At 37.5% G+C, this 138780-nt stretch overlaps 3 protein-coding genes across 10 annotated transcripts; 2 read left to right on the forward strand and 1 right to left on the reverse strand.

Annotated features, from left to right (window-relative positions):
• Positions 1-940: 940 nt before the first annotated feature.
• On the forward strand, positions 941-7090 carry MYOG (myogenin). Its single transcript, XM_015818002.1, has 3 exons — positions 941-1540; positions 5046-5127; positions 6510-7090. The coding sequence occupies exons 1-3, from the start codon at positions 989-991 to the stop codon at positions 6629-6631; spliced, it is 756 nt and encodes a 251-aa protein (XP_015673488.1). The 5' UTR covers positions 941-988; the 3' UTR covers positions 6632-7090.
• Positions 7091-9318: 2228 nt separating this feature from the next.
• PPFIA4 (PTPRF interacting protein alpha 4) lies at positions 9319-75126 on the reverse strand. The gene is made up of 31 exons (XM_015818001.1): positions 74859-75126; positions 60104-60205; positions 58099-58263; positions 57298-57372; positions 56612-56713; positions 55764-55985; positions 55029-55175; positions 53713-53847; positions 50402-50485; positions 48621-48752; positions 47370-47432; positions 46700-46791; positions 46059-46154; positions 40003-40141; positions 38497-38685; positions 36661-36866; positions 33615-33855; positions 33232-33267; positions 30577-30710; positions 28680-28846; positions 27293-27386; positions 25521-25602; positions 24538-24738; positions 23432-23494; positions 22303-22329; positions 19297-19472; positions 17979-18076; positions 15025-15200; positions 14178-14246; positions 13451-13628; positions 9319-10486 (listed from the first exon to the last, which is right to left on the reverse strand). The coding sequence occupies exons 1-31, from the start codon at positions 75093-75095 to the stop codon at positions 10437-10439; spliced, it is 3978 nt and encodes a 1325-aa protein (XP_015673487.1). The 5' UTR covers positions 75096-75126; the 3' UTR covers positions 9319-10436.
• Positions 75127-104068: 28942 nt separating this feature from the next.
• On the forward strand, positions 104069-116281 carry TMEM183A (transmembrane protein 183A). 8 transcript variants are annotated; one of them, XR_001548920.1, is made up of 8 exons: positions 104069-104266; positions 104354-104443; positions 108662-108805; positions 108940-109099; positions 111329-111509; positions 112322-112421; positions 113527-113601; positions 114433-114570. XR_001548920.1 is itself a non-coding variant. In XM_015817994.1 (8 exons), the coding sequence occupies exons 1-8, from the start codon at positions 104161-104163 to the stop codon at positions 116209-116211; spliced, it is 1095 nt and encodes a 364-aa protein (XP_015673480.1). In that variant the 5' UTR covers positions 104069-104160; the 3' UTR covers positions 116212-116281. The 8 variants fall into 8 exon arrangements, 4 of the variants coding, with proteins under 4 accessions (XP_015673480.1, XP_015673481.1, XP_015673483.1 ...); XR_001548921.1 differs by having other exon boundaries at positions 114424-114561; XR_001548922.1 differs by having other exon boundaries at positions 112317-112421; positions 114433-114496.
• The last annotated feature ends 22499 nt before the right edge of the window (positions 116282-138780 follow it).

Consider the following 138780-nt stretch of genomic DNA (forward strand, 5'->3'; position numbering starts at 1 on the left):
GTGAAAGGCTAGGGAAGTTTAATGCAATTCAAAGCTGACCATCTAGTAGTCATCTGGATTTTTGCAGCTCAGATTTGGTTGCCCTCAGATTTGGTTGATCTTTGAAGAGCAAAGCCAGGAAACTGAAGTAAAGCAATCTGAGAACAAAGACAGCTGATAAAGAAGTAAACTGCCCTGGACTCTTGGCCCTGAAGAAATACAATCATCATTTATATCCAGGCTCATGGCTTAGTTCAATGTGTGAACTCAACTGGCTCTAAGTTACATAGTAAATTTAATGGTTAGTGGAGAGTTGGAAGCAAGTCTTCCCAGTGTTAGTCTATGTATGAAGAACTCCTTACAGTAATCCCATCTCAAGATACCTAAGGAAGAAATGACATCTGGTGAACAGTTCCTCCATTTTATGGGTACAGTATGTTTCCACTATTAGTTGCATGGGAGTCAGTAAATCAGCAGTCAAACATCTCTAGCATGGAGCTGCAGTGCTTGGGCAGCTCAGAAGAATCCAGCCAAATTGTGTCACCTGCTCCAAGAAAGAGGTTGAGGTGAATTTTCCTCTCAGGAAATGCTCTGGACTCACCTTTGGGCCTGTCCTGGCCCTTTTCTTCCCCCAGATTCTAGGAAGCCTTAGGACTGGCAGGAAGCGATAACTGAAAGGAGCAGATGAGAAAGGAATGCTGCACAGAGCAGCCAGCTCAGCAACTGATCATCAATATCATTGTAGGAGTGCAAGTGAAAATAAATCCGCGGGACTGTTGTTGGAGAGGCGGCTGGGCTTTTCTGGAGCACATGCCAGTTCCTTCCACTCACCCCCCCAACCCCCCTTTCAGCCACAACACTGCCCCAAGCAGCCAACTAATCCCCATAGGGAGAGTACATGAAATCAGATGGACAAGTTTTGATGTGAAGCAGCAGCTTAGGGCAAGCTCAGGTTTCCTAGAGGTTTGCTATATTTATCTCTGTGATTTAATGCCCACACGGGGTTTAAATGCCACCAAGCAGTTGGTGTGAGGAGCCAGAGTTTCATTCCTCAACACAGACTCTGCTTTGCCAGACGCTTGCTATGGAACTCCTAGAGACCAACCCATATCTTTTTACAGACCGGTTCTATGATGGGGAAAACTACCTGAGCCCACACTTACACAACTATGAACAGGCTGCCTATCAAGACCGAACGGCCATGACACTTTGTCCTGATGGCCGGGCAGGTATAGAAGAAAAAGTCTCTGTTGTGGCAGACCATAGTCCTGGCCAGTGTCTGCCTTGGGCATGCAAAGTGTGCAAGAGGAAAAGTGTGTCCATCGATAGGCGTCGTGCAGCCACCCTCAGAGAGAAGCGCCGGCTGAAGAAAGTCAATGAAGCCTTTGAAGCTCTGAAACGGAGCACTTTATTAAACCCAAACCAGCGGCTTCCCAAGGTGGAGATCTTGCGCAGTGCCATCCAATACATTGAACGCTTACAAGCTCTGCTCACTACACTCAATCAACAGGAACGGGACCAACCGGAACTACGCTTCTGTAATGCCAGCACCCAGCCAGTGGTAAGTGTCAGGGGTGGGTTCAAGCAACTATCTACAGGGACACAGAACTCACAGCAATAGGAGACCTTCCAGCTATGTGGGCAGGCCACAGTATTGTGTGGCAGGGCACAGTATGTTTAAAATTCACACTGATCACAATAGTTTAGCACAAACAGTTGATGTAGCTCTAAAAGTGGATGAGGCAAAATTATGGAGGCTACTGATGTAACTACTCTTGAATCACAGGCAATGTTTCCTTAATGGCAGTTTCTGGTAGTGGCAGTGTTTGGCCATTGTATTGTGTAGACTCTAGCACCACAAGGGCCTCTTAGGAATGCCAACTTTTCTAGCCTAAGATATTGGCATTACCAATACCCAGTACCTATTACTGAGTAATTCTACTGAGGTTAAAATGATTCCTGCCTGAATCTTTGGAGAACTATTCAACATCACCCTGGGTTAGAAAAACTAATAATCCCTTTAAAAAAAAAAAAAAAAAGTATGACTGTGTTTGACTAGTTTATTGTTTTTATTTTTTTGCTGTTTACCACCCAAACTCATTTCTTATGAGATGGGCTGCCATTTAAATGATAAATAAATAAACAATCTGATCCAGCATTATTACCTTTATATGAGCCTCTAAACAGAATAGCCTAGCTCAAAGCAAAATAAAGCAAGTCTGTTGTCTTTTCCATTCTCATTTATTACTTAGTCGTATTCTATACAGTTCTCTTTTCCAAAGGAGCCGACAGCAGTTCATGAGAGAATACACACTATCTTAAATGATATCATTGTAATAAGCCAATATGCCTTAAAAACATATAAATTATAACGAAGTTTTTGTTATACACCATAAATAATAAAATAACCATGCTCATGAACATATCTGATCAATTAACAAGCATATAAGCAACTCAATGATGGTTCAGAAAAATTTGTTTAACCTGGAAGATTATATACCCGGAAGAAGAATGAATTTTATTTTAATATAGCATTATTAAATGTATACGTTGTTAAATATACATTATTAGTGGGCAATCCTTGACAGCATCATGTGTGTTTCTATAAATTAATTAGGAATGCCAGCTTTTCTAGCTTAAAATATTAATTTGTAACTTTTCAGGACTTCTCATTTAAACTGCCTGAACCCACAAACTATTGACACCACTGCAAAGAGTGTGGAAGAACTATAGTAAACAAAGCAACCCCACAATGATCAAAAACATTTTACAATCATACTTTAGTTGTTTAGAGAAAGCATGCCATCGCACCTAGATGTATTTTTCAAGATGGGCACACAAAAAAGGACAATGATTAAAACAGAAGTGACTGATAGGTAAACAGATGACAAGTCAGAATCAAACTCTAGCAGATGTGCCAGAGTAGAGTGAGAGGATAAGTGATGGGAGCTGACATTTCTAAGTTCAAGTGGGTTCCTAGACATTTCCATTTGAAACACCCAGGGACACTTGGATACAGACCTGGAGTATCAATCCAAAAGGAAGAAAAATGAAAGAGGAGCAGATATCTGAATGTCTGGCCTCAGTAGCAGAATTTACCTTGTGACTTCAATTTCCCATATTTTTCTAGCGCTCTTTCGATATATGAGCTTGCCAGAAACATATTTTTTCTAATAATTAGAATTATTAATTAAGAATATCAGGAGTGTTTGTGTGTATGTTTGAAAGAATGAGAGAAATGTGTGTTTGAGAGAGATAAAATCCCGCAAAGACTAGAGTTGTTTTTAAAGCTATTGAAATTACATTGGGGGGAAGGGTGCTTGAAATTTCAATAAAATATTCAGAACTTGTAACTTTTTATTTCTATTCACTCTGATCTGTCATCTTGATTTTGCAAGGATAGAATTAATGAAACTTTAACATCATACAGATTTTTTTCACTTCCCCCCTCCCCCCCCAAAAAATGTCCACATCTTTGGAAGAAAACGTCCTTTTTGCAGAAAGAATACTCAGCTGTTAATTGCAGATAATCATCAGGGCAATTCTATTTATTAGCACTAGATGGAGATAATTCATTTTTTTCCCCTTAGGAAATTCTCCCTAAAAATAACACATCCACATTTGTTCTAAATAACAAGAAGAATGTGCTAGCAAAAATTTCATAAGCAATGATCATTGCTATATGTCACTTTTGTGCCAACAGAACTAATTTTCCCCTTGCATATTTCCACATTTACAAACTATTTGCTGATTCAATTGGCACAGCTTAAACAAGTTGTCTTGGACAAGTCATCCAACTTTAATAGTCAGGTGTATTTATTTAAGTTCAAAATGCACTATAACTGAGTCTCTTGTCTTTTTCTAAACTATTTTATTTGAGGAATCTTTCCATACTATATAAACCCAAATCTGGAATGTTTGTGTGTGTGTACACATGCATAGATACATACATACATACATTTCCAAAGGAACAAGAGGAACAGCTGCATGCCATCCCCACCCCCAAACACACAAAGAAGCTATTGCACCACTAGTATTTAATACTTTGTCATTACATATATTTCAAACAATGTATAGGTTAACAAGTACAACACAAATCATATCCAGAAAATCTCATTGTTATATATATTATATGTATATAATATCTCATATCATCTCATATATATCATATACCAGTGATGGCAAACCTTTTAGAGACCGAGTGCCCAAGCTGCAACCCAAAACCCACTTATGCATTGTCGGGTGCCGGGTGGGTGTGGCCCATTGGATGGGCGTGGCTGCGGTGGTAACAGCAGACTGGGTCGGACTGAAAAGTTCAATCAATCAATTCCAACTGTGCAAGATCTTTTTTTTTCCCGCGAGAAGTTGAAATTAACTGATTGATTGAACTTTTTTTTTTTTTGCACACGACAGCGGAGGCCTAAAGCGAAAAGGTTTTATAAAACCCAGCTGCAGGCCTAGGACTGGGGTGACGGCGCGCGTGCCCACAGAGAGGGCTCTGAGTGCCGCCTCTGGCACCCGTGCCATAGGTTCGCCACCACGGTCATATACCATAATATGTGAATATAACCCTGTAAATCTCATATCTCAGTATCTATTTTGAGGCTTATCTCTAAAACTACCACAAAACAAGAAGTGGTTGGGAATAACTCCAAGATAAAGAAAAAATGATATTTCCAAATGCTATATTGAACATTTTTGAGCCCCATTATATTTCAGTTTGGGTTCTTCTTTAAGGCCTTTCTGCCTTTTATGTTCAACACATTTCTGAAACCTTCGGTCTAGCTGGTTATCAGACTATTGTGGCTCTATTTCCCCTCTATCCTGTGTTTTGTTATGATAAGTGTTTTAATCTGTTTCAATAATACCATCTTTACGTTAGACTCATCAATTTTTTCATTGTGGATTGAGATTCTGAACAGGTGAACAGAGGATTCTTCACAAAATATATTTTTGAAGAACAAAATGCAATGGTAGGAAAAGAAAGCAATAAAAATGACCTGTTTGATCTAATACAAAAGAGAATGCAAGGAGGGTACAATCAGATCTTTATCTTCTGATTCCAGGTGCCAAGTGACCATGGATCTAGTAGCACCTCATGCAGTCCGGAGTGGAGCACTCACTTAGAGTTCAGCACTCATCCTACAGGTAGGCTGGGTACAGGTATCCAAACCCAAATCCAAAAAAACTGACCATTCTTATTTGAAATTAAAGTTATACCACATTGTAACTCTCTGCCAACTTCCATTCCTGTACATTTTAATATACACACATTTTTGATACTTTTTCCATGACCTACAGACAGAAAGAAAATCATGCAATGATAAAACATTTGTGTTTCTTAAGAAATAGCAATAAGTTTTCAATTGTAAAGAAGATTATAGGCAACTGTGCTTTTTTAGAAGCAAGTGTTGTGTGTGAGACCTGGAGATCCTTCTGAAGATTGGAATCATATAGTGTTCTCTGAAAAACAACAGAAATCCCTCAACTTAGATTTTAAAATAAGCTCCATAAAATAAGGAACTGCCTTATCTGTGATATTTATCCACAAGGAGCCCTGGTGGCACAGTAGTTAGGATACAGTATTGCAGGCTAACTCTGCTCACAGTCTGGATTTCGATCCTCACCTGCTCAAGGTTGACATAGCCTTCCATCCTTCCGAGGTTGGTAAAATGAGGACCCAGATTATTGGGGCCAATATGCTGGCGTTGTAAACTGCTCAGAGAATGCTGTAAAGCACTATGGGGCGGTATATAAGTCTAAGTGCTATTGTTATAACTAAGGAAGTTTATTTAAATTGATCTTTTTGATACAACATAAATGTTAAGAAATAAATGTATAAATTGAACCTCTTCAAGTGAAGCCAACAAAGAACAAAAAACTCCAATAAGCAATGTTATATTTGGGAATTATTAATGACCAAGTCCAAATCTCATCACATGGCCAGTATAATTTGCAATGTTTATGTTTTTTCAGTGGTCCAACATTGTAGCTGTCATACTGGTCTCTCCAACTGATTTGAAACTAAGAAAAAGGAATGACATTTTTCTATATTTCACTGACAAGGATGACTGTTGGCCCTACTTTATTAAGCACAGTGGTGCACCTGAAAAGATTCTGAATGGCTAATCCACTCTAGTTTAAAGTTAAATAATTTTTATCACTTATTCTAAAGCTACTAATCAAATATACTACCTGGAAACAGGCCGATACTTTTAATATAGTTCTTCTCCAAGTGGCCATTAATATGTGAATGCGTAATTTTATATACTGACCAATCCATCTTTTCATGATTCCCGAATTCTTCATTTTTTAGATGCAATACATTGTAAAAATACATTGAATGACTTTAATAATCAAAGTGATATAAAGTATCTTAGAAACAGACAAAACTATGACTGAATCCCACCACAAGGTGTCTCAGATTTTGATTCTATCATAAGATCTCCCCTCCTTCCTATCTTGTCCAGTGGCAATTGGGTTTTTCAGAAAAGGCTCTCTACTTAAAATGACTCCCTTGTTCTCCACAGATCACTTGCTCAGTGATGATTCTTCTGAAGACCGCAATCTTCATTCTCTGACTTCAATTGTGGATAGTATTGTGGTAGAGGATGTGGCTGTTGCGTTCCAGGAAGAGAGGTCTCAGAACTGAAGCAGCAGCCAACAGTGGCCATATCTTCACTTTTTTGTCATCTCCAGCACATTGTAAAATAGAAGAAACAGGATACTAGGATATTATAATTAGGAGATATTTCTACTCTCACTAATACTGAATGATATTCCAAATAGGGAGGAATTCCCAGCTAACACTGGAAGGCATTTCGTTTCCCAATACTGACTGTTCTAGATAACAAATGAAGCCACTTATCCAATTCCATATGTCTGAAAGTGGTTTTGTTTTTGTCCCCCAAACCTAGGCAAGCTAGTGAGAAAGATGCCTAATCATACTCATTTAAGTTTCTGCCTGGTTTTCAAAGAGAATATTGTGATTTCAAAGAAAAAATGTGGATCTGAATAGGATGTCCAATGTCATTTGATGTATTATTGCAAACACTAATTAAGGCTGAAAGAAATAACAGACAGCATGCTAAGGAAGAATTTGTTTCATTCCCGGATTTTAGAAATGTTGTTCCTTTGGGGGCCAATTTTTTTTTATTGTGGGTGTGTGCAAATGTTGTGTGTGTTTTAAAAAGATGCTATTCGACCAACTTCTTTTGGCAGTTAGTTTGCAATTTCCAGATGCAAAAGCTATAGAAAATGCTGCCACTAAAATCTCTTCTCTCTCTCTCTCTTTTATTTTTACTGTGTGCAGTTACCATTTTTGTATTTTGCTAATTTATTGTGAGATTTTTTTAAATAAAAAATAAAGGTTTTCTTTGGTTAAATTTATTTTGAGATGGCATGGAATGCTCTCTTGGTTTCTTTTTGGAAGTACTAAAAATACTCCTTGAAAAAGCAATGTATTTCATATAAATTATATTCTCTGTATATCTTTTGAACCCAGCCTTTCCCCTTCCAGTGCTACATTTGATACATCCACTTTTCTTTGCCAGCACAAAACAGTACAAAATGGTGATGAATCTCCAAGTAAAAAGAGAGACACTTTTAAGTATTAGACCTCCCAGGCTAATTTGCTCTAATTATTATTATACATATTCTAAAAGAAAACACGGAGGGAGGACAGTTCTATGAAGATGCCATTCTAGGAATAGCACTGATTTTCTTGTTGATTACCTTACAAAATTAATGGGAATACCTAGGCAGAATATCAGTCCATTTTTTTCATGAAAATTTACTCTGTGACTTTGGGCCAGGCACTCTCTTCAGACTCCAATCACTGGGTTCTTGTGGGGGGAAAATGGAGGAAGAAGTGTTATGTATGCTGCCTTGAATTCCTGAAGAAAAAGTGGGATATACAGCTAACAAATAAATATAGGTGTATAATGACTTATATAGATGTACAATCAACTTATTCTTATTCTGAGGCTATTTGAAAAACATGAGGTCATTTAGTTTTCACTGCAACCCTCTGAGCCCATATTTCCCTAAAAGAATACTAGTTAGAAAGAGCCATGGAAATACTAGGAATAGCAATTCATTTTTTAAAAATGTAATAATATCACAGCAGTGTTGTAGTCATATTGTATACTGTTATTTCCCTTATTTCCTTCCCTGAAGCTAAAATTGAGAGCTACTATATAGCCAGCATAATTTTTATCCATTAAATCATAAAGGAAAAAAGGTAGGGCATTGGATATTTTTACTCAACAAGCTCAATCGAAAAAGGCAAGCTAGACACTGAAAAATAATGTTGCAAAATGTGCTTTCAACGTTAATTCAGAAACATGTGTCAACTATTAGCAGTCTAAGATACAATTCCCCTTGTCTGCAGTGTATACTGGTAGAAAAACAACAGAAATAGCACATAGTTGTGAAATTGACAAAAGAAGTCAGCACATCCACAGAGACAAAATGTTCTGTGCAGGTCACCCAACAGAGGTGTCTACAGCACTGAGCTCATCTTGCCTGAATACCTCATTGCTAAAAGAAAATGGTCGTGTTATTAACATGACCGATCTACAGTAAAACAGCATATTGAACAGTATCAAGCTATGACATCCACTTTTATTCTCCTACTCAGCCAGAGAAATAGGGGAAGCCCCAGGCAGCATTTGAGGGACTGCCTGTCCTCAGTCACAATACCCATCGCACCAGGTGCAGCAAGAGGGGCATGTTACAGGTCCTGTCTGCTAAAGCTCTCCATCTAACAGGACCCTGAGATCAGCCTTTTCTGCTGTAGAACCCATCCTTTGGAACATGATTCCCCCAGAGGTAACCCCAACTTTATTGTCCTTCCGGAAATCTCTTAACGTGTGTGGTGGATTTTTTTTAGCAAGTCTGGGGATTACCATGGTAATAAAGAGACCACAGTATGGCTATATTATATGTGAGATTTTGGTTTGTGATCTTATTTATATTTTATGTGAATTGTTTTAATGATTAATATTTTTGTTGGTTTTATTGTACATTACCCAGTCACATTAGTAAGATGGGCAATTATATAAATTTTATATACTGTGATGATAGATAGATAGATAGATAGATAGATAGATAGATAGATAGATAGATAGATAGATAGATAGATAGATAGATAGATAGATAGATAGATAGATAGATAGATAGATAGATAGATAGATAGATAGATAGATAGAGAGAATAAATCTTCCAACTGGAATAAATAAATGAGATAAACCTTCCAGTTTGACTACATTCATGATAAGATTCTAAAAAGAGACACTGCATTCACGTAGAAGACAAGTATGAATCAATCAGCCTTGCTTTAAAATCAGATTTATTGGAACACACATACACCCATTCCTGACCTATTTGCAGGGTTTGGAATCCATGCAGTACCAATATAACAAAAGAAAGAGATTATTCATATAAAGGGGTCACTTACTCTGTAAATTAAAAAAATATTTAATACTGTATTAGGCAAGTCGTACACCAAAAAAGACATTGCAACTGTACAGTCTCTTGGATATTGCACTTTCAAACAGCACTGTAGGAATATATGGCATTCCAGCCACCAAGAAATACCACGTCAGTAATAGGGGGGGCACACAAGGCAAAAGGCATCATGAAGAGACAAACAGATCCTACCCTAGGAGAGAGAAATAGTAACAGCTAAAATTTTGTGGGGATCACAGGCTACCTGTAGATGCAGAGAGAAGGAAAGGGAATTTTCTATCTGTCTATGTGAAAAAGAGAGTACTCCTGGTACAGAGATGTCCAAGAACATCTTCTGCTTTCCCAGTATTGGGTTTCATTTTCTTCCACACATGAACATGGGATCTAAGAAAAGCCCATACAAAACTTGCTTGGTAACCAACTTCTCTCCATCAAGCACCAGTCCATTTTGTTTCTAGCCTGGGTATTTCTTAACTGAGGACCTATGTTGTCCATGGACAGAAATGTCTTGTGGTGCGATGAGAAGCTCCAGCAGAAGCCCAATGCACCTGAGGAAGAGTTCAGAGCTGGGCTTTCCCATCTTCATTTGCCTTGTTTCTTGGTGATTGTCTTATTAGGTCCAAACTGTACAGTAGGAACAAGCAGCTTCTGCTGCTCTCAGGCATAATGGCAGAGTGTAGCACAGGCAGACAATGGTGCAGGAACTGCTGCAGACCAGCATTAAGGTGCACCCACTTCTTACCAAACCTATGTCAAAATCATTGTGTCATACATAGTGCAGACTTAGAGACAGAGAAGCCTGTTCTCTTTCTCAATGAGGGTATCTTTAAAGCCAAGGGAAAAGATTTAATTGGGAGTTAAGGATACAAACAGGAGATCAGGGGGTTGTATACAAGCAGGAGGAAGAATGTTCTGCTGGCCATGAGGCCTAAAATGATTGACCAGTAGCTTCTGTTCTTTGGAGCTAAAGGAGCAGGCATAATCTCCTACTCCCGGAAAGCAGCCAGCATGTAACCATAAAGATAGTGGGAATGTGCTGCAAAAGATCAGAAATAATGAGATAATTAAACTTCAAAAAGAAAGGAAACTGTACTGTGAAAAGTTTCTCTGCATTTGTTTTCATTCTCAACTGGCAATCTAATTTTGCTTTACAACAGCAATCAAGGTCGTCCTGAAATATGTAGTGCTTGTTGACAAAATCATTTCACCTTCTGTGCCTAGGCACTTTCCAGTAGAATTAGGACCACAATTTTTAAAACTGCATGCTTTCAGGGTCAGTGCTAATATATTTCAAGGGCACCTGCCTGGAAAGAGTTCACCTATAGTGTTTTAAAGGAATATCGAGAAAAACTGATTTAGCTTTATGTTCTCATCCGGCTCCTCCAATAACTCTATTCAGTAGGGCCAGATCTAAAGGGTGGCAGGCTAGGCATCTGCAAAGGACTGAATTCGAGTGAAGGGCCCACACTACTGAGAACACATGGGAGAAACTCCTGGTTGATGCCTCTTTCCTCTGTCAGGTTACACAATTCCATTAAGGAAACCTCACCTGAAACCTCCAAAACAGTGTAGCTGGCACACCACATCACTAGGCCTTTATTGAAGAGGCAGAATGCATTCTGTATTGATAAACATAGAACTCAGCAGAACAAGTGGTAGGCACAAGCAAAGAAATGGGTGATGCAGCTAGAATGCCCAATAAACAGGGCCGAGTCTGTTTTTGTCTCTGTTATCAATATCAGTGTTGATGTTGCCTTGGGGAGGAAGGGATAAAGTTTGCTATCTTTATCCAACAGCTGTCATCTTCACTTCCACAGAGACCTTCCCCGCCTTTATTCAGCACATTCCTAATGTTCCCTCCTCTTTGTTATTATAACCCCCTAAGATTTTGTGGACATTTCAGCCACTTGTATCTCTTATAGCATGTAACCAAGCTGATCAGTAGCCTGCTGTGTGGAGTAAACATCCCCAGTAATCTGGAATAGAAGAAGGTGCTTAAAAGCTCTACTGTGGTAACTGATATGTCCTCATTGCAAATGTTATATTTATTAAACTGGTTTTGAATACAGTTTCCTTTTAATAAAACTTTTGAAAAAATTATTTATTTCACTCTAGGATATTGCTATTGTTATTGATATTATAGCCATTTAAAGGCTATTCTTTTCTATATAATTTAACTTAAAATATAACTCTCTCATAGACTATTAGCATCTCATAAATTCGTTATTTTATATAAAAGGTCAGTTAGTTTTATCATTTCCTTGTTAGCTCATATTTATAACAACATTCCTTGATTGGAGGTGGAGTGCTTTTTTTACTATTGTCTCTTGAAAATTAAATGTAGGGAGAACTGGTTTATGGCCTGCTTAAACATGAAGACATGGATCAAACAGATTATTATAAGATAAAACGGATTAAGCCATGCCCAATAATAGGTTAAAAAAAGATCTGAGTTTAGCAACATGAAGGTAAAGAACTGAATTTGGAACAGGTAGTCCTTGGCTTTCAACCAAAACTGAGTCCAAAATTTTTGTTGCTAAGCAACACAATTGTTAAATGAGTTTTGTCTCATTTTATGACCTTTTTTGCCACAGATGTTAAGTGAATCATGCAACTGTTAAGTTAGTAACATGGTTGTTAAGAGAATCTGGTTTCCCCATTGACTTTGCTTGTCAGAAAGTCGCAAATGTGAACACATGACCTCAGGACCCTGCAACTGTCATAAATAAGAGTCAGTTGCCAAGTGTTTGAACTTTGATCATGTGACCAGGGAATGGTGCAACAGTCATAAGTGTGAAAAATGGTCATAAGTCACTTTTTCAGTGCTGTTGTAACTTTGAAAGGTCACTAAATGAATTGTTGTAGTTGAGGACTACCTGTACTTCAAGAAACACCCAGTTCCATCCATTATTTTCTGGATCCTCTATGGAATATGAAGAGTCTGCTTGTTCTGTCCTAGTTACTAAACTTACCTGGAGCCTTGGCCAATTCCCACTGGAAATTGCATTTCAGCAGGAATATGTCCGAACTGTGGATGTTTCCAGCCTTTGGGACCCAGGTGCACCAACTGCAAACCATTTAGCACAGCACACAAAAGCATGCAATTAGTGGGGTCAACAAGCTCTCATGCAAAGCACGTTATTAAATTTTGGTTGCCTGTTGATGACTGCCTAGTTTGGCTTATTATGGGTTTCAGAATTTAGGTGCATTTCTCAGCAGTTATTATATTTAAATAAATTACTATCCAATGAACTTAAAAGACATGAAATACATAATCCTGGTCTCAACAAAACATGGCTTTAGAATATGGTAACAGAGATTTTAAAACAGTGAAGAAATGGTATTAATAAACCTGAAAAGTAGTGAAATGAATTTCAGAGTTTATGATGGCGGAAGTAGGCATCCACGGAAATTGTTAAAATTATTTTAGAATCCAAATACTTTTAATTTCTTCCAGATGTTACTTAGTTTCTTTCTTCCAGATGTTAAAAACAAACCAACAAATATAATGTTTATTTGTTTGTTTGTTTGTTTGTATGTCTGTATCCCACCTTTATTCTTTTTACAAACAACTTTACAAAGGCGGCAAACATATTAGCAACTAATCAGTAAATAACATTTTTGTATTAGAAGCTTCTAATAAAGTAATTTGTTCTTTCCTTACCCCAATTAAGGCAACTAAGCAAATGCTCTGCATGGAATTCAGATATATGTTTTTCAGAAATTCTTAATTATTCTTCTATCTTTTTCTCTATGTCAAACCTCTGCTATATTAATATCAGGTTCAAGAAACTCAAATAAAGGCTTGAATGTTTTGGGAGTAAAAATTCAATGCAAAATATCTACCTAGTAGTTAGGGTGGTGCTTAAAAGAACAGACCACTGGGCTGCATGTCAGCAGAAAATACGTCATGCACACCAGGGAGGGTCCAGAAAAATCTTCTGAGTTTTTAGAATGGTGTAATTCATGTCTCATGAATAATAGTAGAGTTTCACCCTACCTTCTGGTGGCATTTTCTTCGGTGGTGCTGAAGGAGGTGGCAGAGGCACCAAAGAGGTCACTCGAAACCCTGCTGGAAGTGTTTCTGCTGACCCACTAACCATGGTGATACTGTGAAAGTCTCGAGGGCGGAAACGCTTTCGCCAAGAAGGAGTTCGCCGAAAAGTCTTGTCTTCACCCTACAAAGAAAAGGATACTTACATCATATATTGCACAGAGAAATGCTGGCTGGAGAATTCTGGGACCTGAAGTCCACACGGCATAAAGTCACCAAGATTGAGAAGCACCATCTTAGATCATAGATAAGCTCTGTTCTGCTGAAAGAGTTTAAATTAACCTAAATCAAATGTTCTACGCAGAATTGTTATGTTGCTGGAATTGTTTTTTATAAGCAACCCTCCCTCACAGATCTAAAAGAAGAGAAAATAGCGTATGTTCTGCCAATCCTAAGGCTTTGTCCCTCAAGAAATAAGATGGCTTCAGTTTCAATTTTTGCCTCACTACCTAATTTTACAATAACTCTGTCACCCCATGCATGTTTGCAATGTGGAAGTGCCCTCTTCAGCTTTTCCTTCACATAACTGAATATCACAGTGAACCTCCCAGGAGATAACTACAATATCAGTCCTATTCCAGATCTTCAGTTGCTTCATCAATTTCCTAACTGATAGTATGAGCACAATATTTCTTAAATTCCCATCACATTTTAGTAAATATTTTATACTCACATCATCAAGTCGTCTGTCAGTACCCAAGGCAAGAAGATTGTTAAATTCTCTCTCCATCACTTGCCGTGCCTGTAAACAACATCAAATAATGCAATAGAAGCAATAGAAGCCAAATAAAACTACTAATGCACATTATTTATTAACAGAACCAAAGAAGATAACTTGATATTTATACTAATAGATCTCTTCGTTCTTTCTGGTGGACCAGCAAGATTTCCCTTGTAACACAAAAGTAGGTTTCTATATATCTATTTGCATAACTTTAGTATATGGCTCAGCAGTTGTGGGAGACTACCAGATCCAACTAGAGTGTTTTTACTGCATGTGATTTCACTCATCATTTTTAGTTTAATTGCTCCTGTTGGTGGAACTTAGTGCAAATAAATTAGATCTCACAAACAAGAAGCTTATCACTCCTGGCCTAGGCAAATCAATTGCCTCCATTTAGTTCAGCATTCTATCTTTAAAAATAACAATACAAAAGCCTTTGTGAGTGTTAAAAAAAAGATGCATTCATCCATATCTATACACCTGAAAATCGGGACTCTGATTGGTTCAGTTCTCATAACAGTATAGAGATACAGAAAAAGGATTTCATAGACAGATTTGGAAGGAACAGGTAAGATAAGCTTTCAGTCTCATAGATTCTGGCTTCCCTTAAGTTGAAGAAATGTGTGATTGAAATAACTTATAGTATAACAAAGGATTTTTTATTGTTATCATTTCTATTTAATTTAACAGTGTTAGATTAAAAATTCATGGAAGATGTTTTTCATAATCTCAAAAAGTTTATTAATTATATGAAAAATAACCATCAACTCTGTTGGTGTAAAACATTTTTTCCTACCTGAGTATTCTGAGTGGGAATTTGTAAAATAAGTGCCAGACTATTATAATCAAAATTTTCATCCAGAGCAATAAGTGCACCATGGACTCCACTTTCAATGATGTTGTTGGCATATTCTCTAAGCCCAATAGATTGAATCCAGTGAATTACTTGATCATTTGTCCAGACCAACACATCTAAAAGACATTGAAATTATGCACATAAATGAAATTACCAAGAAGAATGCTCACTATTTTTTTAGCTGTTCATGACATAAAAAGAACAAAATACTGATGTAGTATCTAAGAATAGTCCATCTTGTGTATTCAAGTCATAATACTCTTCTAGTATTGTTTCTGGGGAAATAAGTCCCACTGTAAAATGTCAAACAAGTATGTGCTAATTTATTTGTACACCAAAAAACTATATTTACACTTTTATCTTGAAGACAGTCCCGAAAGAAGATGTGGCAGGCAGAACAGAAGTGCTCCTGACATATGGTTGAGATTAACTACACAGTGAATATAAATGAACACCATGAAAACTAATACAGTAAAATTCAATAAATGAATAGTTCAAAATGACATAAGCAGCAGCTATAAAATCAGCAAAGCTACTAAAAACAGATATCAACAAAATGAAATAAAGAATATTTACAATATACCATAATATCTAAGGAATTTTTTTTAAAAAAATTTTGCTTCCATGATAATAATTTTGCAAAGATACTATTAAAGTTAGTACCAGACAAGCTTCTCTGGTGAGGTATTCCATATGTAGAACAGCATGACTGAATTAATTCTTGCCAGGATTATCATATGCTCCTATAAAAAAGCTTTGGAGGACCTTCTGATGAAGGATGAAGAGTTGGAGTATGCATTTCCATAAACAGCAAAATTATAAGAAATTTTAGGTTTTGTTAGAAAAAATGTCCAGGTCTCATCTCAGATCTGGTTATGAAGTTGGAATAAACTATTTTGTGACTCAGGTAGTCTCTGGGCAATTCTGTAGGCTTTAGACTAGGCTCCTAAACTGGAAAATGTAGTCTCTGAGTAACCATAATTAATTAGCCTATAACATCAATATTATCTGAATGTTGAATGTTTGAATGTCTGAAATGGTATAGGGTTTCCTGCCTGAACAGGGGGCTCGACTAGAAGACCTCCAAGGTCCCTTCCAACTCTGTTGTTGTTGTTGTTGTTATTAATATTCCCCAGCATATTATTTTTACAGGTAATCCTTGAGTTATGATCACAATTGGCACTAGAATTCCCATATCTAAGTGATGTGATTGCAAAGCATGACATCACGTAACCACATTACTTAGCAACAGCAATCCTGGCAGTCCCAGTTGCCATTCTAATTCCAGATATATGGGTCATTAGGAGGGAAGTGGAGGGAGTCCCAGGTATGGCACAAGTTGGCTGATGCAAGTCTGGGGAAGAAGAGTGCAGGGTGCATGAGGCCAAAGAAAGAATATGCTGCAGCTCAGGGGTTCCTTACAGCTCTGAGGCTTCAATAGGTCCCTGACCCACAGCACAGTAAGAATCCATAGCCACCCTGGAAACCTCAGCTGCCCTGGCCTGGCCTGGCCCAGCAGCATGGCACAAAGGATCTTCTTGGCATGCTGCAGCATGGGACTGTAAGATGCCCCTGAGCTGCAGCACAGTGTCAAGCTCTACTCAGAACAAAGCCCAGCAGCAAAGTGCAAAAACAGCCTCTTGCCACCCAAGAAACCACAGCCGCCACAACCCAGTCCCAGCCACCCTGCACTTGAGACCCTTGGCAAATTACCTATACTCCAAGTCTACAACCTCCCATCAGCCACAATCCCCTGCAAGGACATGTGAGTATGACGTATAAAACCACTGGAAATATATTTAAATATAATAATATAAAAAATATTAAAATAAAACTAGGACAGGTTTCAAGCATGACAAATCCTGCTGAACAGTCAGTAACTAGAAAGACTCTGGAGTATTTCCTCTCTCTCTAACTAGGAAAATTGATTTTGCAAACAGCATTGACTAAAAAATGGTCTATATTTCATAACAAGATTTGACTTTTCTGAAAAATAGAAAGAAAAAGCAGCTTTAAAAACTATAATTCAAAATCTGAACTACTGTCATGTCCAGAGAACCAGGAACCTTAAGTGGAGTTCTGAGTAGTTCCTTTATTGTTGTTCGTCATTACAAACAGAATATTACCAAACTAAAGCAATTAACTGCAATAACTATAGGTCCGTGATGGCGAACCTATGGCACGCGTGCCACAGGTGGCACACAGAGCCCTCTCTGTGGGCACGCGCACCATCACCCCAGTCCTAGGCCTTCAGCTGGGTTTTATAAAACCTTTTTGCTTTAGGCCTCCACCGCCGTATGCAAAAAATAAAAGTTCAATCAATCAATCAATTTCAACTTCTCACGGGAAAAAAAAGATCTCGCAAAGTTGAAATTGATTGAACTTTTTAGTCCCACCCAGTCTGCCATTACCACCGCAGCCACACCCACCCAATGAGCCACACCCACTCAATGGGCCATGCCCACCTGGCGCCCAACAATACATAAGTGGGTTTTGGGTTGCAGTTTGGACACTCGGTCTCTAAAAGGTTCACCATCACTGCTATAGGTAAATCTCCAGAAGTTTGCCTCCCAAAGTTGTGTGTGCTCCAAAACTGGAGGTTTTTAAGAAAATATTGGAAAACCATTTGTCTGAAATAGTATAGGGTTTCCTGCTTGAGCAATGGGCTGGACTAGAAGACCTCCAAGGTCCCTTCCAACTCTGTTATTCTGTTATAATCTGAGAACTGCTAGGGAGGGTATGGCCTTACTGTCTTTCTGCCTCCAGACATTTCAAACTCTACTGCCACTTTGCCCTCTGGGAAAGAGCCCCTCCCTTTTGTGACTCCTGACTATATTCCACTACAACTATATTTTTGCAGCTTGCCTTGAATTCATTTCTAAATTGTTACTTGCCTTTGATTTCATGCTGGCTTTCTTCCCGCCTCTTCTCCAGCTCCTTTCTATCATAGTTCAGTCTTTTGAGGCACATAATCCCATACTGGAGACTTGTTCTGCAACAATGCAATAATTAGAACAAGGCATATCAATTTTTCAACCACTTTTACTTTCAAGAGGTGTGCAGCCGAATACGTGTTTTTTGCCTATGGCATAAATACATAGCTACTTTTGACACTATTTCAAAAATACTGAACTGTCTACATTATGGATCCAATTTTCTGATTTTGGGTTTTAATGTAGTATAACTTGAGAGTTTAATATTTATGGGATATGTTACTACTCTGCCTGAAAAACTCTTACCATGCCTGTCATTATTGCTCTTCAGTCAAAGGAAGGACTGATAAAGGCCAGAGTGTACAAGCTGAACTTCTAGGATCACATGCAACTCTCAAAAGCATGGGATACAGTTTCCAGAGCCTCTCCACAAGCTGTCACTAAATTGTAGCTTTTTTAACGTAACAGAAGCAGAAAGTTATTAAATACATGGGGAGTAACTCTGTCAAATTATTATTTATCCATTAAATTTCAACTTTAATTAAACTAAATTAAATTTAGGATATGGCCTCAGTGATATTTAATATTTGTTTGCAAATATTTAATCATATTAATTTTAATATAATACATATAACTGGAGAGAAATAGTATTAATTGTGTTTAAATAAACATAAAGTCACTCAGTGCTTTGGATTTGAAGGCAAAATGGAACAGTACAATGGTTGATCGAGTAATAATAGATCCCCCCCACTCCAAACCCACCCTCCCCATGTGTCTTTGGTTTTAATGTTTGTTTTTAACTTTTTATGTTTTAGCTTATATGTAACTGTAAGCCACCCAGAGTTACCTTATGGTAAGATGGGCAGCCAATAAATGTTATAAATAAATAAATAAACTTGGAGCACATTCATGGAGCATTTTTACACAATTACTTGAAGCAGCTTCATTTCTTTCCCTCATGGTTGCATTTTGGAGCTGAAGTGGGATCCTGAAAAAGATGTGTGATTTAAACTGTTTCAGACAACTGCTATATTTGGAACTGGCATGTTCCAAAACCCTTTCTTGCCTTTGAATCCAAAGCATTGGACAACTCTGTTGAATAAAATGAAATCAGATTTGAGGTCTGTCCAGGCTTCACCTCTGTTGGGAGTGTGGCCCTATTCTCCAAAGCCAAATGTGGACCTCAACCTGAAAAAAATTACACACCCTTTGACTAACTATAGGAATTTAAGGTGGTTGCAACAGTGCTTCAGATTATGTTCCAAGAAAATTTGCTCACCGATGGAAACTGTCTACCATCTTCAAGTGTACTCGAAGGTCTTTCTTAGTCAGATGATCCAACATCCGCGCATCCACAAGACATTCCATGAAGTAACTACGATACTGTGGTAGACCTAAACTAGGAAGCCATTCATTCCCTATCCATTCATGGTTCATGTCCCCATACGCCAGAGTCTGTGAAAATTATAAAAAAGAAAAAGCAAGTAACATACAGGACATATAATTGGATTTCTCCCCCTGCTCAACTGTGTCCAGTTCTCAAAGACTGACTGGACAAGTCCCTACAGTTTTCTTGGCAAGGTTTTTCAGAAGTGGTTTGCCATTTCCTCCTTCCTGGGGCTGTGAGAAAAAGACTGCTGCAACATCACCCAACTGGATTTGTGTGTAAGGTGGGACTAAAACTCACAGGCTCTCCATTTCTAGCCTGGTGCCTTAATCACCACAACAAACTGGCTTTCATATGTAAGTATACCTATTAGCAATACTGACAGAATCCTGACTGGAAGGCCTACAGATTGGAATTAGTACAAAAAAAAATTACCAGAGGTAATTGAATGAAATATACTAGTGAGTCATGCCACAGAAAAAAGTGATATAACAGCTTTAAAATGCTTCAGGATCACTTTCAGTAGATCTGAGATAATTCTATTATCTCAACGCTTTTGCTGAGAAACAATTTGCAAACAAAAATTGTAACTTCAAAATAACATAGTTTCAAATACATTTTTCAATATATGACAGTATGACTTACATTTGACAGTTGTGACAATGTCTCAAATTGATTACTTGAGTATTATTAACCATGCACAATATATGTTGTAACATAAATATGCCATACTTCAAAAACCTTAAATACAAATAAAGTATGTATGTATGTATGTATGTATGTATGTATGTATGTATGTAGGTAGGTAGGTAGGTAGGTAGGTAGGTAGGTAGGTAGGTAACCTGTATTGTCATTTTTTACTGTGGGCACAATGGCACACCTTAAAAATGAAATTTAGTTGCTTGCTCTCAAAGTGTACACATACATAACACGCATTTAAACATACTATATACAACATATGTATAGACCTACACCCTTACATATAAGTAACATATACTGTAAATCACTGTCTATCTTGAATACATAACCTAAGGAGAAAGCTTTAGAATTCACAAGGTTAATACTGTATGGAACAAAACTGTGACTGAATCTGGATGTTTTGCTTCGGATACCACGAAACCTCCTGCCGGAAGGTAACAAAGAAAACAGACCATGAAGAAGATGTGTAGTGTCCCAGACAATCTTACGGAACCTGCTCAAGCAACGCTTATGTGCTATGTCCTGGATGGAAGGGAGGGAAGTGCCAATAATCTTTTCAGCCACCCACACCACTCTCTGCACTGCCTTCCTATCTGAAGCAGTGATGCTTCTAATCCAGATTGTGATGCTGTATGACAGGATGCTCTCCCTCGTCCCTCTGTAGAAAGTGGTAAGGATAGGGGAAGGAAGATGTGCTTTTCTCATGCAACGCAGAAAATGCAGGCGCTGCTGTGCCCGCTTCACCAGTGTCTCGCTGTTGAGCGACCAAGCAAGCCTACTTGTTAACTGCACACCCAGGAATTTGATGCTGGTAACCATCTCCATTGGTGAATCATTAATGCACAGAGAAGTGTGGCTGTGCCTGCCTTTTCTGAAATCGACAATGATCTCTTTGGTTTTTCCAGCATTTAAAACTAGGCTATTTTCCTTACACCAGTTCACCAAACCTCCTTGCGACAAGCACCCTCATTGTCCTCATAAATAAGGCCTACTACTGTTGTAACATCTGTGAACTTCACAATATGATTGGTGGCAAACCTAGCACAACAGTCCTGGGTCAATAGGGTGAACAGCAGCGGACTTAGGATGCAGCCCTGAGGAGAACCTGTGCCCAAGAAAATGGTGTTAGAAATATTTGTTCCAGCTCGCACATATTGGGGCCTATTAGTAAGAAAATCACGAATCCAGTTGCACAAAGGAGTGTTTAAGCCTAAAAGGCCCAGTTTGTCTGCTAGATATTGGGGAATGATTGTGTTAAATGCCAAACTGAAATCGACAAACAATAAATACACATGAGTATTTCTTTTCTCTAAGTGCTTCAAACTCAGATGGAGAACAGAAGAAATAGCATCCTCCGTAGAGCGATTTGGTTGGTAATTTATATTATTTTCAATACCTTAGGAATAAATACACTGCATAGCTTTTTTAATATGCAACTTATCTGAAGGATGTATTTATGTGATTGTTAATCTTATTTGACACAATGAAATAGGATTTGTTACATGCTAAGCACAGAATTGATAGGTAAAGTAAGTAACTGAATTGCTGAAAATATTTGGCTCAGAAGATCTTAGCTGTCAAAGGAAGATCTGTCCTCTTAACTGTCAACATTTTCAGTGGTAAGAAAGCAAAATCTGAAAAGAACAGAGAACTATTCCATATTCATTCCTGACAGAATTTTTACTTTCTGCTTGTCAAACAAGAGATATCTGATTTGTTAAAGAAAGTTAAAGAATACACATATATTCATGGTATATATATAGAAACAGGAAGAATAAAGTATCTGGTTAGGTATAAATAATGCTAAAATTAAATGAAAAACACCACTAAAATGTAGCAGGTTTTATATGTTGATATCCTAAATATATATACTATAAAAATTGGTGAAATGTTTTGAAGACTCGACAAGGAATTAGTTATTATTAAATGAAATATGACTAGTTTTCCATTTGGACAAAATAGTAAGGTACTACAATGGTAACCAAAAGGAAGTAAAGGAAAATTTTCAAATATTCTGCATTTGTTTCCGTTATTTTCTAAGAGGATCTTAAATGAATCTAGACAAACTGCTCAAAAAGACAATTTGATATAATCAGATGATTCATATTTGTACGTAACTCCATTTTACTGGAAATTACTGGGTTTCGTATTTCCAGTACAGAGGGGGGGAAAATCCACAAAATAATGCAGGAGTCTCACCTGTGCCCAACTGCCTTCCTCAGTATCCTAAGTGTGACAATGCAGCATGTCAATAAAATAAGTAAAGTCAGATACCGCATGAAACCTTGTTTCTTCCCCCACCCCCCGTTAAAGCAGAGACATTGTCTATCATCAACATGATCAAGAAATTCTCACATAAACACGGTTCCAAGTAAGAGCCTGCCATTGTTCACTATTTCTAATTTAGAGGATCTCATTGTGGTCAGCATTTTGATCTCTCAAGAACGTGCGGATGTTTGGAAAACAGACAAACATCAAACTAAATTTTCAGTTGTTTTCATTGTTAAGGAACTATCAAAATGAATAGCCAAACTTGTGATCTTACAATTGGCTTTGCCCAAATGCTGATTTGGATGTATGTTGCCACTAGGCACAACTAACGTATTTCTTTGCTTATCTATAAAGAAATGTATATGCTGCATTTTGTGTCATTATAAACCATTCTATTTATTCTTAGAACTGCAAACAGATTCAAACAAAATGCCACACGCAGTCATCAAAATGCATGCATTAGATATTTAAGGATATATTATCCACACAAATAGTTAGATAGAAAAAAAAGATTAGATAGATGAGCATGTTTCTCTTGTTTTTATTTCTGTATATAACATACTCATTTTTGGATATAATAAACTCATTTCCACTTAAATAAGAACAAGTGGTCTGTTTACTGACTTGCTCTGGCACTAACATACACATATTAGTTCAATAAGTTAAAATAGCTATTACAGCCAGCCTAGTGTCAGAACATATCACACAAGAGCCCCTTACTAGAACAAATCAGTTACTATGCATTCAGGTTGGCTTTCTGAACATGAAGCAGATCATTTGTATCAGATAGGAAAGGGCATATTTGGAGTTTTGGCCACTGATGCCCTGTCTTTCCAACTATTTTCAGAATTCCCAACATGGCTTGCAACAATTAATATTAGTCCCTCATGTTACCTCAAAGATTATTCTTATCTAAACCAAAGAATTCAACTGCTGGTGAAAATTGAGCTTTCTTTTTTTTTTTTTAATGAGAAGCAAAATTATTTTCCTGTTGCTTACAATGAGGACAAGATGGCAGAATTCTCTTACACCAAAAAAAATAAAATAAATAAATTACCATTTTGGTTGAAGGAGCCATGGTTTCCATTTCTTCATGAGTAACCCAGACATTTCCAGATGACTAGGGTGAAAATATAAGACATGTGAATAAGAAAGCAAGGGATATTCAATAAAACTTTTCAACTCAAAACTAATGTTGTGGCCATAGTTTAGGCCATAGTATCAATAGTTGTGACAATGTCAAAAGCAGTTAAAAATTCCCTTGAGTCGAACTCAACTCCTGGAGCTAACTTATTTTCTTTTACACAATATGGAAGTAGTTAGCATTTTTGCACAATCTCAATAGCCTGTAGCCTACAGAATTTCCTGAAGGTCTTTTATCCAAATACCAGAGATGTCTGCCATCTTGACTTCTTTCATAACACCCTGCTGACACCCCTGTCAAATACTAATTATGGTTTTGTCATAGATATTTTCTCCCAGCTGGTAAACATAGACTGTTGTAGTATCAAGCTGTTGTAAAGTGAAGGGAGTACCTTTCAGAAAATCCACATTAAAAAAACCTACAGCTATAGTCTGCTTCTTCAATTTTCAGCCTATTACCTGCTCTTCCTGTTGGGTGGGTGCAGGAAAGGATCTCAGTACATATTATTTCATATATTTCTGACTATAGTATTAATATTTCTCACACAGCAAGCAGGGAACGCAAAGCAAGTACATCATTACATTTCAGGAAAAAATAGGCCTTGTTCACCAAAACCCAACCCATCTTGCAATAGCTGTCATAGCTGCTAGTGATGCATATTTAAGCTGGCCAGAAAGTCAACTTACAAATGAGAATAATAACAATAATTCAGCATTTTATATAAAACTATTGTGAAATTATTTCTGGCAAGTATAGAGAAATGGAAAAGGCACAACATCCTTTATTCATTTTACAAACATATATTACAATGGGACAGAAAGGTTATGATACAATAGACTTTTTATAAGGAATATTGGGATTTCAATTGTCATCAGAATCCTAGCTAGGACTTACAGTCTCGACTCTGCCTAAAGGGCTATGTGTTTGTTTTATATCTTATTCAAATGCAGGTTCTTAGCGTTAAATATGGAAAGAAAGCCCAGATTATACATCCCAAGAAGCCAAGATAAAGTGCTTACTGTTCTGGAGGTGGGTGGAGCAGAAGGACTTGTGAGAGACACCATTTCCTGGATTGCCAAGCGCAGTTTTAACCTGTGAAGGGCATTACTAATTCCAATTTCCCTCTGGATCTCTGTATCTGACAAGGCAGACATAATTGCCCCGCTTTTCACATTAGCTCTGCAAGCTGCAACATACCAGGCAGGCATGCCCACCCAAAGCTACAACATAAAAGGCCAGAGATGAGTCTGCATTTTGAACTGCACAAGTTTCACATACTAAGAATTTACAATGAACAAAAGCATTGAAATATGAGATTTTGACTGACTGTTAAATTCTTCTTATTCTTATGACATAAATTCTTAAGACAATGCTGTATATTACTTCTAGCCTCTCCACATTTCATGGTATAAGATACATTATGCTGAATTATTATCATTTGGGGAGGGTTGACAAAACAAAAATACTAAAAAAACTATGCTCTATATCTACATAATATTTTCAAATTTTTTATTTAAATTTGATAGTATCCAAAGAGAAAATTATTTCTCTTATTAAGACAGTTTAAATCAAAGTTTGTGAGATTATATATATTTGTATATATTTCAAACCTGAGAAAGTTTGTTAGTTTATCCTTAAGGCAGTGAGTAGCCAAAATCTTCCATATCTTGCCTGCTCATTTTTACTGCTATTATGCATAGTCACATGCCTCTGCTTAAAAAAATGATCCTGGGGAATTAAAAATCAGACTTTGCAACACAGCACAGAAAAAAGATCTGGGCATGTGATTATACTGCAAAGTCAAGAATGATGATAAAACTTCAGATCCTCATACTATGAATGTGTAAAATGGAAATTCTATTTGCAGATACTTTCCCTAAATGTCTTCATTTGCCTTAAATCTAGATATGGAACAGCTTTTTCCAAATATATCAGTGCATTATGAACTCAGGTTATCTGGCCAAACAGGATTCATTAAAATGAATAACTAAAAGAAGCTTACCTCCAACCAGGAGACCACAGTTGGGCCATCCCACTGAGCAAAGGGAATACCCTTTCTTCTAGCATCTTCCAAAAGTTCATGTCTGGAAAGCGAAGCAGTAATACAACAATTTTTACTAGCTGTGCACTCCTCCAGAAAACAAAAAAAAACCCAAAACTGAAATTATATCTAAACCAGGGGTGTCAAACTGCCGGCTCGCAGGCCGGATGCGTCATGCCGAAACCGTGCCCACCCCATTGCCAGCAATGGGGAAAAAATCGCAATACATCGCGACACGTCACACGACATTGCGAGTTTGACACCCCTGATCTAAACAGTTGATAGCAAATTTAGCAAACTATCCCACAGAATGTGACAACAGGAAAGCATGCAACATGCAGTTAATACCATTTGGTATTATTCTACCCTGATCATATATTTTGAGTTCACTGAGCAAAACTGGAAAGCTAGCAACAGTTTCCCAGTATGACTACTGATACACATTTTAGCAACGTGCTTCCTTCACACATCTCAGCTGTTCAACACCATATGTACTCTGGCATAAGACACAAGAACAAGCAGCTGGCACCATTGAAGAACATTGTTTCTATTCCTTGGCAAAATGGGGTTAACAAGCCTCTTGCCTAAGTTTTAGTTCGAAGGTACAGAACTATAGAGTTACATATAAGTGTGGAAAGGTGATCTTTAGCATCAGAACCAGAGTCAACTTTCTATATGTAAATAATTACCATGTTCTAGGTCAGTGGTTCTCAACCTTTTTAATGCCGCGACCCCCAACCGGTCGTAAGTCGAGGACTAAACCGGTCGTAAGTCGAGGACTACCCAACCAGTCGTAAATCGGGGACTTTCCCTGCCCGGGAGCACCGCACATGCGTGGTTCTGCCCCCTGCGCCGGCCGAGGCGTAGCTGGCAAGCGGCAGAGACGGAGCAGGCCGACCACCAGCTGGCCCAGCTCAAGGGAGGTAAGGCACCCGCCAGAAAAGGGGAAAAAATGGTGGACAGCCTTGCTTGGCGACCCCCGTGAAATGGTCGATCGAACCCAAATGGGGTCACGACCCATAGGTTGAGAACCGCTGTTCTAGGAAGTGAGTGGGTGCCATATGTAATACCTGGACTATAGGTTATAAACCGGGGGTCTTCAAACTTGGCCCTTTTATGACTTGTGGACTTCAACTCCCAGAATTCCTCAGCCAGGAATTTAATTAAACCTGGTTTAATTAAAAAATAACTAAAAGAAAATCTGGGGAAAGTTTTGTTTTAACTGAATAGGCTCTTAGGAAGTTTCTGAAAGAGGTATGTCTTGATCATCTACCCAAATAGTAACAGGCAAGTTTATTCTGAAAACTGTGATAATCCTTTTATACCAGTTTCACAGCGTAGAGAAGAAACCTTTGAAATATAAGAATCATGAAGGTTCAGATCTTCCTCTTTCTTGTTAAGCTGCTTTTCCTGAATACCTGCATCTTTCTGTTTATTTAAATTGTTTCTTTAAAAAACTTGAAAATGTTATGAAGTATTTGTTTCAGGAGAAGGAAACAGAACAGTTCTCACAAAGCAGTTAATGACGCTTTTCTTACAATCTATTTCAGGAAAGAAATGAGCTTATTCTAGGATGATAATTCAGTTCTATCAATGTGAAAGTTTGTGCTAAAATACCTTCCAAATATTCTACAGTGACCCGTAATCCATCAAGAGTCTATACCCAAATCAAGACATAAATTTGCAATAATTGCTACAATATTTATTAAGACAGTAATTACAACTGTCCTCACTTTTTTTTGAGCCGTCGATCTTTTTCTGCTTGGGCTCCTAGCTTGCCAAGACCAAGAGAGTCCTGAATGTTCATTTCTGCATCCGTTAGCAAAACTATGAAACACAATAGATGAAGAATTAGACTAGACGATTTTGGTATGGAGAAGATGGATAGATTATATTCAGAGAAAGTATGAAATGAATAATTATCATATAGCTTTTGATTAAACTTTTTTTCCTTTTTTATTATTTCTATATACTTAATATAATTTATATATATATATATTATATTTAAGTTTATTATTGTATATTAGAGTTAAAGTATGTTAATATTTGTTTGTATTATGTTTGGGTAGTTTTATTTAGTTTTGGGATGNTGTGTAGGATAGTTGGAAAGGAGGAAGGAGGAGAGAGGTGTGGGTAGGAGGGGAGAAAGGAAGAGGGAAGGTAGGATGGTTGAAGGAGTGAGGGGGGATGCAGGGGGGGGACCGCCGATCATTTCTGAAAATATATTGACTAGGTTTTCCTTTTTGTTTTTTTTAATGAAATGCACCACATTTGTATTTGTTTATATGTTTATTTGAAAATTAATAAAATTTGCAAAACCAAGAATTAGACTAGACACTCCTCATGATATATAATAATACTACCTTTTTAAAGAAAAACTTCAAAAATAGAAACTATTTTTGTCTACTCAGCAAATTCAATTTTGTATCGAGAAATTTAAACTCAGTAATTCAATCTGCAAGAGTAGCAAGTTTTACTTAGCTTAATTTAAGCTTGAAGATTTAATATTTGACAATATCCATGAGAATCCAATAGAATAAACAAAGAGATACTTTTATAGTACCCCAACAATACACTAAATCTTAAATATATACAATTATAAAATTATCTCTCATCCTCACCCATCCTTTGGCCAATTCCTCTGCTTCTGCTATTGTACTTTCAAGCTATGCCACTTCCTATTCATCCAGTGCTATGTGATCAAGCCATTAGCTTTATTCACTGCTTCCAGTAATTCATAGCTCAAATTCCTATTTAGAAGATCCAATCATACTGATAGGCCAATGGCTAACACTTTATTGATATAAGTGGGATATTATCAACATACATTTTGCAGCCGTGTAGTATTTCTTTCTAATATCTTTGATGGATGTCTACAGCTATTATATTTTTGGTATTTAAATGTTCAACAATTGAAACAAGTGAAAATATAATCCAGGAATTTGTAAAATTGAAGGAAACTGAAATTTAACTGCCAATGTCAGTTCTATTTTTATTGTTTCCATCATATTATTTTCTGTTCTTCCAAGGACGTAGAAAGACAGCCCACTATGCTAAATGGTCAGCTTCCACAAAATTTATGAATTCTTTTATTTAGAAAAGGTGAAGAGAATCAATTACCTTGCCCAGTAGCGCCTTCTCTGCTCAGTTGGATTAAGCGTCCTTTTTCTTTCTTTCCAAACAGGCGTCCAATTGAAGATTTGATGCCTTTCCTCTTGGAGCCTTTATGCAGTGAATCCTGGCTGCTATTACTGCTGCTGGGGTTACTTGCTTGATCCTCTAGAAAACTAAAGGATGAGAAAGAAAAGTTCATGATGTCATTATACATAGTGAAGTTAAGGTCCTCCTCTTGGGATCAGCCTCATTCCCCCCACCTGTTTTCAAAATACCCTAGTTCTTTGAGACCACGTTCAGCTAATCTCTGTCTGTGGGCAAGGATAGCAGTGCAAAACATCTAGAGAAAACACAACTGAGACATGTATCTAAAATTTGTTCTGTGGAATATTAACAGCTGCATAAATCTTTCAGATATGAAGAATTATTTAGTTAGAATGTTAGAACCCAGAAAAGAACCCCAAAATTTTCTGACATAGACTATCATACACTGAACGTTGTATATTGCAATAAGACTTTCACTAACATGTTCCATTCATCATCATTCTATCATCATTATAGTATCAAAGAAAGGCAACCTCAGTGATTGTAACAACTAGAGGGGCATAATATTGCTATCAGTCCTTGGAAAGGTTCTATGCCTTGTGTTGTTCAGGAGATTGCAGCAAGTGGATGCACACTTATGTGAAGAACAAGCAGAATTCAGGAAAGGACGCTCCTGTAAGGACCAGATCCTGACCTTAAGAAATATCATTGAACAGAGTTTAGAATTCCAAAAGCCAATGGTAATTAATTTTACTGACTTCAAAAAGGGATTTGACTCAATTCATAGAGAATCACTATGGAATATTGTAAAGTCCTATGATATTCCTCAACATTTTATCAACATCTTTAAGAACCTGCTACTGTGTACAAATGGAATCTGGCAACACAACCTTCTTTAACATCAATACTGGAATAAGGCAGGGATGTATACTATCACCATTCTTGTTTCTCCTCTCCATGGGCGTTGTTATGAATAGAGCAATGGATAACCCTAGCTTTGGCATCTTATGGGCAATAGCCCATCTAATAGTTTTAGATTTTGTGGATGACATTGCACTGCTTGGTGAAACAAAGGGGTGCTTGCAAGAAATGACCATCAGTTTAGATAATGAGGCCAACTAGATCAGCTAATATATAAATTATGAGAAGACCAAGTTCATGCAAATCAGAAGTGCTCAGGATAATATACCTATTATAGTCCGTGACCAGGCTATAGAACAGGCATGTCAAACTCGCGACATCATGTGACATTGCGCAACATATCGGGCCGGTTTTGCCATTGCCAGCAATAGGGTGGGCGCGGCTTCCATGTGACACATCCGGCCCGCGGGCCAGCAGTTTGACACCCCTGCTATATAACAAGTCCAACAATTTACTTATCTTGGCAGCATTATATCTATTGATAGACATAGATAAGGATATTAACTTTCAAATTGGAATGGCAGCAGCCATGTTTCAATGCATGCACCCAATTTGGTCTATGGCAACCATAAGTATTACCACAAAGGTAAAACTCTTCAAGAGTGTTGTTATATCAACTGCAATATATGTTTGTGAGACATGGAAGTGTACAACCAAGATGATTAAACAGCTAAATGTTTTCCAACAACACTGCTTGAGAAGAATCCTCCACACCTCATATTCTTCTACTATTGCTTCACATAGAAGGAAAAAATAATATTAGGCACATTCTTCAATATGTTTTTATAGATGGAGTATACTGCCCATCCCAATTCAATAGAGCAAAAGTTTGAAAACACTTTTTTATAATATTTGCCTTTATACCTCATATAACTGAGTATAACTGACAGCCTATAAAATTACAGAATGCATCTGTTCCTTTCCCAGACTTATGTACCTCTTGCCTTCATCCTGACCAAAAGCAGGATGTCCAAGTTTCTCCAGCCTGAGGCTCCTGGGTGAAGAAGGAGGAGAAGTCTCACATTTGATGGTCGTTTTATCTTCTCGACTCTCATCTCGACCAGCTGGTGACTGAACAGATAAGGTAAAATCAGACTTAGACAGGATCTTCCTGTCTAAAAACTTTCCTCCAATCTCTAGCACACTTGTTAATTAATTAAAGGAGAAGACAGAACAGAATCACATGCATCAAGTATATCACAGGGATTACTGCTCACTGTATGCCCAATGAAAGGACTGAATGGTCAAGTTATAATTATTTGGAGTGATATAGTCATAATAGGAGGCATCGGACCTGGCTACCTCCGAGACCGCCTTCTGCCACAGATCACCTCTCACCTGGCTACCTCCGAGACCGCCTTCTGCCACAGATCACCTCTCACCGGCCGATACGCTCCCACAGAGCGGGTCTCCTCAGGGTGCCNTGGCCTAGGGACATTTTAAATTGGTTTCTAATTAATTTTAAAATAAGAATAGGCCTATTGAATATATCTTTTAATTGATTTTAAATTTTGTAGATTTGTATCGATTGTTCTGTTTTTAATTGGCTGTAAGCCGCCCTGAGTCCACTAGGAGAAGGGCGGGATATAAATGCAATAAACTTAAACTTAAACTTAAACTTAATAGAGCCAACAGCAGCAGGAAGGCAGAGATAGCTTATGACACATTAACAATATGGAGACAGTAATACTGTATGTAGCAATAAGGACAGGAGCCTCTGACTTGCCATCATTTAAACTGCAAGTCATATATTTCTATTTACAATTTGTAAAAATCCAATACAAAGGAGTACTTTATGGGCATAAGGGTTATTCTTGAAATAACAATCACTAATACATTTTTGTCAGATGGGAGCTGGCAATTTACTACCTAAGCCAAGGACCAGGGAGGACTGGAAGAAGTACCCTGCAGAAACTGCCTGTTCAAAATCATCAGAATTACAGGTTAAGGAGCACTGCTTATGTAAGTGAAAATAATAGAAAAGTAACAAAAAAATAGATCAATACACTACACTCTTTTGTCAGAACTTGGTCTTGAACAAAGCCACTGTTATTGTCTCATAAAAATATGTTCACAATTCTCACTCACAGAAATTTCTGAACTATCACTGGCAAATCAGCAAAGAAACTAATTCAGCATATTCTAGAACACAAACCATTCTTCTTAAAGTAAACAGAATTTGACACTGCAAGTAAAGTTATTTAAGCATCCAGGAACAAAGAGCAAAGACCTTTCCATAAGAGAAATAAATTATAGGCCCTTAGCAGAGAAAAAAACTACTTCTAAAATAGGAATTGGCCACAAACCAATTTATTCTGAGCATAGAATCATCAGCCATTCTAGTTAAATGCAAAGATGTATAAAATGGAGAGGCAGGTGAAAGCATGCAAGAAATAGCAGGAGTATGGCAGGAACAGCACTGTCCTAAAGGGAAATCTGGATTTAAATATCAAACCCCGAGTCCCAATTTAAATAAGCAGAAATACAATGAAGAGAAAGCTATTAGTTTGCAACTTTTCCATCTCTCACGAAAGATGTTCTCTGTTTACAACATAAGACTTGCAATATTCTCTAATCTGTTGGACTTTATGCGATGTGACATAGTTATGGAAAATTAGCACTGTGTGCTTTTTCTTGTCCACCTGTTCTTTGCCTCCAGAGTCTTATCCTTTAATTATTTTAATATCTAATTATATTCACTTTAAAGCTTCCTGTCTAATTTACATTTTAGCACACTTCCTACTGTATTAATAGCTAGGTTTATCTTGAATTTGGGACTTTTGGATTTCAAAGTTTACTTACTAACTTGTTTAATATACACCCTGCCTTTCTATGCAAACACTCAAGATGACTTTACTAGAAGCATACATGAACAAACCAAATACATACATCTATTCACACTGATAGAAGAAGCACTCTTGGAATAAGTGTGATATTGTAAACATTCTAACAATTTACAAATAAGCACCGGGACATGAATGCTATATATAAGTTCATATAAGTACTAATTATATGAATCCATAATACTGTATATCAATTACTACTTACAACCCGCCAGCAGTAATCTGTTATGATCTGAATGGCTTGTAGTGAACACATGATCTCTCAACAACAAAACTTAATTGGAAAAGATCTGCAATACTTATAGCTCTATATTTATGGTAGACCATTTATATCTGTCTGTAGGACAAAGAAAACCACTTATATGACTAGAGCTATATGCAGTGGTGGGATTCAGCCAGTTCGCACCACTTCGGCAGAACCGGTAGCTAATTCTTTGTTGCCCAGGCCCAGAATGGACTTTCAGAAGTGGCATCCACACAGAGAATCAGTTGTTCACATATTTGAATCCCACCACTGGCTATATGGTAACATTTTATCTGCATCTGGGAATGACACATTTTCAAATAATAGCCAGAATAAACATTGCTTTATTTTTAAAAATATTCTCAGTATAACTTTATTGTTCGGAATACAACAATTGCTTTGTTGTAACTTAGACTAGCCAATGTTTAAGATGACAAAATACAGTTACAGAAAAGGAGCAAGAATATAAATCTACAAAGAAGAGCAAAGAAATAGACAGACTCACAAGTAGTTTCCTCCGGTGTTTCCTCAAATCACTTGGCTGTCAAAAGATTGACATAAAACAGTGGAAGTTAGCTCAAAATTACCCTAGGGAGCAGATGGCACATGTTCAATACAACTGGGACTAGAGAGGGCTAAAGAAACTATGAGCAATAGCTATGGTGGAGGACTTGTCAAGAAAAAAAAATATGTGGCACTGCAATATTAGACTAAATAGCTTTAGATATTAAATAGAAACAATTAGAAATGCCAGAAGCCTTAGTAGCTGGGCAATACAGCAGACAAGTTATAGGATATAAGGGCAGCATTGTAGAGAGCATAGCGTGCCACCAAAAATCCCACTTCCCAGCAGAACACACTTTTTATTTTTTATTTTTCAACTCTTACCAGCGTCATACTGCATATTCGATCAAGGTCCTGAGCTGTGCTGCGAGAGGTGAGTTTTGGAGTGGAACGTCCACTGACAGGAGGAGATGAGCTTGCCAGAGACAGGGCAGTTAAAGATGTGGGGATGGACGCTCTCTTGCGTAACTGTGTCAGATTTAGGGCTTCCATGCTACCACTGGTGACACGGCTTTCTAACTGTTCAGCCCGCAGTTCAGTTGATTCTTTCTCCTCCTGGATCATTCTAGACCAAATCATAATTTAATCTCAGCTGGGATTTTACTATTTTTCATAAAGAGGGTCAGATAGAAGAATTCAAGATGTCTATGTTAAACACAACTCTAGTTCACAGAGTAATTCCTTATACCATGCTTATGTACTATACCAAAAGAAACGGGAACCATCTATGTAATTAGGTAGGCTTACTTGGGTTTATTCAAACAAATAAAAGAGATCATTTTTAAATAATATTTTAAAACATTTATTCATACAACCTAAAACTGTTCTGATGCACTCCTTATCTATAGTTCATATTTTCAGTGTTCTCAGAATCCAAAATGCTAGAAAATTCATCTTTTTTTAATAGCTCAAAATTGTGATGTGGTCAAATGACTCATATATCAAATCTCCTTGTATTTTAATCTATGGCTATATTTTATTTCCTGCAAAATTATCAGTATAACTTTCATTACAACATTAATGTAATGTAATTTCCATTACAAAATTAAGACTGTCATATGATTTGTTTCCTGTATCTCATTGGAGACCTTAGGCAAAGCCTTGGTAAATCAATTTGTCATTAGTTTAAAAAAAAACCTCTTGCAGGCAGCAGAGCCAAAAAATGTTTGTGATGGACTTTCAACTATGAGATTAAGATAGTGACAAAAATAAAATTGCTCATTAACTGGCTTGGTAGTAGATTCATTTGGGATAAGGTACACTATGTTGGTTCACCTTATTTATTCATTTATTGTTTTTTTGTTTGTATCTTTATACTTTACAAGGACTCACGACTGTTAATAATTAAAACCAGCATTCATTCATGAAACAATCAGTAATTTTGGACTACCCTCCATCATGCTCTAACTGTCCCCATGGGTCGGAGGCAACTGAACTAAAAACTCATACAGACAACCATTTTAATTTATTTGATTTTAGTATCATCAAATTCTATCACCTCATAACTTAAGAAAAAAAATAAAATGCAATTCAATTCAAAAACACCACCAGCAAAAAACAACAATAAATAAAAGCAAAGCAAACACAAGATGGTAAGTCCAGCAAACAACAGAACTCATGTGGCTGGGGTGCCTTGTGAGTTCTGTTGTTGTCTGGGTTTATTATTTTGTCCAAGATCAGGTTTTCAAGGCCCTCCAAAATGCTATTAGAATGGGAGCCAGCCAGAATGCTTTTAATATTTCTCCCTGCTACCTACTCATATTTAATATGCTTCCTTCCAGTTTGTGGGGTGGCACAAAAGTTTGCCAGCATAATTAGCTTTTGGGTCATAGGAACCTACTAAGAAAAGACCAGGCCCTCTTCTTTCACCCAAAACAACTTAATGGTCATATTTAAAACAAAGTAAACATTCGGTACCATCCTTCAAATTGCCTAAATAATAGGTGGCCAGCAGAAAGATGCTCCGCTAGATCTAAATATCTGTCTAGCACTGTTCTGGGAGAGTGATGTGTGCATGTGCATGCATATATGCATAATCATGTCAAAGAACCCCAAGATACCAGCTGACAAGTCAATGGCACAGTGAAGAAAAGCAGAATGCGACACAGAAATAGTCTCAGCTGAAACCTGTTCTGTTGCACTCATAACAAATATTCTTTTCTTACAGCCAGCTATGAAGATCACTGTATAACACTGCTCCTAATGCACTTAAATACACACACACACACACACACACACACACACACACAAACATTTTCACATATTTTCATCCAAGTACTCAATATATGTTTTTGAACAGGTCTAGCACTATTTCACAAGAGTGGTGAATACCGGCATTCATGTAAGAGCTGATTGGCATTTCAGAAAACACCAGCCAGGCATGATGTAGGCAGCTGCCTATGGAAACCAGTTGTCATGTCAACCCAGCTACACAAACCAACTGGCCATGAAGGGTTATGCTCAGCAAGCATACAGGATAGCATATATACTTGCAGCTGAAAGCATCCAGTAGGAGCTGGGCAGATCTTAGTTCCTGGCTGAACTATTGCCAATATGCTGGTATAATGAGGCCTGCTGCCAAACACATACACCACTTAGGATGTGGTGGATTGGACTTTCAGGTTCTTCTAAGCGACAGTCCCTCAACCTTCTCTACTGTACTCTCTCACACCCCTGATGACAGCTTTTTCACTTTACTGACACTAACCATTTTCCCCCAAAGAAATCTCTCTGGTGCTGAATTACTTGGGAATAGGTGAAAGGGAGACTTCCTCTCTGCCTTCCTTCCTTCCTTCCCTTTCATAACTTAAGGGGGGAAAAAGATATATGCATTGAGAATGAGTGTGCTGATTTAGAAAAAATGTGTTGCAGAGATAATGTCTGTGCCCTAGGAGGAATACGCATGTACATAGATAGATATGAACGTAGACAGGACAAATTAACAAAGTACAGCAATGACACACACCTCAAATGATTTTATCCCCTCTTGATCTGTTCCTTCAGCAACATTTTTTGAGTGATGAAAGAAACTAAAATTACACTCTTAATACTTCTTCATATATTACAGAAAGTATAGATTTTGCATTATGTTCCCAGACCGAGATCTTTGGAAAGATGATATTAGAGATAAATAAATGTGCTATTTCTGGGAGGCAGTCCCATCAAATTGCTCAGATATTTTCTCTCAAACATTTCATTACTGCTCACAGAATTTCTCATCATCTAGACATAAACATTTGGAAATATCAGTCCAGACAATATCTTCCTAATTTATTTCTTGGAGACAAATCACACACTTTTGTTTCTGATCCTTGAACACATGCAAAATCAACTAAAATATACAGGATATATATACACCTGATATACATACCTAATCTCCTCATTGATGGCATCCAGTTGTTCCTGCAGCATCATGGCAAGAGTCTGGGCATCAGAGTGACCACTGGGAGACAGCATGTCCATAGAGCTGAAGACTGTTTCTTGGTCATCCTCATCAACATCAGAAATCTCCGGATCACTATCAAAAGTGTGAGGTGAAGTACTCAGGATGCCACTTGTTTGACCATGCTCCCAATCCTAGACACAAATTACAAGGTACCCATGTAAGGCATGTTTCCCACATAATTGCAATGTCAATTTCACCATCTTGCTGAAATATCTGTTTGAGATGACAGATTGTTATGTGTGTCATTTAAATGATTCCAGTGTTTCAGCTAAGCAAACCAGAAACTTCTGCTGAGAACAGGGCCTTAAGAAGATAGATTTAGTTATTTGAGAATCTCCTGCATTTGAAAGGAATGTATAACATACAGTGCAGGCCTTCCTATTGATGCCAAGCAAAGGAGCGAGCCTCTTCCAGAGATATAATTTACATATTACTCATTCCCTAATGTATCTCTCCCTAGCCTTATGAACTTGGCTTGACTGCTTGTTAAGAATTTTTGCCTCCAGAAGCTGTGGGTACTCCAACACTGAAGAACCTGATAATCATTTATCTGAAATGACATAGAGATTGGACTAGAAGACCTCCAAGGTTTCTTCCAACTCTATTATTCTGTTAAAGAATGGTCACATACACAGGCACAAAGCCAGGAAAGAAACAAAAGAGGGGGGGAAATCGATAGTTCTTCAGTGCTTCAGATAGTTGAGTTCAGGTTGGGGCACAGATTCTGGGTTAGCAAAATAGCTGCATTTTACTCATAATAAACTAGCTATATTGTGCAACATTAGGAAAATTGTATTAATTTTAGTGATTTAAGTGTTTTATGCAAAACAGCATAAAACTCTTAAAATAGCATAAAATAGCATTCATTATGCTACAGAAATACAAACAGCAAAACAATAGCCCTCAGCAATATAGACAAGAAAATATTGAATTAGCAAATTAGCAAGCATATAACTGACTTTCAGCTGATTAAACCAAGAATCTTGGTTCTTAAAATAATAAGTTTGGATTCTGGGTGGGCAATTTCATCCACTCCAGATGTTCCAGATTGCTTATCTCACAACCTGTGATGCTAGAGGCCATCTCAGGGCTGACAGTGGAGTTCCCAAGACTTATGGTTTGGGGGGACTTCAATCTGCCATCCCTGGGTTCGGCCTCAAAAGCAGCTTAGGAATTTATGACTATTATGGAAGCCATGGGCTTATCCCAGATCATCTCAGGTCTGACTTGGGACAGTGATTACAGACCAGATTTGATCTTCTTGTTGTAAAAATGGCAACACTATCTGGTGAGATTGTGTTGCCCTTTGCTCCAACAAGAAGATCAAATCTAATATTTTCCCTCCTGTCATTGTCATATCACACCCTGGTGCCCTTGAGGTTTTTTTATGCCGCCCCCTCCACAGGGAGGCCAGATCCATTTGAGACGTTCGCTCCCAGCGACTGATGGACCTGACTGAGTTTCAGAGGGAATTGTGATATCCCAGAGACTCTGCTGCAGAGTCCTGCTGAAGTCTTGGTAACATCCTGGAATCAAAGGGCAGCTGAGGTCCTGGACAAGATTGTGCCTATGCAGGTTCTCCAGATCCCTCATGCCCAACTTTTCCCATAGTTCACAGGGGAGTGGAAGGTTAAGAGATGCTAGAGCACCAATGCAGGAAAATGAAGGATGACTCTGACTAGACACAACTTAGAGCCGCTATTAAAGCCTACCTCGTGACAATATACATGGGGCTACACTTGAAGAGCATTTGGAAGCTACAACTGGCAGCATGAGCAGTCTTTGGGATTCCTGCAGTGGTCCATCTTTCAGCACTCTTCCACGAGCTGGTTGCCAATTTGCTTCCAGGTGTAATTCAAGGTTTATGTGATCACTTTTAAAGCTTTGCATGGCATTGGTCCAAGTTACCCGAGGAACCATCTCATCCCAATAGGACTGAGTTGCTGGTGGCTAAAAGTGCAGCAAATAAATTTAATAATAAATAAATCTCTTATAATATGCTTTGTAGGCTGGGAATGACTGAAGCTGATACTCAAAAACCTGGGTGAATACAGTAAATTTTTTTCTAGATATTTCAATCAGGTTCATAGTAGAGTGATTGTGGAGGAATATGGAGGTGGCCTTGAAAAAGGAATTCAGAACCTTTGCGTAAACATCACCTTAGCCTGGATAGATGGAAGAGAGTAGTGACAAACCCAGAGATTGCCCTGCCTTGATTCTCCTTAGTGTAAGAAAAGAGAAGAAAACCTCTGTCAAGCTTTCAAGATTCTGTTATTATACTCTATATCAATATTAATTCAGTAATACTGTAATTATTATAGTAATTCATGTGGCATTTGTTTCCTGATTTAGGCTACCTCAAAGAGCAGGCAGTGATCCTCTATTAAATTTATAGCAGTCTAATCTTATATGGGAGTTGCAGGCCCTATACAGAATTTTAATGATTTATATTAGAATTTAAGAAATTTATTCTGCAGCTGATTCACCCTTTCAGCTTTCAAGATTTATGGGAAACAGTTTGGAAATATACTTATTAAATTTATTTATGTATGTATGTATGTATGTATGTATGTATTGGTATCTTGAGTTCCATGAAAAGTAGTTTCTTAACAAAAATAACTTAAGGAAATTGTTAATACATTTGCTATGATACTGAGTACGCTGGATTAAGGAATGATTTAATTACATGATTAAAAAATAGGAAGAAATTTAATGAACTTCGAAATTCGTTTCAATATGTCATTTTACCCAAAGTAAGTAATACTTATTTGAACAGTTCACTGATCCCCAAAAAATAATTTAAAAATATATACATGGCTAGCTCAAATCTCCAATGTGGCTGATGAAAATAATTATAAAATAAAATATAAGAAAATAAATAGCAACACCAGATCCCAACCAAGTATTGAAATACAAAAGCTAAGAGCTATTTCTTTGTTTTCCAGATTTCACAGTATTGCAAAGATCCTTTGAAATTTATCTTACCACCTTCTGTATAAGCCCATCTCATAAGTACTGTCCTGGCCACCATCCAGTGAAGTAGCCTTTCTGCACAACAGGGAGTCTCTTTCCTTTAGAGGGGTTTAGGTTTGCAGCTGTCACTGCCAAGTGAAAGGCCAATGTGCCCCCCTCCAATATTAAAAGCACAAGACAGCTGTTGCAGCTGTTGCCAATACAAAGATTTTATGGTGTACTCCAAGATGCAGGCGTAACTGGAGCTGCCTCCTAGAGATTTGTTGCAGCAAGGCAAACATCAGGAGTTTTTACCTTGGAGGGTTCTTCCTGCAGAGCAACAAAACGGCTCTTTGGTGCCCGATGAAGACTAGATGTTGCAAAGGGGTCTGTGGATGGATGGACCATAGTACTCAATGGGTATCTGAGATCAGGAGTACTTCCAACAAAGGACCTATTAAAAAATAAAATGGGGAAAAAATACTTATTTTAAAGAAATAATGGAAGTTGTATTGCTTAAAGTTTAGCTTTCTATAGAGAAATCCTGAATTTAAATACATCTAATATGGTTTTTCTTATCTTCTATCAAAATTCTAAAATACAGACATATTGCCAGAGATTATGCATTGAAAATCACAAGACAGGATGAGTTCCTTATTTTTCCTCGCTAGTGAGAAAATTTTGTGCTAATAAACATTTCTAGAGCAGTTGTAACTATGTAATAAATATTCTTACACAAAGGTTGCCATGATGAGTGTGTCCAGTCACAACTCCACCCACATACCAAAAGGCAATACTGTAAAGAACTGGGCTATTTCATTGTCTATGAATGTTCTGTTTTAAATCAGGGCAGCATTATTCAAGCCTTTCTGGGCAGGTGGTTAGTAGTTTTCCAGGATTCTACCTAGATGGATACTAAAAAACATCTGCAAGCAAACAACAAAACTCAGAAAGCACCAAGAACTCCACAGTAATTTTTTTGGAACAATAAAGAACTTCTGGAAGCTAGCAAACCCTCTTCTGTATAGATAGATTACCATAGTCCAGTAGAAAAACGGAACTTTTCAATGTTTCCTACAACATTCTGTCCTGAGAAGGTAAATCTTATCTAGACTTTATGTGTAGATGAAGTGTAGTTGGAAATATAGTCTTATACTTAAGACTTGTGCTTTGCTTTGCAGCATCCCAGCTTTGCATTGGTTTTTATTTAATTGAAAGACTCATTTAAAATAAAATAAGGTGGGGCAGGATGCTTGGCAAATACTGAGGAAAATATCAGCAGACATGTCCTTTGGTTTCCCAAGATCCTTATCAAAGACTAAGGCAACAATAATATCAAAATTATCTAAGAAACAACCAAAGCACTGAATACATTTATAAGCAAATGAGCATCATTTGTATAAAACCTAGCTTACGTTATCATAATCTAGATATATCAAACATATACTTAGATAATGGATGCTGAACAAGTATCTCCAAGACTACCAGATCTTGAAACAAAAATATAGTCCAGGTGGCTCAGAAAATAAGTATTTTAAAAATATATAAATATAAGAACAAATTTAAGTAGCAGCTAGGATAGAGTACTGCTAATTATCAGTGAAGGAACACTTGGTGTCCTGAAGGTCAAGACCTGTTTCAGGAATACTTTTTCATCTCCATGGAATAGAGACACAATTGTTTCTCCTTCCTTCCTTCCTTCCTTCCTTCCTTCCTTCCTTCCTCCCTTCCTTCCTCCCTTCCTTCCTTCCTTCCTTCCCTCCCTTCCTCCCTCCTTCCTTTTCTCCCTTTTTTCTCCCTTCCTCCCTCCCTCCCTCCCTCCCTCAACTTTAAAATTTTATTTAACAACAATACAGTAGAAACACATTTATTTCCTTTTTGTAAAAAACTACATCAACAGTGCTCAAAGCTTGCTTTATTTTTTAGTGTTATTATAATCCCTTTTATTTTATTTAAAACGGGTATTTTTAAAAAAAGATATTACTTATGAATGCACAAATAACTATTGGGGTTAAACAATTATTGCTCAATAAAGCATTAGTAAAAGATACCAAGTAGAGTGTGTTAAGTTGGTTTTATGATGTAAAAAGTATAAAGAATAGAGGTAAGTATTTAATTTCTGATTTCCTCTTTCTATGATTCCAAACAATTTTGCAATACCTAATGGCTTAAGCTTTAGAATCCATACTCTGGAAGCACAAGCTATTTTGGATGAGATAGAGACAGAGACAGGTTATGAATGGACTTATAACTATAAGGGAAGTTTCGGAAGCTATAAAAAAAAATAAACCAGGAAGAATATCTAGATCAGGTAGATTATCAGGTTTTATTATACATGATTTCAGGATTTTACAACCTTTACAAAACACGATGAACTTTATATTGCAGGGAGGAAATATGCTGGAGAGTTGGAAAGAGGTCAACAGTAGAACTAATATTTAAAGAGGGGCAAGTTTGACTTTAATAAGAAACTCTCATTAAGAGTGAAAACAATTTTGCAAGAATTTATATTTATTATTATTATTAGATTCATATTCCACATTTATGTTTGTACAACTCCTATTTTCTCTGCAACAAGCTGAGGGAGGGAGGGAGGGAGGGAGGGAGAGAGAGGGAGAGGGAGAGAGAGGGAGAGGGAGAGAGAGAGGGAGAGGGAAAGAGAGAGGGAGAGAGGGAGAGTCACCCAGCTGACTTTCATGCCTAAGGAGGACTACACTCAGTCATTTGTATGCTAGACCAGCATCTCAACCACTACAACAAAGTGGTTCTTTATTTTATCTTGTGTATGTGTAATGAATAATTTTAACCACCAAGAGTTATTTGTTAATCTAATGGTATATAAATTGTAATAAATAAATACGCAAATATATACACAAATGTAACATGTTCTCCAAGGTAAAAGTGGGTATAAAAAAATAAGATAAAAATAAAAGATTTAAAGAATTTGTACCTGGATATCAAAATAAATTAAGAAATATATTGAATATTAAATAATAAGCAGCCATTGATGATACTTAAAATTCAACCCAGGCCTAGAAAATCCATGAAGTGTTCCACAGGATTTCAGTGATTTAAAAACATACTTGAAATGTACTGTCTAAAAATGATATTTATTTTTAAATAATGTATGTGTGCATGTTTAAAATTAATGATTCCCATGATATAACTGAGGTCCTCAATTCTCTTTTAAATGTTTATCTGTTAAGCTTGTCATATGCCACATTAAGCTCCCACCCAAGCCAGCAACCAATCTCTCATCACACGGGATAGGCCTAAGAGCCTCATTTCATTCTGGAGAGAATAAAATCAAAAGAAAAAGCAACAGCTGTGATCTCTACTGGATATAAGACTTTTCAGTCCTACCAATTGGCTTCTTCTTACACATGAATTCCAACTTCATGATCTGCCAATACCTGACAGGGAACCTTCAATAACATTCGATAGTAAGTACTAACATCATCATCTTTGTAGTTTTATGAGGCTGTTAGCCGCCCTGAGTCCCATGAGGAGAAGGGCGGGGTATAAATTAAATTATAAATAAATAAATAAATAAATGAAACACAACAATATTATTTTTAAAAATGTTCTACTTTATTTTGCATCACATACAAGTTTCGTTATATTACTACAAGCAGAATATGAAATCCTAAGTACTTAATATCAATGCTGAACAGTTGGGGACTTGTGAGGATGTGTTGCAAATACAGCTTGCTCAACATGAAATGGATGAACACCAAAACTGAGAGTGCTTTTTATTTTATATTTCAATTTTATAAAGCTTATATACCTATTAAAATAACCTTGGACAGGTCTCCAAAACCATCAGTTGAAGTTAGAGCACTGCAACCATCATAACTGTGAATCAGTTGCCAAGTATCTGGATTTTGATCACATGACTATGGGGAATGCTGCAACGGTCATAAGTGTGAAAAAAGGTCAAAGTCACTTTTTTCAGTGCCATTGTAACTTTGAATGGTCACTAAACAAACTGTTGTAAGTCGAGGACTACCTGTATTGGGCAGCTGTCTGCTCATCAGAGCACATGGCTACTCTGAGAAGGTCTTGGGAAGGGGGTGTCACTCTTTAGAACACTAATGCAGAAGTTAAAAATGCTTTTATGGAATTTTTATGGAATTACAATCCTTGTAATCTGCCTCACATGTAACTTGCATCTGTACAACTAACCCATTTCCCCCTCCCTCCCCATGGTAGCAAGACAGTGAAATAGATTCCTCTAATGGTGTTAATGCTACAAGTTCTTTAGCTATAGGCTTTTCAGGATTGAGACGCCTTGAGACCATACAAAACAATTCCAACTGTAGCTCAGTAATAGAAAATGACCATATTGATTAGGCATAGGTTTTTTTTGGGTCTGGTATAAATTGCAGTTGAGAGCTCTGAGTCATAGGAATGGGCTCCAGTTTGGACAATGATCCACACCTTAGTGTGAATGAAAAAAGAAGAAACAATGACCAGCCCAGTGCCAGGTCAGAACAGAAAAAGAGAGCGAGAGAATGAATGCTAATTCATTAAACGGCAGGTATCTGTTGGGGATAGCTACTGGAAAGAGCTATGGGAGTGCTTCTATTGGCGAAGTGTAATTTAATAATGGGTTTTTTTCACAAATGGGGAATCCATATTTGGAATGTGATGCACAGAGACCAAAATTAACAAAAATAATAATTAAAATGTATAAAACCAAAATAATTATTAACTGAGAAGATTAAAAGAGAAAATCAATTCCTTCTTTAAAAATTGTAATATGCTACCCACCCCCCAACTATTCAATCCAAGGACAGCTTAATTGGGAGATATGTCTCCCTTTTCCTCCAATTAGAATCAAGAAAAAAAAAGCCAATGTTACTTAAATCGGGGATTAATCAGACAAAAAACTTAGGCAGAAATAATATTCTTTAGACCACAGTGACTAAACATACAGAGCTACAGTATATTTCATACATTTTGCTAAGAAGCAATGGCAAGCTTACAAAAATGTTGTTTGCGTTTTCAGTAAAGGAAGAGTGCACGATTTTTCTCGGGCAGAGGGCCTCATAATATATTGTCTCTACAAATCTTATCAGATAAATTGGAGTCTGATTTGGTAAGGTAGCATCAATAAGGGTTAAAGCAATCAGCTATAACATGAAATGTACATACAGTTGACAATCCAGGTAATGATTTCAATAAATTGTATTACATTCAAGTAATATTCTCACATAAAGTATACATGGAATGAGGAAAAGAGTTCAGTACACTATAGAGAGATAATTCCTATGCCAGCATTGCAAAATAAAAAGTAAACAAAGCAATTGCATTTTATGTGTTTGTCTGCTTTACTAAATTTGTTGGCATGTTATATAAATGCACCCTCTACTGGATCCCAAAATTACAGCAACTATCCAGATTTTAAGATAAAGATAAAATTTCTCTGAGCAAAGTTCACTTTATAATAACTACATGGGCAAATTCGTGTTATTTTCTTATTAAAAAATATGGAAAAAAGTTCCCCCTTCCTTATTGTAGGATTTGTTTGTTTGTTTTTTAAAAAAACTAGTCTTGCCACCATTCCTGCAGTTTCCTAGTGGTCTTCCTGTTGGGATATATAGATGACACCTGGTTCTGAATATATAACTGACAAGCCAATTTCACCTTCATCTGAATTTTATTAGCCTTATTTTGCAACCTGAAAATGTAGGAGAATGGCAAACACCTTATCCTGGAACATAAAGTAAGATGTAAAGTCATTACTGTAAATCTGCTTTAAGGGTCTAATATCTGTCCCCCAAAAGAGATCTTTTTGTACTTTTGGGTCTATTGTGATTACCCAAACTCTACTGACACCATCCTTCTTGTCAATTGTTATTTGGCTACATAAATTGTTATTTGGCTATGCTAAATGTATTTGTTGTTAATATACAAGTTACTTCATAATTTAGTAAAAGTCACAGGGTTTTCAAATCTCAAAGACTGGCTCCCAAATTATTGGCATCTATAATATCCTTCTTACATAAAAGAATGTTCCCAGCAGTAGTCAGCTCTGATCAGGCTTACAAAATAATTTTATTGAATGAAAAAGAGAGAACTATTTATTTTCCTTATCTGACCATCAGGATAGCATATCCTTCTCCTATCTTGAATGGAATGCTATCTTAAGCCAAATCAGACTTCAATTCATAAGAATGAAAATGTTTCCTTCAGGGTTTCAGGAAAGAGTCTCTTCCAGGTACCAGGAGTCAGTCTGAGTGGCAAATGGTACATTTTGTCATTGAAAAAAAATAGCACTTTCCTGCCAATAAATGAATCACCGTGAGGTTGATCTCCTTGTTGTGTTCCAAAGAGTTTGAGTGGTGCTTAAGAGGCAGATGACTAACTTCCTGGCATTATGTCCTTTGATGTGCTGTCCCTGAACCAATCCTTTCCCTATGCCCATAATAATTATTTTTGGGAAAATGAGTTTTTCTTCCCACCTTGAAACAGAGAAGTAAAATCATGAATTATTCCCTTTGTTCTCCCAAGTACGCAAGATTCTAGTCATGATTTAAAAAAAAAAAACCTATGAGTTTAGAACTTACCAATAAAATCCAAATGTACAAGAGACTATCATAAAATGCATGCTGCTGGGAAGCAACCACTGAGTAAGTGGAAAATATGAATTTGTACTGCCTTACATAAAGACAATTTGTGACTCACTTGAATCCAGGTAGCCTTTTTACTTCTGAGACACAAAAATAATACCGCATCTATCACAATAACATTGGACGTAATAAAAGGGAACATTCTGTATTGGATAACAAGTTTTTTTTCCAAGTTTGAATGAACGCAACCATTTCCCAGCTTCTTCTGATTCAGTGTGAAAAACTCAAAAAGGTGCAAAAAGCTTCCTACTGATAGGTTTTCAGCAAACTTAATTTTTATTCTAGAGAAAATCATACATAAAGTTGTTCCTTACAGAAGTATTCAGGATATTAATTTCTGAATGTTTATAAAATAAAAAAGAAATGACTGTCCTCACCTGGTGTGTACACTGTCAAGTAAAGGTCCACTTCTTGCCTTTAATTGGTCAATTTCTAGTCTCAACCTGTCAATTTCATCAGACAGCCTCCTCTGTTCAGAATAAAAGCAGAAATTGTTTCTCTACAATTGCTACAGTCAACTATAACTAATCTTCAAATTAACTGCATTTGTGAAGTTAAAATGCATGCAAGCAGATAACAATGAAACAAAGCAGGAAACAGAAAAATACTAATGCAAAGAGTCAAGATAGAAAGATAGAAGTGTTTCTGAAGTGCTATCCAAAAAAGCTGAGAGTCTGCTAGAAAACAGTCTTTCAGAGAAGAATCTATAACTAAATATAGAATAAACCTAATCTATGTGACCTGTTTATCTAACTTTTTATTGAATGTAAATCTCAATAATATATTTTCTAGATTATGATTTTGTACTTAATTTACTTGTGGTTCATTTGCATGGAAGTTAGAATTATGCTTTTCTAATCAGAAAATGAAGCACCAGGTGCTTCATTATACAACAGTTACATTCACTGTTGGTTATTACTATGTAAACTATCAGCCATGCTAGTATGACTATTTGATATCTTCTGACTGTGTTACTTGAAGATATCAAAAGCAACTCTGATAAATATGCCTGGTATTCCTTACACAAGGTTTAGTAGTAGCATTTACCTTGTCATGCTGCTGCTCTTCAATCTGTTTTTGAGTATTTTCCAATTCTTGCAACAGTGTGTTCTTAAAAACCAAAAGATGAGTAGTTAGAAACATAAGGGGCCTAAGATGAGATCGTAGAAAATAGACCCAATTACCATCAAAACTGACAGCGTTTGAAGATAATTTTTTCTCAGATGGGCAACAACTAGATTTTCAGTCCAGAAATACATATATTTATTTAGTAGGACTAGCTCTTCACAAAAATCAACCAAATGACTGTAAATCAAAAGTACCTTTCTTGCCCATGAATGTTCAACTGCATCTCAAGCAACCAAAATCTGACTTTTTGATAGCGTGTGTGTGTGACTGTGTGTCACGCACATATATATGCAGAGAAATACATGATAAGTTTCTCAGAAACTCACGACGTGAATATGGGTCAATGAAATAAAGGGATTTCAAAAAAATTTTAAAAGCCAGAATTCTATTCCATTTTTATTGCAGCGGCTACTAAAATCATACTTTCATAGTTCATGATAAGAACAAAGAGAAAAATCCCAGAAAGGAGGCAAAGTCTTGTAAGAACCAAGGCAGCAAAGAGTCAACCCCTCTAACCAACCTGTCCCCGTGCTCTAATGCTCTGCAGCAATAATAATTTTCTAATATTCCTTTTACATACAGTAAATCACTGGCTTGAATACAGCTGTTACACTTACTACAGGCAGTCCTCGATTTGCAACCACAACTGAGGCTAAAATTTCTGTTGTTAAGTGAGATATTTGTTAAGATAGCTTTGCCCCATTTTATGACCTTTCTTGCCACAGTTGTTAAGTGAATCACTGCAGTTGATAAGTTAGTAACCCGGTTGTTAAGTGAATCTGGCTTCCCCATTGACTTTGCTTGTCAGAAGGTTGCAAAAGGTGATCACATGACCTTGGGACACAGCAACGGTCATGAGTATGAACCAGTTGCCAAGCATCTGAATTTTGATTACATGATCATGGGGATGCTGCAAAGGTCGTAACTGCGAAAAATGGTCATAAGTCACATTTTTCAGTGCCGTTGTAACTCTGAACAGTCACTAAATGAACTGTTGTAAGTTGAGGCCTACCTGCATTCAAAACATCTTATGATATGACCCATCAAATGTCTTAGCTTCTTTTTTTAAGTTAGATTTTTGACGTTATGAACGTTCTAGTACCATCTTAGTTATCAGCAAAATTAATTTTCCTATTTGAATATAAAATAATAAAAAGATCTGCACTATACCTTTTCTTCAAGGGCTGCCATTCTTTCTTTAAGATGAAGCTGAAGTCTCTCATTGGACTCACTCAGCAGCCTGTCCACAGTATCAGAGAGCCTCTTGTTATGTTCCTCATTCATTTTTTCCCGTTGACGGGCCTGGGGGAGATATCAAGATCAGCCAAATATTCCCAAGCAGTTTGCTCTGAGACAGCATTAAAATTAACCTTAATGGTTCAAGAAAACAGAAATTACTATTCACTATAACTAGCGCATTATAATGTAAGAAAATGAACAATGTCATGGTCATTTTACTGACTGGAAAATGTTAAAAGAGAACTCTACCCTCTAATTTTTTTTAACTTACACCAGTTGAGAAAACTATAAATATTAAATGCACTGAAAATCAGAGATAAGTTGCGCTATAATTTGAGCACATATTTATTCTAGAATATAATAATATTCAAAACATTTATCTCCATTAACTATTGTTGAAATTTTAATTAGCATATCACAGAACTATAGGGTTGGAAGTCTTCTAGGACAGAAATCACAGGCCATTCCAGACAAATGGCTGTCCAACCTTTGTTGGAAAACCTCGAGTTATGGATGGAATCACCCATAATTCTAGATGGGAGGGAGGCTGTTCCACTGCTTAATAGCTCTCAGAGTAGGAAATTCCTCCTTATTTCAAGTTTGCATCTCTTTATACAAAGCTTCTATCTATTGGTTCTTGTCTTACCCTTGGAAACTATGGTGAATAAATCCACATCCTCTCCTAGTATTCAACTATTGGAAGATTGATATCATGCCTCACTTTTGCCTATTTCTTTAGGCTTTACATACCCACTTATTTTAATTACTCTTCATAGGATTTAGCCTGAAGCCTCTCAACATGACTGTATTTATCTGTACTCTCTTTCCAGTTCTTCAATATCCCTCTTGCATTATGACAATCAAAACTAGATATAGTATTCCAGATGCAGTCTGACCAGATCATCACAGGCCAGAAGTATCATTCCTCATGATCTCAATATTACTGATTCAGGCCAAGACTGCAACTTCTGCTAGCTCATGATTAATCCGTATTCTATATGAGGGGCCATAACATGACATCTCAGAAGTAAGACAGATCACTTTGCTTGAGGCAGAAACAGGGAAAGGGAATGTAGAAATAGAGTTTCAGACAGAAGTTGTCATAGATGGGACCATCTATGGTTTTTAATAAGAGACTGGACAGCCACTTGTCTGAAATGATATAGGGACTCCTGTTTGAGTAGGGGGCTAGATAGAAGACCTCCAAGATCTCTTCCAGCTCTATTCTTATTATTCTTATTATCTGATATTATAACATTAAATTAATTAAATTAAGTGCAGCTAATTATTTAGATAACTACACCTAACACAACTATACTACATTTGCATACAGTAAACATGGAATTTAAGTGATTTCTTCTATTGCTTCAGTGCCACAGATTTAACTACACCAGGGGTAGTCAACCTTGGCTCTTTTATGACTCGTGGACTTCAACTTCAACAGTCCACGAGTCATAAAAGAGCCAAGGTTGACTGCTCCTGAACTACACTGTAACAACCTATCGCTTAACCATAACTTGAATGTGGCTGAAGATATAAAATGTGGACTATCTTTTTTCACAACAAGCAATCTATGTGATGCCACATTTGTAAGTAAAACGTTAATATCATACAAGCAAACATAACAAGTAACACCAAATTACCATTTTCAATTTGACAATACTATGATCTGAAATAAAATAAAGCTACATTCTCTAGAGAAAACAACTTACCCGTGACAATTCTTGGTTCTTCTCCTCCAGCTGAGTTTCCAGTTGCCGCAGTCGTTCTTCAATACTGCCATGCCTTTCCTCAGCCTATATTTAACAAAGACATTATCTAAAATGGTGGTTCTCAACCTCCTCAACCTGAATCCCACCAAAGTAAAAAAAAAAACCAAAACACTGGCTTTTTAAAGAATATTTGTATATTTATATGTCTTCTGTTATGATATTCATTGATTATTGTAAGTTTTAACTACATGAAAAATTGTTCTTAACAATAATTTGTACAACTATAACTGTAAAACAAACAGATAATAAACACTTTCATATGAGCCTATGGTTATATTTCACTGACTAGTATCTCAATAAAAAAAATCTAATATTTATTTTCATTGTATTCTGGAGGCTCTCTTTATTTTACTCCAGTGTTAGAAGAAAGCTGATTTTCTTCTGAGACATTCAAACAATCAGAATGAAGTTTCTGTTTCAGTCCAGATATAATTTCTGGACTGAAATATATACCTTATTGATGAGTCAAAAGATCAATCTTTGTCCAATAAACAGCTTCTTTTAGCTTATTTCATTGGCGGCAACAGCTACAAGTGGGGAAGGCCATTCTGCCTGCTATAATACTAAAACAGGAAACTGATTGCTTGCCCTTCTATCAGTCTCTCTCATTCTTTCCCATGCATTCATTTAAATACAGGTAGCCCTCGATGTACGATCACAACTGAGCCTAAAATTTCTGTTGCAAAATAAGACAATTATTAGTGAATTTTGTCCCATTTTACAACCTTTCTTACCACAGTCGTTAAGTGAATGATTGCAGTTGTTAAGTTAGTGACATGGTTATTAAATGAATCTGGCTTCCCCATTAACTTTTCTTGTCAGAAGGTCGCAAAAGATGATCACAGGACCTTGAGACATAAAGAGGAGTCAGTTGCCAAGCATCTGAATTTTGATCACATGACCTTGGGCATGCTGCAATGGTTGTGTGAAAAATGGTCATAAGTCACTTTTTGCAGGAACTTCGAACTGTCACTAAATGAACTGTTGTAAGTCAAGGACTACCTGTAAATTAATCACATCCTATCCAGGGGCTATCTGTAGCTCATCAGTGATACAAACATTACCTATTACTAAACACTGCTCTAAGGAATTAACAAATCAGTTGTGGAAATGTGGGTTGGGAAAAATGGAGAAGACTTGTTCTCATACAAGATCACACTTATAGGTATAACTAAGCATCTGGGATATAACCAATGTGGATTTGTTTTTGTAAAGTATTTGGAAAGGCAGCAAATTATTCTCTGAGAGATTCTAGAAATAGACCTTCTCAAGCCCAGGGCACAGACATGAGTTCCTTGTTGAATTCATTACTTTATGGTTGAGAAAGCTTTTTGAACCTCACAGCACATATTTCCTGGGTAGTTCTGGTTTACATCAAGCCTTATGAGTATATATTTTATTCAAGAAGTGTACAAAATGCTCCCATCAGATTCCTTATATGCATCTACGTGCAAATAACTTTATAGCAATACCAAGGACTTGGTAAATGGATCTTAATCCCAAACTAAAATAAGCACACAAAATGTCTGACACTTTAATGGGATAAAATGTGCTTTAAAGCAGGGCTTTTCAATCTTTTCACCTACTGTACCACTTTTAGGATATGGCAACATCCGAGTACCACCAGTCGCCTAGCAAGGTGTCAAAAACTTGATGACCAAAAAAAAAAAGGAAACAGGTGATAAAGTACAGGTAGTCCTCGACTTATAACAGTTCGCTTAGTGACTGTTCAAAATTACAATGGCACTGAAAAAAGTGCCCCCCAAGCCACTGCCAAGCAAGAGAGCACCCGGCGGCGCTCTTCCTTCTGTCTGAGGTTTTCATTGTTGTGAGCATTTCTGTTGAGGATTGGCAGCGGGAGTGGGGTGGGGGGGTGTTTGGTTTTTATTCCCCCTGTCTGCTGAGTGGTTGCCGCAGGGTTTGGTCACTTCACATGACCCCGGGACACTGTGACTGTCATAAATATGAATCAGTTGCCAAGCATCTGAAAGTAAATCACAAGACCCTGGAGATGCTGCAACATTCCAGCTGATCGGCGCTTCTTCTGGACTCAGCAGAAGCGCCAGGATCAGTGCTGCTTTCCAGCTGATTGGTGCTTCTTCAGGGCTCAGCAAAAGCACCAGGATCAGCGTCGAGCTCCAGCTGGAGCCTGGCGCTGATCCTGGTGCTTCCGCTGAGCCCTGACAGCCCCGAAGAAGCGCTGATCAGCTGGAAAGTGGCACTGATCCTGATGCTTCCGCTGAGCCCTGACAGCTCTGCAGCTCCAGCCATCTCTCGCTCAGACTTGTGCGGTGCTACACCAGTTCAGCTCATTCCCCTCCCCCGCTAGCACTTTTCTAGGATGGCCGCGTACCACCTGCCAGGTGCCAATGTGCCACAGGTGGTACCCGTACCACTGCTTTAAAGCATCCTTGGACAGCAGCTACTGCCCTCCAAATCTGTGTGCATTAAACAGTAAAGCCTAGTATAATCCACTGAAAAGTTCAGCACAACCAATCTTACCTAAATACCAGCATAGGAGGCAGCTATACACAATCTGAATATAAATCGGATTTCTCAATCAGTTCCAAAAAATTAACTCAAAATAACCCAATCCAGTGTTTCAGCTATTCAGAGCCTCAGTTTTTCTGATTTGGACAGCATCAACTATTTGAATCATATTGGAGCTTAATTGTACATCGCTAGTAGCTACTTCTTAGGATAATTATGTCCCTAAAAGAACTTTATGTTAGTCCAATTGATAATGCTGAGTTTTTCATTTTTTTTAAAACAAAAATCAATTTTTAGAAGACAAATGAGTAGTTCATGACCCTTTCCAACTTGCTTTCCATCCCAAGAAAGTCATATTGGCTGGACCATCTAGTACAGTGGTTCTCAACCTTTTTAATGCCGTGACCCCAACCGGTCGTAAGTCGAGGACTAAACCGGTTGTAAGTCGAGGACTACCCAACCGGTCGTAAGTCGAAGACTTTCCCTGCCCGGGAGCGCCGCGCATGCGTGGTTCCTCCCCCTGCACCGGCCGAGGCGTAGCTGGCAAGCGGCAGAGACGGAGCAGGCCAACCACCAGCTGGCCCAGCTCAAGGGAGGTAAGGCACCCGCCGGAAAAGGGGAAAAAAATGGCGGACAGCCTTGCTTGGCGACCCCCGTGAAATGGTTGATCGACCCCAAATGGGTCGCGACCCATAGGTTGAGAACCGCTGATCTAGTATCCTAGGTTTTATTGAAAGCTCATTACAGTCCTGTCTACTTGCCTTGGTAAGAGCTGCTATTCTTTGCGCTAGCTCAGCTTCCACCTCAGGCAGAGTCTCAGCTTTCCTCATTGTCTGCTGCAGTTTCTGCTCCGCCAGCTCCAGAAGCTCCTGAAGATGCCTGGCCTTCTCTTCACACTGTGGAATGATGCAGAATGGCAGCAATGTACTCGTATACCAGGAGCCAGAAATGCTAAGGATAGTTCCAAACAACGCCAGAACTCTGTACTCTAATGCATATATTCCAACCAGAATCAAAGAAAAAGCTTGAAAGCCGGTTTTCATTATACATGCTTTTGATTCTGACTTTAAAAAAGCTGTATATCAACATTTACTGCTACAGGATTGTGGAATATTTATATTATCTTCATTAGAACATGTTTTAATCCTGTGTAAAATGTTCTGAATTCAAACACTCTGACTCCAAAACACCCTGTCTCTATTCTAACTATGTAAGACAATTATTTAAAATATAAAATAGACTGTTTTGAGCATTTTACATGGTTCAACCTGAAACAGGGTGTTTTGTATTTGAAACAGAAGTGTTCTCAGCTTAAAACATTTCTGAAATGTTCAAAATGGAATGTTTTGACCCAGAATGTTTCAAAATCAAAACATTTTGCACACCCCTACTAATTTTATATATTACAAAGTTTCTTCATAATGGGAGTTTAGCAGATATCTTTCCAAATAAATAAATAAAATGTTAAGCACAGCAGCAAATTCATGCAAAAATTTTAAAATTACAGTCTTGTAATTTTAATACTCTGAATATTAAACCACTAAGGTAAATGGATTTGGGCCCTGTACAAAACTAAGTTTAATATTAGGTATTGCTTGGAACCTGTACATAAAGATCAGGTTCTCCCACATGAATAGGCAATTTTTTAAATGTTCTACAATCAGCAAATAGGGCTTTTCAATTGTGATGTCCCATTTGGGAAAAGGTTGCATGGTACCTAATTTAATAGCCAAGGAATCGTTGGCAAAGACAAGACTTTAAACATTTTTTTACTCAAAGAAACTTTTAACTGTGTTTACATGTAAATATTATTTTAAAATTCTGTAGTTTTATTACAGGTTTATGTGCAAGAATAACTAAGCCCAATTGTTCACTTGAACAGCACATGCAGTACTGAAGTCATGAAGGCAAAATAGTAGTGCTCTTGGGAAAGAATCATCTCAAAAAGAAGAATATCTAGGAAGAAAATTCTGCTAAAGAGGCAAAATGGGCATTCAAAAATAGAGCGCGTCATCCATGAAGCCCTCTATCAGATTGACACTGGCATTCCATTTGCCATGATATTAAACCCCATTACCTGGCGATGGAGAGAATCTTTATTGGCAAGCTCATTTTCCAACTTGTCATTAAGGTCATGAATGGAAGTGGCTTCTCTCTGGGCTGCCAGATAGCGTTTCTCTAGGGTAGTTATCCTCTCCTCCATGTCTTCTTTTTGTGCCAAAGCCTGGGAAAGAAAATATTGAAAGTGCAGGTTTACTTCTACAATCGAGTCTAACATGATCTAGTTCCATTGTAAATCAGATTTACCCTGTATCCATTTTTCCATTGTTATAGTTGGAAGTGGGCAACAAGTTAAATCCTCTGATATGTGGCAGCAAATTATATTCTACATATCATTTGCAGCTGTAGAATATTTGTACATTATTGATTAGTACCTTTCACTATCTGTCAAAGATATTACCACAGGGGGCTTCAAGAAGCAAAGGGAGATTATCAATGAAGAGAGGCTGGTAGGAAAAAAATGTAACCTGGATTTTCAAGAACTTGCACTAAATATATAAGGAACCTGCCAAGCTTTTTCAAGAATTTTAACAGAATATTCTAAACTAGATTAGCTTTCTGGGAGGGTTTAGAATAATTTTATAATTTATCACTTCATAACTAAACCCATTTCTTCAGTTACTTCAATAAACTCAAGCTGCTATTTGGCTTCAGTCTAGCTAGAAAAACTGAATTATTTTAAATTAATTTAGAAGAGGTTTTTTTTGTACTGTATGTCATCATTTTCACAACTGGAATTTAGCACTCTGACCTCTCGTAGGTCCCTCTGGTACTTGCTGCTCATTTCTTCAGATTTGATGAGGTCCCTCCTGGCTGTGTTTAGATCTTCTTCAAGCTCAGCAACACTGGCAGCCAGACCAGCTAACCGTTCTTTAGCTTGCGCTAGTTCAAAGTTTTGTTTCTCTAGAAGCTCCTGCAATTCCACAATCTGACTTGCTTCATCATCTGGGTGTATAGAGCCATTAGGGAGTCTCTGTCAAGTAATATAGAAAAAATTCCAATTTTTCATATCAATGGAGAATAGATAAATTAGAATACTGAACAAGTGTCACTGCATGTTTCTAATATCTACTCAACAAGTGCCAAGGTATCAATAATTCTATTTGTAAACAACATAATAAGGTGGGTTTTTTCTTCCATTCAATTGTGTCTGATTCTCAGAGGTTGCCTGGACAAGTTCCTGCAATTTTCTTGGCAAGGTTTTTTAGGTTTGCCATTGCCCATTTCCTAAGGCTACAAGTAAGTGACTAGCCCAAGGTCACCCAGATGGCTTTGTGCCTAAGATAAAACTAGAACTCCCAGTTTCCTGGTTTCTAGAGTGATTCCTTACCCACTGCACCAAACTGGCTCTATACAAGTGTATAGCTCTACACAATATACCTTTTGAAAATAAAGTGTCTAAATCAAATGAAATCTTAGAACAATTGGGAAACTGTTCAATCAGCCTATTTCAAAATTTTAGAAACACAGCAAAGAAAACACAAAATTTGCCTACGGGCTAAGGACTCCCATGGCACATAATTGTCTAACTCACAATTGCAGGACAGTATTTCAATAGTATCTTGGCCATTATCCAGTTCTCAGAAAGTTGCCTCTTACCTTCCAAAGCATTTTCTGCCCAGATTCTTTGCCCTCAGTCCTTTTTTCATCTTCCCCTACAGGTGCTTCCCTTTGGGAAGATCCTTGTTGAAGAGCATTTACCTGGAAAATACATATTCAGTAGAACTTACAGTTCTCATAAACATGAAAAAAAAAAAGCAAAACGCATTTATAGAACAAGGGACTTGAAACATTTCTGACAGTTAAACCAATATTTTAAAAGCTTTCAACGGAGGCGTACCTACTTTTCACTTATGACAAATTATTAGATAGAACAATCCACATCCAATAAGTTATTTTGTACAGTTTAAACCACATGATAAAATAAAAGCATGCACGCATTTAACTAATCTTACTCCTTACATTGCTGCCAACTATTCTGTCATGTTCTTTTTTTTCTTCCCTTTCTTGGATATGACACTGTCTAGATCTCATCTATTTAATTTGCACCCCAACTAATCAAACACACCTTCCTCATCCTATTTTTCCCACAACAATAAGCTTGTGAGATGGATTGGACCGAGAGTCAGTGACTGGCCTAAAATCATTATTATAATGACAGATCACTCGCATTTTTACATTAGGCTTTGTTGCTCTATGCCATGTGCTTGTGGTAAACAGAACTGACAGATTACTTGAGAAACATTCCTACGAAATCTGGGATAGAAAATGAAATGAATATTTACTTGCTGGTGGGCACTGGACAGCTGTTCTTCTAGTGTCGCTACTCGTTCCAGTGCTGCTCTTAGGCGTTCTCTTACCTGAAAATGTAAAGAAACTGAACCGTTATTTAAAAGGGAAACTGATAGAGAGGTTTCTTGCAATTTATTGGACTAAGGTGCCAGATTTAAGAACACCTAGCATCTGAAACTCCATTTCATAATACAAACAATTTAATGAGATCACTCTCCTCTCAGATTATTTGCTGGAAGGGTGCAGAAGTGTCAGCAATAGGAGCCTGGATCACATTCAAATAACAAAGGATTCTCTTGTGGGAGACTATGATCTTTCATATAATGACTTGGTTTGCATCTGGAAAGAGCACTGTCTGTAAGCATAAGCAGATTTCATAAAGTTGTCTCAATTAGTATTTTTCAACTTCAGCAACTTTAACATGTGTGGACCAACTCGCAGAATTATCCAGCCAGCATTCTGGCAATTGAAATATAGAGTTGAATTAGAGTGGAAGTGGACTGCTGGAATATCCCTTTAGAGGAGACTTGTACAAATTCAGTTTTGACAGTAGCTTCCTGGAATGTAAAGCAATAATATTTGAGAATTTTCTTCAAAGAGCAAAACCTTTTAATATGGAAATCATTCAGTGGAATGATGAAAAGATGCATAAGAGAGCTCTAAGGAAGTGCTGAGCCAAAGCAATACTAGAGTTCACAACAACTTTGTTACTTAAAAAGATTCTGAGTTAAAAACAGATGGCTTTATTAAAGCTAAACTTTCTCCCACAAAACTAACCACCACGTAAGTCTCACCTTCTCATCCAATGCTTTATGATGTTCAAATAAAGACTTCAGGGCTTTCAGAACTTCAACCTCACTGGAAACCCCTGACGGAGACTGAGCTTGCCGCTTCACTACAGTCATCCTCAGAGAGCGTTCATGCCTCGAGACCAGGCACTCCAAGTGCTCCAACAAAAGCTGAAAATCAAACAGCAACTCCAGTTATTCCTTATGTAAGTCACCATAAGCAAGAGGAAGCCTTCAATCCTTGATTTGAATAATTCCCAGGTTTAACTGCAAGGGCATTTTCTGCACCAGAAATATACTGTAGACATCAGACTAAGGCTGAAGTCTTAAAACCTACTAGTTAAGATTTTGTGTATAAAAATAAATTAATAAACATGCATACACTGAGAGATTGTTCACAGGTAATGTAGCACAGGGAGAGATGGGTAAGCTTTTTAAAACTATCCTCGGATTAATTCAGAAATTATCCTCTTTTTTTAAAAAAAATGTATTATAAGATGATTTATTACATTGGGGTCCCCAAAATGGGGGTTGTAATACCCTAAGATGGTTACAAGCTACAAGGAACAGGGTTTTTTTTTAAGTTCATCAAGTTTGTGCAGGCAAAGTGGGAGTATTGTTAAAATTCACTCATACTTTGTTTTGGCAAGCTTACTTTGGTCTTGTGCAGCCAAAACTGAGACAAAAGCCCAGACTGAGTTTTGAGAGATGGCTAAACCCCTGAGTCTAGCCATCTGTCAAAACCATTTGCCAATCATAACAGCACTGTGTCTGGCAGATGGTTTCCTGCTAGTGTGGCATGTAGTAGTACATCCAATCTTTGAAGCATCTCTAAGTATAGAATTAGTGAAGTTCAATAGTTCTATTTCTCATTTTAAATTTCTAGCATTTCAAATGGAAAATGCATTGATGTGTAGCTGAGAAAGCTAACAATCTTCCAGTAATGCTGAAAACAGTAAACCTAAGCAAAGAAAGTAATGTGAAAGTTGTGCATCTCATGCCCAAGTTTACTTTCAAAAGAATCTTTACGTATATTCACGGTAGTCATATAAATTATCATTTAAAGAGTTGCAGTATCTCATATTTTAAGGACCTCTATATTATATTACTTAAGGTATGGAAATAAAAATGGCAGGCAAAATAGCAATTTTCCTTTCTAGAACTTGGCTTTTCTTCAGAGACTGCCTTTTTTTTTGTTCAATTGTGTCCAATTCTCAGAGACTGCTTGCAAGTTTTCTTTGCAAGGTTCTTCACAAGTGGTTTGCCATTATCTTCTTCCTAGTGCTGAGAGAGTCACCACCCCAAGGTCACCCAGCTGACTTTGAAATGGAAGTAGAACTCATGGTCTCCTGGTTTCTAGCCTGTTCCCTTAACCACTACACCAAATTAGCTCTCTCAGAGATTGCCTTTAACAAGTCCCTAATGTTCTTTGCAGTGGTTTACAAATACTTGAAGGACTGTCACAGACAGAAGGGTACGAATTTATTCTCCATAACTAGACACGGTCCTAAAGTGCCTCTGCAGGTATAAAAACCAAGCTGCATTCTAAGAAGTACAAAAAAGAAGGCCAACATTCTATAGAAATTACACTGGATTTAACAGAGATTATGTTAAACCCTGTCATAATAAAAAAAAAAACAGAGAACAGTAATATCAAATATTACTGAAGATGGCAAATTCTACAAAAAGCTTTCAATCCTCTTAAAACTTGGGGATAGAGAAAACTGCACATTTTCTGTATGGCTGTCGATTAGATAGAGTCGGGGGAACCTCAGAGAAAGGCAGACCATGCTGCATCTCAATTAACCTCGGTATTTAATTCTAGGTTCATTAAAGGAAACCCTATGATTTCTTTCCTTTTGGCCTAGAACAATGCACAAATCAGGCCATTCTGGCACATTCAACAACTTATGATTAAAGCCTGGCTGAATGTTATCTGCAAATGTAAATGTTGCTGTTGGATAAACTACCAACAGAATGGCATCCAGCGTAAAACCCATTTATTACTCACCCGCGTATTGTTGCGTTCTGCTTTCAGCTCAGAGATCTCCTCTTCCCTTTCCAACAGCTGCTCTCGACATGCATTGAGTTCCCTGGTCAATGTGGCAAATTCCTGCAAGACAACCATAAACTCCACAACTGAGTTAGGCTTCAATAGATTTTGCCTAAAGAAAAGTAATGCCACAAGAAAAGGGAATTACACCCCTATCCTTCCCCGCCTGCCTACCTAAGAAGATAATAAAATATTTCAATTACCAAAACTGGATTTTTGTTACACATCTGATTATGAATTATAAAACCAGCTGAATAAAATGCATAGTTGTTCTTCAGCAAACAAAAAGCAGCACTTTTATTTATTCTGACACTTATCAGCAGGTTTTTATACTTCACAAGGCATTCAAGTGTTCCAAAGTTACATTTATTATTTTAGTATAATCTGAAATGGCAGTAAGACTCCACTACCATCAGTACTTCTGCCCTCAGATCCTCTCCTATGTGAATTCAAGAAAATAAGAAACAGCAGGTAAAGAAACAGCAGTCTGTTCATTTAAGACAGTTTACTAGTAAGCACATTTTTGGTATATAAAAAGTGCATTTTTGTAGCAGAACAATACATAGTTGTTGTTGTTTTGTTTGTTTGTTTATTTGTTTTCCCACCAAGCAAGATTTGGATCAGCTTTCTGAAAGCCTCTGAGTTTTGAACATAGCTTACACTGGGGCCTCTCTTAATTTTATTCACACAACAAACCCAAGAGGTAGCCTGGGCTGAGAGTGGCTGCTTAACATTATTCTATGAGTTCTGAGCTTGAATTTCGGCATGTAAGACCTTAAGATGACCATAATCATTATGCTGTATGGATTCTGTGGTGTTTAAAATGGCGTAAGCATCTTTTTCTTTATCAAAGGGTAGTATCACCAGAAAAGGAGGGGACAGCCCTGGTGTGAAAGATTGTACTTGCAGGCCTGGTGTGATAGGAGGTGCTTCCACCCACATGCACAGAGATATAGTTGACTGGTGCTCTTGGCTCTCATGTAGGGATATCCAGATCTCCCACCCTCAACTGTCTTGCACCCTCCTACAATTTCTGGGCAAGAATCGAATCAGTAAATATTGCCATTATCCACTTCATTCCAGATAAAGTTCTTCTCTGCACTGACTTATTTGGAGAGGGCAGAAGTACGGTAGCAAACTATCTCTTCTGCTTTCTTTCCTTCATTACTGCTTAGCCAAGCAGCCAGGCAAATGATACAAGTTAAATTTTCTATCAGAACAATTCAATAAGAAATGTAACACTTTCTAATGAGTAGCAAAGTTAAGGAACTAAATGGAAGATAAAGCCAGAAAGAGAAAGGGAAATAGGAGAAGTAACAATTGAGTCTGTAGGATTTGTCTCAGTGGCTGCTCCTCTAGACAGGAAATGGATACTATATGCAGAATACATAAAACAAGGTACAGCTCAGATCATTTCCCATTAAACAAATTAAGGTTGTAATTTGCATCAAGCTTTTACTAATTCCTAGACTGATTATTGCATTCCCAATTTCCAACTTCTGTGGAAATGGAGTGCTGCTTTTCTAGTTGTGAACCAGCTGGGAGAGATACTCTGTTTTCCCATGAGAGGAAATCACAAAACCAAGACAAAATTGATTTTGCCACTACCATGCACGCTCTGAGGGAAATCTTCTCACTGCTGATTGCTCTTTAAGGGCATCACTCTAGACTGACAGGTTAGATGTTGTTTTTTCTCTTATGTCTAAACCCTTTGGGATGAGATGTTTTTCAACTTACTACATCTGGCATTCCATGGTGGCCTCCCATTCAAATACTAACAGTGATTAGCTTTTAAACCCAGACAAGATCAAATAGGTGCTGTCACCTGCCAACGTGAAAGAACTAAACCATAGTTCATAATTGATCATTTGCCATTGAATGTTGGTGACATCGTCCTGGGGGAAGAAGCAAGAAATTCAACAAAAATGTTCTGATTGCGCTGCCCTCTTTGACATAGAATATTGTCTCTGACAGTGCAAAGCTACAGCTGCTCTTCAATGAAACTTTCACTACTATGACACACTAATTATTTCCAAGAAAATTTGGGTAACTAGTCTTTTTACCTTTTTATTAGAATGGCGTTGCCAGGTATTTGTCAGTTAGAGAAGCTGCAATGATGATGACTCTGTTAGAGATGTAAAACATTTCTGATGATGGAGAGAAAGGAAGCTAAAAACAATAGCCATTTCTTACTTTCTCTCACTTAAATGTTCCTTCTATAATTTCAGAGGACTTTCAAAAGTAAATGACAATTGGAGAAATTTCTACAGACACAGATTACCTTAAAAAGGGCAGAAATAAACCAAGCAGTGTGCAAAACAGGGAAATACAATAGAAACTATTTTGTGAGATTCTTGATACTTGTGAAATACTTGATTCTCTTTGGGAAGGCATTAATAAATTGTACTTTCATAATAAGGAGTATCTGAAATAGTTCAAAGTGCTCTTAATCGGCCATCTTTCCCAAATGTTAGAATGCAAACAAGAGAACAGCATTCATATAATCAGCTTAAATTTTCTCTGGCTTGATATTTTGGTAAAATAAGTGTAGTGTAGCATAAGAGATGAGAAGGGAGAAATCCTCCTGTGTGTGTCTTTCACTAAGACAAAATCCAAATACGTGTATATTACAAGTAGTACTTGGTAAGAAAAATTAGGAAAGTTAACACAAAGAGTAATTGTCTGATTTATTATACTGTAATGTAAGTAATAGCAGGCTGACTTTCAAGGTAACCTTTCAACTAGAGATCCTTGCTTGCATATTGTAATGTGAATATGCCTGGGGTAGAACTGCATTTCATTTGTGCTTGAGGCACAGTAACCAATATGTGCCCAACTGATGGGTGTTATGTCCTTACTGTTAAAATGGAATGCTGCATCTGACATGGTTAAAACTAAGACTGGTAACCTACTTCTTGATGAGTGGTGGAGGTCAATATTCATGAGCCCATCGGTTGACGAAGATGATTTATGGAAGATTGCAACTTGGACTGTAACAGAAGTAAATGATAAAGCATATGAATTAATGAATGAAATGAAAGAAAGAAAAACAGATATATTTTTGTGACTGTGCAACAAAAGAACGGGGAATGGTAAAATAGATATGAATGAAAATGACCTGATTTAAAGCAGTAGAGTTGATGAATACACGCAAGGAAGTGAAGGTGTAGGTTTAATTATGAACAAAAGCACTTAAATATATCTCAGAAAATATGATTTGGTATCATCTAAGTTACTGTGCATGTGTGTAGGAATTCATAGGTAGTGAAATTTATGTGCAATAAAACTAATGAATGGTGATAAAAGAAACTCAAAGATCATTTTATGAGAAAACTGCAATTTTCTGAATGAATGCATCTCAGAAGCAAAAGTTATTCCTTTGAAGAGATGAAAGGATTTGTCAGAAAGAGGTGAAAGAGTAGAAGAAAATTGTTTGGGACACCCAAAGACCCAAACCTGAAAGAATGATGACTTATGAATAACTGTTTTAAGCAGTTGATAAGGTCAGCTTCAAATACATGATTAATATATGTATTGCCACATGTACATACAAGAAATGATTGATTCATTCACAAGGAATGGATCTAAAAGCACAATTGTTTGATTAATTAAGAAACAGTGAAAGAATTAGTGAAGGATACTAAGATGAAGAGAGATTGTACCATCATTTGGTAGAATCAAAAACCAATTTTGGGGGGAAATGAACATCCAAAGAACTAAATTATGTTAGAATGAAAGGAGAATGACTACAGGAAGAAAAAGGTTGATTCCTATTTTAAAGTCTATTAGAGGATAAATTAACAAAATGATTGGCAAATAGCTGTAAAGAAAGATAATGAAATTGCTTGGAACAAAATTAAAATAATCATGTTACAAAGTGCTAGAGAAACACATGGAGTTACGTTAATGGGAAGTATGAAAAAGGTTGTTTGATGGAATGATTAAAAGAAAGGGAGGTGGATGAGAAAAAAATCATATGTAGGAGAATAACCGCTGCAAAAAAATGAAGGGAGGGAGACAGAAGATTTATGGTGGAATCACCAGCTAAAGGAGAAGGGAGCTCCTCTAGGAGGAGTGGAAAGACATTCCAGCTTGGAGTCAATTCAGGGGACAAAACATCTGAGGTCAAACTCTTAGGTTTATGTCTGCCATTTCCCAAGGGAAGTCTGGTGAGATTTTTGTAATATAGGTAAGCAACAATAAAGTATCTACTTGGGCTTGTTCATGGAATAGTTCTGGTTGTTTGCACCTGGCCAATCAGATGTTTAATGAGAAAAAGGTCATAGCAAAATATATATCAAAAGGAGTTAGGAACTAGTTACGGTACGTTTTAATGGAAATAAAACATTGTTTGGAAATCTGTGACAAAGGCTATGCAGGAAGGCTTCAGAAAAGTAAATAGAATTAAAAATAAAAGTGGTTGTAGGAGATGATCAAGCTGAGCCGAGGAGTCAAACATATCATCAGTCTTGAGTCCCTTCTCACCCACAAGAGGTCTAAGTACAACCCATTAACTCTTATCTACTGCCAATTTGTTTTGAGTTCAGATTCTTGTAGAGAGGGTAAGCTTGCAATAAACCTTTATATTCATTTGAACTGCTTGGACTTCTGATTTTCCTACGCTTGACAGTGGTGATAAAATTTGGAATGCAATTGAAGTGAGGGAATGTTGGAAAGAGTGTTTTATAGATTTCTATCAGAATTTATAGAGTTGTAGTAGAATTGAAATAATTGCTATAAATTATGAACATCAAAAATGCTGTGAGAAAGTTGAAAAATATAAGGTTGCAAGAATAGATGATATAATATGGAGAAATACTAAAATATTTGATATGATTTGCTTATGGAGAAGCTAGGTAATTAGCTGTTCCACCTTATTGTAAGTACTACATCTATGTCTGATGGTTAAAACTATATCATTATTATTCCCTTGTACAAAAGGAAGGGTAGCAAAAGTATTTCCAAAAACTACAAAGTTATTATTTTTTTCTTATGAATGTCAGGAAAGTTTTTAGCAGAATTTCAGGACATATGAAAGTTGCTTAAAAGAGAATAGTGTGATTGGTATACAGCATAGTATCTAAAGTTTTTTAAAGAAACATTTCAGTAATTTTGCTTGGGACTCAAGTTTCCTTTGGTCTTGGCAAGGTACTGTTAATGTAAGTTAACAGATAGTTAGTATTCATGGTTGTGCTTCTTATCTGGACAATCTCAAATAGTTAACTTAAACTTTGCAAGTCTGGAAGTACTTTTCCTCTCTTTTCTCTTTACTATTCAGAAAACTAGGAGGGCCACTTCTCAAACACTTTATCTGTCCACCTGTAGAATGAGATCACATGCCTGTTTGTGATAAATGATAAAACATGTTGTTTTTAAATTTAAATATTTAATCATTATTAGCGTATGGTTTTTCAGAAACAAATCAACAAAAATGCAGTGATATATGAAGATGTCATATATTCATTCTTTTTAAAAAAAACCTTTTAAAGTATTTTAATAGGATTCATACATCTAGAATAGCATACCCACTAAAATCAGTGGACTTTTGAAATGATTAACCGGAACACCATCTATTTGAATAGACCAGTTCTAAGCATGACTATGTCTGGATGGAGTCCATAATAAACCATTATTTATTTCTTTTTATTTTTTCTAAATAGGAGGAAGAAATAAATAATTCAGGAGTATTGGTCTCATTTGAGGCATCTAATTGCAATTATGATTTCTGCCAAACTTATTTTGTAAATCAAAACAGATGCCAAAGCAATCAGTACTATTGACCAAGCATCACAAAAATAATTAGCCCAATGTGTAGCCAGAAAAACCCTTGTCCCTCAAAAAAAAAAAAAGGAACAGACAATATTGTCCCAGTCAATCAGCACAGTGGTTTCAAACTTCTCATAATTGTCAATATGCCTCTTTAGTTTGCAGTAACAAATATTAGCTGAAATCTTAGAAAATAAAACAGCAGTAGTGATAGCTGTAATAATAATAAAATAACAAAATTTTCTTAGCCATCAGAGTTCAAGCTCTGTGTCTCTGAGATTATGTATGAGAACAGCCTGAATTCTTTCAGAATTGTCTCTGCAGCCATTCTTTCAAAAATAAAAGTCTCTCTGTTGGATTATCTTGAAAATCACCAGTTCACCCTACTATTTCTCACGTAGTAAAGTGAGAAGCTTTGGGAAGCCCACAATAAATATGACAACACTTTTCTCCTCTTCTTCCTCATTCAAAGTATTCAGAATGGGGTATTCAAAGTGTGCTACCCCTGATTTTGGCAACAGCATAAAAATATCTTTAAAAAAAGAACAGTGAACAGTTAATATCATTTGAGCCTATGTTATCATTAGAACTTAATTTTGTGGCTATTTAAACATACAGACTGAAGTGTGTGTGTGTGTGTGTGTGTGTGTGTGTGTGTGTGTGTGTGTGTGTGTGAAACAAGACAGATAAAAGCTAAGAACTAATAATTAAGATGAAAGAAAAAGTAAAGAGGGAACAAAGCCAAAAGTGCAGAAAGAAAAGGAAGAAAAAAATTTATAAAGAATGGCTTCTGATTTCCTTTTAGAACAGTTATAAGTATAAATTTAAATTGACTTCTTTAAAATTACAATATAAGTTTCATTAGAAGAAAATATTAAAATTGTCAAAGTACAATATACAAAGAAGCAAAACTAATCATGTCTCTGGCGCTAACTTACCTAAAAGTACAGCTTAAAGCACAATCAAATTGTGCAAGCTTCTTTGACCAGAAACTATAAAAGAACTGGAGGAAAATTAATTCCAGGAATTCTTTAAATATCCTAATTCTAACATAACATTTCTACATATAATTTCTAGGACTCCTGGTAATTGCACTCTGGGAACATAGGAGAGTAGAACAAAGTATAAATGTCTGCCCTTTTAATCAACAAATACAGCATGCAGTTTGAAACAGCAGGGGGATTTAATAAACTGCAAGTTCATACTCACTCAGCTATTACTCACTTCCAGAACCTATACACAATTTTCTGTGATTGTTCAAGTAACCTAAAGCAAAGAACAAACATTTCTAAATGAGTAGCTTCCAAAAGTCAAGGGCCCATTTCTTACATATAAATACCAATCCCTGGAAACAACCCTAGAACTATTAGCTCTTAATGCTGGTGGTATAACCAGTAGCAATAACACTGCCCAAGTCCTCTTGCCCTCACAAAGACCTTTGGAGCTACCTATTGTAACACAGTTTCAATTCCTTAAAACAAAGACAAAAAGCAGATTTTTTTTTTTGAAAGAAGATCCAAATCTGTTTGAAAGTATAGACAGGCCTGAAAACCTAATAACCCTGGAGTATTTCTATCTAGAAATAGGAAGTGCTAGGATGGATAGGTATTGCAAACAATACCCTGCTTACCTGAAACATGAACATGCTGAACTTAATGCCATTGGGAAGATGGATGTTTATGAATTGGTTCCCTGTATTCATGCAGGAAAATCATAGCCACCTTGATCAGTAAATCCATAGCTCTACAGACTGAAGGGAGAATAGCAACTAAATCCAGGAAGGCAGGCTAGAAGCAGCACAGATTCTAGATGCCAGTGCACACCTTGGTTTGAGACTCAAATCAGTAGGAAATCACTTCATATTGTACCTAGAAGGATGAGGAGGATTGGGCACTGTAACTGTGTCATCAAAGCTTGCAGAAATTTCCCATCTGCTGCCTGTGTTAATCACATCGCTTTTCAAGATACAGAGAAGGCAGATGTATGATTTGGTAAGAGAGGCACAGGAGCTACAAGCAGGAGCTGGGAGCCCGAAGAGCCAGCAGCCTCCCCCAGAGGATCTCACAGATACACAAATGACCTAGTTTGCTTTGCATTGCTTGCATGTTCCCTACCCTGAATGTTAGAGGCAGAGGAATTGAAGCAGGAGCAGAAAGTAAATCACTGGATAGCCCCTTAATCCAAGCGGCTGCAGAGCCCAGGAGGCATAACCCTCCCTTGGTGACCTGGCATGCTCTTTGCCCAGCTGCTCAGCATGAACAGACACCATTGCTAGGGCTCTCACTCCAAAAGATGAGCACTTAGCAGAAAGGTAGCAAATTGGAGGCAGGAGACAGAGAGTTATCCAAAAGTTAGTTGGAGCCTTCAGCCTGCGCCATCGTATACTTACTGATAGAACAGAACCGGATGACCCAGCTAGAGAATGGCCAAAGGGCAGATTGTTCAGTGAAGAAGCAGCAAGACCATAACATGAGGGGGCCAGCTCAAGTGTTTAGGTTTTCCCATCCCTGTCAAGCTCTTAGGATTCTGTGGTGGCTTAGCAACAGAAGGGGGTTGGTACCACCATAAAATAGCAAGTGGTGAAGTCGAACTCCTTACTTCAGCAGACAATTTATTAAGAAATCTCATTAAAATACAGACACATGTTAATTCAAACTCCAATCACTATGATGCTAACAACAGCACTTTCAAACAAGTCTCTTGCCCTTAGATTAATTTTATTTTTCTGTGGAAAAATTTCCCATCCCCACAACAATAGTGTTAAGTAGATAAAACAATGAAATACTGACAATTATATTTCAATATACTGCTATCTCTATGACACTTTGTCAAGTCTACATTTCTCTACACTGCTACACCTATACCCGGCAGTACAGTAATGAGGCCAGGTGCTCAGACCAAGAATTAGCTGCCCAACTCTGTGAGTCCTGGAGATTCACAAGGATAAAATATTACACAGGCATTTGTACATAGTCTCACTGAAACCTACAGTTTACCCAACCATTTGGAGGGGAGCCCTGATTCCCACATGTACTAAATGTAGCTTCAACTGAAAGCCTTCAGTTTCTAAGACCAACAGAGTGAAACAAAAGGAACAGTGAAGTTATTATCAATGTACTTGTTATCTATCATATTTATATGCCATACACTTCCAATATAACTAACCAAATCACCTAAGATTAATCAAGTTAGCAGACTGGATTGTGTTTATTAACAGATGACCGCTCATAGAATTGTATTTATAGTTGAATAACCATTTTTTCCTTTCATTGTGGATTTTCGTGAGTCACAAACTGTGTAAATAGCCAGTTTACCAGAAAAAGAAATTGGTTATCATAAGGCAACTGAAAAGGGATGAGCTCTTTCAAAAATTGCATCTGTCTTAGAATGATATTCAATCTACAGTACTTAATAAATAATTGAGCTTTTATGGTCACCAGATATAATTCCAGTCAAGAAATATATGGTTGAAGCAAAAAAAAGTGTTAATTAGACTGTCTATGGAGATTCTCAATTAATTAGATTAACCAGACCACCTATCCCCAGTTACCTTTCCTGGTTTCTTAGAGAAGCAATAAAGATGCTTACAAGGCAAAAGGATTCTAATAACAAGGATAAAGCATACTTGGTGGCACAGAAAGCTATGACAAGCAAGAAGAGACAACGAAATGACTCACTAAACAATCTTTATTCTAAAACACAGCAATCTTAATTCCAACTTTTGATTCATCTAGCCCTGCCTTACTTCTGCTCCTGTGAATACTTTACTTTGTATTATAAATCACTGTTGATCTGCTATCCCCTGTTTTGTTACTTTCTGATTCTGGATGTTGCTCTTTCCAGAACTGCTACCTTCTTTTCAAATATCCTTTTCTTGCTGGACTTAAATTGTGGTAACATATAATTATTTCTTTGTTTTCAATCTTTCTATATTTCTGACTGATAAACAATTTTTCTTCCAGTAGTCCTGCTGGCCTTGGTTGCTCAGCCAGCAGTCCTGAGAGTTCTGTAGCCCATTTGTCACCAGATGTCCAGAACTACAACACCTAGCATGGTCCTTGTTGATCTAGGTGATGACCAATCTGGTATGGATTACTGTAAATTACTGTACACCTCGCCATATTAGTTACTGGAGAGATATTCTTTGTCTGGGTCTTCTGATGAGATCTGCAAATACAAGTAGAATGACTGTAGAAAAGGTCAGGGAAAAATTTGCTACCATAACCAATTCTTCCTTGAGGGAAGTAATCTTGCAGTTGTTGCAAAACAGACAACGAGCTAGACATTTTGGAATATTTAAACACCCCTATTCTTGTGGCATAATTTTTGGAGCAAAAATCCAGGCCCATAATGCTGAGATTTAGTTCTCAGTCAGTGAAAAATTATATAATAGCAAATGTACCATGATAGCAAAACAACATGATAATGTGACAATGACAAAAACAAAGACTGCAAAGAGGCAAACTAATCTGCTCAAAAGAGAGAGGGATATACTCCTAGATACAGTGGGAAGGAAAATGAAATGTAAGAGTGTTAGGATATACTGGACTTCATATGGAACAGTTCAGTTGCTGAAATACTTTTTTTATGACTTCCTACTTTCTTTAATATATATTTCAATACAATAGCCAACAAAATGGATGCACGTGGAACTTTATAAAAAAAAAATCCAGACCATTGAATTCACGATAGCACAAACCAACAAACCAACACAAACTTGAAAAGAATTAAACTACCATACATTAAAAACATCTCAGAAACAATAAACAGACTAATGCCATTTGAAATTATTGTAGCATACAAACCAACTAAAGCTCTCTAAAACATCTTAAGTAACTCAGGTAGCCCAAAAATAAAAACAGGAATCATCTACAACACATAGTTTAAGGATTGTAACAGCCACTATGTAGGACAGATAGACAGAAGACAAGCAGAATGCATCCATGAACACCAACTAGCTATCAGAAGATATGATGAAAACTCTTTAATTTCATAACATATGGACAAATGTAACCATAGTTTTGAATGGGAAAGCTTCCTAGACCAAGCTAAATCCAAAAATAGTAGGGAATTCCTGAAAGCTTGGCACTCAGGCAAATCGGCCATTAAAGAGGCACATAGAGATAAACACCACTTACACACCGTTCCAAGGAGACAATAACAAAGCTAAAAAGGGAACCAAGAGGCCAAAACACCTCCTTGAAAGTAATCAGCATTTAGATAAGCAGGAGTAACACTAGGATTATCACCAGACAAACAATCAAGTAGTAAACAACAACCTAATTAAGGAATTACCAAAGAGAAAACAACACCCCCACCAACACTGTCAAGGCAAGCAACAGTATATAAACAGAGTAAATCCCATTCACTTCTAGCACTGAAAATGTTATCTAGTCTGGTAAGAAAATGTTTGCAAGCAAATAACCAAGCTCAGAGAACATCAAAAACTCCACAGTTCAACCTGAGCTACATAAATTTTCCTCCATTGCTATATCTTTATTACTTGTCATTCTTGCAATTTTTGCAAAAGGTTTATTCTTGAATATGGTAATTCCTTCTTGTCACCATATCCAAATCTTATTTATTTATATATTTATTTAAATTTATTATAGCCACCCAATTCTTATGGATTCTGGGTAGCATACAAAACTGAACCAAATAACAATCCAAATCCATAAAAACAAGTAAAACCTAAAACCGCAAAGTCACCCTAGACTAAAATGATCTAAAAATAACACAAAACAAGCAAAACATTACTACTTCAAACAATATTAACCCCAGGCCTGGGTCCAAAATCAAGCTTTCCAGAATCATGGGACACAAGGTGCTAACCTTTCATTAAATTACTATAGAATTGTAAATCCCTTTGGAATCCAACCTAGCAAAAATATGTGCTTTCTGTAGTTATTATAAGAGTTCATACATGAGGGGGACAATGTAATACTTGCTGTCAAGCCCTTATAGAAGGAGACAGAGAGTTTAATATGGAGTTTAAAAACATGAATTGAGGGAAAGGTATAAAGACTTGAAAATGGAGTTGCTATTGATTAGATAAACCACTAATGAATCTTGGCATCAACTGATTGTTTATTGCTCCTCCTGTTTATCTCTAACGTCCTCACAATTCTTACAGAGTTCAGAAACCTGTAATAAGGAACAATCCTTCTTTTTAACAACAGTTACAGCAAAATGAATGTTGTCTAATTATGCAGAAAAAAATGAAGCTTTTTTAACAGGTGTCTTTAGCTAGTTCTTTCAGTTTTTGATATGGGTTAGCAATATTTTGCACATGATCAAAGCCAGAATATTTAGGATAAAATATGGGGAAGTTATTTCTGTGCTGTGCTGTGCTGAGCAAAGGTAAGAGATGTGAAGCAATGCAGGTAATGAACTTTGTATGCATGGGAGCTCAATGTAATGCTTTCCCAGTTTCAGCAAATGGATTGTGAGCTTGATGACAATCTATTCCTGCAACTATCAAAAATTGTAATAAGGAAACCAAATAAAGTTGAGTGACTCTTGGTGATAATAGATAATAAATAAGAGAAGATTCATGAGATTTTAGCTGAACCATAAACACTGGAACCAATAGATTCCATTCTCACAAGGCTGAATGTGCAAGATATGTACATTACATGCAACTGAAGATTTTATGAAGTTGCCCATGGCACCAGAATAAAATAAGTTCTGGTGCTTTACAGCTGAGCAGCCAGGCCTTAAATGTTACACAAATGATTAAATATCAATGGGTAGTCGCACATATCTGATCTTTTTTTAATTTTCAGATGTTACTGTGGCAGATATTGGGATTGATTTGTTTCCAAAGAAGCTAGATCTGGTTGTTTACTTATTGCAAAATGTACAATATTTTATTGACATTTCAGCAGGGGGTGGTCTCTTGGAAAGTCACTCTTCTGAAATGTAACTAGATTCTTCAAATAATACACGTAGATCTTGTGTGCATTGACCTAGCTCTTCTCAAAGAGATGAGCTGTCCAGTCTCCTAGCTACGAGAGTTCAATATTCAAAACCACTAATGAAAGAGAGGAGGTGGGAATGATGGAACCAAAGAAAATAATGTAGAGAACACAAAGAATATTTCTTCTCTTGACAATACAGTGCCATAATTCCTCACGTATTTCATTGATCACCAAGTAGAATTGTATTAATGCGTACAAAATCTTTGTGGTAATGTATGCATTTCTCCTGGCAGACCCTTTCAAATTGGGATTTAAGCCTCATTCATTCCAAACCACAATTTTATTCAGGCCACCTTTAACAGTGGAGGAGTTAAGGCTAAAGCTGAGATTGATATGTTGTTTTTATTATAGATACAAAAAGACTTAATAATAAACATCACATACCATAGAATCCAAATCACATACCACAGAATCCAGCCTCCATTTTTTGTTTCTCTTTCTCCCACCCTTATGTTGTGACAGACTTCTTGCTATTTGTTTCACAGCCTTGGATAATAATGGCACCTGCATTGTCTTTTGATAAAAGTCCTGCCTTGTTTGCAAGTTACTCACTCCTAATCTAAAAGCTTATATATAAATCATAGATAGATCTAAAAGCTTACATAAATTCACACATAGTTCTTACATAGAATAGTATGTACGAACATGTGTTATGTTACTAGCCATCTCACATGAAGTTATTTTACAGTATATACGGTACCCAAAATGCTACCCATCAAATAGCACACTGCTGCAGCAATCTACAGAAAAATGTGTAAGTAAGCACTGCAACAGGCTACAAAACTAGTTTACATAACTTCAAGTACACGTGGCACCACACAGTTTAAGAAAGCTAATGAGGAGTAAACCATAATTTAAATAATTACAGATGTTGGAAATGTACTATGGTAATCATACTATATATTACAAAATTGCTATACATTAAATATGAATAATTATGACTAAAGAGCTCTTTTCTTTAGCCTGAGGCATTTAAAACTTCCTGTTGAAAGAAGCAATTACAAAATAGAGTAATTCCATATGTAACATCAGAGAAAATTTCAAGATTTAAGATTTTATGTTCATCACATAAACTTTATAAAACCTGTTGCCAGAAGAAGTAGAGTGGATAATCTCGGCAATAACAAATATGCAGCCCAGGCCATTTATGACTTATATACTACTACAGTACTTGTGATCCTTGAATGCTACCTGAAAAAACCGATATTATAACAGACAGATGGGTGAAGTTACCAATTACTGCTATTGTAAAAATACTGCCACTTCAGAGAGAATAGTGATACCTTTCACCAGAATCCTAAACTGAGTACCTCAGTCATCTTAGCTAGATTAAATTTATATTTATTAAAGCTGGACAGTGTTTTGGTTTCAACTCAAAAAAGGTGCTTTAGAGTGCTTAGGAGTGTGAATAAAACACCTGTCTGTGACTCATTAAAGCAATTTTTCCAGCTGCAGCTGCATAATCCTGAAACCAAAACAGGTACTATAATTTCTCACAGATACAGCATTCGCTCTCCCATTTCTTTTCAAAGAATCTCTCCCAAAATTAGCCCAAAGCATTACACAGCCCTAATATTTATTCTCTCTCCATTAAATTGAAATTGAATCTATTAATTTTCAAAGAATCTAATGGATATTCAGCTGTTTGAGAGGGTTTTTCATTTTCATGGTCTTCATTTTGCATACCTAGACAGACTATCTTTTCTAAATAGTGATGGTAGAGAATTGTTCTAAATGAAAAAGCCAATGCTACTTTAGAAGCATTACCTCTGTCAAGCACTGGTGACAAATAAGAAAGTAATGAATACAGTATCATCTTTATGTCTTAATGCATTGGTTTAGCGATTACAGTATAAAAGCTATTTTCTTTGTACTAAATCACACAAGATCAATACACTTGAGTCTAACTATTCCTGCTGCTTGCTTATATTTCAGCTAACAAAAATCTGGTATATGTATCTTCTTACCTGAGGTAGAGCAGAGTTTAACTGTCTCTGCAATTGGTCTCGCTCATGCACAGTCTCTTGCAGCCGGCCCTGAGTCACAGATAGTGTCTCACGTGTTTCCCGAAGAGTCTCTAGCAGTTTATCTCTCTCATCAAGCATGTTCACCATCAGCTGTTCAAAGTTGGCATCAGAATCAGAGCCTGGCTGTGGCCCTAAGGGGTCACCCTCACTAATGGTAGGCATTACCTCACACATCATGGCAATACTTTGCAAATTGCCTGTGCTAGAGGAAGAACTTGAATTTCCAAGGAAATCTCCCTAGGATGCCTCTTAAGGCAGTAGAAACAGCAAGTTAAGGTCACATGGTTACTGTAGGCCACTGCAGATTGTGGCAACTGTCAAATGTAGATGATAAAGTCCATAAAATCTCCATTTCCTTTTGCAAATAACTGAAACTAACATTACATATCTAGAAAAATCAGAAAAAGTCATCACATCGTTATGCTCAAAGTATATATAAAGTAAATATGATCAGCAAGGCCCCTAGATTGAACTGACAATGTGATCTTGTGAGAATCATTCCCATAATCTTTGACAGATCTTCCTTTGATCTCTCCAGTGATGACCATCAACCAGGGCATAGAGTTCCTTGTTGTTAAAAACGTTCATTGTTTCCATTCAGCACCAAAATCCTTGCTGTCTTAAGATCTAGAAAGGATTAGAAAGCCTACAAAACATTTCACTTGTCTTGATATGATCAATAAAAATCAACATAAACAGATCAAGCAATAGTTTATGAAATCCAAAGGGAAGGTAGACTGGTCATTCTTGAAGCACGGTTAAACTTTTGCCAAAGATTTATCTTTCATTCTTCATTTAGAATCTGTTGGAAAAGAAAATATTTACAGGTTAGAATGGTCAATTTTGTTTCATTTCTAAATTTAGATCAAAAAGCTTTTAATTTGCAGAGAAAATTCAGAAGGGGAACAATTTATAGAGAATTCTACATCACAGATTAATACAGTTTACCATTTGTTCCCTTTAGCCATTCTTACTTTAACTATCAGGTTTTTAGATGTAGAGGCCATGGAGGATTTGTTCTAATTTCAGAGCTTTAATATTTATTGTACATTGTATCTTTTACAGACTACTTTACTGTAATGTATCTTTAAATTAAGTATATTTTGCCTAGATTCATTTAACCAAAATTCTATTGCAGAATATTTGCTTATTTTTATCAAAATACTAGACAATGCATGACTCTTTAGATCATTGTTTCAGAGATATTTTCTTACCAGATACCTCAATGCCTTCAACAATGACAGAGTTTCTATTGCCTTGCCTTTAAAAGAGCTAGAATAAATGCAGAGATGTGTCTGTTTCAAAATCGCCCAGTCAAACATCAGCACAGGAAATATTTTATGACATTTTATATAATCATAAACTGTTTTATTATCATAAACTGTCTTATGATTATTTTATCTCATAAAATGATTTATAAAATTTGCCAAATTTCAAATCCATTTGAAGTACCTTGGTTCAAAAGGTTTTGCCCTATGGTGTACAACTTCACCCAATTAAAGATTACAGAAATTAGAGTTGTAATACTATATAGATTTTTCATATTCTTTGTACTGCCTCTTGCTTTAGGGTAATGACTTGGTTGTTTCTGCTACTACCATCCAACTTTACTGAAGTATATCACTTCCAATGTGTGAAAAAGAGGGATCACAACCTGTACTATTTTTTTTGCAATACAAAGGAAAAATCAACATTAAAATAATTTCTATAGCACCACCTCCTGATCATATAGTACCAAGCCACATGAGTACACCACTGAATTATTTTTACTTCCTGGAAATAGCCTCATTCTTTTAAAAATATGATTAATATGATTTATTGAACAAATATTTTCAGTTTACATTCTATGGGAAATGGGTAGTCTAGAAATATGAAATATAAACAAATTGTATGAAATAAAACAATACAATAGAAGAACCAGACAAAAAAAATAATTTAAAAGAAGAATCAATGAAAAAAAAAAGAGCGTGCATCTGAATGTTGTTGCAAGATGGAATGAATTTTTCTCCCACCAAAATAAAGAGTAAAAACGGGAGTAGAATACTTCAGAGAGTCCTGACACCAAATCCTATTTGAAATCCCTAATAGTCCTAAAATTGCCATTCTATAGGCTGATTGCAACTCAATGTTTTTGCTTCGTTCAGATTTTTAAGAGTTTAAATGGAAGTGAGAAATATCTGCAAGGCAAATCCTCCCACCTATCTTTCAACCCTCTTCTCCAACCTAAAATTGGCCTAAAATGGCTGCCGGGGAAAAGTTGTTTTAAGAGTGCGCTTTGTCCTTCCCAGAGGTGTCTTGTTCCCATCACCGCCCTCAAAACACTGAAACTACACCCACACACAAACACAAGCAGAAAAATATCAGCCTTACTTTCTGTGGCATAAACACATCAGCAACTTCTGCAGTCTTATACATTCAGAATAGCAACTTCTGCCCCCCCCACAAACATTATCCATGCCTATATATAAAAGCACTAGGAACAGCTAAATCAAATAAATATATGGCAGGTTTGGAAATTGATTTGCAATTGAAATTCATCTTGAAATTTTGACCCTGGCCTGGAATGTCATCAAAAAGAGAGCTAGTTTAAGATATGGCATTCCAAAACTGAAAATGTTTTTCAAAAAACTTATTATGCATTTATCAAGAAATGACAAATAAATTTGAATACTGAACAAGCATTCTCAAGATAATTATACATGGTACCAATATTTTTTGTATTCCAGACAAAATTCAGAACGGCAACAATAAAATATTTTAAATTAAACAAATAATGCACCAAAGCTGGAATTCACAAAACTGTTATCCAGTAGGCTAATATTCTCCATGTGTATGGAATTATATCTGAATATATATTCATGGCCTAAGTAGATTTTAGTCTTTCCACTATTATGACAGCCTTCAGCTGATGAAGTCCACTAAGATATATTGTCTACAAAAAAAATTGCCAGGAAAAGCTATCCACAAGTCACATGAAAACACACTTGAGGGGAAAATTTATCATACTGTAAGATTAATGGAAGCTGAAGTAGTTCTACCGTTAATACAGTTCAATGTATTGCCAAGTATTTCTGAGAAAAGACTCTTGAGTACCACTCTTCCTAAACAAAAAATACCAGATGCCACCACAAAAGATAATATACATTCAAACTATTCTACAATTAATTAACATGTAAATATAATTTTAAAAGCTCAGCTGTACTGAAGGGGCTGTTACTGAATGCTAGAATTGGAAGAATGCCCTGTTCAAATTAAGCTTTTCTGGTCAAGCCCAGATATACATTTTAATATAGAAGCATTATTATCACAGCATTCCCACAAGTTCCTTCCCAAAATGAAAATCAACTTGTTATAATGATAAACGATGATCTTCGCTGAGATGAAATGCTGGCCACAAAAAGAATCAATAATATCTAGCAAAGAAATTAAAGCATAGAAACAATCACTGTTTGATCAGCATCCCAGAAACCGTATTTCTTAAAAATAAGACAAATATGAAGAACCAACTGAAAATGTAGAAATGAATGCACTGAATTTAACAAAATTCAACATGCTCTTATAACATACAATTCAGCACTTACGCACACAATCCAACTTTATTCTATTTTTTTCCATTTTTTCCTTAAGTTTAGTACAGATGGAAAATAATCAGAATAAACTGTTTCCAATCTTGTGTTCAACAGATGGTAATATATAAATATCAATAGCAGTTTTCACTTAATAAGGAGATATGAGATCAAAACACAAGCATTATTAGATTCAAGATAAGTAACGCTATTTTCCTTGGACTTCATGTTATCTTATTTGTACCCCACATCCAAAATGCGGAAATCTGACCATAAGAGGCCAAGAATGCAGATTTCAAGTCTTGTCCTGAAATCCTGTTCTAAAATATCACCTATCGCTAACTTGCATTTTTTGGTGCTTACGTATATTGTGCCATCATTTTCCATGGGAGGCTAGAACTCATCTGAATTTTACCTGTACAGGTAGTCCTTGACATACAACAGAAATGGAGCCTGCCCATTACAATCATAGGTCATAACACACATAAAATGGATGAGTCATGAGACTGATCCAATTTTATGACCTCTTTTAGTGATTGTTAAGCAAACACTATGGTCAGTAAGCAAACCAATGGTCTGCTATGGGCACAGTTTTGGCAAAAATCAGAAATTTCAGTTTTTGGCAAAACCATTATAAAATGTTAATCACATGCTGCTGCAAATGGCCATAAATGTGTCCATGTTGCCAAGCACCCAAGGTTTGGCCATGTAAATGCAGAGAAGGCCTGACAGTGTCCCCCTCTCTATTTCAATACCTTCAATGGTTGCGGGTTGGTTTGTTGGTGCAATTCAAAGTGCTGATTATCACCTATAATCCCCTGCATGGCATGGGGCCTGGTTACTTGAAACACTGCCTGCCTCTATATATTTCTGCCCTTCTGGTGACAGCACCTATAGTGGATAATTCCAAGTCTCATTAATTAAGTAGTATCATTTTATAGGACCCAGTTCTTCTAGGTCTTTGATTAAGATGATGGTTAGATCTCATTGGTTTGATTTTGGTGTTTCTGGTTCTGCTTCCAGTGAGTTACCTTCTCTTTTTTTGGGGGGGGGGGGAGTGTCTATCTTTTTACTTTTTCTTGAGATCCAATCTTATTCTTCCAGCAATTTGCAAATACTCTGACTATGGTATATTCCAAGTTCAGTAAACTGGATTTCTGAATATATGTAAACATTGTAACATATAATACAATTTTTCTTCCTTTTTGCAATTTCCAATATCATATTGCTATATTCCACATATTGGAATTATGCCATTAGGTCTCCATTATAGTAATTCAATCCTATCTTCCTTCCTTTGAGTTCAATCTTAACTGGTTTATTTCCATACTCTAACATTACTGTATAGACAGTTGAATACTATGGTACAAAAGGAAGCATAATGTGGCTTATGAGTTTTCTGGGGTGCAATCTACTGTATCTTGTACCAGCAATCCATCATCCAGATACCTCAGACTAAAATTCCAAGCCCCAAACATTTCCTTATAAAACAATTTGTATAACTACTCATTCACCTGCAGCATTCTTTCTGTGGACTTCTCTTCCACAGAATCTTCCATCTTGATTGTCTTTCCTAGATCTTCAGATTCCACAGTAATAAGATTGCAAATCATCTCTTAACTATTGTTTATTCCCAGAAGGATTAGTAAGAATCCTAAGTTTTCTTTCTAATTGCCTGATGTATGCATCACCACTGAATAGACCCTGAATGTACTAGGGAGCACATAGGAGCATATAGCCATACAATCTATGTACTTACCCAATTCACTGAATATGTCTATGGTATTATAAAACATAAGAACAGATTCATGTCTTAGCTGGTGAAAATATGCAGTTGAGCTAACAGATAAGCAGAGCTGGGTGTAGTCAGTACGTACTCAGGTGGTAGAACTCCAACAAATATCAAGGCTAAATGCTAGACTAGGAAAATAATATTTAAAAAATCCTAGAAAGTTAATGGCAAACTATTCACATATTGAAGCCACAAAAACTACATGGATAAGATTATTTGGGACACTACACATCCTCTTCATGACCTGTTTTCCTTGTTACCTTCTGGGAGGAGGCTTCATGGTATCCGTACCAGAACATCCAGATTCAGCCATAGTTTAATTCCATACAGCATTATCCTTGTTATCCTCAAGCTTCCTCCTTCCGTTATATATTCAAGATGGACAGTATTTAATATTTATTTGTTATGTATATGTAGGGGTATGAGTCTATACATATGTTGTACATAGTATGTTTAGGTGTGTGTCATGTATGTGTTTCGCTTTGAGAGCGGGCAACTAAATTTCATTTTTGATGTGTGCTGTTGTGCCCACAGTAAAAAAAAATGACAATAAAGGTTATCTTATCTTATCTTACATATAAAATATAAGCAAATCAATTCAATAATTTAATACAGTAGAAACAAAACTGAGGAACAACCATTGCACAATTCAACACTGAAGAGCTAATGTCTTACATAATACTAACACTACGTTTTACACTTTTGATTATGTTATAAAAATGCTAGAGACATTTGAAAGTTAATTGCAAAATGTTTGCTTTTTTCTGTTTCTCAATTTTTCTCCCTCTCAAATGCATACACTTTCTGTAATCATTTTATCATTATTGCATATCATATTTTATTCAGTTTTTATGAGAATACTATTTTAACTATTTTATCAGAATTTTAGTCATATTTGCCCAATCAACCTGAAGCAATGGAAGGTAGAATTCCTTCACCTATATCACTAACTTTTTCCCAAAATCTGAGCTAACATAAGTGTGACTTTGTTCTATACTGTAAAGTGTAAATTAAACTACTTGCTTTATTTTGATGTAATTTACATAACATTTTGGAGCAATATCTTCCTCTAATAAAGGAGAATATTTGTAGCTCAGGGCTAAAATCTTCCTCTCTCTAGATCAGTGGTTCTCAACCTGTGGGTCGGGACCCCATTTGGGGTCGATCGATCATTTCACGGGGGTCACCAAGCAAGGCTGTCCGCCATTTTTTTTGTCCGCCATTTTTTTCCCCTTTTCCGGCGGGTCCCTTACCTCCCTTGGGCTGGGCCAGCTGGTGGTTGGCCTGCTCCGTCTCTGCCGCTTGCCAGCTACGCCTCGGCCGGCGCAGGGGGCGGAACCACGCATGCACGGCACTCCCGGGCAGGGAAAGTCCTCGACTTATGACTGGTTGGGTAGTCCTCGACTTACGACCGGTTTAGTCCTCGACTTACGACCGGTTTAGTCCTCAACTTATGACCGGTTGGGGTCGCGGCATTAAAAAGGTTGAGAACCACTGCTCTAGATACAAAGATGCGGGACAAAATGTTACAACACAGCCTCTCATTTTATAAGGAATGTCCAAGTTTCCAGAGGTTTTTTAGCTTTTTGGTAGTCACAAGAGGAAAAGGGATAAAAATTGCATTTTCTCTTCCCACCTTTCTCACTCCTCAAATGGTTTCCTATGATGTGGGATATGGTTCTAGAATACCCCTTCTTGTTACAAAGAGTGGGACTCTGAACATAAATTCAGACAGAAAGCAACACGTTGCAGCTCAGTCTAGAAGACAAATGCACCAGCATAAACTGTAGTTTAAAATGGGCATGTGTTTGAATACCCTTCTTGTGCTACATATGCAAAGAAATACCAACATAGATTTACTATTCAAAATTTAAAATATCAGGACAGGAAAAACACTTAATGACATTCTAATATCAATATCTGAACTAGCAATTATTAGTAACTAAATGATGCAGCTATGCAGCTGCAGCAGCCTCTGATTTCTGAGCACAAACACGTACAATTCCTCCTCTGCATTAGATCACAATAAGTGCTAATTTATTCAGAGGTACCAGCACTAAGCAGTGCTGCCAAAGTCTACACTGTAACACACTAAAGCTTTGACGAGACAAATAATTATGCCTTGCTCCACATCAGTTGAAAGCTTTAATATATCATGTCGCTTGCCTTAGCACCAAGTTACAATAGGAAATTATTTGATTTCAGCCTCTAGAAAACAGACAACAAAACTATATTGCTATATTAGAAGATCCAGTCTGGGTCGGTCACCAGGACCATAGGTTTATTCTTCCGAGCTTTTGGACGTGCTGGAACCCATCTTCATAGTTTTATTGAAATAAAACTATATTAGTTGAGAAGGCCTGGTTGTCCATTCAGTTTGGAAAATGAACAAACCATTATCAAAAAAACATATTCCATCAGTTGCTCTTCTATGTATCAATAGAACACATTGCTCTGCATTTACTGGAAAATATTCATAGCATTTAATCTGTGAAGTTAACAGGAAAAAAGATGTGCCCATTTTCCACCAAATTCATGATTTAAAACAAGCCAACAAGACCTAATGGAAGACTTAAAGTCTTGTTGTGGTTAGTTGCAAAGTCGTGTCTGACCCACCGCGACCCCATGGACAACGTTCCTTCAGGCCTTCCTCTCCTCTACCATCTTCTGGAGTCCATTTAAGCTCATTCCTACTGCTTCAGCGACTCCATCCAGCCACCTCATTCTCTGTGGTCCCCTTCTTCTATTGCCCTCAATCTTTCCCAGCATTAGGCTCTTCTCCAGTGAGTCCTTCCTTCTCATTAGGTGGCCAAAGTATTTGAGTTTCAACTTCAGGATCTGGCCTTCTAACGAGCAGTCAGGGTTGATCTCTTCTAGGACTGACTGGTTTGAACGCCTTGCAGTCCAAGGGACTCGCAGGAGTCTTCTCCAGCACCATAGTTCAAAGGCCTCAATTCTTTGGCGCTCAGCCTTTCTTATAGTCCAATTTTCACAGCCATACATTGCAACTGGGAAAAGTCTTAAAAAGCACATTATATACTGGATATTATGCAGCATCCAAAATCATTGCAAGCCAGATACAGGTAGTCCTTGACTTACAACCATTCGTTTAATGATTGTTCAAAGTTACAACAGCACTGAAAAAAGTGACTTATGACTGTTTTTCACACTTATGACCATCGCAGCATCCCCATGGGTCATGTGATCAAAATTTGGATGTTTGGCAACTGGCATGTATCTATGACTGTTGTAGTTTCCAGGGTCATGTGATCAACTTTTATGACCTTCTGATAAGCAAAGTCAATGGGGTAGCCAGAGTCACTTAACAACTGTGTTACTAACTTAACAATAGCAGTGATTCACTTAACAACTGTGGCAAGAAAAATCATAAAATGAGGCAAAACTCACTTAACAACTGTCTTGCTTAGCAATGGAAATGTTGGGCTCAATTGTGCTTGTAAATTGAGGACTACTGTAGATACCTTTTTTCCATCAAGTTTTACTAATCTGCAATAGCAATTAGTCATATATTTTTGTCAAAATGTGTATTCATGCAAAAAAAGGCAAGGATTGTAATTGTGAATGTGTACTTTAAGAGTCACACAGGCAGAAACATGGCTCAGATCTAGCTTTGGATAACTGTTTGACAGGGAAAAATAGAAAAATAAAAAGGAGAAAAGTGCTTGGAGAAGACAACATATGCACAAATTTTCATACTGCCAGTAAAATGGTAGTTTCTTTTTTGGGAAGATGATTAAAAACTAAAATCGAACTAAAGTGCCAAGAAAAATGCAAAATGGTAAAATATAGGCTGTCATCAGAGAGAGGCATATTCTATACTCCCTCCTCTACTTCTAAAATCTGTGCTTGTTTTCAAAAAAACAAAATATCTAAATGCTGTAACTAAAATAATGCATACAAATAAGTTTATAAAATTCAGCTAATGAGAAAAAGAAAGGCAAATGAAAGTAGGTTGATTGGAAGATTGTATTCTGTTTTCCAGACATCTTGGTTAAAAAAAAAACTAGGAAGGCAAGGACCCTCTGTAAGCCTGTGCCTCAGATGCTATGCTACTCATGAGCATAACAAAGATCTAAATCCATATAAATCTAAGAGTAATACCTTGATTGAGAAAAAGATGTGAAATACAGCATGTTTCTTTTCAATTCTCAATTACTACTGTTGACACTTTAGAAAAATTGAATAAGCCTCTCATTTTTATAAATGAAGATTGAGTGATCTAAAATTTGCAGGGAAAGGAAGAATTACCTTGTCAAGTTTAGCAAAAAAGCTTTCCAAAACATTTTGAAAAATACTGTGCCAGAAACTGGTTACCTATATGTAGAATTATATATGACAACCCAAAGAACAAATTGAAAAAACTAGCAACACAACAAGATACAAGAAGGATTACTGCACAGTTTGGTCATCATTACCAGTTCTAAAAGATCTGGACCTCATGAATACTTCTGTCATTTGGATTTTTTGGAAAGCTAAGTGGAAGACACCAAAAAAATCTCAAGTGTAACACTATAGCATTGAATTGCTGAGTACACAACCATTTTGGGGGGGGGGGGACCTCTTTCTTTTTTGGAACACATGAGTCAGATTCTCTATTACTACAGCTCCAAGCATTATTTCAGCTCAATTCCCATTAATTTGGTGACCTCTTGCATATTCCATCATATTCTTTGAATGAAACTGTAGTATTATTGAGCAGGTGTTTTTTTTTCAAATTCCCCATCTTCTACACTTGCATCTCTGAAATTTATTTTGTAGGAAATTTTCCCCACCTTTTTTAATCTCTGACTCTAATCCAGTATCTCCCTGTTGACTCAGATTTTCATCTAAGTCTCTGACATTCGGCTTATCATCTTATTTTCCAACATTGTTTTCTTGTTCCTTTATGGTTTTAATATTCTTCTTTAATATTCTGTATTGCTATAATATTTTGCTCCTTCAGTGAGCTCTACTCATTTTAAAGTACTATCTATTCCATTTTGACTTTTTTCATTCTTATTATTATAGTTTGAAAATAATTACCCAATGCTATCAATTTTATTTATTTATATAAACAATTTATATAGCCACCCATCTCACAGTATTGATACTGGGCAGTGTGCTCAGGGGATCAAAACTAAAAATCCATTTTTTGTTATTTCTACCATCACTACATGCAATAATTTCTACAATAACTACATGCTCCATTAGAAAGTAGAAAATAAAACAGACTGAATAATAATAAATAAAATGACTCATAGTGCAGAAAGCCTATATAATGAAAATATTTCCTGTTTTTCATCCTAGTCTCTCGTTCTCTCATTTTACTTACTTCAAACCTGTGAGTTCTGAATAACCGAATAACAGAGTTGGAATGGACCTTGAAGATCTTCTAGTCCAACTCCCTGCTCAACCAGGACACCCTATACCATTTCAGATAAATGATTGTCCGCTCTTTTCTTTAAAATCTCCATTGTTAGAGCTCCCACAACTTCTGAAGGCAAGCCATTCCGCTAATTTATCCTTATTTCTAGGTTGGTTCTCTCCTTGATTAATTTCCTGTTGTACCTTCAGATGCTTCGGAGAATAGGTTGACCCCCTCTTCTTTGTGGAAGCCTCTTAGATAATGGAACACTGCTATCATGTCATCCCTATTCCTTCTTTTTGTTAAACTAGCCATACCCAATTCCTGCAACCAGTCTTCATATGTTTTAGCCTCCAGTCCCTAATTATCTTTGTTACTCTTCTCTGCACTCTTTCCAAAGTTTCAACATCCTTTTTATATCATGACAACCAAAACTGGATGCTATATTCCAAGTGTGGTCTTACCAAGGTATTATAAAATGGCACTAGCACTTCATATGAACTTGAACCTACCATCAAGGAATTTCATGCAACAATACTGCTTGAAATTTGCTGTGATTCTCAAATTCAGTTGCCATATTTATTCAAATATATTCTCAATTATAAGTAGAAAAGCTTCTTCTGATGTATGTCCCTGTCTATCTCTTTCTTTAAGTACCTTTTGATATATGTTCAGAATTGAGTTTTTAAAATTTAAAAATGGAAAATATACTAAATATTCTCAGTATATAAATCAAAAGAGATTCTTCTTGTGCATTTAAACCTTTTATGTGAATCCAGTCTATTCACAAATTCATTGGTTCTCATATTATTGTATGCCTGCATGTTCAACAGATCAAAATGTTCAACAGGATTTATAAGATTCTAATGATTATTTTGAAAAGATTCTAATTATTTTCACTACCTAATTATTTCAGGCTAAAAAGACCAACATGATAGCAAGGCAGTTTATATACAATGTCAAAGCAGATCAGAGCAGCCAATTAATGTTTTATGACCAGGCTATGACATTGTCAGACAATTATGAAATTTCCTCCAACAAACTCTGATTGAGCTCCAGTCCTCTGAGGTCTGCATTTGTCCACTCCACCAGGACGTTTTGCTTGAAAAAGAAAATGATTTGATAAATTATGGTTTTGATGATTAGAAAGGTTATAGAAAGAAGAGAATTAGAATGAAATTGGAGAAAACGGTTTGAACTGTATGTATAATTACTGAGAGGATATCAGAATTCTGTTGTTTATATAGATAATTTTTTCATGCTTTCTTTTTTCTATGTTCCCCTTCCTGTGTTTTTCTTTTCTTTAACACACTTACTTTTCTTTATTTTTCTTTCTTTCTTCTTTCTTTGATTGTATTACTTGTTATCTAAGAAGAGCCAATTCCTACCGTCACTGTAGCTAGATCCTATACCCAATCCATAAACAAAGAACCACCAAACTCTTTGAGATGATGGCTTCATATGTGTAAAAGTTCTGCCTGAGAACAATTACCTAATAATATTTATGATCTTGAGATGTCATCATTTTAGAACACAAATTCTGCTACTGATCTCCAGTACCACTTGATCTTGGGCCAATGTGCTCACAAAAAAAAAATGACAATAAAGGTTTATCTATCTTGCTGTTGCCTTAACTATGTTTTACCACTAGGTTTTTTGGAGCAGGGTAGTAATGTTCACTGTAATATTAACTTGACTTTCAATTGCCACTTCAACTATTATATTTGTTTGCTTCTTACACCATGAACCAAATTCCTATACTGGGCTGAACTTTCACTATAATTTGTCAAATTATAAACTGTTATGTATGCATCTGACACCAAATGGATTGACCTTGCCCACCATGGCAACCACTTTGTCTAAGAGCAATCTTTTCCATTCTAGTCATTTTGTGAGACTATATACAACATGCTCTTAAAATTCTAGATGTCTGTTCAGAGAAGTCTGTGTGTACCTATATTGTAGCGTTTCATTCATTAAGAACCTAACTTTCAACCTGGAGTAACAGCTGTGGGGTACCTTCTTTGATTAGCTGTTAATTTTGATCATTGACTCTTAATTATATATTTCTTAGTGGCCTACTTCTAAGGAAAGCAGGTACAAAGAGCTTCTTTATTATAATTCCCACCAATTACAAGTGCTTTGTGTCCTATGCTGTAAGATCCCATTTTTGTGAGTCCTAAAGCTATAAAGTGAGACTATTTTGTATGTATGTATGTATGTATGTATGTATGTATGTATGTATGTATGTATGTATGTGGATTAATTCTACATCATAGCCACAAGCAACAACAGCATACCCACACAGCATGTTGTTCAAATATGTTAGAAATTTTCACAATATAATAATTGCCTGCAGGAAAATGATAAACTATAGGAAATTATATGAGCAAGACATTTAAAGATGCATACTAATAGCACAATTCAAAGAATACAAACAGAAAATAATACTTAAGTGATTTATATTCTGCCTTTTCCTCAATCAAAATGTAATGGCCATATACTCTCAAATTTAAAATACTACCAATATGTCCTAAAGATGAATATATGGCACAACATTTATTACAGCTAAACAGAGACTACAAATCTTATCTGCATTTCAAAGCAACTGACGAAAGTAATTTCTGCTTATTCTCTGAAAATGAAAGTATCTTCCACAAAATCATAGAACTAGAAGGGCCACACTTAGGTCATGGGGTTAAATCCCCTGCACCACTCAAAAATTCAATTAAAGAATCCTCAGTAGATGATTCTCTGCTTGAACAACTCTAGCGAAGAGGAACTCAACATCTCAAATGTATATTGAACAAATGCCATCAAAAGAGTTCACTATTTTCCACTATCAAACAGAAGAAAAGCTTTCCTAAGATTCAACTGGAATATATCCTTCTGGTAACATATTTTGGTTTTATGGTCTCTGGACTATCAGAGAACCAGTATTCTGGGTGGCACACTCTTTTGGGTGCTTGAAAAATGCTATCACATCTCACTTAATTATTGTTTCTTAAAGCTAAACATTTGAGACTTAGTTTTCAGTCTCCTAATCATTGTCTAGATGACAATGTTCATATCTTTGCATCTATGTCAGTTTGTCTGAATCTTTCTTCAAAAGTGGTTTCCACAAGAAGACACTATACTGAACATAGAGCCCGAACAATGCAGAATACAGTGGAGCTACGGATCAAATCAAATTATCCATCAAAGGATTTAGATAGATAGATAGATAGATAGATAGATAGATAGATAGATAGATAGATAGACAGACAGACAGACAGACAGACAGACAGACAGACAGACAGACAGACAGACAGACAGACAGACAGACAGACAACCTTTATTGTCATTTTTTACTGTGGGCACAATGGCACACATTAAAAATAAAATTTAGTATGACCTTAGATTTGGGTGGCATGGATATTTGTGATACAATAAAGTCAAGGTTAATGCAGATTTCAAAAAGCATTATGTTAGATATGCCATATTGAGAATATGGGATAGAAACAAATCCAGCCTGTGCACAAAAACACCTTTGCAGCTGTCAGCCCTTTAGATTAGCCTTATCACCACTCGTGAGAGGCAGTTTTCTCTATGTCTTTGAATCTTGAGTGAGCTACTTGGTTTGGAGAACTAAAACCTCCAAAACTGTAATTTATATTTCATTAAGAAAATATCAATTCTGTTATCATGATAAAGACTCCGCTTTGAATTCAATTAACAATTAATCAGTGGAATGACTTGCCTACAAAAGTTGTGGGTACTCAACACTGGAGGTTTTTAAGAAGACACTGGACAGCCACTTGTCTGAAATGGTATAGGGCAGTGGTTCTCAACCTGTGGGTCGGGACCCCATTTGGGGTCGATCGACCATTTCACGGGGGTCGCCAAGCAAGGCTGTCCGCCATTTTTTTTGACCGCCATTTTTCCCTTTTCCGGCGGGTGCCTTACCTCCCTTGGGCTGGGCCAGCTGGTGGTCGGCCTGCTCCGTCTCTGCCGCTTGCCAGCTACGCCTCGGCCGGCGCAGGGGGCGGAACCACGCATGTGCAGTGCTCCCGGGCAGGGAAAGTCCTCGACGTACGACCGATTGGGTAGTCCTCGACTTACGACCAGTTTAGTCCTCGACTTATGACCGGTTTAGTCCTCGACTTACGATCGGTTGGGGTCGCGGCATTAAAAAGGTTGAGAACCACTGGTATAGGGTTTCCTGTTTGATCACAGGAAAAGATTCAAGGTCCCTTCCAACTCTGTTATTCTATTATTCTTTAATAAGATGGCATGCTTCTGGGTTTCAGCCTGCAAAAGGTGTTTCAAAGCATGTGGGAACATAAATATAACATCTATCTGCAATACCAAACAGCTGCTGCTCCCTTTACCAGGATATCAAGTGGCAACCTCAAAGTCACATGATTTCAGGAAAAAGTAAAGGTGCATACAAATATACACATAGATTCACTTTCATTATTACAAGCATTCTCTCTCTACACACACACACACACAAACATACACACACAATACTTGACCCACTCAAGGGGCATCATCCATATTTGTTTTAATCTCTAGTCATTGTTAAACTAGAGGCACCAATGGGGTACTGGAAGATACTTTGAAGCAGGCACAGACACAACTTCAATAACATGTTAATTCGAGTACATATTTTCTGGGATTCCAGGAAAAGATGTTACTTTTTTCCAGAGATACTCTGCCTATTACAGCATGAACGCCCACTTCTAGTTCAAAAACAATTTTTCATCTCCAAAGCAGAGCACCTCACTAATCTCATGCTATACAATTCCTCTGAAAACAGGAAGCACCAAAGCTACAAGTACCTAGTAAGTGTACAATGTTTAAGATAAATGCAAGTATGAAAGTAGATAGAGACTAAGTCGAAGGACAATACAATGTACTAGACTAGNACTAGACTAGAGGACATAATAGAAACTAGTTTTCAAGAGAATATGTTTGACTATATAATATACTTATTGTACTGTATATTACTGTGCAGAATCTGATCTGGAATGTGTATATTCCTCCAGTATATTAACAATCATGACAAAATATAATCTCTATAATTTGGAAACAAAATCTTTATTTGACTAATACTTCTGGACCCATTATCAATACATTCATTTCTTTGTGTGGGTCAAATTAATTTAACTCTGTTTTTTTCAAGGTATGAAAAATTAACAAATACCCTGATACTAAAAGAGGCATAATTATGTGGGAGCTCTAGAAAAATGCCAAACAAATACCTGATTTTGTATTAAGCATATTGTACAATGGATTCTTTGTACTTTTCATATTCAATTAAATTCCAGCTTGTGCTCCTAAATATGATGTATGTGATTTGAAACTGATTTCTGCCTTGGTTGCTAGGTGACTGCTTTGATTTAAAATCTTACTGTACATTGACACTGATTACTGAGCAGCAAAACTCCTAGAATTAGAATTCAAGTGACATGTATGCTAAAGAATAGTTTTTTGCAAATTTAATAATAGGGAATGCCTTTCTAGAGTGCTCTGACTATCATTCCATCCAGAAAATATTATGATTAAATAATCTGAGCCCCTATATTTTGTCACAGAACAATTTAGTGACATCCTCTAGATTATTTAAATAGCAAATATACTAAAGATCAGGAGTGCAATATCAGTTCATAAATATATTAGGACATGTTCACTTTCACTGTACAAAAACAATTTCAGAGATGATATGAAATAGCAGACACTATTATTAAACAAATAAAGTATCAACAACCATAAAACAATTGTTTTGTTTAGCTGTTCAGACTGTAGGATCTTCAGCATGCAACAGTAATAGATATGAGTTTTAATATATATTGGACTCTTTTAGGATTGCAGGCTGCCTTGAACATGGTAAGTAGGTGGCATGCAAATTATTGTACTATAAACAAAAAAATGGATAGAGTGTTCTTTTCAAGAATATGCTTAACAGGTAACACATATTGTTCTTCGACTACTACAAACTTTACACAACATAGGGACAATAATACAAATTGCTTATTAAGTATCCTATATGCCTATATAAACGTAATACAGATTTCTGTTTCCTTTCTCAGTAGACATTTAAGAATACTAAGCAAAATTATTTACTTAAAAGATAGGACAGCATGAAATTGATATTCTTTTGCTCATAGAAAGCATTCATCAGTTACAATAAATAGAACAATTTTCAATAATTCTGCCTCCTACCAAATAAAAAATCTTTGGGTGAGTATAAAGGTATGTGAATTGCTCTTTCTATTCTACCAACAAATGCTTTCATCAACAGAAGGATCTCAACTAGATATTACTATCATGCTGTACCCATATTGATTCATATTTGCAAAGCCCTATTATCAAAGGATTTATTTCTGAGCACTAAAGATAGGATCAGATTGTAGTGCTGATAATTAAAATGTTCAAGAAAAAAAGAATGGTGCAAATAGTAAACTCACTAACATACATCTAGTATTTCTGAAATTCCATAAACAAATTTCAACAGTGGGCAGAACAGTTCAGGATCGTGCAAATGGACAATAATAATAGGTAATTTCCCAAGGTCCGGCTGCATATCCTCTTGCCCTGGTGCCAGAATGGCCCAGTTACTGTTTGGGAGACATAAATTCAAAACATCATAATCAATTGACTCCTTACTCATATCAAAGGCGACAACCATCCATCTCTTCTGCCTCAAAAATAACAAGAAAAGTGGCATGTCCCAAACCCTGCAATGGACTGGCGAAATGCAAGCCATTCCTGTGCTGAATTGGATATCGGATTAAATTATTTTTGAGATGATATTCTAATTGTATAGGTCTATGGTTCTATGACTGTTGAATGCTGTTTACTTATGCAGATGGCAACTGGGTTTACAAATAGGAATGATTGATGTTTGCTTTCCTAGCATGAGTGGATGAAGGAGGAAAATTTATCAATGGGAGTCTGTGGTAACTGCTGTCCTGACAGAACATCTAGCCAATATTATTTACCAAACTTTGACATCTGGAGGGTGATTTCCCAAGTCAACTTCATTTCTAGCTGATATCAGCAGGGGAGACAGACAGCTTAAGGCCCCTGTAGAATTGTTCTCTGTCTTTTCAGTAGCACTATCCAATAGCATTCTAGAAAAATAGGCATCTTTTCAAAGAAAAATCTCAGTGGTGATTAATTGTAAAAGAATACTGCATTTTCCCATGAGGGAACACCAAGGTTAATATCATATAACCACACAAAAAGATATATAGTGTTTCTGTTCTCTAAGCTCAAATAACATTAGTGGAAAATTTAACTGAGGGGGCAAATCTAGTATAAATACTGCAAAACAATATATATATGACTCAATGCTTCATTAACACTTCTGTCAGAAGCACTGAAAATAAGAAGTGGGAACTGTTCACTAAAGATAGTATTAAAGAAAATCTTCACAACACAACACCCTGGGGAAATCAAATAGCGACAAAATATTCAACATCAGCATAGCATACCTTTCCATAAAAAGAACTAGAAAAGTAATGCCTATTCCTTATTTAAGCTGATTAAATGAGGGTATGATGAAGGATAACAGCTTCATGTAAGCTATCCATGGAGATTCTCAGTCATACAGGTATACTGTAGTTCTAGAATTGAAGATGCTTCAGTTGAAAGCTTCTTCAGGATGAAAAGCAAAACGTTTTCAAGGGGAAAAAACCAAGAAAGTTCAGTTGTCTTTTGAACAGCACCTTTGGGACCATGTAAGCTTTTTTAAGTACATCAGAACAACACCTTCAAATACTGTCAAGTGAAGAAACTAATGCAATAAAACATGTTTTAACACACAAAAAGCATTAATAGTTGACACGGTGAGTGTTGCTTTGGTGCAAGTATGAGTATAATCACTGTGTATTTAATCTGCACCATAACTTTACAACACATTGATGAATACAATTTGTTCAAAGAACAGAAAGTATTAAAATAAAAATCTTTTATTCACTGTTACTTTAGTGTTGGCTTTATACCAGCCTGACACATTCCAAAACTTCTTGAGTCTAGTAATCCTAATTAAAGGTGAAAACTAGATTTGAGAGGTTCTTGGGAGCAGGGAAATCCCCTGTACTGATCCCATCCAGATTCAAGAAATGAAAAGGGCCTCTTCAAACCAGGTGGTAGCAGCTTACTTAATGGCTCTGAGTAGTAGAGCCTGAGAACACAGGTATACCCAAGCATTCTACAATTCAGGTAAAAAGCTTAGGAAGGCAGAGATCCCAGGGGTGCATTCAGCTCACTTGTATTATGTTGTGTTTAACAACAACATGCTCAACTGCTCAACTAAAGAGAAGATACAGATGATGCAAACTACAGATTGCAAATTACAGATTGAACAAAAAAGTAACTCAAGTAATACTGACCGGAAACTTTAATTACCCCAATACCTGTTGAGAAACAAACATATTCCTTTCAATAAATTCCTGAATTGTGTTGCTGACAATGTTGTCTATCAGAGAGTGCAGGAAAGTACAAAAAGGGTCAGATATTCTTTACTTGATGTTGACCAGTAGGAAAAACTGAATTGAGGAAATGGAGTATGCAAAAACACTAAGAAATTATGCAATTCTGAAGTTCTTAATTTCAAGAGAAAGTAAAATTATGTATAATATATACACAATATATATCCTGGACTATAATGAAACAAAATGTAATAATCCTAGAGCAATTATAAGTAGGGTCTCATTAAAGGAGAAGTAATGGGGGGGGAACCCAAGAGTTCCTGAAAATAAAATAGATACAAAAAGCTCCAAATAATTCCAATGAAAGAAAAAAAAAGGAGGATCGCAGATAAAACCTATTTAGCTACCTAAAAGGCTAGGGTGGGGTGGAAATATGTATAGATACTGTAAAGAAGACAGATCCCAGATCTCTTCTAAGCTTACAGACAGATATCCAGAAGTATAGAAAGAGAAGTTAAAGCTTCAAATGGTCTGACATTGAGGAAGGATGCTAAGAACAGTTAAAAAGTCCTTGTGATTTTTTTAGGACTTAATAGGTGGATAAAAATGCCAAACCCAATCTAAACATCTGGCTGACTATGCAATGAACTTTAATAATGATAATACGACATTCCTGGTTTTTTATTAAAAACTTGGTGTGTATGAAGGCCAACACCTGAGGAAGAAAATAATGATTTCCCAGCAAAAAAAAAAAAAAAAACACCACCCCAACAGCTATAAATGCAGGCTGGGTACCAAGTTCCCAAAATGCAAAAATGTGTTCATGGGGTGTGGGGGGAGGTGGGGAGTTGTTGGAACTTTGAAACCGGATCATAAGTAGCTCTGGGGTGGTCCATCATCACTTCAAACAGTCGCTAAGTGACCCATTGTAAGTCGAGGACTACTTATATCTAATTTTGTCCCATTTTCTCCATCATTGTTATTATTAGTCCTTGCAGATCTTTTGCATTTGGTTAACATAGTGTCATAGGATACCATAGGACAGGTTATTGATGTTTTTTCCTCCAATTTCAAAAACATACTCATCTTCTTCCAGTTAAGCTTCCCTTAATATATATTCGGCATAAAATATATAGTTTTATCTTATTTCTTTGTCAACCTGGAGCCAGTCTTCCACAATGTTCTGTCTATACTGTGACTTTCTGACCTGTTTATAGGTTTCTCATGAATAGAATGAGATGTTCTGGGATTCCCATTATCTCAGCATGTTCCACAGCTGCCCCGATTCACAATAACTGAAGGAATTTCTACAATGACAAGCATGAAGTGACTTCTTTTTGGTACTCTTAGATTTCTCAATTATCCTGCATGCCTTGTGCTCCTCAGCTTTCACTGAAGTCAAGGAGGGAATGTAGTGTAGTGTAGTGACTCATGAGGTTAGGACGCTAGATTGGCGATCAGCAGGCTCACATTTAAGACCCAGTTGCTGCCTTGGGTGAGCTACCACATGCTCCAGCTCCTGCCGATCCAGCAGTTTGAATTGCCTGCTTTCGCGAGTAGGTAGATGGGTACCACTTCAGAAGGCAACTTAATGGGGACATGGAAGAAGCCCCAAACTGGGTGATCCCCGGGCAATGGTGATGTCACTGTTTAGTCCTTTCAACCTAGAAAGGCTTTGGTGCTCCTGACATGACTATAGGAGTAGTAACTTGATCATCGGCATATGAAATTAGAGATACTGTATGACAGTTTGTATACTCTGTTAAATTTCCTTTTTTGGTAATGGAATATAGATTGGTAATCTGATGGCCACTGTGTCAGTCCCAAATTTTCTGGCTTAGCTTGGTTAAATTCTTTACTGATTTCTCTTCTAGTACTTGCCATATTTCAGTGGGTATTCCATCACTTTCCATACTATTCCAACTTGGTGATGACCAGAGTGTTGATTTAACTTCATATTTTAGTATTAAAAGTTCTTATAAATAGGGAATATCTTCTATGATGTTGGCATCTCTACTATACAATATTGGTTATTGCAACTGTAATTGGTTATTTCTATCCATTGATATCTTTTAGCATGACAAATTGAGGCTAGAACCTCCATCTGCATTCAGAGATTTTTTGAAAGCCTTTCCTTGATTTTTCATGCTGGAGTACATCTTTCCCATTTATGTACTTTCACTGAATTATGAGCAAGCAAGAGCATTTTTGAGGTACCATATAATAAGTGTAAAGAACAATCTGAACTTGTCCCAAGTTCCACATCTTTCTTTTACTGACAGCTGAAAATGTAAGTAATTTCTGCAGTACTGTATATCTTATGTGGAAAGAGGTCCCTAAGCATAACAGTGCAGTTATTTTGACTCATTGTAGTGCTACCAACTATCCTAGAGGAAAATTCAGAAAAATCCCCTTTATGGAATATACCTTATACACTGTATAATATACCTTATACCTTTATGGAATATACCTTATGCACTGTATATTTTATGGAAATATTTGTAGCATGTTTAATTACCTAAGGATTAAGGATAAAAGGCCAGATAGATCAATTTTTAATCCATCTATTACTATTACTTCTGTATTATCACCATTTAAAAACTGACAATATAGACAGGTTCTCTACGCAAGTGTATGAAATCCAGTTGGGTTTCATTGAGAGATTAGGCTGAAAATGCTTACTAAGTTATTAGTTAGATTTGCATCCTGACTTTCTTTGAGGAGTTCTACATCTATAGTGTACATGTTGTCATTATCATTTAATATTACATTTTATAGCCTATTAATAAGTGGTGTTTTCAGTCAACACTTTATAATTTTGTCATCGATGTTTATTTTATACTTCAAAGACAGAAATGATTATTTATAATAATAAATCAGAAAAAGCTAAATACTGCTTCAGTGTCTTAGAAACATGTATCTAGGTCATTTCTCAAAACAAAAGAAACAAGAAATGCAGCAAAAAGTCAAATTAAGAGTTAGTTAATTAAAAATTTAAACATGCACACACACACACACACACACAATTATATATCTTTAAATGATAAAAGACATTGTTGACTTCTAGAATGTAAACATTTAAGTTAAAAATTTGTGGCTTCAGGAGGATTTTTAAAAATGGATTAGACCAGTGGTTCTCAACCTGTGGTCCGTGAACCGCTGGTAGGCCACAATGTCATCATAGGGGGTCCAGGAAGGCTTGAAGAAATGTTATGATTTAAATCTTAAGTCTCGGTGGTCCGTGGCCACGGTCCATGACCACAAATGATATTTAAAGGGGGTATGCGGTGAAAAAAAGGTTGAGAACCAGTGGATGCATCAGAAATTATGATGAATGTTACAAAATATGATTAAAGATGAAATAGGAAGATTTTTACTATTATGATTTCAGTTCATCAATTTATCAATTTCAGTTTGTTTCAATTTATATTCCATTCTTTCATAAAAAATGTCACTTCTTGAAATTGTAGATCTTTTGTTTCTTAGAGATCTGAATGGAGCTCTTTTCCCAAATCTTGACAAAACTGTTCATATAAAAATAACTCTGCTAAACTCCCCAAAATGTTTTAGACTCTACATCAGTGCTTTCCCTTTCAGATATATGAAAGTGAGCATATCTTTCAGATATTTTTGTCTTTTGCCCTTGTCCAGTTCATTTTTAACCATTTTTAAACACATTTCACCTCTCTCCAGAGAAGCATGTAGGACTGTAAGTTTACTTTTTTTTCTTATAACTGTGCTAGTCATTAACTTTTGATAATTGTAATTATATTGCATTCTCTCTGTATATCTATGTATTAAAAAAAATAGAACTTGGATTAGAAACAGTAAAGTTTTTGCCTCTTGATTTTTTTCCTGCTCCACTTGGAGCAGCTTCAAATATTTTGGGATGTATTACATGAAAATTTTCAATAAGTAGATCAGCTATCCTCTCAATAATCAAATAAACATGGCAAATAAATAAGCATTATACAAATTTATACGTCAAAATACCTTGAGAATACTATGTACTGTTTTGGTATAAGAACTAAACTTCCAGAGTCTAAAATACATATAAATCAGCTGAAAGAATTGTTTTGTCATTATTATTTCATAATAGATTGTATTAATTAAGCAATATAATAAATCAAACAGACAAATCTGTTTTTCCTGAAGTTAAATTTAAAGCATACACAAATGAAAAGAGTTTGGGACATACAGCAAGAAAGCTGGGAGGAACAGACATTTACAAACTTTCTGACACCTGTTTATTCTCTGCCTGATGCCATGGCCTTGAAATTATTTTCCTTCTTATATGTTTGTCCTAAAAGGCAAAAATTGCAAACTCCCATTGACTCTCACTTTTTAATAAGCAGTGGAAAATCTTCCCTGATACCTCAAATGATCTTTCTAAGCTAATTCTATACAAAGCCACAATACTGTGCATGGCAATGATTGGCCTACTTCACACTGTGTGCAAGTATTAAAAACACAGAAGCAGGCAATCTGGTTCTTCAAACAAGCTTCTGCCTTCAAGTTGAACAAGAGGATGCATATGTTTAAATCTAAAATACAATCAAATAACAAAAGATAAATACGTTTGTAAAATCTAATTCAGAACACTGAGAATCTTTTAATCTGATAGTGGGATCTGTATATATACATATAAACAGTTCTAAAATCTGATGCTTACAGAACACACAAAAATGGTTCAGCAGCTGCTATGCTATGGCAGCTGTTTCTCTTGTTCTGTACTGTCATGCTGTCCCTGTTTATTTCAACCATTTGTCAATCCATCTGTTATTTCAAACTAGATTTCAAAAGCTTCTGGATGGAGGGAGACTATTCAAATTATAAACCACCTTTGGACATGTATCTGTCCCATCTGAGCATTATGATAATCAAATTAAGGTTATCTTTTCATCCCATCCCCTCAAGTAAGCAATTAATCCATGATATCCTTTTTCACAAGAATATGTCCAGGGATTAGATATATTATTTATTTCTAGGAAGAAATAAATCATATAATACTACCTGGTTTCACATATGCTTCTGATAATACCTAATGCTGTCAGCCTAAAAAAAAAAAAGCAGAACCTTCAATAGGAACTCATTCGATGAAAGCAATAAATGTGAATTGCAAAACTGCATTAAATCTTAGCGAAAAAATCGATACGACCCAGTCTATGTTATTCAAAGACCTTTTTTAAAAAAAGACGAATAGATTCAGCCCTTTTTTCAGGTATTAAAATACAACCCCTTTTGAGCGACGACAAAATCAGTTGGCTTTGAATACTATTCAAGACATAGTAAGAGCAGCGGCTATGGCTTGCCTTAAAGAGCAACAGGCTAGGGCTTTTTCATCCGTTTTTTTTACAGTAGTTTTCCCCGCTAAGAGCCACAAGCCAGCCTCGTACCGTCGGGGTACAAAGGACGCACGTTCCCCCTCTGTCTCTCCCGGCAGCGTTAATGTTTCGGGCGGAGCTGGCGATCTCCAGCTTACCACATCTCTTTCCCTGCGCTCAGCATCGCGGCCGCCGTCCGTCTACGCCCATCGCCTCTACCGCCTTTGCTCGGAGCCAGGCTGCCGGCTCACTCCTCGGAGCAGCTGCCCAGGGGCGATGGGCGGCGGGGACCACCAAGCTGCAAGGCACGGAACCCGCAGCTCACCCCTCCAGAGAGCCGTACGGGAAGCCCACCATTTAATCTCCCAAGGGGCGGCATCACCCTCCGTGGCAGAAAGCCCAAGGCGAGAATCGGGGGAGGGGGATCGGGCATCCAGAGACGTCCACCCCGAGCACGCTGGCGCTCGCCGCCTCGCTTGCTCTCCACTCCCGCGGCAGTATCAGGGGAGGGGGCTGACGTGATGCGGCAAGGATGGATAGGCGGAGGCCTCTGGAGCGGGCGGCGCACTTGTCTCACGCGCTCAGGCCAGGAAAGCGCCGGCTCGCCGAACCGTCCGGGCTCCGGGATCCACTACCCACTAACCCCAGCACATCACGCCGGCGCTACCGCCACGATCAGCCCAGATTCCCTCGGACCAATAGAAGCAAGCAAGTTCCTTGCCCGCCCGGGCATGTCGCCTAGCGGGAAAGGGATGAAAGAAGGAGCCAGCACGGGCACGCAAATGCATTCGGCCCCGCCGGATACGAACCCGCTACTCACCGCTTGGACAGCAGCTTCGCCTCGCAGCGGGTACAACAGCGTCCCGGCTCGGGCGAAGCCACGCCCCAAACCCGTCCCTGTCCCAAGCCTCGCCACGCCCCCTTTCCTATTCCAACCCGTTCTCCTGAATATTACTCAATGCTGTTTCAATTGGTAGAAGCGACGCGCTGCTTCTGCTCCCCCTGAAAGATGTTTTCTTAGCCCCGCCTCTCCCCATGCGGATAAAGGAATGACAGCACAGAGGCGGGCTTCTTACGTTTATGCTATGGACGACCCTAAATGTTCATTATCATATATATATATATGACATACACCCGCACACATATGGGAACCTGTTCTTCTGAATTATCATCGATACACACGACACACGCATACACATACAGAGACACATATACAAATATGCATATGAAAAAATAGATAAACTTCCTCTGTTGAGTGAGAAATCAAAAAAATCAAAAAATGGTCATGCGCGTTCTAGTATATTTAATATATTTCCATTTATTTCCATTTATCAGCTTGATTTTAGACTTCTTTTGTTGAACTATATTCATTATTTAGCAACATTACAACATTATTTAGCTTGAAAAACTTGCTTTGATTAAATAGGCACAGATCAGGTTGTATTTATTGTACTTAGAAATCACGGTGTGTCTCACTAAGGATCCAGTCTTATTACAATGTAGACAATATAGAAAATATAGATGTAAAGTTAGTGTTATTCAATCAGATAACTCTAAGCCATGTACAAGAACAACATCCAGAGGCAATGCAATAATAAAATGACACAATTACATAAAATATAACACAATGTACAATTAATCATAATAGCAGGTCCATTTCTGGCACATAGAGCTCCACAACATTCACATCTCCAAAGGTCCCCTGAAACAATCCTATTTTTTACAAGCTTCTTTATGTAATAAGCTTCCTTCTTGTAATAAGCTACATAAAAGTATTCTATTTTAATTCTGAATTTCAATTAATATAATTCTGAATTTTAACTAAATTCTGAATTTCAATTGATTTAAATTCTGAATTTTAATTGAATTCAGAATCAATTCTGTAATAAGCTTGTTCAGTAATAAGCCACAAGATCTGCTACAGTAAGCATATCTGCTGTTTTAAAAAAAACCTGGCCTCTCTTCAAGTTTTTTTACCTTATCCCACTACTTCTAAGTGTATTTTGAGAAAATATATACATTAACTATATCATGAGGGTTTGTACAATATCAAGCCATCTAAACAGAAGTTTCATTTACAACTAAACCCAATATGAAATTTAATAAAAATGAATGCATACACAACATTGAAGCAAGGTAGTTCATTAGGTACACCATCATTTATAAGTGGCTTATTTTAAATTGCTTTTTCAATTAAGTCTTTAATTACAGTTTGACTGCTAGTAAAGCAGAATATAAAAAGAAACTTTGACTGAATGTTGTAGATTAAATCATAAATATATTTTTTTCTTAGTTGGCTGGATTCATACAATATACTAGGCTAAAATGAGTTGGCTATCTTTACCCCAGTGTGATGCAAATTAGCTCAGTGATTAATTTATGATTTAGAGCAGAGTTCCACAACCTTTCCAGCTTTGCAGATCATGGGTGGGGAAGGGGGGATGGTTCTGTGCAAGTGGTGGGCACTTGCACAAGCACAGCTCCATTTGCGCAAGCAGCAGGCATGCACTCCCGCCACTCATGCAAATAAAGTGTGCACACACACCCGCACCCAAGCAGGATGTGCGCGTATGGGCTTGCCTGCCACTTCCACGTCCTAGTTCCAAACTGTTCAAGGCCCAATAGTGCGCCACAGGCCAGGGGGTTGGGGATCCCTGATTTAGAGTGTTCAGCAAGCCAAATCAATTTATTAATTCTGTATGCTTTATGAACATACAACATATACAACATATTAAAGTACAAACTGCCCAACTGCCTCAGCAATTAAAGATGCTGTGCCTGTCAGCTGGAAAGCGAACAGCTAGGTTCAGGACCTGAGCGCCACATGACAGGATGACCTCCTGTTACTCACCTCAACTCCTGCCAACCTAGCAGTTCAAAAGCATGCAAATGCAAGTAGATAGATACGACTGACAGGAAGGTTACTGCATTCCATACTTTCATGATGATGGAGGGATCTCTCAGACAATGCAAGCTCCCCTGGCTAAGAATCGAGATGAGCACCACCTCGAGTCAGTCACAACTAGATAGGGGAAACCTTTATTTTAGCCTAATGTGTTCTGGAAACACAACCACTATGAGTAGTTTATGGTTTGATAGTTTCTATAAATTCAGGTAATTGGTATAAGTAAACTAGGATTTGATATATTTATTGAATGAACATAGTTTTATAATTTCCATATATTGAATTACACAAAAATCCTAACTTTGATTAACTTCACAAGATCTGTATAAAGTGGACTCATTGTGTGTGTATGTGTGTTAGCCAAAACTAGAGCTAACAGATATGGATTACAAAAACCCAGGCAATCTGAGCTCTTCGGTGCCATTTAGAAGAAATTTGGATTTTGCTGTTTTATGCTCTCTAAATTCATAGTTAAGCTGGTTTAGCTAAAAAATTCATCTACGAACCAGTTCAAATGGAAAGAATGAATTTCAGCTATTACATGAAAGAGATGAATAAAGAAATGAGTCTGAAAATTTTTCTTGTCCAGAAGTATCTGCAGCTAAGTTTACTAGGATAAATAACATGCTTGGAGGTTTCTGCTAGTTCCTAGGAGATGCTTTAATATAAAGGACATTCTACCTGTGCAGCCAGGAAAAAAAGGTATTATGTGTTCTGCTTGAAATTATGTAGAGAGAAATTATTGTATAATGAACACTGTATTCTTGAACTTGGCAGGAGGAAATCGAGGGGAAGGAACTTAACATGTACTACAGGTATGATTATTTCTCAGTCACTGGGAGCTCAATGGAGATTCATGTTCAATTTGGTTTTCCATCCTGTCTACCTCTTTTCCCCCAGATTCACTGGAAGAAAAAAGAAATGGTTTCTCTCTGGTTCACAGAACAGTTTCCTTCGTGGCAAGGCAGAACAAAGGGTGGCTCAGTGAAATGAGGAAAAAACATTAAGAGTACAACTAAGAATGGACTTGGCGCCTACGACCATTACAGGAGTATAATGCAGTTCTGTTCACTGCTGTGTCCAATTAATCCCCCTTCCAGCCGAAATTACCTTTCTCGCTTCTTTCTTTTAAAAAAGCATTGAAAAGGAGCGGGAGGAGGAGTGCTAATTCACAAGTGAACAAGGATGCTACCTGCCATGCCATTCTTCGTGTAGGGCAGGGGTTAGGCAACCTTGGCTCTTTTATGACTCGTGGACTTCAACTCCCAGAATTCCTGAGCCAGCATGGCTGGCTCAGGAATTCTGGGAGTTGAAGTCCACGAGTCATAAAAGAGCCAAGGTTGCCTACCCCTGGTGTAGGGAACTTCGAGGCTGAGGATGGGAAAAAAATATCCTGCCGAAAAGAAGACCACCCACTGGTACTATATTTGAAAACAAACATCGTGTATGAGAAAATTCAAAATAACCCGAGCCCGCCTCGTAGCCCAAGAGCCTGGAGACAGAACTGCTCCGGCACCCCCCCCGACCGCGAATCCACCTCCCGTCTCCAACTGATGACGCTTCTTTAGGCGCAGTCAGATCGTCTATCCCAGGGGTAGGTAACCTTGGCTCTTTTATGACTCGTGGACTTCAACTCCCAGAATTCCTGAGCCAGCTAAGCTGGCTCAGGAATTCTGGGAGTTGAAGTCCACGAGTCATAAAAGAGCCAAGGTTGCCTACCCCGGGTCTATCCTTTTCCCGAGCCTGGGGTGTTTCTGGGTATCGCGAGAGTTGCTCTGTCGGCAGGTCACGATGCCGGCAGGGACGGGATGGCTGAGGAGCTGCGCGAAGCCCACCGGGTAGGCTCAGCCCCTCGGCCATCTCTAACGAAATGGCACCCCGAGATCGACCGGTAGTGGCACCTCCGTCCGCCATGCGCAAACGCGGGGCTCGAAAGCGCCTCAAGTTCCGGGCCGAAGACGTCTGCTTAGAGCGGAGTGAGTAGCGAGGCCTAGGCGTCATTCCTAATGGCAGCCATTGTCCCCCTGATCAGGTGCCCTGAACCAGTCGCTTTCTTTCCGCAGTGACCGTGGCCGACTATGCAAACTCGGATCCTGCTATAGTGAAATCGGGACGCGTGAAAAAGGCTGTGGCCAACGCGGTGCAACAGGAAGGTGAGTTTGGGCGAAAAGGCTGAACTTTAAACACACCTGTTCCTACTGAACCCAGTTTTCTGGGTTTATATAGCATTCCGAAGCACGAAGTAACTACTGGTACATTCCACGACAAAACAGGTGAATTTGTGGCTCAGGGAGTCCAGGGCTGTGGAGTCGGTAGATAAATGTTCTGACTCCGACTCCCCGACTCCGACTCCTCTGTATTAATATGCGAATGTATTTTATACATTCCTCGAAGGAAAGAAAGGCAACATACATGTCATTACCACAGGACTACTGGCTGGGAAAAGCCAACAGTCTACTGCAGTGGTTCTCAACCTTTTTAATGCCGCGACCCCAACCGGTCGTAAGTCGAGGACTAAACCGGTCGTAAGTCGAGGACTAAACCGGTCGTAAGTCGAGGACTAAACCGGTCGTAAGTCGGGGACTTTCCCTGCCCGGGAGCGCCGCACATGCGTGGTTCCGCCCCCTTCGCCGGCCGAGGCGTAGCTGGCAAGCGGCAGAGACGGAGCAGGCCGACCACCAGCTGGCCCAGCTCAAGGGAGGTAAGGCACCCGCTGGAAAAGGGAAAAAAAATGGCGGACAGCCTTGCTTGGCGACCCCCATTAAATGGCCGATCGACCCCAAATGGGGTCCCGACCCACAGGTTGAGAACCACTGGTCTACTGTATTGAACAGTTTAAGCAAAAGACAAACACAATGAAAACAACAAAGTTTTATTAATTTTTTTTTATTAATTTAATTAATCAAGTGGCTGTATAGTAGCAGCAGGCATAAACATCAGGAACAGGAACTTTACCAGTTCAAAAATGCAAACCACATTATTTGGTTGTTTTGGAACAAAAACAAAGCTTATCTATATGAACCAAAAACAAAATCTGTAAAATTCCAATCTAAATTTAGTAGGAGTCGGAGTCGGTGCATTGTTTGCCGACTCCAACTCCAGGTACCCAAAATTTCCTCCGACTCCACAGCCCTGTCAGGGACACCTGGAAACACAAGGCTACCAGTGGTGACCCAGCAGTAAAAACAATTACACTTTGTCCTTTTTAAAAATATGTTTTGCGATATTTGTGAGGAGTCTATAATTCTTTTGTCCTATAGTTTCTTTGGAAAACTGTTAGGCAGTATCTTGCTTTCTGACACAAAAGAAACACTTTAACAGAGTATGCTTGCAAACTTCTCTGTATTATGTTTTTAACTTTTTGATTGATGCTTATTTTCCCTCTTTCTAGTTAATCATATTTATTTTATGCAATCAGATTTCTAGATGGCAAATATATCACAAATTGTCAAATGTTAAACAGATGTCTCCTGTTTTTTTTCAAACTTTCAAACTCTCTTCCAAGAGTGAATTTATTCAAATACATATACAATATGAATATTTGACTTTTCACAATGAGTTTCCAAAATCTTTTTCCCTTATAGAAATGTGTCCACATTGTTCCTTATTGTTCACCCATGAGCTATCTTCTTTAACTCTCTTAAGTTCTTTTAATTTTATGGACATAGAGATTTAACCAGTTAAGTCTTTATTAACTTGTACACCATCAACATTTTCTTGCATCATGATAGCTCTTATTTTTCAAGGATAAGGGAGAAAAATCATTTGCTTGACAGATGTTCCTAAAATATAGAGAACACAAAAAGTTGTTTAATAGTGAATTTAGTAGCCTAAAAATGGCTTAGGATCTGTCTTGCTTCTGGATTGAAATACTGACAGTCACTATAGTAGTTCACTTTCTACCCAAGGACAAACAGGTAGCAGTCAAAGCAAGCAAACCAAAGCAGAGTCTCTTAACAGACACTTGCCTAAACAGTTTATTTTTTAACAAGAGCATGCAGAAAAATAGTCCAGAATTAATCCAAGGTTCTGAGAACCCAGTCAGGGTTGTCATTGAGTCCAAGCTTTTACAGGTAGCATCCATGCAAATTGCCACACAAAAATCAGAGGTCAGACTATTTTTTTCCAGCAAAAAAATATGAGTTAGTACTGCCTTTTAAATCAAGCTGCAGCCAGCTATCACTAATCAAGAAATTTACTCCTTTGCTTGGCAAGAAGCCTCATAGATGGGCTCTAATCTTCTCTCAATTCACTGGGGTACAGGAGCTAGGAAGCTTTACATCATCTAACTCAGAGGCCCCCAACCTTTTGGGCACCAGGGACCGGTTCTATGGACAAAGATTTATCCATGGACCAGAGGAGGCGTGTTTTTGCATGCTGCCTGCATCCCATGGATGGGGCTTCGCTTGTTTGTGTGGCCCAGTTGGTGGCATGGTGCGGCCTGGTGCCAGTCCACGGACCGGTGGTTGGGGACCCCTGATCTAACTGTTCCAGCTATCTTTATCAGTCTCATGTGATTCTTGGCTTTATGTTTCCTGAGCCTGACATTCCATAGGTTTTGCTGGAATCTTTTCAAAGTCAATCAGCATCTGAATCCTGGCCCATGAAAGGATCGAAGTACTCATTTTCTTCAAAATCATTTAACCTGGCTAGTGAAATCATGTTTGTGGTTCCACAGGTAGGTCTTGTAGCAACATCATGGCAAGGATATTGGGTTTTCTCTCAATAACTTTTCTCCTAAGAGAGGCATGAATGCCTATACTGTTTTATTTATATTATCTAATTGGTTTATTGAAGATTTCACCACTTTTGAAATCTTCAGAAGGGAGAACAGGATGAAAATAGAATAATATTTGCTTTAATTTTAATTTTCTTGTAATCTTTTTTGATTTTAATATAACTATATCCCCTCCATCTGACCAGAAGTTTTCCTCTTGGTGTTGATAGATAAAAGTTGGGGGGGGGGAATTCATGGAATTTTGTTTTTATGTATGATAACCGCAATGAGAGTATTGTATGCACAAAGATAGAAAGATTTGACAACACTTACAATAGAGGAATGATTAGAGAAGATATGGAACTTGCTGAGATGACCAAATTAACTTGTTTGATTAGAGAAAAGACAATATCTGCATTTATTGCTGAGTGGAAACCCCTTATAGATTTCTTTGTATAAAACAGGACAAAATAACTTAAAATTATAGTTTTGATGATTAGACAGGATAATTATTGAAAGAAGAGGGTTATAATATAATTTTAAAGAGAGCTAAATCTCTAACTGTACTTATAACTGCTATAAAGAAGTTCACTTTGTATCTTTTATTTGTTTTTCTCTTTTCTATATATTAGTTTGTATTTTTAACCTTCATTGGGAAAACTTTTAATAAAATTATTTTTAAAAAATATGAAAGATTATATGAGCATCTTTAAAATAACACCAGCTCTTAATGCTGCAGTACATAAAATCTTCTATTCCTTATATTTCTACTGTATTTAAATGATGAAATTTCTAAGTCAGTCTTCAACATCTTAATATGTTGATTTTAAAGTTGTAGTGGCCAAACAAAACAGAATCCCTAGGCTAATATATAGAAAAATGAAAGTCTACCATAATCTTAATATAGGGGAAAAATGACATCAAAATGTTAGGACTACTGTTACAGTAGTCACCTACCCTGTATCTTGCTAATTCAGCTAGTGCAAATCACTATACTTGGGGGGGGGGGGGTTGTCCTAGTCTAACATATTTCTTGATTCTCTTTTATCCACTATTTACTGATTCAGTATACTTGTTTTCAACTTACTGCCCCTTTTCCCATTTTCTCTACCAGAATGTCTGTTGGCTGGCTTTCCTAATACATTCCCTTGGTCCCATTCTAATTAGCCTGTCTCTGCTTTCCTCCAGAACTCAGATTCTTTATCACCTCTCTTTTTCTCAAGCCTCATCTGCCTAATTTTTCTTCATATAGACCAATGCTTGTTCCATATCTTTTGTTCAGATCATCTGCCTTTAATGTCCCTGCCTTAACTTGTCTGATTCTTGGGGTAACTTTCAGTCTTTCACTCTCTCTTGTGAAACTTTCCTTCTTAAATGAATCTCAACTACATGTTTCTTAATGGCAAGCCATGCTAACAGGCCATTTCAAGCAACTGGAGGCTTCCTCGCCACAATCAAGGTGACAGGATGACCTCCAACACCTTTCCTTGTCCTACTGTCGCCAAAAGGAATTTGTACTTGGATCTTCCTGTTTTTTTTCCACTTGTTTCTTCTCTGTGGTTTGGATTATCAAAATAAATTTATTTTACACTCTTGATTCTAGGACATTGCTAATTCTTATATCTCAAATTCTTCCGTTTATTTTTGATTATAGTGAAATCTCTGTGTGGCTTGGAAGCATCTTTTGTACCAACTGATGAAATACTATCTGTGGCAGAGTCCTGTGAGAGTGGCGATGAAATGGATTCTAATGAATATTTCACGACTGATAGAAAAAAGAAAAGCAAAAGGCATAAAGGTAAGGTCTGTTGTTTTAACTGTTACTTTGACATAATTTCACTTTAACAATAAAATACTTTTATCTCTTCAAATAAAGTGATGCCACTTTTTTCTTGAAACATGGCCAGTTACATTGCTTGTTTTTGATTTCAGAAAGCTCCGAGTGTATGGTAGGCAAAGAATATCCAATTGACATATGGTTGATGTTGGCATCCTATATACGCCCAGAAGACACGGTGAATTTTTCACTAATTTGCAAAAGGGCCTGGACTGTCACTTGTACAGCTGTATTCTGGACCAGACTTTATAGAAGGTATGACAGCTAATAGAATCTTTACTCTATACTGTGTATATTTTTAGAGTTGAGGGGCTTTTTATGGATTATTTGTAGTGGACATCCTTATAAATAGTGTGCATAGGAATTTGGGCATAAAAGATAAATGATGCATTTTGTTCTGAAATACAATTTTCCCAGACTGACTCTTTTATATCCTTTTTGATTAGGATATATTAGGATTTGATATAAGAGATAACATATCAAAACATTAGGGCTGTGCATCACTTCAGATTTGATATAAAAAGGTATCTCATAGCATGTAGGGAACATACTGTGAGTTGTTGGCAAATCCTTAACCAAGGAACTCTTTTTTTCTGATATTGCAGAGTAATTGCCACACAGTTCCAGAAAACAATGCAACTGCTTTAAAGTGTTCAAAAAGCTAATGTGTTTACATGCTGATAATCCAAAGTGCTTTTTTGTCTTTGAATCCAATGCCTGCATAACTGTATAAAATATGCATAGATAATTGATAGTATGGATTATAAAATATACATACAGTATAGCAGTGCCAGAGGCAGCATGCCCCAGCCTTGCCTACCCCGCGGCCCCCTCCTCCCCAGCAGCCCCCCCAGAGGAGAGTTGCCCCCGGGCGCGGCCCTTGCAGAGCAGCGCAGTGCAGCCAAGGACATGGCAGCCAGGAAGCAGGGACAAGACTCCGCCCTCACGCCCCGTCGTGTGCAGATGATGCGGGGCGCGGGCGGAGGGCGTAGCCGCCATGGCGCTGCAGGGCTTCCTGGACGATCTGTGGCAGGCCATGGAGGCGGTAGGTGGCCCTGTAGCGGGGGGCGGTTTTTGGGCACTCGGTGTCTAAAAGGTTCGCCATCACTGCAGTACAGTATAAAAATAACTGCATTATTGTCAGAGAAATTACTGGGATTAATAGGAAGGTACTTGTTAAATCTGAGAGCTAGTAAATTAATAATTGCTACCGTTCTTTGAAAGAGCCTGCAGAACTTCTGTGACTATGAAGTCAACTTCCATTATACAATTGCATTGATTTTCTTGAATCCGTTAAAACGGATTGTTTTAGATTGCTGACTGTTGCATGATAAATGAGTCATATGATCCTTGCATATAATATAAATTCACAGGAATGGTTTCAGTTAGAATTGGCAGTGCTATGTTGATAAGAAGGAGCACTGCAGGAATGTTTCTGTTTTTTGTAACTTTCCTTCTTTAATTCTTCAGTAAGAAATGGAATTCAAAGTTGTCTTTCTTTTCGGTAAACACAGTAATTCTTAACATTAGTCTTTTAGCTGGCAACCCATGATCTGTTGAGTCATTGTTTTAGAACTATTTCCTTGTCAGATTCCTCAATGCTTTCAACAATGGCTGAACCTCAAATTCAGAATAATCAGAGATGTATCTGCCTTCAAAGTTGAACTAATACAGTCAAATATCAGTGGTTGACAAAGTCAACCAGAATAAATATTTTATAATGTTTTGTATTATGTCATAAACTATTTTAAAAATTGGCCAAATTTCAATTTTAACGAAATCATGGATCCTGGAGTTTAGACACATTCTATAAGTTATCCATTTGAGGTACCTTGGATAAAAATTGTTGCGCTGTGATGCACTGTTTCGCCTAATTCGAGGTTATGGGAATAAGAGTTTTAGCAGAGTATAAATCACTTAGAACTATTATTTAACCTATAGAAGTGTGCCTAAATGCAACTGACAGAGCAAAAACTGAAGTATTTGATAAGCAATAGAAAAATGAGGATTAGAGAAGAGGCATCATGATAGTTAGAGCATTCAACTAGAATACCCTCTTAACGTCTTCCCTATGAGAGTTCAGGAGATTCATCTTGACCTTCTGGAGGACTTCAGTTTGCAGTGATGATTGATATAAGGTTGGAACTGCACTGCTTAAGTTGTACTGTTATTATTGTTTTGTTTTTGAGAAGTTAAGGATGGGATTGTTGTCAGGAGGTCTTGAGTCCCCCATGAATGCAATTTCAGTGCCATAATAACTGACAGTATGATTTCATAAGCATCACAGAGAGGAGCAGTTAAAAGTGAGAATGAAAACAGTTTACTTCCCAGATGCCTCTTGCTTCTATTCCTATCCTTTACTTTGAAAAAAATGCCACCGAAGTCAGCTATTACGCTTCCAGATTTCAGTGGCACGATCTCAAAAGAGTGCACAGTGTGCATTTCATCCCTATCTTAACAATTTCTATTTTTTTTTTTATTTAGGCATTACAATAGGAGTGCATCCCTCCCAATCCGTTTACAGCCAGAATCGATGGAAAAGATGTATTGCCTTCGTGCTTGTGTAATTCGTTCCTTATACCACATGTATAGACCTTTTGTTTCCCAGATAGCCAGAAACCCAACTTTCCCAGAGACTACTCCAAGCAGTCTAAAAAATTCAAAAGTAAGTAACACTTTGAGAAGAAGAATTATTTCGCTGAATACTAGCAGATTTCTTTCAAGCTAGTGGAAAGCATTCAACTGTCCAGTTCCTAATACATATTTTAGACAGATGTTGCCTTTTCTGGGGGTGATTTTGTAGACCTCCACAAGCTTGTTATTAATGCTTGGCTACTTATTCTACCAATGCAGAAATCAAAATGTTAAACCTTAAATACAGGTGTATTATTTTTGGTTTCCTGTTTGAGACATCATAGTTTTTTTGTGGAGTATCCCTTAAGCAATAAGATAAGTGATGACTATCATCTGGATCAAGCAGTTTTGTATTGTGTTAAAAAATAAAAAAACAAATTCAGCTCATTTAAGTGGATTTAGTTGATGCACAATCCAGCATAAAAAAATGATTTGTATCTTAAATGCTTTGTATTCACATCACAACGGCTTTGGTGTCCACAGTTAGTATCATACTAACAATTTGTATATCCTTTTGTGGGTAAAATTGGCATTAAAAAGGAAATTAAATGTAAAAATCTGTATTGCAGTAACAGTTACAAATTTGGTTACATTCCAAAACCATAGAAATGATTCAATTGCTCCTTAAAATCTTCCCTATGTGCGTGGCACGATCTTTGTACACGGTATAGTTACAGAGCCTCTATGCTTGGACTTTGTTTTTATTCATTGAGAATCTCCTCTCATTTGTGGAGTTCACCACCAACATTGAGTATGCAAAGTAGGAAGAGTCTGGTATTTTTCTTTTTGGTTACTGAATCCAGCTTTTTCCTATTTAATTTCCCTTTCTCTTTCTCAGTGTAGCTTCTGTGGGACACTGGAGCTGTTGTGGTGTCAGCAAAAGTGGCCCTTAAAGACAGATCCACTGTTTGGAGCAGCATACCAGTTGGTACACATCTGAAGGGTAGGACAGCTGGCATGTGGATTATTTATGTGTTAGGAAATTTTTAAGCTACTTTCCTCCTTTTAACTAATATTCCAGGTTTCACAGAGGAGAGGTCTAATTCCACTAGCTGCATCCCTCTGAATCTAATGCAGATAGTCCTCTTTAGTGACTGCCTGGTTTAGCAACTATTCACAGTTATGACAGTAATAAAAAGTTAACGTTGTGACCATCCTTGCATTTACAACCTTCACATAACTGTAAAGCAAAGGAAAGCTGAAGTAAGATTATAAGCATAGTTGCAATTTTTCTTAGTGATCATTTTGTTTGTGATCGCTAAATAAGGGTTACTTGTATGCACCTATAATAATTGGTTTTCTAAGGATGAGGTGCTTACTCCTTACTCCTTCATTAAAAAAAAAATACTGCTGTGCATATCTAGACAATACTTTTGATAAAAGAATATTCTATCAGTTACGTTAACAAGATCTACCTCTACTTATTAATTTCTTTAAACTTGTATGCCACTCAGTTCCCAATAACTCTGGGTGGCTCACAACAATCAACACAAAGAAATTGCAATAAAACCAATAAAAGGATAAAAGATTAAGCTGGGATTATATTGATATTTTCACTGTAGATCAACTTTTGTCATAAGAGGTGATATATTACTTTTCAAATGTGAATTTTTAATAAAGCTGTGAATGGGCATCTTGTATGACAGTTACCTTCTCCATAAACTTCTGGAATGTCTTTGCCTTATTCTGGTTCCAGTACTTTCCTGATTTTCTCTTGATAAAACAAATAATTAGTGATTCTTAGCAATATTTTGAAATCATTACCTCTAGATTCAATTGTGGAAATGTTTAAGTTCAACCACAGTTTGGGTTTTATTTCCATTTATCTATTTATGTTCAGAACATAAGTGCACAATTATAACATGATACCTTATCCTCAAAGTGATTTGTTAAAGTATAGAAACTCCAGGCTGGATTGTTTTAATAAATTTATGTTCAATAATCCAAGATCTTTATTCCAAAGAGGTTGGAAGCCTAGTGCTTTATTGCTTTATGTCTATATAACAATATGTCCATAGACCACAACTCTTTCTCTTTTGCTCAACTAGTGCCTGTTCTTCTGGTCTAAAAGGATTAACAAACAGTCTTCTCTGTGGGAATTCAGCTTCAAATTCCAAAGGCAGGTACGAAAGCTAAATATTTATATTACTTAATATTTGTATTACTTTATAACTCATTGTTCTACTTGTGCAAATAACTGAGTTCATCTTGCTTGGCAAGATGCATCTCTAGATTACTGTCCAAAAAAAGATTCTGCTCATATTGTATAGTGGGGAATTTGGGTATTTTGTAAAAATGCATTGCTGCCCTATCTGTTTGTTTTTCTTGCTGGTGATCAGACTCGTACTATTTTTACCAAGTTGGAACATTATATTAAAATTGTGGCACAAAATGTACATTCCCCCCCAAAACCCTTCATAAGAAACAAAACAGCATGAAATAGCATGTAATAAAACTGATATAAACTGCAAAAAAATTGTTATTGTGAGGGGTGGGGTTTTAATGTCAAACTTGAGTGTAATATTTCTCATAGGTTTTTTCCCTCTAAAAATAAAGCCTATAGATATTGTTTGTAGCTTACTTAAAGTATATCAGGGTTGTTGCTAATTAATTCAGTGTGCTGTTAATCGTACTAGTTACCACTTGTCACATTCAGACTATACTCTTAGTCATCTGAAATCATATCCATAGCAAACGCAAGGGTCGGTGTTCTGACAATATGACAATCTCCCATTATAGCCAAGATTTGTTATATTAAAACTATTAAGTGTCACATTATTTCTCCAGAGAAAATATAACATATGTAAGTCAGTTAATCCTGATCTTTAAAGACAGACCTACAAATTCTCCTGCTTTGATCTCTACCTCTTCTGCAAGCAAGTAATTTGAAAGTTTATAGAAATGGAATCAGTTTCTGGTTAACTGAATGAAATATTTCTCTTGAGTCTCCCAAGTTCAAGAATAAAAGTTTGAAACCACTTCAACCACCTATCCGGTATACAGATGTTCACATGAATCCTGACAAAGACTGCTGTCTGTTGCAGATAACTACTCTCGACTTTATATATATTCCTATAGTAATGGGCATGACAGTTACTTTGGTAAGTATTGTGTATTGTAATTTTCAGGTCTTTATATCAGGAATTTTGCTCACTTAATCTTGACCAAGTAGTTTCTAAATTTGAAGTATTGTACTGGTAATTCTTGGATTACAACTCTAATTGGGACCAGAATTTCCATCACTAAGCAGAGTGGTTGTTAAGAGAAACATCATATTACTGCACCACTTAGTAATAGGCTCCAATTTGGGTCATTAGGTGAGACCGTATGGTCATTAGACAAGGATCTCACACTTCTGCCCTGTGCGAACTGCCTCCACTAACTCCTGCCACCCAGTGCTCTATAAAGCCCTGCTGCACCCAGCTGACCGCTGTCTTCCTCCAACTGCCGGCAGCTGGCCTAGGTGAGGCAGCTGCCGGCAGCACCAGGACTTCTCCCCAAAGGTCGCTTGCAGATATGTCAAATTCGTGATGTCACATGACGTCGCACAACGTATCGGAGCTTTTGCCCCATTGCCGGCAATGGGGTGGGTGCGGTTTCCTCATGACGCATCCAGCCCACAGGCCAGCAGTTTGACACCCCTGTCCTAATGCTTTGGAAGACTTGTGATGCCTTCTGAAACCTGCCGGGCAGCTGGCTGCAAAACAGAGCTCGAGGCAGCTCCATAGTAGTGCTGAGGCTAAAGTAGAGGACCAGAGGCTGTGGCAGCTGACTTAACACTGACAAAGGCTCTAGTGCTGTTGCCCAAGGAATGCCACTGCATAGGCCAGCCAAAAGAACAGCAGTGGGGGAAGATAGTCAAGTAGGGAGTTAAAGTGCTCCTGCAGTTGTAAGTGTGGGCAGACTGCCAAGCACCTGAATTTTGATCACATGTCACATCACAGCATGACTTCCCCCCCATAACTTCAGGGATTGGTCATAAGTACCATTTGTTCAACATTGCCATAACTTTGAACAGTTGCTGAATAAATTGTCAGGAGCTAAAACAGCCTGTATTTTTGAAATAGAAAAATCTTCAAGCTGGCAGAGGTAAGAAAAATACAACTTTGAAAGCTATATTGAATAGTCCAATAAGGAATGGCTATCACATGTGATTTTATTCTAGACTACTGTAAGACGTTTCAGGAAAAGCAAATAGTCACAAGTGAAGGCAAATATATATGTCGCAGGATAATGTTGCAGGATCCAATCTGGGTCGGTCATCAGGACCAGAAGCTTTTTGTCTTCTGAGCTTTTGGACTCATGCTGAAGCCCCCATCCTCAGGGAACATCTGTCTAGCAGAGTATCACCAACCCAGATTGGCTCTTGCAAAGCAAATATTGCCTTAAGCAGTATTGACTTGCTTAAAGATGCAATTCATTTTTAAAATATTTACAGACAAAATCAGTTAAAAACGTTGAATAAAATGCCATTCAATTTTGGAGTTAAGGAAGCCTGTGTGATCCAAGTTATTGAATAGCTTCCAGAAATCTTTTTTTTTCTTTTGCAGTTCACAATAAATGTGAGCACTGATATGCGGCACCACAGAGTGAAATTATTATTCCATGATTCTCCGGTATGGAGTAGCAAGAAATCCAGATTTGACCATGGGATGCAGGTTGTAATGGACCCTGTGCATAGCGTGCATCTGTTTGATTGGTGGCATCCACAGTTTCCTTCTTCATACATCTGAAGATTCCCAAGTTTACATCATAAATTGTATTTCGTGCATTTTCCATAAACAACAAAATTTGATAAGCCAATTTGTGTATATGTGTAATCACCTCTTGGGGAATAATTTGTACTAATAAGATTGGAACGAACTTCTGTAAAGCATTTTATTATATGAAAAATAATTCATCTGCAAATATTTTGGTGCTAATGAAATTTGTCCTTTTTGCTTTTTGATAAAAAACACAGCAAAAAATGTGTAACCAAAAGCAAACGGGTTTGTTAAAAACAGATCATGCCAGACAAATCTTACTGCATTCTTTGACAAAGTGACAAACTTAGAGGACCAGAGGAATGCTGTGGATATAATTTACTTGGACTTCAATAAGGGATTTGATAAAGTAGACCAAGTCTACTACCTGATAAGATAGAAAAATGTAGGTTAGACAGCATCATTACCAGATGGATTCGTAACTGGCTAACCAACTGCACCCAACATGTAGTCCCTCCCTACATGGAGGGAAGTATGCAGTGGGGTACCCAAGGCTCTGTCTTAGGCCCAACATTCTTCAATGTCTTCAGTGATTTAGATGAGGGGATAGATGGGGAAATCATCTAATTTGCAGATGATGCCAAGCTGGCAGGAATAGCCAGTGCTCCTGAAGATAGCCTTAAGATACAGAAGGATCTTGACAGACTTGAACACTGGGTCCTACTAACAAAATGAAATTCAATGGTGAAAAAAGTAAGGTTCTACTTTTAGGCAGGAAAAGCCAAATGCACAAGTATAGTATAGATGGTACCTGGTTCAATAGTAGTAACTGCAAGAGGGATCTTGGAGTCCTAGTGGACAATCACTTAAATATGAGCCAGCAGTGTGCTGCAGCTGCCAAAAAAAACCCCAACGCAATCCTAGGCTAGATTAACAAAGGGATAGAATCAAGATTATGTGAAGTGTTAATACCACTTTATAATGCCTTGGTAAGACCACACTTGGAATACTGCATCCTGTTTTAGTCTCCATGATATAAAAAAAAGTTGAAACTCTAGAAAGGGTACAGAGAAGAACAATAAAGATGATTAGGGGACTGGAGGCTAAAACATGAAGAATGGTTGCAGGAATTGGATATGTCTAATTTAATGAAAAGGACTAGTGGGTGACATGGTGTTGCAATATGTAAGAGACTGCCACAAAGAAGACAGGGTCAACCTATTCTCCAAAGCCCTGAAAGGAGAAAGGGAAGCAATGGATGGAAACTAATCAAGGAGAGAAATAACCTAGAACTAAGGAGAAATTTCCTGACAATTAGGACAACTAATCAGTGGAATCACTTGCCATTTAGAAGTTGTAGGTGCTCAACACTAGAGGTTTTTAAGAAGAGGTTGGACAACCATTTGAAATGGTATAGGTTTTCCTGCCTGAGCAGGAAGTTGGACTAGAAGACCTCCAAGGTTCCTTCCAATTCTATTGTTCTATGTAAAGTGGCCCATTTTAGATTGATCCAATTCTGGAATGATCATTTTCACCAGAAAAGGGCCTATATAAACATCAGGAGGTTATGAAATTTGAAGTAGATTGTCTAGAATTGGAAGATGTTTTTGATGATATGGATATGGACCAAGCCCCAAATACTCGCATCAGCTCATTCCATTTCAGTGCGAACATTCTGGAAACTGGTCCAATACGGGACATTCTAATTACACATTCCTCTTTTGTACTAGTAACATTCACAATTCACATAATGGGTAGATATCCATTTCACTTCCATATGCAAAAGTATTTACAATGTTCTACTCCTATAAAGTGTTTGTTTTATTAATTCCAAAGACTGTCATCATCAATTATATATTTATGGCAAAGAACTTTCAGACTGCTTACTTATTGATTACATCTTCACAGAATATAGGTAGTCCTTATTTAACAACTGCTTAGTTTAGAGACTGCAGTTACAATAATGATAAAAAATAACTTCATGACTACTCCATTGGTAGGTCTGTATAGAAAAGCAAAGCTGCACTCATATATCATTTACCAACTGCTTTGCTTAATGACCAAGTTGTTAGTCCCAGTTGTCACTTAAGCAAGGAATAGGAAAAACAAAGGTGCAGATTCCCTTAAGTATGAATTTTACAGGTATATTGAGATAGGTTAGACCAGTGGTGGTGAACCTATGGCACGCGTGCCAGAGGCGGCACTCGGAGCCCTCTCTGTGGGCACACGTGCCATTGCCCCAGCCTTGCCTTCCCCCGCGACCTCACCAGCAGCCCCCCTGGAGGAGAGTCACCCTCGAGCGTAGCCCACACAGCAGCGCAGCCAAGGACATGGCAACCAGGCAAGTGTAGACAAGACTGCCCTCATGCCCCATCGTGCACAGTTGATGCTGCGGAGCGCGGACAGAGAGCGTGGCCGCCATGGCGCTGCTGGGCTGCCTGGGCAATTTGCGGCAGGCCCTGGAGGTGGTGAGTGACCCTGTGGGCAGGTGGGGTGGGGGTGGAGCGGGGGCAGGGCCAGTTTTTGGGTACTCGGTCTCTAAAAGGTTCGCCATCACTGGGTTAGACTTTTCATGTTTAAAATAGATTAATAGAGATTAATGTTTAATTATTTAGTAGATTTTTATCTTGTCTTCTTTATATATATAACAAGGTAGTGGACATACCTAATATTCCAGCCTCTAGTTTTCCCCACAACTGTGTCATTGGATACAAAATGGGCAGCAAATATATTTCATAAATAAATAAATAAACTTGTATGAGGTGGGTTGGGTTGAGAGAGAATAACTGGCCCAAAGTCACCCAAATAGTTTTCATGCTTAAGGGTGGCTGAGAATTCAGTTTCCTGATTTGATATTGTGATGAAGGCTAACCCCTTCATCCCAATATCAAACTGGCTCTCATTTACATGTGATGAATTTGATACCTATCATACAGAAATGAAGATTTCCCCTAGAAACAAAGAAAGGCCTAGTTGCTAGTTGTGAAATAAAACAACTTGGTGGCCATGGCTTCAAGAATAGGTAAGGGATAACTGGGTAAGAGATATTCTGGCTATAAGAAGAAAGAAGGTAAGCAAATTAAGAGCAGATGATCAAGTTAGCATAAAAGGAGATATGAATAGGTGTTACACTATCATTCCTAACCTAAGAGCTTTTTTCCACCTGTACACAACTTCTTGCTGTACAACTTACTTTTGCTCAGACTGAATCATCACAGAATATAATATATACTATATGATAATTGAGGTATAAAATGGCCTATAGTATTTCAAACAGGTTCCAGTTACAGATCATTCTTTTAAAGCTTTTCTTATATTCAATATACCTCTTTCAGTTTGGTTACACATTTGTCTAATTTCAGCCATTAATATTAGTGGGCTTTCTGTCTGAAGTTTTTTTTGTTTGTTTTGCTTCATGTCTTGAAATCTTTGTGGAAGATTTGGAATGTTCAGCCAATTTTTTTTCATGGCTAATTTTCTAGATTATATAGTACCACTAATGTATTTCTTTTTTAGGCTCATACAGAACATCCTGATTCATAGAATCTGCTAAACCATATTTTACTTAATTATAGGTTGCTAAATAAAGCCCATGGCTCTATTTATGCATGGGCTCATATTTGAAACTGCAAACTGGTTCACAAATCATAGAGCTACCATATACAGCCCAAATTAAACATATCAGTTAGTGAGGGGTCCTTGGTGCTCTCTGAGCTTGGTTGTTTTTTTTTTCTAATTAGGTATTTTTACCCATCCAACTTCCTACCTAAGGCAAGATTAGAACTCATAGTTTCAGGGTTTGTAATCCAAAGTCTTCTTCCATTACACCAAACTGGCTTTCCTATACCAAACATTATAGGGAAACTAGTATAGGATTGTATCTCTGCATGTTCCTAGAGTATTTTACATATTATTTCTTCATATTTTAAGTGAATGGGTTTTGCCATTCTTAAGTTAAATTAACCAACTTTGGAGGGGGGATAACAATTTTTATTCAATAATGAATTACTAGTTCTATAAATAGATGCCATTCAGGTAATTAAAATTAAACAATGCTAGTGTACCTTTTTATTCTTTAGGTTTATGTTCACAGGTACTTTTCTTACGCATAATCTCATCTGCACCTAGATAATAATTTACCAATGGCTTATAGATGCTATAATAAATTCAGTGTTTAATTAAGCATAGTAGATGGAAGATAAGCAGAGAACTATCCTCTCATAAGAGAAGACAGGGTTGGTGCTGTCGGCATTTGTAAAAGAGGACTGGATTTTAGAATGAAACCAAGTTACTGGATTACAACACTGAAGAAAGTATTCTACCCTCTTCTAGCCATAATTGGCATTCCATGTAAGTAGGGGAAACAACAGGAGTTGAAGGCTGCAAAATTGGAAGTTATGTGCAAAGTAATGCCAACAGGGTGCACATTAATGCACAATCAATGTTGGAAGGGCAAGAGCTAGCAATGAAAGGGACACATGATCTAGGGAAGAGAAGAGAACAGGAATAACAGGAAAGAACAGAAAGATCCTGTGAAAGAAATTTATTATTTTTGGATCCTCAACAGCCAGAATGGTTACCTATAAATTACAATGTACCTTAATTCCAAAATGGAATTCAATCTGTATGTTCACTGACTATTTTCAGTTTAATTATGTAAACTGCATTCTAAGTTTACATCAAATATGTCTGTAATGATAGTGTCAGAGTATCTTAAAAGAAAAGGAGTGGAAGAGTTGAATGCTTGCATATTTCTGATCCTTACTAAAATCAATAACAAAATTTCCAGCTGCTGATACCAAGCTTCTGAAAAGAATCATTGAGCACTTGAAAATTCTGTTTTATCCTTTTTTATTGTAATTTGGATTGTGTGATCTTGTGTGTACTGGCAGAAAAGCCCATGGTTAATTATTTTTCTTGCCACACAATGTAAGCAGGTATCAAAAATTAGCTTTTTGTTAAGAATATCATGGTAAAAAGAGGAAGGATTTTGGCATTTTGTTCTGGAAGATTTAGAGAACAACACAGTAGTAGTTTAACTCATTTGCACTAATCTTTATTGTGACAAGGCCTTTGATAACCAAGTAAGCTGATGCAATAGGAACATACCCAATAAATAAGTAACAAGGGAACTTTAGTAGCACAACTTCCACATGGGAGAAGAATCTGGCATTCTGGTCCTGAACTTTAGATGCTTGGAGGATGTCAACAACAAGAATAAACACTTGCATCTTATTTTATTTTGCAGCAAACATTATGACATTAGTGATCTTCAGTCAAAAAACCTGTTTTGTTTCCACCTCCAGTCGCTACCTCCTCATGGCTATGTCATTGGCTGACACAGTAGTCCTTATTCTTGTGGTTGGCATTGAGATAATTGTAGGATGCTTTTGCACAAGTCCATTCTGGTACAGAGATCCTTGGTGCAGCTTGCGGGATGTGTTCAACTATGGCGCAGTTAACACTTCTGTCTGGCTGCTGGTTTCTTTCACCATTGAGCGTTTCATTGCAATCAACACTATCAAGCTCAGGATGAAAATCTCTTCTCCTAGAAAAACACTTTGTGTTATTGTTGTGATTCATGTTTGCTGTTATATTGTGGCCATCCCCCACTATTGGTCTAACTATTCAGAAGTGGAGAATGGTACAGGACATGCCATCTGCAAATATAACCCTGATCTCCCCAGTGCATATGTAGAAGGACTTGTGTGGTTCCAGACTTCTGTGATCTACATTATTCCATACATCATTATTTTCACCTTAAACAGCCTCATTCTAAGGCAGATAATCCACAATAACAAAGTACACAGTGTCACTTGGGCAGTCTTGCACAGAACCCCGCCTGCAACCCATTTTCGTAACTGGAAGAAATCAATCATCCTTTTAGTTACTGTTTCAGTGACATTTGCATGTCTCTGCACCACCAGGTTTGTGACTCAAATCATCATAAAAACCTCCTACTATGACATAGATAGGCACGATTATTCGAAGACCATTAATATCATGGCAGATATTGGTACCATGCTGGAAATGACTAACACTGCTATTAATATGTATCTGTACGCTTGTACCCAGTCTGCTTTCCGAAAGGAGCTTATCCGATACTTGCAGAGTATTCTGTGTTACTGGCCAACAAAAAGAGAGCATCCACTGAATGTACTTTCAGTATTGAGCTAGATAGGCAAAAGTGGTACTATATGGTTGAGCTACAAAACACTGGAAGTGTTGCAGAAATACTGGACTATCCCCTTTTAATGAGAATAAAGCTGCTAATTCTGCCATCATGCCGCTAAAAGCATGCACTTCCTCAGCTTCTCAGCCTATTTCCAAACAACATAAATGCTTTTTCTAAATCTAAATTCTAAATGATTTTCTGTTGATGTTTATTAATTCTGGTAGGCCTTAATTCCATTGCTATAGGAAATGTCTAATCCAAGGATGAGAAAGTGACTTGAGCCCAATAGTCAATTTTTCTGTCCCCTATCCCTGTATAGCCATAGCAAGCTAGGTGATACTAAAGAGATTTGCAGAAGGATTCCTGCTTCTCTTTATTAATTGCCCATTTCTGCTAGAGTTCTTTCCTTCACATTGAGTATTGGAAACAACTGGCCTTAGAAAACTGTATTATTTAGTATGTTTCTTTACTTAACTTAAACTTACTTCTCCTTAACAACCACTACCTGCTCAAGCTTCCGATAATTCTAGTACAAATTTGGAGGATACTACTCCAAATTTAGTACTTTATCATCATCATCATCATCATCATCATCATCATCATCATCATCATCATCATCATCATCATCATCATCATCATTATTATTATTATTATTATTATTATTATTATTATTATTATTATTATTATTCTGTAACCCTGCCTTCAGCTGGATTATGCCTTGCCTTAGCTCACTAGATGCCTTGGTTATCTTCTTGCTACCATTTCCTTGTTCTTACTCCTATGAGATTGCAGGCTTTTGCTCTGAGGATTGGTCACAAGTATAAATGAAACTCTTTGGGCAAACCTCTTGTATGCAGTCTCCTAGGGTTAGGGCCCAAGTCCCCCCTTCCCCAGGCTGCATTTGAGGGAGGTTAGGAGAAAAAAGAATAAGAGACTCACATTGCCACTTCTTCCTGCTAGCACAGCTTGAGCCTGATGAGAGTTTGAGAGTTGTCCCACACCTCAATTGCCCCAAAGTATCTTTAACCGTCAGATTCAGAGGTGATATCCTATTCTCCTTCCATTCAGAAATCCTCCCCCCACCTAATTCTTGGGTTGGCCTAAAACTTAAGCAAACCATTTCTGGGCCAGGGAAATATTTTTTGTAATGTGTTTCTTTGATGAATCTAGTGTCTGTCTCAGTTTTTGCACTCCAGGTATGAGATGCCTATTTTCTTTCTTCCCTTATTCTTTTAACAAGCCAGAAGCAGGAGAGGAAAAATAATGGCCAGGACACTCACCAAAGGAACCACTAGTGCCCACAAGGGTTTTACTCTCAGCATACAAGGTGCTGCTGGAACAACAGGTGACTAAGGAGCAGCAGTGGAGGAGGGGGTGGAAAAACAGTAGTTCTTCCTTCTCTATCCTTCTTGCTTCATTGTTCCTATTGGGAGCCTCCACTTGAGCTACAATGTCTTGGCTGTCAAAATTCAAAATTATTGCAATTCACAGATAACTCCTCATGCAGTCAGTCCAGTTTGCTGAAAGGGTGGGGCAAGGAAAGGGTGGTTAGAAGAAGCCCAGCATGTTTCCTTGTGTCCATAGGCTCTGTGCCAAACACTGCACTTCTCAATATTTATAGCACAGAATCTGACATACAGTATGTTACCTGTTTCTTTGTAGCTATTTTGATTTAAATGTAAGAATCTACAGTATGAGACTACAGTATGTGAAGCTACACAGATTTCTTTTTTTTTTTTTAAATAATCCCAGGATACTTGGTTGTGCTGGGAAGTCATATAATTCATTCTAATCTCCAGTTATACATTAATCTTGAGCTTCTAATGGATTTTATCAAATACAAAAATATTTTAAAGGAATGTAATATTTTATTCTGTACTTTCTTTTTTTATTCTGTATTAATCATTTTTATAACTTGCACTTTTTAATAAATCTGCATACCTATGTGTCCTCTTTCTTCTAATACATTGTAAAGACCTAGGCTGCAGGTAAAATGTTCTGAGTTGGTGTATTAAGTCCACCTGGAAAAAGGAATAAATTGATCATGTCTTTGTGCATTGCCACATGATCACGCATGGCAAATATGCGTTTATCATTATATATTCAACTGACACATACTGTTTTAGGAATATATTTCAAGCAGAGAATTGTTGAAAATATGTTGTTTTGAAACTCATTCTCAGTTCATCTCCCATGGTCTGGGAACTTTGAATGAAAGAATCATCCACATTTATTTTGTCTCTATGTCTTTCTTATAACTATTTGAAACAAGGGAGCAAAAGTATTATCCTGCATGAAAAATAAAATCTCAAGTGACTTACATTGATTAACAATATAACATTGTAGTTTTAATGAAGTGACTTATATTGTTTATTTATAGTTGGATGAATCTTATTAAGTATACCAACAATCAACAAATATATGATAAGATAAACTTTATTTGTCACTTTTTCTGTGTACACACTGGCACACATTGAAAATGAAATTTTGATACCCACTCTCAAAAACATATATATATACACACACATATACAAACTTAAATATATTAATCACAGTCTATTTTGAATACATAGTGGAAAAAAGAGTCTTGGGAGTTAGCAAGGTTAATGCTGTATGATACAAAGCTTTTACAAAATCTAGTTCTGCTTTGAATACCACGAAGACTCCTCCCGTAGCACTTGTGTTTGTTTCCTAAGCTGTTTTTTGTGACCAAGACAATATAAATTGCTTGTATTAATTCTTACTAAAGATGGAACCACCTTCTACATTTAAAGAAAGTATTTCTTCACATATAAGAAACTTTCTTCTGTTCCGGTGAAAATCATTTGTTTTGCAACAGTGAAAACAGCTTACCTTCAGTCTTGAGCAGAACACAGTTTATCTTCCCAGCCCTGAAATAGGGAATTTCTCGCAAATCTGGGGAAGAAAAAGAATGCTGCCTACTTGGAGGAAAAGTTGCTGGGCCATCAGCCTCCAACCTGTAGTCCCTTGGGTACAAATAGCCCCCAACTTACAATCACAATTGGGACCAGCACTTCCATCACTACGGTAAGTGTTGCAGTTGTTAAGTGCATCATCACGTGACTTTGCCCAATTTTGCAACCTTTTTATCACAATCATTAAGGAAACCAAGTTCCCCTGTTGACTTTGCTTGTCAGAAGCCAACTGGGAAGGTCACAACTGATGATCACATGACTTTAGAACAATGCAACTGTTGTAAAGACATGCCAGTTTCCAAGCCTCTGAATCACGATCATGTGACCATGGTGATGCTGCAATAGTCATAAGTGTGAGGACTGGTTATAAGTCGCCTTTTTCAGCACAAAATTGTTAAATGAGTGATAAGAAGTCAAGGATGATCTGTACTAAACAATTACAAAATGAACAATCATGCTGACTGATGCTGAAGTTATAAAAACTATATGAAATCATAGTCTTACATGATGTAGGTGGAAAGTTTCATTGGTATAATTTGCACCAATCTTTGTAAGACATATTGAGACTTATGACTTCCCACAACCTAGAAGAGCTTGAGAGGAGCAAATTATATGCTGGCAGACTGAATGCAACCTGCAAATTGCTTTTTTTTATTTTCCAGAACTTAGAGCCACACTAAAGAACTAAAGAACTAAGTCCTGGCAGTGAAAGTAAGAGCAGATTTTAAAAAAAGATAAAATAAGATTTTATTTGCCTGTTTGCCTGCTTCAGTAAAATTAAATCTCTCACACATATTTTATTAATCATAAATAAACTTGTATCAGAGAAAAATATGTTTGTGTAACTAGTTCTGTATACATTTAATTTCCTGTGTCACAATAATTCATTATCTGATTTCTGGTTTCCAAGAAGAGACATCTTAACAGAGGTTTTGCAACTTCCTTGGCCTTTCCTGTACAGCCTTTTCATATTTTATTATTAATGCTGCTGATTTTTCTCTTTTCACAGAAATGCTGCTAAGCTAAAAAAAAACCAGAATAGGTACAAAGTGCTTTTTCACTTGGATTGTTAGACTACTCCATTTGAAAACTCCCTGCGTTGTTTTTGCTGCAACACACATGGAGGCATGGAGAAGAAAGAGGGAGAGGGAGACAGACATAGAGAAAGAGACTTAAGCCTGGAAGCAGAGCTTTTACAATAAATGTTAGTCAAAGATGATAGTTAACACATATGCATGCTAATTCCATAAATACACTTATGGTAGAATAGGCAATATTTTCTATGTCAAAAAAAAAGGGGTTTTGCTATTCACTTCTAAACCACCAATATGGTTTCTTGGACCAAATTCAAATATTTCACAAGGAGATACTTAAAATTCTTCTCTTTTTCTTAATTAATTTTAGCAGGATTATGGCAAATATGTCCAATATTTCAAAGGCCTGTTTTACTCCCTTCTGTAGGTTTTTTTTTTACATTGGTTCAACTTCCAGGATGCATTGGCTACAGCCTGTGGAGGCTGCCAGGAGTGGGGCAGAGAGGGGAAGCCTCAACTATAATCTGATTGAAGGTGGCTCTATAGCTGGGCAGCCCTGCATTCACTCTACCCACACCTCTGCTCAGGTTGGTTGATTTCTTTTGTTAGTCAAAGGAACCGAGCACCTCTGAGGCTGCAATATGAAGCTATCTTTTACACTGATAACTCACACAGTTCTTGTGCTACAGCAGGGGTAGTCAACCTTGGCTCTTTTATGGCTCATGGACTTCAACTCCCAGAATTCAGCTCAGGAATTCTGGGAATTGAAGTCCACAAGTCATAAAAGAGCCAAGGTTGACTACCCCTGTGCTACAGACTGAAGTGTTTTTCAAAGGCAGCCCAGTCACAATTTTTAATGTTCTCAGAATCACCCAAAAGTTGAGCATGTAACTGTCTCTTTTCCTTCTGAACTTGGTATAGTGTAATATAAGAGGCAAGAGAACAACTGCAGAACCAGAAACGATATAGTGAGAGGAACAAATAACTTGGATTCAAACTTTTATCCGGAGGGCTATGTTGAGGAAAGGTTGATCTGTGGAGAAGGAGCCACATGGAGAAAAAGAAGCTCCACACCTTAAAAAGTTTACTTTCTGCCAAAGCCAGGGATGTAACAACTTCAAGCATGATTACGAAGAAAAGAAATTTAAGTTGGTATGAAAATGTTTTAAGATCATGAGCTGAGTTTCTTCTTTGCGGCTCTTTCCTCTGACCGTGATGATCCAAATTAATTATTGTGAATAATATTAATATAAAGCACTGTTGTATTCACCGCCTCCAAGTGGAGTTAGAATTAAGTCACTTACATTCCTATCTACACTGGCATATGGATAGAAGTGTAATAAAGTGATTAGGATTATCTGTTTACATGTAACTATATAAATTATAGCATTTAATGTGGAAAATACTTCATGTAGTAGGCATATACAAGGAGAAAGTTACTGCTGCAGAGCGTAAGGAATCTGTGGGTTGTCTGCACCTTGTATCTGCTTCTCCAATTACAGGGAGAGCTTAATTAATTAAGGCCCAGGGGAACAAAGATACTCTCCCTGGATTTTTGCCCCTAGACTGCAGTTTCCTGTTTCAGCAGTCATATGGCAGAACTGAGACATTTTGTAACTGCAAGCAACATGATAATAGCTGTTGCCCTGCATTTTATAAACCTATAATCTAGTTTCCAGAGTGAAGCAATGATATATGTGGAGGCTTAGACTTTTGCAATAACTAACTTTTTAATAATTTGAATTTTATTCTTTATAATATTGTGTCACAGAAAAATGGGGTAATAGTCATGATCATTTCAGTTCTCAGATGCTCCTGCTATCATAAGTAGCAGCAGTTCTTATATCTTGACTGATGATGAAAAAAAAATACTACTGAATATTTCATATATTTCAAATATATTTAGAATATATGTTTATAATTCTCACATTCATAAACAAGCAACTTGTTTTCAAGATTTGGGTTGTTCTTGGGATAGGTTTGAATATAACCATGAGAAAAATAATATGCACAATCTGTTAATATGTAAAATCTTCCTCAAACTGAATTTGACTCTTGGTAATTGTAGAGATAGGGGCCAGGTAGAGGTCGTGAGCAGCAAACTGCCCTTCCAACTCCTGCGTGCCTCTTCTCTCTACATGATCTCATCCATTCACATCACCATGGCAGTGTGGGAAACTACCCCAGGCTGGTACATGATATCATCTGGTTCGCATGATATCAGCTAGGTTACATCAACAGGATGTGGTAGAAAACTGCTCCCTCTCTGGGATTGGCAAGGGGTTTCACCAATAGAAATGCTGTTACTATGCTGATGTCATCTTACTTTATGCTATTTGGAATACCTGTATATAAGGCAATAAACACTGCGAAGGCAGCCAGCCATATTTGCACCCTGCAATGACTGAGCACTGATTACTACAGGTAATCGGTAGACAAGTCCTGGTTGATGTTTTGAGCCAAACATCATAAGACAACCTTCTTGTCTGGGGTGGACATGTGTGTGTGTGTAGGGTGGAGGAACGGGGTTATGCCCTGAAGCACTATGCAATGATTGTGTATTTGAATTAATACACTTATTGAATTAATCCATTTCTAGGTTGCTCAATACATAGGAATCAAACTAACAAGATTTTGGTCAGAAAAAAATAGAACCAATATTAACACTAAGTAAGCTTAGTATGTTGTGCAAATTCCAGCATTAGATCATCTGACCAATTATGCGAATAGAGGCATTAAACTGTTAGCACCACCAAGTCTAAGCCTATTCACAAGTATGGCACTGTGCATATTTGTTATATAATCCAATTTGAGACTTTCAAGACTTCTTCTGATGAGGTAGGAAAAAACATGTTTAAAGTTTTTGAAAATCAGGCTAGTTTACAAAACATCATAGTAGGGGTAACTGAGTTGGTAAAAGAAAACTTCTCTTTTATAATACTTTGGGGCTTTTTATTCTAGTCTGATGCCTTCTCTGGAGCTACTTAATAATCTGATCCCTTTCATGGTGTGCATTCACATAAATAGCCTCTGTCAATTATCCTAGCAATTCCTAGTACATCCTGTGAAAGTGGAATGAAATGGCAAGAAGCTACAGCAGTCTGCCAATCACTGATATTTGTAAATTATATTTAATGGTCATATTTTGTGTATGTTTTTTCATTATTTACTTCATATGAATGTTGCTCTCTATTTTCTATCTTGTTTCTAAATAAGTCAGATGAATCATTCTAAAAATGGAATTTACTATAATATAAATTCAATTTATATTGTAACAGCTTGGCTCCTGGAGTTGTGGGTGCACCATCACTGAGGTTTTCAAGAAAATATTGGACAACTGTTTGTCTGGGATGATATAAGGGCTCCTGCCCTAGGTAGGGGGTTAGACCTCCAAGGTCCCTTCCAACCCTGGGATTCTATGATTCAATTTAAGTTACATTTAGCTGTGTCCTTCTCTCTTCTACTTCTTATAAATCTACTTTAAAGGTGTGATCCATGGCATGCTAGTCAAACCTTAGAGACATTTATTAAACCACAAAAGGACACATACTTGATTTATACAGTGATACCGCTTAAGATATATTCTACATATAAAATCTGACCAAGAATTACAATAGCAGTGCCCTAAAAGCAGGAGATGATGTTTCTCTGAACAACCTTCCTTGGCACATTGAAACTATTACATCAACAGCTGCTATTTCAAACATGTATCTTGGAAATAGGAGCTTTTAGCTTTTTTTATTACTGAAAAAATTAGAAAGGGGAGGGGGAGAAATTGTAACAGTAGTGTCACAATACAAGCTCCACCCCTTTGTACATGTATTGTGATATCACATGTATATATAAAAGGGTCAGAGCTCATGGCATATTTTAGCAACACCTCCAATCTTGTAGACGCCTCCAATTACTGTACAACAAAGGTAGGAATGTTAGTTTAGATCCACGGTGCCAACTGAATTAAGAACTTTTAAGATATGCCACGTAATGTGCAATAAAAATGCAATATTAGTTACTTTGTATTCCACTTTAGTGTGCCTACCAAACAAAAGACTGAAAATCAGGCTTGTCAGATGCTATATTTTTTTCTATCCTGCTCTATGGAGTAGAGAGTTGGTCTCTGACAGAAGGCCACCTGAAGAGACTAGAAGCATTTGAAATGTGGATTTACAGGCGGCTGTTACATATAAGCTGGGTTGACAAGATCAGAAATGAGGAGGTGATAAGCCACCTGGGAAAGCCAAGGGAAATCATCAAAACAATTAAAAAATGAAAATTAGAATATTTCAGACATGTGATGCGACACCCAGAAAAATACGGCATACTCCATTTAATCCTCCAGGGAAAGATTGAAGGCAAATGAGGTCCAGGCAGAAGAAGAACATCATGGCTTCAAAATCTAAGGGACTGGTTTGGACAAAACTCAGCAGCACTTTTTCGTGCGGCTGCTGATAAAAACAGGATCACCAACAGGATCGCCATCGTCTGATAACGGATATGAGTCCTACGGGAGAAGGGCGGGATATAAATTCAAATATAAATAAATAAATAAATAAAGAAGAAGAAGACCAAACAAATCTCTCAAATCTACTTATATTACAATTGTGGAGTCCTGGGGGCTCTCCGTGTAAGATACATTTTAGTGAATTGGATTTGCTCACCCAGAGAACACCAAGGACTTAACAGTTCAACTCTGAGCTACATATATTTCCTTCTATTATTATTCAATTGTCATTCAATTTATAGTTTTTATTCCATTGTTACAGGAGACTATTCTTGCTAGCGGGATTATTATAGCAGGGGAAAGATGTTCAATGACATTTTCTCACTGAGATAAATTGGGCAAATTTCTCTTTCTTTTTCCTGTCAAACATCCAGTGGCATTTGAAATGTCATGCACTAGTGCAAACATCAGAGGTTGGTAATTAGTAATATTGCTAATAAATGTCATAAAGTATCTTGCTTCTGCCACACCCTGTATCACTTTACAAATGTGTTTTCCCCAATATGGCTTTCTCCAGATATTTTAGCACGACAGTTCCTAGAATTCCAATCCATTCCAAACATGAAAAATGTCTTGTTGGAAAAGGTTGTTTTAAATATTAAGCATTTCTCATTACATTATGGCTTTTTAAACTCAGTTGTCTGTAAATCTGTTTCTCCTAAAGAATTCAAAACAGTTGTCCCACTGCTGTAGAAAAAAATATTTGGGGCACTGTCATGAGGGGCACTCGCTAGGTATGATCCCTGAAGTTAGATGAACACATAGTCTTTTCAATACATTCTAAACTAGATCAAGCATTATAATTTACCTCTTTGGGCTCAGTAGTTCAGAGAACTCTTATTCCAAATGCATGTAGCATTACTTTTTTTTCCATGTGCCCTTTTTGATTGGTATAAAAGAGAAAATAGTCAGTGTCTTATATAAAGTTCTTTCAAGGTAAGGTATATAAAGTTCTTTCAGGGTAAATTCAATCGAAAGAGATTTCTTTTTCTATAAGTTTGTTTAATGTCCATTAGAAACCAGAGGTAGATAATTGTTATCTTGATTCTAGAAGTATTTTGAATGACTCAAATATGATTTGAAAGCTGTTTTATTTTATCACTCAAAGGTTTAAAGACAAGTGCAAGTAAACAGATTTGGGGGAAAAAATCAGGACAAAGGTGGAGCACTCTAGTCGGAAGCCTAATTTAGGAAAGATAAGATTTCATAAACTGTTATGAAAGATGCAGCATGATGCACGATTAGACGTATTATGCAATTATGTTCATCTCCCATAATGGATAACATTACTGGAGTGGATTCTTTTCTCTCTGCCAATAAATTTAATACAGGATTATCAATATGACTGGAAGTCTCACAGAGACTACAGCAACTCTGTTCTGTGGCTTCAGAATTTTACTGTGAATAATGTGCAGTGTCTCCCCACAGGTGGAATTCAACTAGAAGAGTGGGTGATAGGAATAAAAGCAGTGATGGGCAGGTGAAACATGAAGAATTCCAAGTACAGGTAGTCCTTGTTTAGTGATTATAAGTGGTACCAGCAATTGTTTTACTAAGCATCACAATTGGAAATCATGTGACTTGACTTAAACATCACTTCCCATTCACTCATTAAGTGAAATATCATCTGACCACAATTTCTGATTTTACATCTGCGATTTCCATTAATTCTACTTGTCACAAGCAGGTTGGGAAGCACACAAATGTTGATCACATGACTTTGGGATGCTGTATTAGTTGTAAATGTGCACCTGTTAGAAAGTATCTAAATGGCAATCTGGTGACTACAGGATACTTCAACAGTCATAAATGTGAGGATTGGTGGCAAGGTTTTCTTTTATATATACTGTCATAATTTGATAACATTAATAACATGGGAGCTGAAACATGGGAGCCAGTAAGCAAGGATTACTTGTGCACCCTGGTTCACATCTTGATGTCAACACACTGAGGTTGGGAGTGGAATGAAATGTTTAGAAGAAAAGCAACAAGAAGAAACAATTTAGCCAAAGAGTATATATGCCGATATGTTATATGTACAAAGGGCATACATTTTCTCTGTATGTTCCTACCTGTTTATTAAATTTTCTGTGTGACTTCAGATTTGAAAGAGATTTCCCTCCAAAGGAGGTCAGGGACTCTAATCAGGCTTGCTTGGCATTAGAAACTTAGAAATTAAATTTCACGTGGTACCAAATCTGCAAGTGCTACAAAATGTTTCCTTGGTCATTTTCCAAAAATTGAACTTTTGGAAAATGACCAAGGAAACATTTTGTAGCACTTGCAGATTTGGCACCACCTCTTAATTCCATTTACCTGAGAATTTAATGAGGAGACATACATGGGACAAATAATACAGGATTACAAACATTGCACTTGTTTGTTTCAAATTTGGTTTGTCAAATCATAGTTGATAACCATAAATCATCATTACTATCCCAATCCTTGGGCAAACATATCATGGTAAGTCAGGCTCAAAGAAACAAAAAGATGTAAAGGGGAAAAGGCGCTCTGTGATGCCCAATCCCAATTAAAGATGAGTATAGTTACAGGCAGTGCTTTTTTTGAAAAAAAAAAAAAAAAAGTGCTGGAACTCACACACGTTATATAACCCGCCTTGCCTACCCTACAACAGTGATAGCGAACCTTTTAGAGACCGAGTGCCCAAACTGCAACCCAAAACCCACTTATTTATCACCGGGTGCCAGGTGGGCGTGGCCCACTGGATGGGCGTGGCTTGGCAGTCATGGCAGATTGGGTGGGTGTGGCCAAGGTGGGCGTGATCACCTCAATGTTGCTTGTGGGGAGGGATGCCTGTGGGGGCCGAGCAGTATTAGGGGAGATCCAGGGGTTTCTGGCAGGTGGGGCGGTGGGCAGGAGGCTCGTCCTGCGGGGTGAGGCGAGCCAAGGCGACGTAGGGCGGGAGTGCCATTGTCACAGGGCAAGGTGAGATAGGGGCTGGGGTGGCTGCTGCCTGACGCCATCGGCCCCCCCACACAGAGGCCAGCAAGCGCATGGGTGTTGGGATGCATCCAGCCATGTGGGACCTTGGCGAGTTACGGGGCAGCTGGTTGAAGAGGGATGGTTGCCATCTCCAGGGCATGGCGCTTGTGCCCACAGAGAGGGCTCTGAGTGCTGCCTCTGGCACACGTGCCATAGGTTCGCCACCACTGCCCTACAAGGTTCCATCCAAAAAAGGTGCCGGAACTCCGTTCTGGGCGTTCTATGACAAAAAAAAACCCTGGCAGGAGTTGGCAACCAGAACTACATGCGCATCCACGTTTTTATCCCTTTGACTCCACCTAATTTACCATGGAATGGGAACTGCCAAGTGGGAACTCTCAAAAGTTGCAGGCCAGATGGAGATGCTGAATTAAAAGAAGAAGAAGAAACTTCCTATAGTTTCCCAGGAAACTTTCCCCTTTAAGCTCCACTGATTTCAGTCGTATTGGAGCAGATGCGGGAAGTGGGGGGAGAGATGGGGAGTGGGGAGTGGGGAGGAACACAACTTGCTGGGAGTTCAGCGTCGCAGGAGGGGAGGCAGCGAGGCTGGTCGGAAGGTTCCTTAGCAAGGATTTGGCCCCTCTGCCTTTCCCCACACATTCGGGGAAAGAGAAGGAACGGCAACGAGCGGGCCTGTTCTTTCAGTAACCGCGCTGGAAGCCTGTTTGGAAAAAGCTGCTTTAAAGTTGGCGAAGAGACGAGAGCAGCCGGTGGGCCCAGAGGCGGGCGGTGCCCAAGCGAGCTGCGGGGATGCCTCATCAAAGCAGGAAGAAGAGGCGAAACGCGGGGGAGCCTCGGGGCATCCGCCTCCACCTCGAAACGGCTTTCGAGCTTTTCTTCCCCCTCAGGCGGGCAAGGCTGCGCCCGGAGGTTCGGCCAACGGGAACGGTTCCCGTCCAACATTCCCTAAAGTGGATGTTAGTCCCCCCCCCCCGGTGGGCTGCGCGTGGCGGAAAAGGGCCAAGGCTAAGTGGAAGTCGCCATCTCGGTCTCGCCGAGGACGAAGTAAATGAAGAAGACGCAGGTCGGCGTTTCCCACAGAGACGGCGCCTTTCGGCTCCTCGGAGGCTGGAGTTCCAAGGAGAGAGAGAGAGAACAAGAACCCGGCCGGCGGAGGAAGAAGCGCCGCGTCGCGGCTGAGCAGCCAGCGACATCTGCTCGGCGTGGGCATGACGGGTTACTAGGAAAGTCAGGCTGGGCTCGGAAGAGATGCCAGTTCTGATCGCCGACCGCGCGGCACGCTAGGCCGCTCCCTTTTTCTGCCCCGAAGTGCATAAATCTCGCGGGCCTTTTCGCTATTTTCTCTTCAAGACTCTAGACACGTGTCTGTGTCGAGATAACATCCAATTAAATCCAGGAGCGTTAAGGCGAGGGCTGCGTTCCTTGGGGAGAAAGGTCGGCTTGCGTCGGGGACAAAACGGCGGAAAGGCGCTTTTTTTCTATCGGGGAGCGGAGGATTTGCGGTGGGGGAGACGGGAGGTTCCCCGCAAGGGCGCCCCATTTTCGGATTGCCCATTGCGCGAAGCCCGAGAGACGGCGGGGGCGCTCCGGTTTGTGCTGGGGGAAGTTAACTAAATTCAGCAGCAGTTTCTCGAAGTAAGTGATCGTTTGTCCATTTTTTTAGTTTTCCTAGCCCTGCTTCTTTTCCAAAAAAAACCTCGGGAAAAACTCCAAAATATACACAACCTGTTTCTAAATATGTTCGCTTCCCTTCAATAGCTGCTACCTCAGATTTAAAAGTATCTGGTATGAGATAGAGCATTTGTTTACCACTAATTGTTTAAATGTTCACTTGGGAGCTTAGATCATCAAAGTTACTTTTCTGACATGTACTTATTCACATCTCTAAGGCGGTGTTTCCCAACCTTGGTCATTTGAAGACGTGTGGACTTCAACTCCCAGAATTCCCCAGCCAGCAAAGCTGGCTGGGGAATTCTGGGAGTTGAAGTCCACACGTCTTCAAATGACCAAGGTTGGGAAACACTGCTCTAAGGAAGGCAAGAGCAAAGTTGCCTTGATTTATATATTTTCAGCGGACCTGTTAACAGAGTCCCTCCAGGGCAGTGGTTCTCAACCTTTTTAATGCCGCGACCCCCAACCGGTCGTAAGTCGAGGACTAAACCGGTCGTAAGTCGAGGACTAAACCGGTCGTAAGTCGAGGACTACCCAACCGGTCGTAAGTCGAGGACTTTCCCTGCCCGCAAGCGCCGCACATGTGTGGTTCTGCCCCCTGCGCCGGCCGAGGCGTAGCTGGCAAGCGGCAGAGACGGAGCAGGCCGACCACCAGCTGGCCCAGCCCAAGGGAGGTAAGGCACCCGCCGGAAAAGGGAGAAAAAAATGGCGGACAAAAAAAATGGCGGACAGCCTTGCTTGGCGACCCCCGTGAAATGGTCGATCGACCCCAAATGGGGTCCCGACCCACAGGTTGAGAACCACTGCTCCAGGGCTTATTGGCAGGATCTACTGTTGATTTTGAATGTTGACTTATGTAGTTTACTGAGTCTAACAAAGTGCTTAGGGATAGGACTCCATCCTGATAGTGGCATTGATACTTCTGTCCCTGCTCATTTTGAGAACCGTATTCAGAGCCTACCAGAAGGAAGCAGTTAAACACATTAATCTGCAAGTTGATTTGAGCAGGTGGACAACTTCCATAGGAACTCTTATATATATAAAGCGAGTCCTCTGCTTCTGGAAATTAATAAAAAGCATAAAATCCCTTTTAAAAGATAAAGAGAGGCTGGACATATAGGACCAGCTAATTACACCCCCAGAGGTAAGAGTATAGCCGAATTCTGACTTGTATCAAGCACTAACTAGTCTATGGATTCCAAAACTGCGTAGTTTGGCATGTCATATTCCAGTAGAACTTTGGCAGCTTTCCCAAATTTGGTATGCTTGCTCTCAGTATCAGCTTGTACCCAATCTAGTAGCCGATTCTCAATCCAACTGACTTTCTGTATGTACTGCAGAAATTGAGAAATCAACCAAATGAAAGGGCTTAAAATTTCCAGTACCAATCTTATTTCAGCTAAAATGCTTAAATCCAATGTTGATGTGGGGAAAACAGTTCTGGCACTGCTATTCCCCTTTATTGCAAAAAAACAGTCTTAATTTTTAAATGATTGGAGCATAAGCAGACTTTATTTGCATTAATATAATAAATTGTGCGATAAACGTAAGAACTCCAGAGTTGACAGTTATCAAAGTTATACAAAAATAAAATGTTGGAGATTCCTGTCAAGTACAGGAGATCAGGTTTATTGTATGCTAATTCTCTTTACAAGAATTTGAACTACTAAAGGTCAAAGCAAATTTGTGGTAGATAAGAATCAACAGATTTCAAGGTGGGCTGGACTTAGATCTCTTGTGGGTGCAAAGGAACTTGAGACTGATGATGCATTTGACCCCTTGGGCTCAGCCTGGTTGTCTTTGCAATTTAATGCCAATGCTCAACTTTTTAACCTAGGTTTTTAACCTAGTGATATTATCTTAGTCCCTATTTGGCTTTAGGAGAGCCCAAAGATTCAATATTAGTTTCGGGGCTTAGCCTGTAATTAAATAATTAAAGTTGAAGATTATGGTCTTCACTGACTAACTAGGGATATACAAGCAGTAGTATTAATGAATAGATTAATTGCTGTAAATAAAAATAGGTGCTAACTGGCTGCTGAATTTTACTGCCTGAAGACCAGGACCGTTTCCTAAGATTGTTTTTATAGACAAGGAGACAGGATTGTCACAGTGGCCCTGAAGCCCTTTATGGTCAAATTGCTGGGTGGAGCTCTATTAGATGTAGAAACAAAGTCCAACTTTGCCTCATTTCAGTGTCTATTTCTGAGTGCTCTGTTTCAACCAACAAGACACATGCCTTATGCTGTATTTTGACTGGACTCAGAATTACTGAGAGTCGATAGAAGAGTAAAGTTTTTCATGTTCAAATACTGATGGGAATTATAATTTTACCCATCCGTTCTAGCCAGATGCATGACTACAAATCACCTATGCACCCAACAGCCAGCTATGTTAAGACTCTGTCTGAATATTTGACAGTAATCTCTAAGCCCAAATATTTCCATCTGCTCTGTGCTCTCTAGTGGGCTATTCAGCAATATAACATTATGTGTCTGTCTTTGAAGATTGACAACAGTCAGAACTATTGATGCATCTGTTTTTTCTTCCATAAGCTTTTTCATGAGGAACTGTTATTTATTTTATTTTATTTATTAAATTTTTACACTGCTTGCCTCCCAGCAGTTCTAGGCAGTTTACAAATAAAAAACATACACAAAAACAATAAAATAGTACAGTAATAAAAACAAGAACAACAAACTAGGCAACAACCAAAAGCAAACCCACGCTACCTAGAAGAGAGCGTCAGTCACCCCTCACCCAAAGCTTGGGCTTCGAGACCCTCTGAAAACACCATCAGAGTGGGGGCCATCTACAGCTCAGGGTGAACCTCAACACATATCAGCTTTACAATATTTCTAACACAGAAACTTACGATGTTTCTTTTCTTTTATCAGACAAGCACTTGATATTACGTAACAAAATAATCAAATTCTGTTCTTTCTAGAATCCATTAGAATGTTCTAATGGAACCTCTGCCTCATTTATAAATGGGATATTTTTATTATATTTCTGTTAGATTTTAAATTGAGAAATGAAAGATGTTGGACTGTAATAAAGAGTTGTCTTGTGGGGCTTCTCTAGTACCAATTAACATTGCAAGAGCTGAGTTATTCTTTTGAAACAGCTATTTGAAAAAGCTGCAGAACAAATCTAAAGGGATCAGTTTTTTATCCGCCTATGAGTGTAGCCTAAAACATATACATGAGGAAAGAGTTTTTGTTCTGCCTTAGCAAATCTCTATGTATTATTCCCTCTGGTTTTTTTTAATCAAAGCATAAACCTGAACATGTGTATTTAGTATAAGTCCAATTCCAC

This window comes from Protobothrops mucrosquamatus, unplaced genomic scaffold (assembly GCF_001527695.2).
Source record: "Protobothrops mucrosquamatus isolate PMUCROS unplaced genomic scaffold, P.Mucros_1.0 scaffold661, whole genome shotgun sequence".
Lineage (NCBI taxonomy): Eukaryota > Metazoa > Chordata > Lepidosauria > Squamata > Viperidae > Protobothrops > Protobothrops mucrosquamatus.

Excerpts from the sequence above, each read along its gene's own strand:
- PPFIA4 (XM_015818001.1), bottom strand. The coding sequence starts at position 75,095 with ATGATGTGTGAGGTAATGCCTACCATTAGTGAGGGTGACCCCTTAGGG. Across the intron at positions 55,176-55,763 it reads ACCAGAGGGACCTACGAGAG|GCTTTGGCACAAAAAGAAGA; the intron begins GTCAGAGTGCTA and ends TTTCTTTCCCAG. Across the intron at positions 13,629-14,177 it reads CTGACAGACGACTTGATGAT|GGTGAAGACAAGACTTTTCG; the intron begins GTGAGTATAAAA and ends TTTTCTTTGTAG.
- MYOG (XM_015818002.1), top strand. The coding sequence starts at position 989 with ATGCCACCAAGCAGTTGGTGTGAGGAGCCAGAGTTTCATTCCTCAACA. Across the intron at positions 1,541-5,045 it reads ATGCCAGCACCCAGCCAGTG|GTGCCAAGTGACCATGGATC; the intron begins GTAAGTGTCAGG and ends TTCTGATTCCAG. Across the intron at positions 5,128-6,509 it reads GTTCAGCACTCATCCTACAG|ATCACTTGCTCAGTGATGAT; the intron begins GTAGGCTGGGTA and ends TGTTCTCCACAG.
- TMEM183A (XM_015817994.1), top strand. The coding sequence starts at position 104,161 with ATGGCACCCCGAGATCGACCGGTAGTGGCACCTCCGTCCGCCATGCGC. Across the intron at positions 104,444-108,661 it reads CAACGCGGTGCAACAGGAAG|TGAAATCTCTGTGTGGCTTG; the intron begins GTGAGTTTGGGC and ends TTTTGATTATAG. Across the intron at positions 114,580-116,028 it reads TGGGCATGACAGTTACTTTG|TTCACAATAAATGTGAGCAC; the intron begins GTAAGTATTGTG and ends TTTCTTTTGCAG.